This window comes from Coenobita brevimanus, chromosome 45 (genome assembly GCF_032717465.1).
Source record: "Coenobita brevimanus isolate Jiangsu-jjx chromosome 45, ASM3271746v2, whole genome shotgun sequence".
NCBI lineage: Eukaryota > Metazoa > Arthropoda > Malacostraca > Decapoda > Coenobitidae > Coenobita > Coenobita brevimanus.
The window spans coordinates 37,004,316-37,148,494 of NC_136998.1; the positions used below are offsets into that span (position 1 = coordinate 37,004,316).

Here is a 144,179-nt window from a genome sequence, read left to right on the forward strand (position 1 = left end):
GCCAAGCCCTGGGTTCCTATGCTTCTCTTGGGGCAATGTAGGATTGGATGATGGATGAACGTTACATAAGGTAATTGATCATAAATTTGCTGAAACCCCACCCTGAAGCAAATCATTAAGAGGACAGACATGTGTATAACTCTACTTTTACTGTTAGTGTGAACATTTTTAACCCCTTACCTTATCCCATTGGCTGGAAATGTCTGGACAGGGGAGGGGAGGGGAGAGACTACTGTATGGTTATGGGCTGAAGGGGTTTGATGTTTTCAGAAACATTTTTAAAGTGTGGATTATGTATGTGGGAGCTTTGTTTTGTGTACAAACGCTTTGTGGCCCTCTGGCCACTCAGCACTAGCTTTAGTGAGAGCTGTTTCTAGACCATGCTTCACTTTGCTTGAAATCAGTTATTTATATGTTGACTCCGGAGCAAGTGCTACGGCCCTGTTGGTCTGTTCAGCTGTAAAATCAGTGGGAACAATTAGGAATCGAAACACTTAGAAAATTTCAGTCAGTGTGAAAGTGAATCAGTCCTGTTTGTGTCCCAAGTGCAGCCGTCCTACCATGTTTAATAGAAGTCTTTTTTCCAGTTTCGACTGTACTGCACACTGACACAAGCCCAGGATTTTAGTAGTGTATAAAGTACTGATCAACTGATCAGGTCAGATGTGGGTGAGGAAGTGGGTCCATTATGATGTGGCAGGGGTAAACCAGCTCTGCTGTCGGGCCCTGCTGTGGATGTGGCTGATTGCACTGCGCAGTTGATCCTCGTGTGATGAGGATCAATCCCTTCTCCCCTTGAAGCTAAGATATGAGTAAATGTGTGTGCAGATGAGTAAATTGGGAGTGTATCGTCCTGTCTCGGCTACCCCCTTTTTCTGGGGGGGGGGGGGAGCAGCTTAGGTATATAGATTATGTAGATAGATATAGTACTGTATATGGTAAAATGAAGTGTAAGGCTGAGAGAGTACTTCAGGTGAGAGGAGTACAGTATCGGTACTTTGTAACTTTATTTTGATGGATAGGATGATTGGCTTGAAAGATGAGAAAATCCTGCTTAAACTTTTTATGTGGATGATTATTTAGTAGTAAGTGACTAAACTACAGTGTCTTGGGCAAGGTGTAGAAATCTTTTTCAGAACATGCAGGCATAAGTGGGATGGACAGTGTAAGTAATAAAGAAGTTTATGAATGCTTTGGAAAGAGGCATGAGGAGGGAGGTGTGGGGAACTGAGTGGATACTGAGGGATATATATATATATAGAGAGAGAGAGAGATGGATAGGTAGTACAGTACGGATGTACTCAAGGAATGCACATAACAGTGGTGCCAAAATCAAGGGAAACGGGGTTGACTTAATGCTTGAAATGGAAAACTTTGTGTGATATGAAAGAGAATGGAGCAGTATACTGGCAAAAGAATGGGGCAAGGAACTTGGAAGTGCTTCTTGTGTCCACCCACCCTCTTGGAGAGTTCCAGGGAGAAAGTAGTCAGAGATGATAATCACGGGAGCAGATATTATCAAATCATCACAGAGGTTATGAAATCATAAGTATTGTAATATTGTAATTAGTCTATCTATCTATCTATCTATAGCCTGACGCCCTAATCCCGCAAAGGGTGGCCGCGGACAAAACGCCTCCAAGTCACTCTGTCACCCACCATTTGACTCCCCTCCCCCCAACTCACCCCCCCCTCCCTCATATACCTCTATCTATCGCCAGATGCCTTAATCCCGTAAGGGGTGGCCACAAACAAATCTCCTCCATGTTGCCCTGTCCTCTGCCATTTCATTGCCCTGCTCCCAGCTCACATCCCCCTTTCCCATATACCTCTCCACTTCATCCGTCCATCTCATCCTTGGCCTCCCCCTCCGCCTCACTCACTCTCCTCGTCAGTCTCTCGCTCCATCCTCTCCACATGTCCAAACCACCTCAGTGTGTTTCTCCTACAGTAGGATCTCGCTAATAATGTCTAATTGGTGCCAGAAAAATGCCATTATTAACGAAAAACTTATTTGCGTGACATTAAAATACATGTGTAAAGGGTTTATTGGTGCTGCCACTCCAGGACTTTTATCCACTTTTCCCACCTGGAGCCCTCCTATCACTACTTTTTTTTAGCTGAAATAATAAGAGTAGTTATTAAATCATCATAAGTAATATAAAACTCACCTTAAGGGAGTTATGAGGTGTTTGGTATGATGATTGTTTTGAGGCTTGCGCATGGATGCTACTGCAACGTACCCCCTGACCCCTCGCTGGCCTCATCCCCATTCCTGCCTCACATGCCAGGATCACCCACTTTCATCAACACTTTATCAAATCCCATAAAGTCAGAATCTTCAGGAAAGTCCCCAGTGTCATCATCTACTCAACCCTTCTCTGTTGTTCTTCCTTGGCAGGCTAGCTTTGTGAAAGGAAGTGAGTGATGAGTGACTGATGGCGGGCATTCACCCGATCGTTATGCCGTTTCTGGTATTTTCTTGAAATCTGATTTACAAGTCCAGTCATCAGTCATTACTGTAATTCTGATGGCTACTCTCTCTCTCTGTCTCAGCAGACTTGAGTTGTGGCTGGAGTGCCGCCAGGCATGTTTAATAGTTGCCAATGTTGTATTATTCCAGACACTGACAAAGAAATTTATGGCCAGTTGAATGTTATATTTCCAGAATGCTGCAACAGTCATTATACTGGGGGTTGCAGGTATACCAGGTAGAGCAGGTGAGTCACGTGGGGCTGTGGAGGTGGAGGGGGAGGCAGATTGTGAGTCAGGTAGGGCAGTGGAGATGGAGGGGACGGTGGCGGGCGAGTCAGGGGAGGTGGTGAGGGGAGGATCCTCCATCTCCTTGCTACTGCTCACATTTTCGGCGATTTCCTTCATCTCTTCTTGTTTGTTTGTTTCATCCCTTATCTTGTTATGGACATATTTGCAGTATAACAACTTGGCATTTGTGAAATAACCATTATTCATGTGAATCCAAACATTACTATAGAACAGGGTATGTATTCTACCTTACCGTCATTGCCGAAAATGTTATTGTTGAAGTCATCGTTGGTGAGATCCTACTGTAATGCTTCCTATCACATCCACACCACAATGCTCCAATTCACTTCCTCATTTGTTAGTGTGTCTCTCCATGTGACTCCACATACTCCTCTCAAATAACTAATTTCCACTGCTCTCATTCTTGACTTTGTCCCTCCAACCAGCTCAAAGCTTCACTTCCATATGTTAGAATTGGTATCACAAGACTGTCATGTAGTAGCTTTTTCACTTCCATGCTCACTTCCTTGTTTCTTATCACTGCTTTCAAGGAACTAGCAGCCTTTCTTCCCTGTTGCACCCTTTCAAGCATTTTACCCTCTAAACTTCCATCCTTACTCATCACACTACCCAAGTACTTAAACGTACTCACATTTTCCATTTCCTCATCATCCAGCCTCACTGTACATTCACAGACTTCTCTTCTCTCAAAGACCACAGCTACTTTTCCCTACATTCACCTTTATTTTTCGTTTCTTACACACACACCCAAACTCATCCACAACGCCTTGCAGCTCCCCTTCGTCATCACTTAACAACATAGTATCATCTGCAAACAACAGTACAGGTAGTTTCCAAACACTGCCCTCTCTCACTAGGGCCGCTCCAACATCCACTGCCCTACGTTGTATCTCTTTTATAACCCCATTCATATACAGATTGAACAACCATGGAGACATTACACATCCTTGTTTCAATCCAACCGTCAAATGGAAAAAGTAACTCAGTTCACTGTCCACACTCCTGCAGCCTTAGCACCCTCATACATACTCTTCACGGCCTTCAACAACTTCCAATCTACTCCATATATTCTTAATACTTTCCACAATCCTTGTCTATCCACCCTGTCATATGTTTTCTCCAAATCCTTGAAGGCTCCATGCAACTTCTTTCCTTTCTCTAGAAACTTTTCCACTAAAGATCTAAGAATGAATATGATCTACACAATCTCTTCCCTTCCTAAAACCTCCCTGTTCTTCTCCAACTAATTCCTGTGTTATTTCCCTAACTCTGTCGATAAGTATCGTACCATATACTTTTCCTGGTACACTAAGAAGACAAATGCCCCTATGATTACCACACACTTCTTTTTCCCCTTTTCCTTTGTATAGGGTAATAATTATGCCTGACTTCCAATCCTCTGGGACTGTACTTTCCTCCCAGGCTAATCTGCACATCTTGCACATCCATTCTACTACTATCTCTCCCCCATGCTTCAGCATTTCATCACACACACCATCAGTTCCTGGGGCTTTCCCCATTTTAATTTTATTCATTGCTTCCGCAGCTTCCATCCTACTGATTTCTTCTCTTCTCACATCCCTCCTTCTCCCAGCCATTCCCCAACCACTTATACTTGCATTACTTTCATTCTCTATGGTCAACAAATCCTTGAAGTGTTCTCTCCATCTGCTCATTTTTTCTCCCTTCTCCACTTGTAATCTACCACTTTTTATCTTTCACTCCCCAGCTAACTTCTTTGGCAACCTGTCTAACTTTCTTTACCTCTTTCCAGAACATTTTCTTACATTACCTCCACTTTACACTCAAATTCCTTCCAAATTCCTCCTCCACCCTCTTCTTACTAATCTTTTCACCTCTCTCTTCCTCCCTACATAGAACTCTCTCTTCCATCTCTCAACTTCCTCCACGCCCGTTTCTCATCCACTCACTATATGCTTTCTTTTGTGCCACAGCCTCTCTCACCTCTTCATTCCACCATGCTGTTCCCTGCACCCCCTTTCGTCTTCTCTTCATCCTACACACCCCCTCCCTTGCTGCACAGATTTCTTCTGTGAATATCTTGCACACACCTTCTACGTCCTCCATTTGTTCCAGTCCATATTTATCCAATCGCTCCTCCACTTCCCACTTATATTCTGCCTTTTTTCCATCCTCTTGTAACATTTCCACCCTCCTTGTATGTACTACTTCCTCCTGTCCATAGATCCATCATAGATCCATTACTGCTTATTATTAATATTTTAACCGCATCAGCAGAGGCATAAACGTTTTAGCTTCGTCATCATTGTCATATTGGCTTCATTCTCACTACTATGAACAGGGAGGAGATCACCTGGAAACAGGAAAAAGGAAACTGCGAAACTACACCTGTCATCTGTGTCCTGTGAAAATGGACCACACTTATTCAGTGCTTGCAAGAGTGATAACTTGTCAAATTCATCTTACAGGTGATGCAAAGCCACCTCAGAGCCCAAATGAAACCTTCTGATAGCAGCAAAAATAGAATGTCAAAGAGTCCTGTCCTCAGCAAGCTAGTGAAGCAAGACATGAAGTAAAACTACTGTACATGAAAAGAAATACATAAGCTTGAAATGAGGCAAAACTACTAAAATTAAGCCCTTGAAAATATATTAATACAGGCAAGCTACGGAAAAATAAAATTGTAGCACTACTTGACAAGTCTGTCAGAATTACTGTACTGAACAAGTGAGGTTGAGATTGTCAGATAAATATGTCACAGGGTATTAAATATATAGCATATAGCCCAGTGTAGTATAGTAAACAGAAATTTGGTGAAATAATGGAGGGACTGGTTTCCATCTGATGGAACTACCACTTCCTAATCTCAAAATATGAAGTACTGGTTGCAGAGACTTGATGGTCCTTAGTTTTGAGGTAGGAATTAGTCTTCTTGGTTAAAAGTGAAATGATACCTCCAAAGTTATTCCACTTGGCCATAAACTAAACTGAATGGGGTTATTAAAAATGGCAGGTAAAGTGTTATACCTCAGGATTGCTTATTAGGGATCAGTTGAAATACCTTACCTCTGAAGTATTTAAGTGTTAACTTTTCTAATTTCATGAGGTTTTTGTGGACAGGCAAAAATCCTTTATTATTATTATTTTTTTTTAATTGTGATCCCTCTGGGGAAGGGGGAGGGGGGGGAGAATACTTCCCCAGTATCCTAGCTTATCATAAGAGGTGATTAAAAGGGGCCTTTTTTGTCTCCCTTACTGTCCTCTTGTGCCCATCTGTCCTACCTCTCGTGTTGATATTTCCGTGTTTCTTCCAGCCTTTATTTTCCCTCTGTTCCTACAGTGCCATTTAGCCATATAATGGTTTGGTGCTAATTCTTCATTATCCATCCTTAAGAAGTGCTGTGAAAAGGATGTAGACAGCAGCACTGTCTTTCAGTCATGGAGCTAAGGGAAATAGGCAGCAAGGACAAAAATCTGGGCCAAGTCAAGGTAAAGGGCACTGTGTTGCATCTTCATAAAAACTGTTGTTTTGAGTTTTCTGGCTGTAGATTACTGGCTAAAAGACATCTTGCTGTAATACATTTTATTTTTGCAATAAATACAAAAAGTGATCACAGGTATGTAGGTCATAAGCAGATCATGTGAGAAGCTACTGAAATCACATAGTTACTAAAATATCTCTTAAACCTAGCATGTTTTCCCACACAAAGCTGTTCTTTAAACTGTTAATCTACTCTAATTATGTACAATATTACAATGACTGTGTGCAGAGCCAAAGGCATGTCCAGGTAGTAGCAATGTCCAGATGATGAACAATATCTCACTTTATACCCAAACCCTACCTATACCTAACCTATTTGTACAGTACCTCTGCTTTGGCAGTGTTTTCCGTCATTCAGGCATACAGGTATTTAGACATCAAAACATACATAAGAATATCCAAAGTAATGCTAAACACCCAGAAAGCCATGCAAAAAAAAACAATGAAAACTAAATAACACCCTACCTGTACACTATACAGTGTATCCCTACCAATACTGGCACTGTTTTCATGTCAATCTGCCATATTTAGACATCAAAACACAGGAATATCCAAAGTAATGCTCAACACCAAGAAAACCATGGGAAAAAAAAAAAATGAAAGCCAAAAAACACCCTACCTACAGTATACACTACTGTATGTACAGTACCTCGCCTAATTTTGGCACTGTTTTCAAGTCAGTCTGCCATATTTTGACATCAAAATACACATAGTATTATCCATATCAATGCTAAACTCCAAGGAAACAATGCTTAAGCAACAAATCCACAAAAAACTAAGAATGGTTGGAAAATCAGTTATCTGACACTGGTGATAGCTAGTCCCGGGCCACAAAAAAATTCCACAGGCAAATATGCCACCAAAAATTGGTTATATTCATATAAATGGTATACCATCATCTTCGCTGGTGTTTATGCTATAAGCTAATAAAAACACAAAACTGATGAGTAAAAGTACAGAAATGCAGTGAGAATAGTGTTCAAGAGTAAAACTCTTCATATAGCGTCCCATCATCCAAGTGCAAAATTTACCCAGCATTTTGCAAGAGTTGCACACATCTTGATGCAGAATTTTATGAGCTTTCTTGAGGTCACTTCAGAATTTCGATACAACCAATAGCATTCGAGTAAATTGCAAAAAAATATAAAAATTCATGAGCCAGTGCTATCGGCATGAAGGAGGGGAGCCGGGAGGGTGTAGAGGAGGGATGGGAAGGGGGGGGAGGGAAGCAAGGCTGTGGACAGAATTTTCACCCTTGTGTCACAAGGAGGACGGGCACTTTTACTGTACATTTACTCACGGCTTGTGGTCTGTTAGATGCATGTTGGCCATTCAGAAACACAACTCCCGGTGAGAGGGTGACTTTGGACACTCAGTAAAGAGGCGGACAGCTGCTGCCACCAAACATGTACTTGTGGTGTGTGGTCTGTGTTCGATGCTTGGTGGCAGTTGGGAAAGCCGTGCAAATTTGGACATTCGGTGGGGATGTGTACGGATGTTTTGACACTGCTTGTGGGTCACAGCCGTATTACTAGGTGTTGGAGGTTTGTCGGGAGTGATCAGACCAGCACGCAACTTTTACCGTTCAGTACAGGGGCGGATGAACATTTTAGCTCTGGTTGTAGGTTACGGCCTATTTCCCGCTCATGGCTTGAGCCCAGCAGCCACGATACTGAATCTCTGAACATGTCGGCTGGCCGGCCAAAGTTCTCAGGGACTTTTACATCCAGATAATAACAATTCAGATAGACCTAATGGTTTAATACCATAGATACAAGGCCCAGTATTCGGATAATGAACAGGTCCAGATACTGTATGTCCGGATGAATGAGGGATTACTTTTACTTTATATACAAGTTGAAGTGGTGAATGTGTTCAAGAGTGCGAGATATGCTGGATGAAGCAGCGGGAGAAATACCCAGGAGCTATAAAGAGATCGTAATGGGCAATATGAATGGAAGGGTAGGCACTGGTCCTGAGGGTGACATAAAGGGTTGTAATGGAGTACCATCAGAAAATGTTAATGGGACACGATTGAAGGATATGTCAGGAAAGGAGGCTTTGCATTTGTAACTCGTACATGAAACACAAGGATGCACACAAATATACTGTACACAGTATAGAGGGAACGGGGATCATGCTGAAAGGAGCTTGATGGATTACGTGCTTTTACAGCGGTCAATGCTGGGAATGGCTGCTGATATGAGGGCCATGAGAGGATGATGTGGAGGTCTGTCAGATCATATGACTGTGGTATGCAAGATCAAGCTGAGAGGAGTAAGGTGGACCAGGAGAGAGAGGAGCAGTCAAGGAGAAAGACTAAAGTCAAGACGCCGAGATCAAAGAAATTGCAGATGAATACAGGACCAAAGTAGGGGAGGATTGAGAATCAATGAATTGGAATGAAATGGATCTGGAAAGCCTGTGCAATGCATGTAGGGTCTGCTTAGTTAGGAATGCTTAAGTGGCGTGTCATGTGGCTAGAGTAACAACAGAGAAGAAAGGTATGGCATGGCGGGGTGAAGAGGTTACGAGAGCAGTGGAGGAAAAGAGGATGAAGTGGCTAGAGTGGTTACAGGACAGAGGTTCTATTGAAATAAGAACGGAATATATTGAGAGCAAGAAGCACGTACAGACTAGTCATGAGGAAAACTATGGAGGTTAATGATGATCAAGGAAGAAAAATGAATGCAAATTACTCTGAAAATGGGAAGTTTTTCTGGAAAGAGGTGCAGAAATGTAAAAGAGACAACGGAAAGAAATGTGAATGTGTGGAGGATGTAAGTGATAGTTTATTAACCCATGGGGATGAAGTAAAGACCAGAGGGAAACAATAGTTTGAAAGCCTGATGAATGGGAATAGAGACAGCAGAACCGCTGTAAACATGATTGGTTTTGGGGATGTGCAGAGAAGAAATGCAGTGCCAGGAAATGTGACATTCGCACAGGTGAAGAACACTATGAAGCGGCTTAAAAATGGGAAAGCAGCTGGGGTTGATGAGGTGTATGCAGAGATGATTAAGGGTAGTGGAAAGAGCGGAATGAAGTGCTTGTTGGAGATATGTAAGAAGGCATGGATGAAACTGTGCTAGCAGAGTGGAAAATGGCTGACTGTACCCTTGTAAAATAATAAAGGTGAGCGAAATGAGTGCAATAATTATCGTGGCCTAAGTTTTTTGAGTGTTGTAGGGAAGATATGTGGAAGAATTATTATAAAGTAAGTGAGATATCAGAAGTCCTTGTGAGTGATGAGCAGGGTGGTTTTAGGAGTGGCAAAGGATGTGTGGATCAAATATTTGCAGTGATACAGTGAAGAAGATGTGTGAGAAGGACTATAAGGTGTTTATGGCATTTATGGATCTGGAAAAAGCATACAAAAGTAGACAGAGAAGGATTGTGGAAGGTTTTGTGCATGTACAGGGTAGATGGTAAGCTGCTAGGTGCTGTCATGAATTTTTATGATGGCAGTAAGGCATGTGTATGGGGTAAATGGGCATCTACGTGCATGGTTCACGATCAGTGTGGGCATGTGACAAGGTTGTTTGATGTCCCCATGGTTGTTCAATATATATATAGATTGGGTGATGAGAGAAGTAAAAAAAACAAGAGTAATGGAGAGAGGGATGGCATTAGAAATGCATGGTAATGGATGGAATATCTCATATTTATTGTATGCTGATGATGCAGTGTTACCTGCAAATACAGGACAATACAAGTCAAGAGTGAGAGCAGTGGAGGTGGGACTGCTGAGGAATGTATGTTGAGTACAGAGAGAGGATGGGATACGAAGTACAGTAATGTGATTTGTGAAAGATGCGGAATAAGGAAGTCTGTGGACACCAGAATCGAAGACTGTATTTAGATGGTATGGTCATGTGGAGAGAATGGATAACAACAGAGTGGTAAAAAGGGAACATCTGAGCAAATCTGAAGAAAAGAGGAGGCGACATAGGCCTTGGAGAAGGTGGAGGGATATGGTGGATGAATGTGAAAAAGAGAGGTATGGAAGTTGGTGAGGCTAGGGGTCTGGCGAGATCGAGCTGGCTGGATGAATGTTGTGAGAAGTAGTGCATGATCAGTGATTTTGGCACCCCTTTTTAACATGGCTGCTTTTGGACTGACTATTGGATTCATTTATGTGAAGCTACAGAATGTGGTGATTGTTTTTTGGCATATCAGATAAAGCCAGGATTCCAGGGGCTTGAAAGATGAGTGAATGGAAGCATGGCCCACTGAACTGGGCAACCTTGGGCTGTCTGGATGTTGCTACTCCTCACCCTGCCCAAGGGTGGGAAAGGAGGTCCAGATGATGATGACGACTTTATATACAACACCGTAACGCATGTTTGCATAAAATAACTGACTTTACTGCAATGTAAGAAAGATGTTATATAGAACATGGTAATACATATTCCCATATAAATGCTGATTACATTGAGATGTAGGAAGGTGTTATATAACACTAGTACCTTTTCTCATATGATAACCGATTACAATGAGATATAAGAAAGATGTATATAAAGTGATATATCTCAGCACACCATTACCTACAATCCTTTTAAAACTGCTGCTTGCTTACATCTGTGCACATGTGACATCCTTTGCCAGCTGCTTTGCATATTGTTCCTGAAGCTGTGTGCGGACATTCTCTAGCCCTTGCACCAGACTTTTCACTTCCCTCAGTTGATCTGTTAGAGCCTCCATGGAGAGACTGCCACTGTGGTCATCCTCACTGCTATCTGTATGGCAAACAAACATGACAGAGTACAAAATACAAAACAAAGCAAAAATGTGTACTTTTTTAAAAAATTCATTTCATTCATCACCCCATCCAGTGTTGCCCCAAGAGGAGCACAGGAGCTTGGGGTTAGAGAAACTGTTCCTGACATTTAAGATAAGAATGATCAGCATCGCTCATCCCTAAATGGCATTATGTGAGCAGTCAACCTCAACCATCCCCTGGATATAAACCTGCACCGACTCAATCCGACTGGAGTGCCTTAATTAACCACTAAACCACCAGGCACCATAATCTGGTTATATGGTTACCACCCAGTGTAATAAATGGTGTCCTGGTGAACAGGAAACCACTTGGCTTGTCATTCAGTGTAGTCACCCATAGACAGAAGGAAGGGGAAAGAGAGAGAGAAGAAGAAGGAAAGAAATAAGTAAGGAAAATGAGAAGGGGCAGGCACCCGCGCAGCACTACATCAAATGAGTGGATCGTGAGTGCCCCCACCTACCACTTTTTTAACCATGGCTAAATAAAAACTTTTTAAACCTTGAAAATATGTAATCCACTTTCATCTTAAATGTCGGGACCAACTGCCTAGCCCCGGGCTCCTACGCTCCTCATGGGGCAGTGTAGGATTGGATGATGGATGGATGAAAATATGTAATACTGTTTTCACTGTGACTGTCACAGAGCATTACTGTACCAAACTATGTTATATTCAAAACACTTGTGTACTAAGTGTACAAGTGATAAAGTGATAAGTAGAAAGTATGGATGACACTGAAAATTTTGCCATAGATATCTGCAGTGGTTGGCTGATGATCCTGCAACTGAAGCATACTGTCTATAATACTGTACTGCATTATTTTTATAAACTGTATCATGTGTTAATACAGTGAAATTCATAACTCATGCATTTCTAACAGCGAATTTATAACATGTGACATCATGCAACAGTTTGCAATTTAATTTGTGAAAATTAAATGTATTTTGCAACTGCAACCTCAAAAGTGAAAGTTTTCTGATGCATTTTTGAACATGCTATGTTTGCACAAATGGTGGTTTCTTTAAGTAAAGATGTATAAAAATGAGTTTCCTCTCTGTATCAGGTATGGGAATTCTGAATCAAATAATGATCTGGGATGAGTTATCAGATGTTCGTTTTCGTTTTTTTAAAGGCTCCAACATGCTTGCATGTGTCGGCCTTGGTCACCTAATGGCGGCTCTCCATGCTGCACGATCCATTGCAGCCTCCCTGTTCAGTCCCTTAACCCTAAGGTCACACTTAATGACCTCGTCCCATGTCTTTCTCGGTCTACCCCTCATAACCCCACCCCCAATATTAACACTTCTCACCTTCCTCACCCAACTATCATCCCCCATCCTCTCCACATGTCCAAACCACCTCAATCTACCTCTCCTCATCACAACACCAATACACTCCAGTCCCATCCTACCTCTCAACTCTTCCATTGTAAACCCAGCCCCTCCAGGCCTTGGACGCAGGGACGCACTGCACATCCACCTAATCATTGTCATTTCTGTACGTCTGAGCCGGCGAATGTCTTCCTCCTTCACTGCCCAGGTCTCACTGCCATACAGCATTACACTCCTAACACACGCTGCATACAAAGACCCCTTAGCACGTAGGGAGATTGATTAACATCAGCAGTGTTTACTTATTTTGTCCGCAGTTTTTAACTTTGAGTATTGGTTGAATATAAACTGTTGTTGTTCCTGATATGCATAACATTGGTAAAGTGGTTTCCATTGGGATATTATCTAAGCTTACCTCCCTATGTGGATGTGGGTCAAATAAAACTTGCCTAGCAAAGCCGACGACACTCATTCGAGACCAGCTTGCTTTCTTCACCTTAATATCCCATATTTCCTTCTTGATGAATCACAAGGGAGTTGGAAAAGTCACATAGAAGGTTTATCAGTGTTACTGCACCCAAATGCAGCACAATCAAGCCATTAACCCTGTCGTTACCACGCGACACTGGCTGCATCCTACTGCGAGTGAGTACAGTACTTGGGACACAGTCCTGGGCATCCAAAATCACACACTTAGAGATCCTCCCCCGTCACCGCGCCAATCCTGTGAACTCGATAGTTCATAAACAATTTCTCCTTACATCCTTATGCTTCGATAATCATACTTTTTTTTTCACCGTAATCCTGAATGAAAGTACTTGCTTATGGTGTAAAAAAAAAAGATCAGCCGAATGTAAATCATGCCTTAATTTATATATATATTTTTTACTTCAGTTTTTTCTTATAAAAATATAAGTTTTATGGCAAATGTTACTGACAAAAAGTTATAGGGAACTTATTAGGCTAGATTTTGGTGTATAAAAATTGCTGTTGATCAATTAAGGCCGATTTTACGGAACCCAAAAGGAAATTATCTTACGCTCGAGCATGGCTCAAAGTACACTGACTGGGGCTGTGGGGCAACACTGGGTGTGGAGTGGGTTGAGTGCGGCAGAGGGATACACGGGATGCAAGTAGTGCTTTGTTCTTGCTCAGAAATTGTTCCATAACCAAAAAAACAGGAGCCATTTCATTCGACACAACTGTCATCATCTGGTAACAAGAGTTGAAGAGTGTGCAAACACAGCCTGCATCATCTGGTGACGAGTGGTTGAAATCTGCACCGAACCCATAAACGTGAAAGCGTTAACAAAGGCAAAACGCACTAGTAAAAAAACACAATACCCCCCTCTCCCATTTTGCAGCTACCAACAGTTCAGTTTGTCAGGATTATCATTCAGCAATTATCTCGATATTTACATATGTAGATATGAGGATTAAAACGAAAATCTTCAGTAGCTCAAATTAACAAAATTAAACCATTATTTTATTCATCAATCAATCACGTATCACAGCAGGTTATGAGATGTATTTTTTGATGAATCTGCAGTCAGGTGACTCAGCCAGCACCATGGCTGTGAGGCATTTGCACCAAAATGCCACCACGTCGGCTGACCAGTCAACATGCAGCTGATAATATTGGCTGTCCAGTCTCTCTATAGGGTCTCTGTTAAGTACTAAACCATTCATATTCAAGCATAGCACTTAATCCAAGCCAATTACAGCACTTCCCTCCCACACCAAGCATGAAGGACGCATGCGCAAGAGCCATGCCACCTGGCTCCTGCTTGTGCATTGTCTCCTCTCTGTTGGCGTTTGGTTCCAGTGTGGTGTACAAGGATCCCCCCTTCCCCCCATCCTCCGCCTGCCCAGTTTTACAATGGCCGATCATAGCCCTCCTAAGCCTACAACTTCTTCGAGGAAGGGGAAGAAGAAGTCAACATTAACTTACACCCAGAACTTACATGTAATATGAGAGGATTCAAGCAATGTTGTCAGTCAGAGTCAGGTATGAATCTTACAATATTGTTTACTTCCATTAAATGCTTTACTAATTTCTTTTCCAGGCTGTTAGAGTTTACTGGAGACCAGTTTGATGTCGGTATGGGGGTAAGGGGGGCAACTTTTCCAAAATGGCAGACTCGTAAGCAATTTTTCCCATACGATTAGTTATTTATAAATCGTGAAATTCTCAAATGGTGGCATGTGCCCAGTCTCATAAGACTGCGATTTAGGCGATTCCACTGTACTAAAAATATACGGTAAACGTGAAGGTACTATTCAGAACAACCATTACATGGTGGAGTGGCCCAGCCACAACACCTTTTATGTATGAGCCACTGCACTTATATCCTTTATAAACTGTTTGCTTCACACCCAAAACTTTCCATTTTGTAATCTTTTAAAACATCGAGTTACACTTTTGTCTGTTTTAGGAGGTTCCTCAGTTACTGGAAATGTAGAAAATTTCAGTTTAGCAAGCTTCTAGATGTGAGATAATGATGAATTAACAAAAATCAGTGGAAAAGAAAATTATTAACTCTATAAACTCCCTTGTGGTAGGTGGGGGCGCTCACCGTCCACTTACTCGATGTAGTGCTGCTCTCGGGTGTCTGCCCTTTCCTTTCCTCTATCCTTCTTTCCTTTCATCCTCTTCTGTTTTTCTTTCCTTCATTCTTTCCTCATCCTTCTGCCTCTAGGTGACTTTAAGCTCCCTCTTCCATCTTTCTTTCCTTCATTCTTTCCTCTTCCTTCTGTCTGTGGGTGACTCTAAACTGAGTGACTAGCCAAATGGTTTCCTGCAGGAAACCATTTACTACACTGGGTGGTAACCGTATAACGAAATTTTGGCGCCTAGTGGTGTAGTGGCTAATTACGGTGCTCCAATCGGACTGAGCCGATGAGGGTTTATATCCAAAGGGTGGTTGGGGTTTATTGCTCATGTAATGCTACTCAGGGATGAGTGAGGCTGGTCCTTCTCATCTTAGATGCCAAGACCAACTTGCCTCGCCCCGGGCTCCTTCGCTCCTCACGGGGCAACGTAGGATTGGATGATGGATGGATGAATGGAACTCCCTTCCCCTTCTCAATCTGTTAACTGAGCTGTGTAAATAAGGGCCATAAAACTCATTTCAATGCCTTCCCAATTACCAAAATATCAGACAATGTACAGTACAATTATGGGGTTAAATCCATATTTACTGACCATTTTCCTTTCTTCCCAAATTCTTCATTTAAGTATGGATGTAAGCTCCTTCAAAACTGGGACAGGCATTTTCCATTTTCATTCTTCCTGTTTAGTTCTTACCCCTCCCTCTTTTTGTGAATTCTTAACAGGTGCATGTGTACATGCAAGTTGAAACTGTTGAATTACAAAGTTGCAAAGGAACTATGACAACAATTATTTTCACTTGAAAGTTGCTTATTATTCTCCAGGCTAGTTTGAGTATAATGCTTTACCTACATATGTCCTAAATGTTACATTAAGAGTACATCAGATATAATTCATCCGTCCATCCTTCAACAAATCCTATGTTGCCCCACGAGGCGCGCAGGAGCCCAGGGCTAGGCAAGGTGGTCCCAACATTTGAGATTGACCAGCCTCACTCATCCCTGAGTGGCATTACATGAGCAATAACCCCAACCACTCCTTGGATATAAACCTTCACCAGATCAATCGGACTGGAGTGCCGTAATGACCCACTAAACCACCAGGCGCCATAATTTTGTTATATGGTTACCACCCAGCATAGTAACCATATAACCAAATTATGGCGCCAGGTGGTTTAGTGGATAATTACAGCACTCCAATTGGATTGAGCCAGTGAAGGTTTATATTCAAGGGATGGTTGGGATTTTTGCTCACACAATGCCACTCATGGATGTGTGAGGCTGGTCACTCTAATCTTAAATGTCGGGACCAGCTTGCCTAGCCCTGGGCTCCTGCGCTCCTCATGGGGCAACGTAAGATTGGATGATGGATGGATGGGTGAATTATATCTGATGTACTTTTTAATGAAGTTAAATATGAGAGGACAAGAGGTATTAACGTATTGTAATCATCTTTAGTCAATATCCCACCTGTAATGTTAAGGAGCAGTGCAACATCTGGTGTCTGCCCTTGACTGATTTGCTGTGATATGCTGACGAGATCTCGGAGCTGCAAAACAAGCACCTAGGTTAATTTTAGCCTGAGTAAAATGTGACAGTAGTTGTTTTATTAGCAAATTGTTATAAAACTTATTAGCTAGTACGTCTTTATGAATATACATGTCATATGCATGATAAAACCATTTTTTACTTATTATTATTTTTTTTTTACTATACATTCAGCACTTAAGTTCAGCAAGTTTGTTTGCTGATTTGCCAAATACATTATTCCGATATTCTTACTTGAGATACACAACAAACTTTACTCTCACATGCTTATTCTTTTCAGTGTACATGATCTTGCAACTTTTGCTCTTCCAAACATCCCTGCCCTTCTTTTCAAACAATCCTCACATCCCACCCTTCTGTATTTTTCACAGTCTGCTCACTCTTTCAGTTTCTACCATTTTTTTTTATTTATTTTTTTTTTTTCAGGGCAGACAGTTAGGCAAATGATACTGTAAGAATCCATTCTCTTTATGAATGTACCCTCTTGTTAATTCCATTATATATTGGTTATTCATACAGAGCAAACTTCTTCTCACACATATTCCATTTGACATATGGTATTTCAGTTTCAGTGTGCCACTTTCAATACTACAGTTAGCAATGTAAGAAACATCCAGACCTCTGATGGTATTGTGACAACATTCACACATTCATACCACTGTTTCTCCAGTAATGATTAGTCTTCCTGTTCTTCATCAAACTGGTAAGCCTCCTCTTTAGAGGTTCTATGGTATGCCTGTACTGTACCTTTTACTTCATGTGATCCCATAAACACCACAGTGCTGAATCCAATACTAGTGCTTTTATGAGACCATTTAATATCACTTTTGGTTCTTCATCTTTACCCTTATAATGTTACACAAAAGTAGAACATTATGGCTTGCCTGACTGAGAGCAGTGTGCAGGTTGGATAAAAGAGCAGTTATAACAGATGATATTTTTTGCTGTGACATCATCTCTCCTAGTGCCAATGCCAACTTCTCTTCAGTCAGCTTCTTCTTCTCCTCAGCTGTGGCCAATTTAGCCTTAACCTATTGAAATGAAAACTCATTCAGTATCACTATCCTACAACAGAGACATTTATCATAACACAAAATGTCAATATCCCTCACCTATCACAGCTCACAAATTTAGAAAAACTAAAGAGAAAGAATACATTAAGTGTATATATATATATATATATATATATATATATATATATATATATATATATATATACAGTAGGTTCGCACAGTGCACGATTCGCATTGTGTGCGAGTGACCAAAAATCATAACCAAAAACCCTTGAATGCGCAAGTTTACCGCACAGAACGCGAGGCAGAGGCAAGGAGTGGCTCAAAAATGCCATTTTCTATTAGTGCCCGACCACCCCTCACACAGTGCGTCACGTGTCATCTGCTCCTGTTCCTGTTGAGGATGAAGAGGATGCAATGTCAGAAGTGTCAGCATTGGACTTTGAAGGGTTTATGGCCGAAATGAGTGACTTTGATGCTCCTGGGGATTGTGCTCAAGAGGAGTCTGTGGAGGGAAGTGTTGGTGCGGTGGGGAGTGCGGCACTGTAAGTGTTGCTGCGCCTCGGAACCCATATTACGTAAGGTCATCAGGCCTGTTGTCTACTGTTGTTAAGGTGACTACCCATATTTTTGTTATTGTAGCTATAGCTTTAGCACAGTGTCTGAAAAATATGACCTTTATTATGTCTCTAAGGGCCAAAAAATGTCCAGGGATGAGGGGGTACCGCCCATATGTAATTATTCCCATAAGATTATGTATGCCCAGTACGCGAATTCCCAGTGCGCGAGGTCGTGGACCGCCCAATCTCTTGCGCACTGTGCGAGCCTACTGTATATATATATATATATATATATATATATATATATATATATATATATATATATATATATATATATGACTGATTATATATTTATATAAGGATGGATGGATATATATTTATCCATCCATCCATCATCTAATCCTGCATTGCCCCATGAGGAGCTTAGGAGCCCGGGGCTAGGCAAGTTAGTCCTGACACTGAAGATGAGAGTGACCAGCCTCACTCATCCCTGAGTGGCATTCATCCATCCATCCATCATCCATTCCTACATTGCCCCATGAGGTGTGTAGGAGCCCGGGGCTAGGCAGTATGTCCTGACATTTAAGATGAGTGACCAGCCTCACTCATCCATGAGTGGCATTACGTGAGCAATAAGCCCCAACCACTCTTTTGATAGAAACCTGCACTGGCTCAATCCAACTGGAGCATCTTAAATACCCAATAAACTACCCAGTGCCATAATTTGGTTATATGGTTACCACCCAGCATAGTAAATGATTTTCTGATGCACAGGAAACCATTTGGCTTGTCACCCAGTACAGAGTCATCCATATGCAGAAGGATGAGGAAAGAATGAAGGAAAGAAAGGCAGAAGAGGGAGTGTAGAGTCACCAGTATGCAGAAGGACAGGGATAGAATGAAGGAAAGGAAGAGAGAAGAGGATGAAAGAAACGAAGAATGGAGGAGAGGAAAAGGCAGACACCTGAAAGCAGCACTACATCGAGTGAGTGGATGGCGAGTGCCCCCATCTACCACAATGATATTATATATATATATATATATATATATATATATATATATATATATATCTATCTATCTATCTATAGCCTGACGCCCTAATCCCGCAAAGGGTGGCCGCAGACAAAACGCCTCCAAGTCACTCTGTCACCCACCATTTGACTCCCCTCCCCCCAACTCACCCCCCCCTCCCTCATATACCTCTCAACTCCATCCCTCCACCTCATCCTCGATCTACCCCTCCCTCTCCCTCCCTCCACCTCACCTACATACACCCTCTTAGTCAGTCTTTCATTCTCCATTCTCTCCACATGTCCAAACCACCTCAGTGTATATATGTATATATATATGTATATATATATATATATATATATATATATATATCCATCATCTAATCCTACGTTGCCCCATTAAGAGCGTAGGAGCCCGGGGGTAGGGAAGTTGGTCCTGGCATTTAAGATGAGAGTGACCAGCCTCACTCATCCCTGAGTGGCATTACGTGGGCAATCAACCCCAACCACCCCTTGGATATAAACCTTCACTGGCTCAATCCGATTGGAGAACCATTATTACCCGCTAAACCATCAGGCGCCAAAATTTGGTTATATGGTTACCACCCAGTGTAGTAAATGGTTTCCTGGTGTACAGGAAACCATTTGGCTTGTCACTCAGTGTAGAGTCACCCACAGGCAGAAGAAAGAGGAAAGAATGAAAGTAAGAAGGACAGAAGAGGATGGATGGAAAGAAGGATGGAGGAGAGGAAAGGGCAGACACCCGAGAGCAGCACTACATCAAGTGAGTGGATGGTGAGTGCCCCCACCTACCACAAATAAATATATATATATATATATATATATATATATATACTGTGTGTAATTAAGATGCTTGCATCATTTTCAGTTAAAACTGAAGGTAGAACCACTTGAAGATGCCTCCCTACTCTTTGGACAGAAATATGAAACCTGAAAACCAATGTAATGACCTGTTCTAGCTCTTGTTGGTCATGTTGTGATGATTGCTGAAGCTGCCGCATTTTCTCCTCCAACTTCTCTCGCTCCTCAGCTTCTACCTGTAGCAACTCACAGTGTTTCTTGTCTTGAGTCACTAACTCCTTATGTAAAGATTCTATTTTTTCTTTCCTGTATCCGAGAAGCTGGAAATAGATGATACATGAGACTAACTTGTTTTATGGAACAATACAGTATGCAGTGTCACCATCATCTTATCTGATATCCCTGAGGAAAGAGGAAAGAATAATACCCATGTGTTCCCTGTGCATTTGTAAAAAGAGGATTAAAGGATCAGACACTGATTCATATCCTCCATCACCCCCCTCTGTGTATTATACAAAGGAGTACTATGCCAAGGAGAGTAAAAATTGACAGACCTAATGGTCCTTTCTGGTCTGTTTGTTACAAAGAAGCATGACTATGATATCTTATTCTATAAGCTCAAGAAAAGGATAGGAAAGCAATAAGTAATGGCATGGAGATGTGAAAAAAAAGCATTCTATAAAAGGTCTGTGGGAGGGAAAGGGGGTCACAGTGCCATGGTCTTGCTGTCTCATTCATTCATCTAATCCTGTGTTGCCCCATAAGGAGCATAGGAGCCCAGGGCTGGGCAAGTTGGTCTTGATATTTAAGATGAGAGTGACCAGCCTCACTTATTCCCGAGTGATATTACGTGAGCAATAAACCCCAACCACTCCCTCGATAAAAACCTGTACCAGCTCAATCCATTACTCACTAAATCACCAGGCACCATATTTTTGTTATATGGTTACCACCCAGCATAGTAAATGACCAGGAAACCATTTGGTTCGTTACTCAGTGTTAAGTCACCTGTAGACAGAAGGAAGAGGAAAGAAATTGTTTTTCTTTCGTTTTCGTAGACCAACAAGCTTGCATGCATTGGCCTTGGTCACCTAATGGCGGCTCTCCATGCTGGTCGGTCTCTGGCAGCTTTCTATTTAGTTCCTTAACCCTAAGGTCACACTCAATGACCTTGTCCCACGTCTTTTTTGGTCTGCTTCTCACTACCCTTCCCCCAGAATTAACACTTCTCACATTCTGCACCCAATTATAATCCCCCATCCTCTCCACATGCCCAAACCATCTCAATCTAGCTCTCCTCATCACAACACTAAAACACTCCAGTCCCATCTTACCTTTCAACTATTCCATCGTAAACCTAACCCCTCCAGGCCTCATATTTAAGGATGCACTGCACACCCATGAATATGAGGTCTGGAGGAAGGAAGAGAGGAAAGGGCAGGAACCCGAGAGCAGCACTACATTGAGTAAGTGGATGAATAGCGCCATCACCTACCACAATACACACTGCAAAATGAGACTAAAGAAAATGGGAGCAAGTTGGAAACAGTCTCCTAATCCTGGGGACAGCAACCTCATAGTTCTTGTCACAGAATGGGCAAGAGAAGCTTAGGTGAAAAATGTAAATGCCTTTTCTTCAATTTATACCCCCTCAAATAACGCAAAAAGCTAGACTAGATCTTCCATCCACACTGCATTATGCAGAAAAGTGTGGTGGTTGTATTTACAGCAATATACAGCTGTAAGTAACTGGTTATGAGTACAAGTATAGAATCATCACTAGCATCAAGACTGTTTTTAATAAACCTTCTTGGCACTGTCCAATTCCTTCTTTGTTTGCTCCAGGGTCCATAACACATCCTCAATGTCTTGTTGTCCTTTGTCATGTGCCGTTTGCCTCTGACAGTTGAACTCCTGCAAACACATACAGTATGTTAGCAAATAATTCTTTTATCAATCCTTGAAGTCTCTTGTTAGTTTACAAGTATGGTACAATAAGTCCTATTCATTTGGTTTATGACAGGGACTGAGGGCAAGAAAATTAAAGCACTTGCAATGTTGGCATCGTGGGTGTAAAAATAATCATGGGAAGGAAGATAAATTACTGTTCCTTGCATTATACAGTATACCATATATTATGTTACTTGAGCGATGTCTTATGCATTCATTCAGCCTCTACATTGTAACAGCTAAATTCATGACACTGGATGTACAAGAAATTTCAAGTTCAACAGCTGTAATAATGTTACACTGTTATAAATGGGATATACAATATGGCTGTACCCATACTACCATTCTAATCTTGGCTTCTATACAGGTAATATAGGAATGGGTATTTAGCATATGTATTAGTCATTTATAACTGTAAAGTTTAAGTTAACACAGCATAAATTCTCATACTTGTAGAATATCATTTGTGAGGGAAAGTTTGAGGGCCAGGTCATCTCTCTCCTGTGTCAGCATCTTTACTGCTGCTGTCTGCTCACCCTCTCGCTCTTCTGCTCTCTGTAATTGCTCTACCATGGCATGCAATTAAAAAAAAAAAAATAATAATAATAATAATGTAGTGGTAGTAGTATTAACTAGAATGCACTCAGAGAGCGCATACCTCCACAAATGCCATTAAAAATGACCCGGATCTAGAGCTGTGGAGATACTGTGTGGAATACATAGGATCCAGGTCTGCCCCCAAATTCTATCAACTGTTCCTTGACCCACGGCCCACTCTTCCACAAAATTTTATTGAAATTAATTAAGAACTTTTGGAGATATTGTAAAGGATACATAGGATCCGGATCCCGATCTGGTTCTGCCCCCAAATAAATTCTTTCTTGGCCCATGGCCCACCCTTCCACAAAATTTCACTGAAATTCATTAAGAACTTTTGGAGATATTATGCAGTTGGATCCAGATCTGGATCTGGATCCACCCCGAAGTTTAATAAATTCTTCCTTGGCCCTTAGCTCACCCTTCCATAAAATTTCACTGAAATTCATTGAGAACTTTTGTGGAGATATGTGGACAGACAAACACAGGTGAATACATAACCTCCTCCAACTTCGTTTGAAGAGGTAATACACATACTGCAAGTCTTCAACTAATGTAAAACTGCAACTATCACACAATTTCAAGTCCCTTGTAGTTTGTGCCACTAGAAAATGATAATGAAAACATACCAGCTTTGGTTCTGATCTTCCTTAAGTAAAAGAAGTTTAAAGTAACTATGAACAGAAAAGGGAATTGGTTGATCATAAATGTTTGAGGAAACCAAACTTCGTGAAATAATAGAGTACTGTTTCTCCCATCTTTCCTGTCACTTTTTATTACTCATCTTTCCTTTTCAGGTGGCTTTACATTCAGTGACAAGGATAATGGTTTCCTGTAAGCCAGGAAACCAATTACAACACTGGGTGGTAACCAAATAACCAACCCACAGGGTGGTAACCATACAACAACACACATGTTCCTTACGTGTCAGTGAATGGGTTGGCGGATGGTTAGTGCCCCTCCCTGTAAAACAACTGTAACTCAGACAAACGCCCACCCCTTATGGGATTATGGCATATGGCTGTTGATTGACTGACTGATTATAACTAGCATGATTCCAAAGCCAGACATGTTCTTGAAAACTAAATCCAGTATAATTAACTGTGAAAGGGCTGAACCTATTTTCAACAGTAAGATATATTAATTAATATAATCCAGGAAGCATATACCAAAAATGAAAAACACAGATCATGACAAGAAGAAAATACACACATAAAGCTGTACAGTATTTGAGATCTTACATTCTCACCAAAATATTATACTGTATACCAAACTACAATTTATCATACCAGTATCAAGTTCTTTACATTCACTATGAGCAGTTGTGCTTTAAAGTGAAGAGAAAAAACAACTAATAAAAAACTTACAGTAAGAACTTACTTGAAAGATAGTCAGTTTTGTTGTTGAGGCATGCAATGTCCTCAGTGCACCTAACCAGCTGAACCTGCAGCTGCTGATGCTCAGCAGCCGTTGGTAATTCACGCAGGTAATCACGCAACTGTTCGATTTGCTTTTGTGCTGCATCTCGCTCCTCACTCACTCGTTCATTATATTTTTGTGCTTTGTTTAGCTGTCAGAAAAGAGAATTTGCATTATGCCATAATATCTACTAGCACCATTTAGAAGCTGTTAAACTATCCACAATAAAATTATTTTCATGAATCTCTGTGGGGTAAAGCCACTAAACCACTGACTTGTCCCAGAAGCTTCCCCTGTCACTTAAATTATTTCAATACCCTTTCAAACCACCATACATCCACCAATCCTTTATTGCCCCTTCAGGATTCAAGTATAGTATTATGACTGACACCAGTTCACTCTAATTAGCTTCAGACCTGTCATTAAGTTATTGTATCTTTACACGTTACACTTCCTCTTTCAGCCACTAATCTCATTCTGTTAAATATCACAATAGTTTCACATACCTTTAACAAATATTCTTGTTCAGTGGCAGATGAGCTTTTCTTTAAATCATTATATGCTGTTCTGAGCTGCTGAAGTGAGTATTCTGTAGACCTGTGAAAAGAAGTGCAGTGTATGGTAAAGTGTGGTCCAGCAGCTAAAGTCTAGGCTATAACTTGATGAGTTCAGGTTCAATTTCTAGCTGGATTTAAAAGTGGGAGTGAATGTGAAGATTAAATGACAGATAGCAGAAAGTATATGAAAATCACAGCAAGATCTATCTATCTATCTATCTATTGCCTGACGCCATAATCCCGTAAGGGGTAGGAAACCATTTGGCTTGTCACTCAATGTAAAGCCATCTGTAAAGGAAAGAAAAGCAATAAGAAGTGACAGAAAAGACGGGAGAAATAGGAAGAGAGGAGGGCAGGCACAGAAAAAGAATGATAAAGGCTAAGGAAGAAGTAGGCAGCACTACATCAAGTGAGTGGATGATAGTCACCACCACCTACTGTACAGCAAGATAAATTATGAATATTAAGAACCTGCAAAGTAATTACTGTACTGCAAACTATTTACAATGTGCTAGTAAGAGCACTGTGGCTATACAATAGGTCTGTTTATCAGCAAATTTACATGATAATATTGAGAACAACAGTACTTACCCTAAAGTATCTTCTAAATACAATTTCTCAGACAACAGTTGTTGGTACTCCTGGCTGCCTTTGATGTCACCATTTAGCCGGTTTTGTATTTCTCGTACCTTTGGATAGGAAAGAAAGTTGCTATATTAAACATTTTTCAATACAACTCTGTTATTAGAATCAACTTTCCTCCCAAGTTTTTTTACACCTTACCCGGAAGTCTGCATGCTCAAACTTTTCAGAAAAAGATGATAATGCTGTACAGGTATCTGTTTCTTAATGATGAATAATAGTGATAACTACTTGGCTTAATTACACTCACTAGATGTAGTGCTGCTTTGGGTGTCTGCCCTTTCCTCTCTTCCATCTTTCCTCTTCTGTCTTTATTTCCTTCACTCTTTCCTCTTTCTTCTGCCTATGGGTGACTTTACACTCCCTCTCTGTCTTTTTTTCCTTCATTCTTTCCTCTTCCTTCTGCCTATGGGTAACTCTACACTGAGTGACAAGCCAAATGGTTTCCTGTACACCAGGAAACCATTTAATATGCTGGGTGATAACCAAATAACCATTTACAGTGCCTGGTGGTTTAGTGGTTAATTAAGGTGCTCCAAGCAGACTGAGCCTGTGTAGGTTTCTATCCAAGGGGTGGTTGGGGTTTATTGCTCACATAATGCCACTCAGGGATGAGTGAGGCTGGTCAGTCTCATCTTAAATGTCAGGACCGACTTGCCTAGCCCTGGGTTTCTGCGCTCCTCACGGGGTGACAGGATTGGATGGTGGATGGATATACTGTACATTTTCTGACAAACTATAAATTAATTTAGTAATTACAGTATCATACTGTGCTGGAATGATAAGGAAGAGATTATAAGAATTCCATACTAAATATGCTCCACTAAAAATGCATTAGCAGGTGCACAGCATTACACTGTAACGGTAGAGTCCTTCATTTTTCATTTAAAGTGTGACTGCATTTAGAAAAAGATTGCTCCCATGGTACACTTCCTTAATTCATCAATACTTATAAAATTATGGTTCACTAATACCTGATACAGTATCACAGTATGTCTACACTTAGTGATCTGCATTTCAACAAAAACACCCAAGTCATTTAATGGGAGATAACTGTACCAACTAAAGGGCACGAACATATAACTGAGGGTTAGATAGCCATACTGTAGGTATTCAATGTAGATAATGTCACTTTATGGGAAATGACTGTCAAGTGTAAGTCCTACTGCATCACTCCATCATTCTAAGGAAAACTAATTTTACCAAGAGAACTGATTTCCATAATTTAGATAGCTGTATCTAAAATAAACAAATAAATACATATGTATTTCCTGTGTCAAAATGTAAGAATCATTGCAATTACTGTACATTTGTATCAGTATAGTAATTGTCAACTTACACAGATGACTAAAGTTTCACACAGGTAGTACATTGAAAGAAATGCATGATTATTGCTAATGAAGCATAATACTGAGATGACACAGTTCACAAACTGTATAACATCAGTGAATCACCTGGTGCCGTAAACTGTCCAGCTCCAGGTTGCGTGTGTCTGTGGAGCAATGGAGAGTGTGGCCCAGGTTGAGGGTGATGGAAGGAGAGCTCCTTACCAGACCTGTGGTAGGGGTTGCAGGTGCTGAAGGCTGGAATTAAAATGCAGAGCTGAATTATTCTTTTTGTAATGACCCCAATACAATGCTTTTCCATATAATTTTACAGAACTTAGGAAAGGCCTCTTGTACTGAAGGAGTTAATGAAGGTTTATTTAACCTCTCCAGTTTGAGAAAAGTTATAGCAAGGTACCTGGTTACTCTCTCATGGTGGTGGGAATGGTGATCATAACCCAGGGCATGCTTTGGTTTAGGTTTTGAGGCAGAGACAGCCAGACAACACGGCAGGGGATCTATACCATTCCAGTTTGAAAGACTCTAAAATGTCCAGAGACAGAAAGAATAATATACAAGAGACCACGGTACTGGAGTTAGTACTGCAAAGCCACATCTCCTATGGTACAAGAGAGAGGCTATGAAGATGGGCTGTTAATTGTACCTGAGTCATCTTTTCTCCTCTTCCTATGGAGACATCAGAACTTACCCTAGGTCTTCTCATCCAATGCAGACAAGGAAAACTGAATGCAGATAATGATACAAGTCTGGATAAATATACTGGTACAATAATGACAAATATCATTATCATCCTCATCCTCATCATCCTTACAGTTTTATTTCACCCAACAATGGAAATATTATTAGTTATTTCTGTACTACAACAATTGTAATAATTATTGTACATCCGGTAACAAAATAAACTGAGCACAGAATAAACAGTCACTAATGTCCAAGAGTCATTGAACCAGCACCTTTCACATGACAATACAATTACTTGTATTTTTTTTACTACTTAATTTCATGATTGTTTAGTACCTTACCTGATGATCTAGCAAGTATGGAGATGGGAGATTGGTGATAGAGTACTGTGGTCTATGAGGCAGGTTTGGCACAATATTTCCACCCTCCCTTTGGCTTGTATCATCTTCCCTGTAATGATTATGTAATTTTTGAGAATAAAAGAGAGATCAGCTATTACAATCATTTGCTGCAGTATTTAAAGTCTTATCCACTAATACGCAGGCCTCCTTATTAATACTGGTGATTCTACACTGTGCGATATGACCAATGGTTTCCTGTAATCCAGTAAACCATTTTCTGTAAAATGCCAGGTGGTAACCATATAAGCAAATAATGGGATGCTGTGGAGACTACAGTATTATGATGTCCATTAACTGGGTGGTAACGCAACTGCAGGGTCCATCAAGAAACCAATCCTCCTCACTCTTACCCACACCTTGCTTTGGCAAGGCACTGTGCCATATGGGAGCACATTTCACTCCACAAGATGAGCCTGCATGAGTCACTGCTTGCCTGTGGTTGATAGGTCTACTTGGTTAGACAAACTGGGGATACTCAACAACACAACTTACTGATAATAATTTGTTTGCACCAAACTTTGGTGGCATTTACTAATTATAATTACTTATCCATGTCACTAGAGTTAAGGTACTGGTAATGTATCCTGTACTTGCTCTCTATCATACAGTACTGTAATAATAAGGAGTTTTAGAACTAGAAATATTACATTTTCTCCTTGCACTTAAAATGACTATGCACATATATATACAGTACTGTATCTATCTGTCTATTGCCAGATGCCATAATTCCGTAAGGGGTGGCCGTCTGAGTTAGTTGTTTTGCAGGGAGGGGCACTAACCCTCCGACAAACCATTGGTTGACGCACAGGGAACATGTACGGGTTGGTTACTGGTATGTGTTACCACCCAGCATTGTATATGGTTTCTTGGCTTACAGGGAACCATTAGCCTTGTCACTCAATGTACAGCTACCCGTAAAAAAAAGAATAATAATGATGGGAAAGATGGGAGAAATAGGAAGAGAAGAGGGCAGACACAGAAAAGGAATGATACAGGTGAAGGAAGAAGTAGGCAGCACTACATCAAGTGATGATGGTTGCCACCACGTACCACCAATATACTGTATCGATATGCACTACACAAAAAGTTACCTTTTATCTTACCTGGTTTATTGGAATTTCTATCTGAAATTCCTAACTCATCACAGCATTTCACCTTGAATATATTTTAGGATAATATTTAGAATGCTTTAATATCAGATTTCTATGAAATAATACTGGTATTAGGAAGAAATTCATTTCACAATTCTGAGTTAACTTTCTTTAGTGATGTTTTTTCCGCAAATAAAAAATAAGCGAGATGTTGTGGGGTCTTTAATATGTGTCTGTGGTGGAGATCTGTTTACGTTTCATCCATTAAAGGTGGTGTGTTTTTGTTTTTCAGTGGTGCATTTTTTGGTCAAGGGTGGTAAGCATTGTTGTCACTAGTATATTATGGTCCCAATTTCTGCCAGTCATTGGGTCAAAAGTGGGCCTGTCTCAGTTTTAAAAATTTTAAATCAAAGTCAAGAAGTTCACTGAGCTGTTGCCTCTCTTGACACTGAGTGGGCTGTCCCTCCATGCTAAGGGATCATGCAGCATGTGTTAGGAGTGTACTTCTGAATGGTAGTGAAACCTGGGCAGTAAAAGAAGAGGATATCTGTAGGCTCAAATGTACAAAAATGACAATGATTAGGTGGACATGCAGTGTGTCTTTGAATGCAAGGCCTGGGGGGGACTAGCTTTACGATGGAAAGGTTGAAAGGAAGGATTGGTCAGAAGTGTACCGGTGTTGTGATGAGGAAGCATAGAAAGAGATGGTTTGGGCATGTGGAGAGGATTAGGGATGACAACTGGGTGCAGAAAGTGTAAATGCTGGGAGTGGGATTTTGAAAGGCAGACTGAAAAATACCTGGGACAAGGTCATAGAGTGTGTGAACTCAGGGATAAGGGACTGAATAGGGGGGCTGCCAGAGATTCAGGAGCATGGAGTGCTGCCATTAGGTGACCAAGGCTGATGCATGCAAGCATGCTGGAGCATTTACAAATGAAATGAAACAAAGCTAAGTCAGGATGAACTCCATGTGGCACATGCATTACACCTATGGCCAAAGACAAGAAATTGGTTTTAGTTAGGCTAATGCCTAAAATTGCTTGTTCTTCACCCATTTCTGTTTATTTTAACCATTAAATAAAAAAAGAAAACATTAAGTTGGAAAACACTGGTTTCTGAGGTGGGGTCTGCTTGTCTAAAACTCAAAACTAGTGATTGTGATAGGTAACAGGGCCAAATTCTTTCAAAACACATCTGGTGTTATGGCTTTGTAAAAATTTACCATATTTTATTACAGGCCTACTAGGCTGAGATAAAATATATTTCCATCCATCCACTGATCCATTATCCTCCTATGTCGCCCCATGAGGAGCATAGGAACCCACGGCTAGGGAAGTTGGTCCTGACATTTAAGATGAGTGTGACCAGCCTCACTCATCCCTGAGTGACATTACATGGGCAATAAACTCCAACCATCCCTTGGATATAAACCTACACAGGCTCAATCCGACCGGAGCGCCTTAATTACCCACTAAACCACCAGGCGCAATAATTTGGTTATATGGTTACCAACCAGCATAGTAAAAGGTTGCCTGGTATACAGGAAACTATGTGGCTTGTCACTCAGTGTAGAGTCCCCCATAGGCAGAAGGAAGAGGAAAGAATGAAGGAAAGAAAGACAGAAAAGGAATGTAAAGTCACACGTAGGCAGAAAGAAGAGGAAAGAATGAAAGAAAGACAGAAAAGGATGGATGGAAGAAAGGAAAGGGGAGACACCCAAAGCAGCACTACACTGAGTGAGTGGATGGTAAGTGCCTCCACCTACCATAAAAATATATTTCCACCATCCAAAAAATTATAAAAGTACAGTAGCTAGTTTCTGCAAGTGGGCACTTATACTCTTGAATACAACTACCCTGTACTGTATCTTCACAGCTGTAACTATTGAAGATTTTCCTATTTATCTACCCTACAGTAATCTCTTGATTATCCGGACAACCACTACCCAGACAATCCATTACCCGGTTGCTGTGATCTGGCTGTTCGGAACCATTACTTATGGATATTTTCCCACTATCCAGACAAAATTCTTGCGTCTGTTTGGAAATTATGGCTGTGCGAAAAATTTTCACCTGGACAGGCAGGAATTGCCCAGAAGTGCCACCGTGTTTGGCTGGTTAGTTTACATCCACCAGAGACCTCTCCTTTGCTCAGTCTCAGTTCCCGGGCAGCAGACGTGGTGGTTTTTGTGGCTGTTCCTTATCTGCTTCTGGCCTTGCTATTTCTTGCATGCCTCTTCCTAGGGTGAGTGATGGTGACCCCTTCACCAGGGAAAAGGAAGAGGGTAGTGCTGACTCTTTAGAAACAGGAGATCCTGGGTAAGACTGATGCAGAATGGTCAACTTGTGAGTGCTGACACTGAATTTATTCTAGCTTACTGTATTGTACCATAATTTTATTCAATTTTACCATGATTTTATTCAATTTTACCATGATTTTAATCCATTTTACCATTATTTTTGTGTGCCCACTGCATTTTTAGGTCTGCTTGACCAGAGAGAGTAGTGTTAAACAACAGGTATATATAAGTGTTTTATGATGTTTACTGTAGTGGCCTTTTACACTGGCTTTCAAAGTTAGGTTATGTACGAATGGGGGCCAGGGAAGAAGTCCACTATCTGGAAAGAGCCACTACCCAGACATGCCTTTGGCTCCACTATCCGGATAGAGCCACTACCCAGACATGTCTTTGGCTCCACTATCCGGATAGAGCCACTACCCAGACATGCCTTTGGCTCCACTATCCGGATAGAGCCACTACCCAGACATGTCTTTGGCTCTATTATGTCAGGTAATTGATGGATTACTGTACTGTATTAGCATGATGAAATTGTAATCTATTATAGCTTCTGACAAATAAATTTAATCATGGGGCATGACTGTGTAACCTGTTGAGTTACAGGGGTCTGAGTGTATTAATAATAAATCTACTTGAGGAATGCCCACACTTGTATTTCATTTATTTAGTTTAGGAGAGATACTGAAACACAAACCATATTTGTTTATGGTACCCTTTCAAAGATTGTCTTATTTTTCCACAATATAGTTACTGCCAAACACTTAAGAAGTGATTGACTTGAACAGAAAAGTATTACAGAATTACAGAACATGCTGTACACTTGACTAGGAAAGTGGCTGTGTTTTACTTTCACTTGTAGTAATGGCCCCAGGTTCATCTAAAATGTGAACCCTGTAAACTACAGGCTGTAGTTGCCTCCTCATTCAATGACCACCCTCCTTTTGAAGGATAGGGCACTGAGCGACTTTTGTAGAGCCAGATGGTTATATCAGTGCCATTTCATGAAGGCATCCTCCTCTTGCATCTTCACTTACCCTGAAGGAAAAGGATGTACCAAGGCAGAAGGCACCCTCCCTTGCCCATCACTCACTTCCATCCCTGTTTGTGGTTTGTGTGTCAAGGCCTTGTGGACGCTCCGCCGGAGAGATTTCCAACCTTTCATGATGAGAAACCATTAGAAAAGTCAATAATCTATAGACTGAATCCATGGCAAGAAAACACTGACACCAGTTCCTGCAAGTGGATTTTTTCAAATTATTAAATATCATCCCAGTTTCATTTCTAAAACCAAATACTTGCTGTTACTTAAATAATTTATCCCGAGGCCTGTCAAAATATGTTGCCTGATGTTAGTTATTGCACATTGTCAAGTATCCTAACCTTGCCAAATAAGTTACAAAATAAGCTAGTATGAAAACAGCCATGCATATCCACTTACAGCTGCAAAAACCTAATGTCAGAGAAAATAAACACATTTTTTGGCCAAAATCTATTCCGAAATCTGTCTTCCCAGATATACCCCAAATGTTGTCAACTTATATCAAGTTTTATCTGTATTAACCTAACATATTTTAGTCACTGCGGTAATTTATTTACTTGCACAGCTAATTACCTGTGTCATCTGGATCCATTTCCAAAAGCTAGAGAATTCACTTATTAAAATACAGCCCTTTCCAGCTGAGGAAATGAATTAACAATTTAAATGAAGTGCGGCAAGTGCCACTGATGTCAACAAATCATTGACGTCACAAAAGGAAACCTCTCAGCCAATCACAGGCAGTGGTTCTGCTAGGGACTACGATCCTTTCCCAGAGATGTAATCACAGATCATGAATCAGTATGAATAGTAGCAGTGTAAGAGGTACTGTGGATGGATAACGTCGCAAATGATATATTATAATGATGGTAGGAAGGAAATTGATAGGCTACAATGAATCAAAATGATTGAAACTTCAGGAGTGCGCTATACATACAAAGTATAGATAACAGGAGGCCAGTTGACTTTATTGATAACATGATATTTTAAAAGAGCTTCTTGATTACATGGATAAGAGATAAATATTTGTACCTCTACTGGGAAGAAAGAATGGCTGCGCATGCGTACTCGCAGCCAGGTGTAGCGGGCACAGGGACGTCGCGTATATACTGCCAGAATGAGCTTGCTTCGCCAGTCTGTCAAAATGTTGATGGTGTGGTGGTGTGTCTTGGGGGTCGCTCTGGCCGTTCCTCAGCAGTCTCCAGTACAGGTTGCAGGTGAGAGGAGAATTAGCTCCACTGCTGTCTGATAAATTACAGCACGGAAATTAAGTATAAATAACAGATCTTGGATGAGTTTGCATTCAAGAATTTGCTGCGTCGAGGTCTCCCATGCGATTTTAGTGTACACACGGAAAAAAAAAAAAAAAATCGCGCAGGAGGGGTACGATGGTATCAGGAAGATCAATATAGCTTTCATAGTACTTGGAAAATTAATTGATTATTATCCGAATATGCATCCAGTAACAATATCAACCGTAAATTGTCATTTGAAACCTATCTGTGACATACTTATGTAAGCGTGTTTGACAAGGGGGGAAAAAAATCAAACATTTCTAGAGTCCGTCGTCCATGGCGTCAAATTGTTTCGGGCCAAATATGCACCGATACTTTTTTTTTATCGTGTGTACGTCGAACATGGCACTCCTAAACTTCTTAAGGAAAACGCGAAAACTTAGGCACTAGGCAGAAAAAAAAAAAAAAATGTAATTTTATGTGAAATCAACCGTAGTTTGCCAGTCAAAATCATGTAAATAGATTTTTTTTTTTTTTTTTTTTTTATCGCATAGTATGTGTAGGGCACATTTCGTGACTGACGAAGAGAGTGTATGTGAGTGAGGTGGAGGGGGGAAGAGGGAGGGGGAGGCCGAGGATGAGATGGAGGGATGGGGTGGAGAGGTATATGAGAGAGGGGGGTGTGAGTTGGGAGCAGGGCAGTGAAATGGCGGGGGCAGGGCGACTTGGAGGCGATTTGTTTGTGGCCACCCCAAACGGGATTGAGGCGTCTGGCAATAGATAGATAGATAGACCGCTTTCTAGGGCCCGTATTTTCCCTAACACCTCTCTTACCAGTTTACTTCATCATTTAGCATGTTAGTATTCTTGTCTCTTATCTCTGCAGTCCATGTAATTAACATAAAACAACTTTGAAGGATGAAAAAAGATTGCTAAGGAAGACGTGGCACCCACGGTTAGCGCTACTGCGTTTAGGATCACAGACTATAAAATGAACATGCTCTCCAAAGGATGTGAAACTTTTCCTTTGCATTTTGAAAATGGAAGAAGGTTTTAAAAACAATGTCAAAAAATGTTTCATAAATGCGTCTGCCCGCCTATTTCTTTAGTACAGCATTAGGAAGAAACTTTTTTTTTTTTTTTTTTATAGCCTATGAAATACATCATCTATTTGGAAAAATTTACTTTAGAAAAAAAATAATCAATTACCATTTTCAGATACTTGTAGAGCGAGTGCATAGGCTATCCCTGACAATTTAAACATAGGTTAAAACAATATTCAGTGTGTAGAACCTACTTGATCAATGGAAACCCAAATATGCAAACTACTTCATAGTTTAATGCATTCAATATTATACAGACACAACTTGAAAATGAGCTGGTACAGAAGGTATGCAAGCAGTACTAGGCATAAAACTCATCTTAACACTCACTTGCTACAAGGAGTAACAGCAGGGCATGATTTTAGTCAAGGAAAGGTGCTGTGGGAACGTAGGCCGTAGTAGTGTCATATTCTGCCATTGAGCTGCATGAAATAGTATATAAAAGGACGAAAATATCCATTTAAGGGAAATAAACTATACAATACTTCATAGTTCCCAGCATTCAAACTACAAAATGATTTTTGTCGAGAAATGTGCCTAAGAGCCCTATAAACACGAACGTAACAGAAATACAAACGTACACACGGATGAGCTATACATTTAACGAAGTGTCGTTATTATAGCTTTTCAAGGTTCCGTTAAAAAAAAAGTTTGCTACAGTGGATCTGGTAATATCAGTTGAATTTATTAACCGAATAATCGTCGTCGTCGTTTTCGTCGTCGTCATCCCGACCCCCTTTTCCTCTCAAGGAGAGAGAGAGAGAGGGCAAAATGTGTGTGTGGGGGGGGGGAGGATGGGGTCGATTTCTCTGTGGGTCAGTCGAAAGTTAACAGGGTATGCAAGGCGCCAGTTTTGAAAGGAAAAGCGTGTCACATTATGTTGACAGTACACGTCCTTCTGTTGTTGAAAGTTCAGTTGAGAGCTGTAATAATGGTTAAAAATTCGGGATACAGGAAGTAGCCTCATCAGCAGAAGTTACCAGTTGAAAAGTGAAGTCCTAAATAGTTGTAGGAGTTTTGAAGACTTCAGATTGTAGTGGGGTTTGAGCCTGTATTTTTCAGGCTTGTATGTACTCACTGTTGTCAGTAATTTACCCTTCATTCCATCATTTGTTGTCGTGCTGAGGCACTGGATCCATCTCTGATAGCTGAGCAGTTTCTCTTTTGTCAGGAATCTCTTAATCGCCTCCACAGAATCGGCTTTGTAGTATGACTACATGGTTTTAGTGGCCTAATAAGTCACAAACCCAACCATGATAAGGATTCTTAATGTAGGATCTTCGACGGAAAGCGACACTGAAACTCTGTGCATTAGATTACGATATTGGCAGGAAAGGAGTGATTAAAAAAGCTTAAGATTTCGATATGGTAGCCTAAGCCGCATTGATTGCGTACATGTGGTGGGTGTGAGTAAATGGAGCTGGAATGGGGAATAGCTTAATGCGTGGTAAGTGACCCGTACAGCATCAACTGCATTTGACTTTTCACAACTCCATTAAAGTGGCAAAGATTTCTTTAAGGGAGGCTGTAATGATGGTGGTGGTGGGTGTGAATGTAGGCAGGTACGGTGAGAGTTAGTGTGTGTGTGTGAAGTGTATATCTCGTAAACCCTTCACCGCTCCTCCCATAAACCAGAAACTCGTTGGACTCTTGGAAAGTGTGTTAAACCTGGCCGAGTTTTCAGCTGGGTGCCTCACTTTCACTGGGCACCGGTACCTCTCACTCCATAGTTTTCTACCCAAACCCGCCTTACCCCACCCCACCCTACCCTACGGCCTCCCTCTTTGTCCAACCTTTCCCTGTCCTACCCTGTATCACCCATGCCTCGTTTTGTCCAGTCCCACCCTAGTTTTCCCCACTCTTTATCACCCTGCCCCTTTCTGCTCAGTCTCACAATACCCTGCCTTGTATCACCCTACCCCATCCTCCTCAGCTCTGCCCCACCATTCCCCAACCAACCGAGTTCTTCCCTGTCCTACCTAGTCCTTTCCTCAATCCCTCGGACCTACTTAGCTCTCACTCCTTTGTTTTGTATTCTTATTTCTCACTATCCCGTGGTCAGCCATCTTTTCCTTTCGTTGCCCTGCCCAGTCCCCCTCCCACTGTCCATGCTCGACCCATCCCACCCTCCTTCTCCCTCTTTTCCTGCCCTACCTAGCCCCCTCTCCCCTCTTTGCCTTGCCGCATCCGGTGACGCCCAAAGCCCTTCAGATGGTCACATTTTAATACCGGTATTTAATCTTTACGATGTGTCTCGATCTGAACAGGTTGATAAGGCAGTAACGAGAAGGAAGATGATAAAGACGTTAAATAAAGAGGTGTTCTGACCCATTATATACTGCATGATAAAGGCGTTAAATAAAGTGGTGTTTTAACCCACCCACCTCATGGAACATCATAAAGCCGAATGAAATCATTTAGCAGTAGCAATTGTAAAAATTACTCTACCGAAGGGGATAAGAGATTCTCTCTCTCTCTCTCTCTCTCTCTCTCTCTCTCTCTCTCCTGAAGGAGGACTAAGAATAGACTACTGAAGAGACTGAATAAAGTGCATAGAAGTCGTTGTACCGAGTTATAATAGGGCCATTTAAACACAGGATGAGCGAGGAACGAAAAAAAAAAAAAAGCCACAAACATCTCTTGGTTCAGTCACGCTGGGTAGGGAAAGTTGGCAGAGACGGCTTTTTGAATGGAGAGGTTGGCACGTTTGCTCTTAAAAACCTGATACATTATTTTGGTAGCAGGAATAAACGAGACTATTATTGTTTTGAAGTATTAGGGATGTTCTAATGCAGGATGCAGTGGGATCAGGTCTTAAGCTTTTGGCTCCATCATCCTGGGCAGAGAAAGCTGGCTGAGATGCAGTATTTTTTTTCTTTTTTTCTTTTCTTTTCTTTTTTTTTTTTTTTTTTTTTTTTTATGTTGACACTTCACCACAGAGTACTTAAGAGTCTGGTAGTAATAAAAAAAAATTCCAAAGCGGAATGTGTTTTGGGAAACGTAGCCGACATTCATTTTTACACCCACACTCGCGGAGAGGGAGCGGATGTCCGGTTTTGGTCGGCGCGCGCGTTAACGATACTGTATAACTTTCGATCTGATTTAAACCAAACCAGGTGAAAGGGTTGAGGGATAAACAATGAGTAAGCCCCCTCCCCCCGTTTTTAATACCAGTAGGCCAAAGGTCAAAAGTGGATCTAACAAAACCGATTTAAACAATTTTTATCCTATTAAGGCCAGACTTGGGCGAAGGGTTCACAGTAGAACAAGGAGGGGGGGGGGAATCATTATTTACAGCAATAAATCAGAGTTCAAAGACCAGTAGTCAAAGGTCAAAGTCACATGGAAAGGTAAGCTTAATTAATTTTTTTCCGATTTACACTAAACTTTGTGGAAGAATTCGGGATACATCAAGGATAAACAGATTCAGTGTTGAGTCCGTCAAAGGTCTGCATCAGTCAGTTCAGACAGTTTTAATTTGACTGGAACCAAATCTGATGGAAGAGTTAGGGGTAAGGCAAGAACGAAGTCATCTGATTTTGAGAGCAATCGGTCGAAGTTCAGGGGCAGAGGATAAGGTCATAAATTCGGCCCTTAAATCAATTAGTGGGCGTAGATGTTGTGGTTCTCTCTCTCTCTCTCTCTCAACTCCGATTTCTATAGATGGTCTGAGACTGGAAACACGAGATGTACACCATAAATAATATTCCTCTCTTGAGACATGACAAGTTTTTGTCGGAAGAATAAGAAACGGGGAAAATTATAGTCTCCTTCTTCATACTTATTGCAGTGTGTGTGTGTGTGTGTGTGTGTGTGTGTGTGTGTGTGTGTAATATATATTGATTCTGGGCCCGGGGTGGAAATTCATAGCCGCCTAGTCTTAGCTATAATTTAAGTCTAACCTCTAGAATCAGCTGACGTTTTGTTTTTCCATTCTACTGTACTTCAAGACCACTTTATTAATTAAAGGAATGACTGATCGTATTGAAGAGTTACCGGTACGTAAAACAGTTTAACTTACATCCACTTAGTTTAGTTCGAAAAGTCCGTCCCAAGATGAACGAAAAATACTAAATAACTAAATAAATAAACAAAGAAAAATAAGCTAAAAATTATGTGATCGGATTTTAAGAGTAAACAGGAAGGAGAATGAAAGCATGTGAGCCGTGGCTTAGTAGATCGGACGTTGACTCCAGACAAACACGATCAGGTTCTCTGTTGTGACATATTTTTACCATAATGGACAAGACAGTCACGATCAGGTTCTTTGTGGTGGGTTTTATTTTTACCAGGATGGACAACAGCGTCGACTGCCAAATAGAGATTATCTGTTTCTCTGTTGGTAGTGTTTGTTTTTACCAGGATGGGCAAGGACGTTGAACCCAAAGTATATAGACCCAACCCTCCAAGTCACGATCAGTTTTCCCTGTTGTGATTATTCGATTATTACCACGATGGGCAAGGATGTAAACTCACAAATAGACACGATCTGTTGTCCCGTTGTAAGTGTTTTTACCCAGGATGAGCAAAAACGAGACTTCCTTACTGGTACGGTACTATATTTCCCGTGTCGTAACTAATACATGTTTTTACCAGGAAGGGCAAGGACGTGCACTCCCAAACTCACAATGCATTTCCTGTCGTAATTAATATTTGTTTTCACCAGGCATGGCAAGGGGTTAGACTCCCAACAAATTTTTAGTTATATCCCTGTTTTTTTTTAGTTGTAGGACCGAAGTCATTCTCGTTGCCAAATTAAGCTACCCCAGTCATTCTCGCTGCAGGTTAAGCCACTGCAGTCATTCTTGCTGCAAGTTAAGCCACTTCAGTCATTCTCGTTACAATATGAGCCACTAGTCACTCTCGTTGCCAAATGCAGTCATTCTCGTGGGATTTTTTTTTTTTTTATGCGAGGAAGAAGGAACCAAAGGCCATGAGCCCGCAGTAACAGTTCCCTCCAAGAGAAAAACAAAATACAATAGAGAGCCAAATTCAAGATCCGATCATTTTGAGATGCCTGGACACACTACGTTTGAAAGACTGGAGATCATAGGCAGCAGGAAATACAGATAGAGGGAGACAGTTCCAGAGCTGACCTGTTGCATAAATGAAAGACTGGGAGTAACGGTTAACTCTTGCATTAGAGAGTTGGACAGAAAAGGGATGAGAGTTTGCTGCCAGACGGGTGCTACGCGCCCGTCGTAGAGGTGGAGGAATGCAAGCAGACAGTTCAGAGGAGCAGTGACCATTAAAGTAGCGATAGAAAAGAGATAAAGATGCAACAGTGCAGCGAAGAGACAGAGGTTGAAGGGAGTCAGTAAGAGGAGGAGAGTTAATGAGACGAAAAGCCTTTGACTCCACCCTATTGAGAAGAGCTGTATGTGGGGAGCCTCCCCACACATGAGAGTCGTACTCCACACAGGGGCGGATAAAACCCCTGTATGGAGTCAACAATTGTGCAGGGGTAAAGAAAGAGCGGAGTCGGCTCAGCACACCCAATCTCTTGGAAGCAGATTTTACAAGAGATGTAATATGATCTTTCCAAGATAAGTCCCGAGTAAATGAAACCCCAAGCATGTTCAAGGATGATGCAGGATTAAGCTGAATATTATTAAACATTAGTGGGTATACCTGTGGAAGATTTTGTCGGGTTGATAGGTGTAAGAACTGAGTCTTAGATGCATTAAAGACAGCCATATTATTTTTACCCCAGTCAGAGATATGAGCCAAGTCAGACATTAGGTGTGCCATAGCCTCATCCCTTGTTTCTTGAAGTAACTGTTGAGATGGGCGTTGCGGGAACCGAATGGAAAGGTGAAGGGTGGAGTCATCAGCGTATGAGTGGATAGGGTTAGATGTACAGCTTAGAAGATCATTGATGAATAAAAGGAAGAGAGTTGGTGATAGGACAGAGCCCTGAGGAACACCACTGTTGATAGATCTAGGAGAAGAACGATGGCCGTCTACAACAGCGGCTATAGAACGACCAGAAAGGAAGCTAGCGATGAAGGCACAGATAGAAGGATAGAAACCGTAGGAGGGCAGTTTGGAAATTAAAGATTTATGCCAGACTCGATCGAAAGCCTTTGAGATGTCAAGTGCAATGGCAAAGCTTTCGCCAAAGTCCCGAAAGGAGGATGACCAGGAGTCTGAAAGGTAGGTGAGAAGATCGCCAGTGGAGCGTCCCTGACGGAACCCATACTGACGATCGGAAAGAAGGTTGTGATAAGAAAGACGCCTTAAAATTTTTCTATTAAGAATTGACTCGAAAACTTTTGAAATACAGGACGTTAAAGCAACTGGACGATAGTTGGAGGGTTGGGAGTGGTCACCCTTCTTTGGGACTGGCTGAATGAGAGCAAACTTCCAGCAAGAAGGAAAGGTACAAGTTGACAGACAAAGGTGAAATAGTTTGCCTAGGCAGGGTGTAAGCACAGAAGCACAATTCTTGAGAACAACAGGAGGGACCCCATCAGGCCCATATGCCTTGTTAGTACTGAGGCCAGTGATGGCAGAAAATACATCAACTGAAGAAATTTTAATGTCAGCCATGAGGAAGTCAGAGGGGGGAAGTGATGGAGGAACAGCACCAGAATCGTCTAAGGTGGAATTGGAGGAGAAAGTCTGTGCGAAGAGATCTGCTTTATCAGTAGAAGAAATAGCTACAGAACCATCAGAGTAGAAAAGAGGAGGGAAGGATGATGAGGTAAAGTTGTTAGAAAGATTTTTGGCAAGGTGCCAGAAGGAGCGGGAAGAATTCGAGTTGGAGAGTTGAGAGCATTTAGTATGGATGAAATTATTTTTAGTAGAGCGAAGAACAGACTTAGCACGATTCCGGGCAGAATCATAAAGATGATGTGATTCAGGGGTGGGTTGGCTCCGGTACCTTTTGTAGGCCTTCTCCTTGTTGCGGACAGCATTAGAACAAGCGTGATTAAACCAAGGCTTTCTTGCGTTAGTCAAAGGATATGAGAAAGGAATGTATGCTTCCATGCCCGAGAGAATAACCTCCGTAATGCGCAAGGCACACTCAGATGGCTCACGGCCATGGAAGGAATAATCATTCAAGGGAAAATCAAAGAAGTACTGCCTGAGGGCCTCCCAGTCCGCAGCTCCAAAATGCCACAGACGACGTTTCCCTGGAGGGTCCACAGGCCGTACCGGAGTGATAGGACAGGTTAAGGTAATAAGGTTGTGATCGGAGGAGCCCAATGGAGAGAAAAGATTAACAGAGTAAGCAGAAGGATTAGTTGTGAGGAAGAGGTCAAGTATGTTGGAGCTGTCTCCAAGGCGGTCAGGGATACGGGTAGGGTGCTGTACAAGCTGCTCTAGGTCATTAAGGATAGAAAAGATGTAGGCTTGTTCACCAGGTGGATCCGTGAAAGGAGAGGAGAGCCAAAGGTGGTGGTGAACATTGAAATCTCCAAGAATGGAGATTTCAGAGAAAGGAGAAATGGACAGAATGTGTTCCATCGTAGAAGTAAGATAGTCGAAGAATTTTTGATAGTCAGTAGAATTAGGGGATAAGTAAACAGCACAGATATATTTAGTCAGAGAATGACAGGAAAGCCGAAGCCAGAGTGTGGAGAATTCAGAAGAATCAAGTTCAGGAACACGAGAGCAAGATAAGTCGTTGCGTATGTATACACAACAGCCACCTTTGGCTTTGAAATGAGTATAGAGAAAGTAGGATGATACAGAAAAGGGTTTGCTGTCAGTTGCCTCAGACAGCTGAGTCTCCGTTAGAAAAAGAAGGTGAGGTTTAGAGGAGGAGAGGTGGTGCTCAACAGAGCGAAAGTTAGATGAAAGGCCGCGAATGTTGCAGAAATGAAGAAGAAGAGAGTCAGACAGTGGTTCCAGGCACCTCGAGTCGTCACCGGGAGAGGGGCAGATGGCGGGGGCATTTATGGTCCCCCCCCCCTGGGGACTCCGAGGCTGGGTGAATTGACGCCATTTTTGGTGAATTTTGAATAGGAAGTGTAGTGTGTACTGTGCATGTAGTTTGGTGAAGATAGTTAGAGAAATTTGTACTGGAGAGCATGCTGGCCTACTCTCTGTGTAACTGAGACACTGAAAAAGTTCAGCAAAGGGGGATGGTCAGGAACTAGTCCTGAGGGCTGATGAAACGGGAGCTCCAGCACTCCCTGTCATCAGCTTTCCATCCACCTCGGGAGTACTGCCCTGCTCGACTGGTGCTACAGTCTACTCCACATTGGTGGCACTCTCCTCGTTTTTATTTATTTATTTATTTGTTTTGCTAGAATTTTTCCCCGCTCTGTCGCTGCTATGCTGTAATAAACTGATAAAACATACTAGGGTTTTTCCCAAGGTAACTGAAACAGAGCGCAAGGAGTCAGCCGGATGCCCACGCGACCCTTGCCGTGGCTGGCGATGGCATAGGAATGTCTTTTTTTGCAAGTTTAATTTGTTTATTCCGCCTTAATATATCATTAACTTAAAAGAGTATAAGAAAAGAAACGTATAATGTGCAAGATAAATTTCCAAGAAAGAAGTGCGAGGAACAATCTACTCCAATAAGTGATAGTACGGTGACCTTTTGGGAATAACGTGGAGGAAGGGATGGAGAGGTATATGAATGAGGGTGAGCTGGAGTGAGGGCAGCTTAATGACGGATGACAGGGTGACATGGAAGCAATTCCTTTGCGACCACCCCTTCCAGGATTAAGGCATGTGACAGTAAATCGATAGATAACAGATAAATCAGACTGCATAGGCCTAGGCTAGATACTCCGTAGTCTCGAGGCATAACAGTTCTCTGACACGCAACAGGTGACCCCACACCTCATGTCACCACTTGTGCATTACTACCCAACGTCCATACTGAGTACATACTTAGGCTGTCTTTCCGGACCAATGTGATGATATTAACTGGGGTGTATTTTTGTGTGTCTGTGGAGGAGCAATTAAAACATTCAGTGCAATTGAATTTTATGAACCTGTTAGCCCCCGCATGGAACTACTTTCGCGTTCTTCAGGTCAGTAGCCTGTTTTTATACCTCTGTAGATTTATGAGGCTTGCCAACACCTCTTCCATAAATACTTGTACATATGGATGCTGCCGGTGCCCCTCAGTATTCTCCTCGCATTATCGATATAGACTGTATAGCCTAAGTGACATGAGGTACTAACGTGTCAGTTAAAAAATAAGGAAAAGGTGCGAGGGAACCTGTAATCTCAACGTGAGTATGATGCTGTTACATAGTGCTTCAGAGATAAAGTAAGTCCTTTTACCACGCAAGGTCTCATTACACACACACACACACACACACACACACACACACACACACACACACACACACACACACACACACACACACACACACACACACACACACACACACACACACACACACACACACACACACACACACACACACACACACACACACACACACACACACACACACACACACACACACACACACACACACACACACACACACACACACACACACACACACACACACACACACACACACACACACACACACACACACACACACACACACACACACACACACACACACACACACACACACACACACACACACACACACACACACACACACACACACACACACACACACACACACACACACACACACACACACACACACACACACACACACACACACACACACACACACACACACACACACACACACACACACACACACACACACACACACACACACACACACACACACACACACACACACACACACACACACACACACCTGCACGTTACCTGCATCGGAACTATATTTGTAACTTACGGTAACTCGTCTGAAGGCAAGACCTGAATGGGCTATGACATGGTAATCCCTAACAGGATTTCATCAAAGTCAAGTATCCGCTTAATTGTTTCGTTATATAATCCATATAGTCTTCGGTAGACCAATGCACTTTATTTTTATTTCAATGGAACTTCTTAGAGAGTATGAGAGATTGTGCCGTAAATAAGACATGGAAAAATCATTAGCAGGGTGGGCATTTTTAGACAAACACCTCACTTTGGCGGAGAATATTCTGTTCCCTCCCTATTGTAAAGGAAAACCCAGCATTTAGTGACAGATAGATAAATAGAGAGATAGATTGACTGATTGATACAGAAATCACCAGTCACTCCCCTCCTATTACCACCACAGCCGCAGATGTAACCCAGCATACAGTAGTAGTAAAAGGGTGGTGTCAACAGAATTAAAGTCGAGTGTTTTGCTTTACTTTATTTTATTTTAAGAACAGAGGCGTTCGAACAAGTGTAGGAAATCAAGTTGAAGTCAAGACAGCATCAGAAGTATTTTGACTGAATTTCTACTTGACTATGACTATAAATATTCTTTTTTTTTTCTTTTTAAGTACTGAAAACCTTATTGTACTGTGTGTCTGATTTCTTTCAACGTGAACCCGGTGGACTGCAGGCTGAACCTACCCTATTCCTGCTACCCCACCATCCTCCTTAAAGGGGTGATAGGGAGAGAGTTGAGGGACGTTCGTATAACCGGGCAGAGGGGATATCGGTGCTACCAAGTGAAGGCGTCCCTGTCCAGCACCGACGTACAGAGGAAGAGACAAGTACCTTTCCAAAATTTGAACGCATACATAGCGGAAAAATCGAAACATCTGGAACACGCACTTCTAGAAATAGGGTTTGTCACTGTTTCGCCAGTTGAATATTTTCTTCAGACGGAACTAGGAAGACAGTGATTTCTTTGACTGTGCAAGCAGAAGAGCAATACACAGTGATTTACCTTGTTTGCTGAAATAGTCCCAAAGCTTGCGGAAGTCGTGTGAAAGTCATTTTTAACTAGACTTTCAAAAATCTTGTCTGGCCTAACACTGAAGACTCCTAAATTGTTGGCTGTGCTGTGATTCAAGGACTTCTGCCAGGCGTGTTCTCCTATACGTCAACATAGCCTACTCTTCTTCCACATCGTCAAACATCTCTTTTATCTTTGTGTTTGTATATCTGTGTTTAACCTTCATCTGTCTATATATAATCAGTCAAATTTTATCCATCCGTCCATCTATCTATCTATGTTTTTATTCTCTCTCTCTCTCTCTCTCTCTCTCTCTCTCTCTCTCTCTCTCTCTCTCATATAACGATAGGAGTGAGAGGAAACGTGGACCGGATACTAGCGGCACATAAATTTACAGCCGCCTCTGCCAGTTGCCACAAAACGTACTCACTGTCAGGTGTAACTTTTGTAGTACGCTGTAGCCCTAACACAGAACACAGTAAATTGTAATGTGTGTGTGTGTGTGTGTGTGTGTGTTGTTGCGTTTTTTTTTGTTTTTGCTCAGAAGAGTCGCGTGTAATTTTTTTAACACCCTGTTCTTCTCTGATGACACAGAAGTATACATTCCGTGTGTGTGTGTATGTGTGTGTGTGTGTGTGTGTGTGTGTGTGTGTGTGTGTGTGTGTGTGTGTGTGTGTGTGTGTGTGTGTGAAGCATTGTGTTTTTCATTCAGAGTGTAACATGGAGGACGTGATATTTGCCCGGTATATATTTTACGAAATTTTGTAGACAATAACATTCGTGTGCCACTTCATTTTGGTGGGGAGAGAGAGAGAGAGAGAGAGAAAGAGAGAGAGAGAGAGGTGGATGAGTGTTAGTAGGATGGGTTAGTGAGAAGGGTGTGTAGAGGTGAAGTTGAAGGTTAGGTGGAGAGTGTGGCTAGTTGGAGAATGGAGTGGGGAGGAAGGGATGGGTGAGAGAGAGAGAGAGAGAGAGAATGTGTATGTGGGAGAGGCGGTGTACGCAATAGCTGTGTACGTAATCAGACCGACTCTCTTCGTGTAGACCTTCACCTTGTACTTGCTATACAAGGAGTCGTAGTCTTCTCACACAGTTACCCCCTCCCCCTTTCTCTCTCTCTCTCTCTCTCTCTCTCTCTCTCTCTCTTTCGCTGATTATCAGTACATGCAGTGTAGTGACGAACCGGCCATGTTTATTTTATTAATCACGTATCTGTTTCATGTTCCGTATGTGATTTGTCTTGTTCATTTTTTTTTCTTATTATCATCTGAAAAGTGTAAAAAATATAAAAATGGACGCATTCTTATTGGAGTCAGCCTCTTCTCTCCGAGTATCCCCTCTTTTTTTTATTTTTGGCTTTTTCCAGATGATAGTAGTCAGCCAAAGAGGGATTTTTCTTTGAAGTGGATAGGTGAGATGTACAGTAGCCTTCAGCTTCACAAACAGAGTTCTTTCCCAAACTCAGTGTGATAGTCATGTAGGCGAATGAAATGGTCTTGTAGTCGCAGTAAAGAACACTCCGTCCTTGGGCTGAAGGTGTTTGTAGGATATGCAAGATTTTGTGTGGTTTAGCCTTGAGGGATGCAGGATAATAATACCGTATTTAGCAGAGTGTGGCGGCTAGCATGATAGCTTGCATCATGCACGCAGTGTCTATTAATTCTTGCATGGAAAAAATACTGTTGACCAGTGTGTGTGTGTCAATGTAGCTGATGTTATTGACCACCTGCACGATTTATCTCACCCCATCTTTAGTCGGAGGCAGGGATAGGGATGATGATGGTGATGATAATGAATATGAATATTGATGGTGATGACAGGACCGTATCGTAGTGAAGGAACCGAATCGGTGAAGACAGTGCCGCATCATTGTATTATTGACTTGCAGCCAGTTAACCTCACCCTATCAGGTGGAAATACGGTAGAGGAGGGGATGACAATGATGATACACGATTTATTCTCACGTATATTAATCTTTATTTCCCCACCCACAGAGGAAGCAAGGCGTGAATCCGAGGGCATAGAGGAAGATGCCCGAAGTTTCCTGAGAGAGCTGGATGAACGTGGATCCATGGAATGCAACAAGGCTACGGTTGCAAGCTGGAAATATGCATCAGACATCACAGAAAAACACAAGAAGGAAAAAGTAAGCGAGGCACTACAGTTCTTTCTCCTTAACCTGGCCCAGATTTTTCGTCCTTTCGCAGCTTATTTCACATAGCATATTGGTTGAAAAGGCGACAGTACCGCTATAGCTCATTCACCTTAACTTGGCCCAGATTTTTCGTCCTTTTTTGCGGCTAATTTCACGTAGCTCAGTGGTAGAAAGAAACGGGACGGCTCCATCTGCTTTACATTGCACATCTTAATGACTAGAATTATATTCTAGTGTTCATCTGTAGTGACAAGTCAGGATTCAAGACGGAGTGATGGCAGTCTTAAGTCAAATTAGAGTAAAAAGAGTATTAATGGTGGATGAGGTTGTAGCTCTGTCTCTGTCTGTCTCTCTCTCTCTCTCTCTTTCTCTCTCTCTCTCTCTCTCTCTCTCTCTCTCTCTCTCTCTCTCTCTCTCTCTCTCTCATCAACCGGAGCAGTACAAACTAGAAGAATGAATATTGCCATTTTTAATCCCTTCAATACGAAGGGGCTTTACGTAAAATAAAATCGCTTGAAAGTAGGAGTAAAAACTAAAAACACGTCATCGCAGTGAATGGGTTAAACCAGTAAGCCATCTAAACGTTGAGTAATTAATATAATTACTAATGACCCTGTGCACCTGCCAACACCTGCTAATTAGGTCATGTCTCGATTACATGGAAATGGGTACAGTAATTGGGATCATTCTATACCGGTTTTATTATTACGTCAGGCGTCTAATGTAAATAATTATCGTGTGTGTGTGTGTGTGGGGTGTTGCCACCAGACTATATTATTCAGCTAAGATTCTGTTTCTTATTTACATTAGTTAAGGAAGCTTTGTATCACCTATTCCTTAGCGATTCATTTTGGGATATGGCTGGTTAATATCCTTTTGTACGTTATTTATGCATAGTATGGCGATATTGTAATGATTTACGTAACACAGAAGACGGCAGTAAGGTGCAATAAACAAAATAAATCGCTCAGGGAAAGGTGTTAGGGAACTTAGTATTGGAGTAGTGAGGCGTAACTTTTGCCCCGTCGCTACGTAAGGTCTTCCCAGTTTTAATACCATTTTTCAAAAGAAGTGGGGATAAAATAGGAGGTGTTATTTTGTTAAAACTGATAGGGAGTTTCAGTAATTAATGGATGAATCTAACTAGTAATTTGGGAGAGATTAGTAGTAGTAGTAGTAGTTGTAGTAGTTAATAATAAAAATAATAATAATAATAATAATAATAATAATAATAGAAATAATAATACTGTAATTCTTTCTTGTGCATGTTCTTGTTGTTCATCTTCTTCTTCTTCTTCCTCTTCGTCTTCTAAGAGCATATCAAACGATAATATTTTGCACTGGGAATAACTGAGTAAATGGGAACAAGGTTAAAAATAAGCTTAAAATCTATCATAGCGAAATAAATTAATAAATGCATAAATAAAGGTGTCTCAAGGTGAATGTGATCCGGTAGAGGCAAGAATAACACGTCCTCGTTGTGATAGGGTTAACGTCACCATGAAAAGTTGTGTGTGTGAGTGTGTGAATAGGGTTTGCGTGGCCAGGTGGTGTGCTTGAATGAGAGAGAGAGAGAGAGAGAATGTGTGTGTGTGTGTGTGTGTGTGTGTGTGTGTGTGTGTGTGTGTGTCAATTTTTACGTGTCGATGTATGGAAGTGTTTGCTAAGTACTCTCAAATGCAAAAATCGAATCGCCTCTCTTGCCTGTTCTTTCACCTCTAGATACATAAATGCTTAAATATTACGTGGTGGAGAAAGATGCATATTATCCCCCACCAGCAAAACTGTACACCTTAATCCACAACGTCACAGGGAGCATTATGAATCCAGCGAGAAAATAGTGAGAGGGGAACGAGTTTTTGCATCCGCTTGTACATGTATGAGTGTCGTTCTTTTAATGTACTAGACACCCATTTATATCTCTAGCTGTTACATGTATACCTGGTGCTGGAGAGGGACACCTTCACGTTGTGGCATCGATGTGACCGGGTGACTGTGCTGCCTGTTCATAGAACGTCACTATGTTCCATCCCTATGCCCCCTGCAGAAGGAGGGTAATTTCAGGCTGCAGTCCACTGAGTTCACATTCAGAAAAGCCTGGGGTTCCAACCATCACCCCCCCCCACCACCACCACCACCACTACTACTACTACTACTACTACTACTACTACTACTACTTCTACTTCTACTCCTTGTCTCCCAGGCGGCGGCGCAGCTGAAGTACGCGGCGTGGCAGAAGGAATCTTGGGGGGAGGTTAAAAATAAGTGGGAGGGTCGGTGGGAGACGCTGTCCGACCCTTTCCTCAAGCGGCAGTTCAAGTTCCTCTCCATTCTCGGTACTGCTGCTCTGCCTAAGAAGGAGCTGGAGAAAGTGAGTGTCCTAAAGCTACTCCCCTCTTTTTTTTTTTTTCCCCCGTCATTCTTTCTATCTGTCCAGAGCGAAAGTGCACTGTAGTTAGATCTTTTTTCTGTCGTTCTTTCTATCTGTCTGTCTGTCTTTATTTACGTGTCTGTATGTTTCTGTCTATCTGTTAGTGTCTCTGCCTAGAAGATGAGTCTTATAACAGTGTCCTGTTTTTCTATCTGTCTGTTTCTATCTAGTTGTTTGTCTGTTTCCATCTATCTGTCTTTCTCTCGATAGGTGAGTCTTGTAACAGTATCCAGCTCATCTAACTATGTCTGTTTGTCTGTTACTGTCTATCTGTGAATTAACACTCCCAAGGTCGGAACAACTCAATTATCTTTTCTCAACTAATGTCAGAAGCTTTCATTTAACTTAGTGAGTCACTGGAGCCATAGAGCTAATATTTTTCCTGCAGGTTAATTGAGCCATAGGAATCAGAGTTAACCCTTCCTTTTCTTCTGGTCTAACTCTGCCTCGTTTTATTTCTCAGTACAACAGTTTGGTGACCGAAATGTCGACGATCTACAGCACGGCTAAGATCTGCGACTACAAGAAACCCACCAGCTGCAAACTTGAACTGGAGCCAGGTAGGTGGTGATGCTGAAATGATGATGAGATTGCGGTTCAGATTTTCTTTGCCTTTTTATTATCTTGCTATCCCATGTAGTGGTAGTAATAGAAGTGGTTGTAGTAGTAGTAATAGCAGTAGTAGTAGTAGTAGTAGTGCGAAATACGGTTGAAATGTTGTTGTTTATGATGATGGTATATAGTCAGCCAAAAAAGTCGTGTCTTCGTTCCGGACTCCGTAAATATTCGAACAGGTAAGTCGAAGCAGCAGGGATGGCTTCACAAGTCCGGCAACTGTGTCAAACCAGACGGTGGTTGAGGTCAGTAGTTAGGGAGTATTTGGAATTTAATGAAACGCCACGGTTATGATAATATGAAACAGCATTTATTAATGATAACATGAATCTCCTTCGTGTTGCCCATCATAGATAACTGAGAGTAAGTGAGTGAGTGTGTGTGTGTGTGTGTGTGTGTGTGTGTGTGTGTGTGTGTGTGTGTGTGTGTGTGTGTGTGTCACTAACCACATATAGCTTTTAGTGAAACATTTGGCCTACCGGATAAAAAAAAAAAAAATTAGGATCGAACCCGCGTCCATATGAAGGCCTTCACTCAGGCCGCTGCATTCTTAACACTACACACATCGTCAGTCATCCATGGGTGTGTGAGGCTTATAGCATGGTATTTTGTGGTTAATGGTGTATGGTTGAGAGATGCAAGTAGTGGTGTGACAAAGGTGGGAAGGACGTGTGGTGATGGTAGTGGTAGGGTGTGTGGTGATGGAAGTGGTAGGGGGTGTGATGAAGGTATTGGTAGGATGTGTGGTGATGGCAGTGGTAGGATGTTTGGTGATGGTATTGTTAGCGTGTGTGGTGATAGTAGTGGAGGAGGGTTGGTTGGTTTGTTGGTAGGAGATGTGGATGATGGTGTGGTTGGTTGTTGGTTGTTGTTAGGGAAAATGTGTTAGTTTGTGGTTAATGTATGGTTGGAAAATGCAGGGAGTGTAACAGTGGTAGGATCGACACATGGTACGGTGAAGTGAAGGATTGTAGCCAGAGAGCTGAAATTGTTGCATGTTGTGGTTGTCAAGTGTAAAATGTGGAGGGTTGTGGTTGATAATGAATGAACAGGTGATAGATAAGGAAGGAAATGTGTTCTTTGGGACTGTGGAGGTGAATTGGTTAGTTGATATGATATTGAGGTTAAAATGTGGTTGATTGTGTATTGTGGTTGAGGTGATGAGAATGTGGCTGTTTATGGTAGTGATGTATGGTTGAGATTTGCAGGAAATAACAAAATAGGAAGGAAGGCAGGTTGAATTGTTGGTTGGCTGGCGGGAAGATGCATGTGGTTGATGGTGTAGTATATTGTGTAACATTGTAGGCAGTGTATGGTCAGTAATGGATGGTTCGAATGTGAAGGAAGTGTGAATAAGATAGGAAGTGCGGTGATGACAGGGGTGGGAGGCTGGTTGATTGGTGGGATATTGTAGTTTATTCTTTACGTATTGTTTTTGCGTGGGTGGAAGTGTGGTAAATTACGGCTAAATGTCCGTAATAAGGAGATGCAGGAAATGTGACGAGGATAGGAAGCCAGTGTGGGGGTGGGAGTGGTGGAGGTTGGTGGAGAGGAAGTAGTGGTTGTGAATTTTGTTGTGATCAGGATATTGTGGTTACGTTGGAGTGTAGTATTGTCGCTGTTTTACGCTGTTTTTTTTCTTGATTGTAGCGTTTTGTTTATTTTTTCCATTGTTTTGGCTGTGTGTTTCATTTGGTTAGTTACCCCCCCCTCTCTGTCTGTCTGTCTGTCTGTCTCTCTGTCTCTCTGTCTCTGTCTCTGTCTGTCTCTCTCTCTCTCTGTCTCTGTCTCTCTCTCTCTCTCTCTCTCTCTCTCTCTCTCTCTCTCTCTCTCTCATTACAGGTACATGCAATGTGGTGATGAACTGGCCCCTTTTTTTTCTTTCTCTCTCTCTCTCTCTCACACACACACACACACACACACACACACACACACACACACACACACACACACACACACACACACACACACCGTACAACGGGACATGGGTGGGGCAGGAAGGGGAAACTATGTACTTCCCTTCACACCCCTTTCATGCAATCCCCACTCCCCAACTTTCACTCTTTCCTTTCCTGTCCCTTCCCCTCCCATTTCCCCTCTGTGTCCATCCCTTTCCCTCCCCTCTTTTCCTCCATACCTCTCTTTCGCTTCCTTCATCCTTTCCCTCCTCTCTCCATACCCCTCCCGTTTCCAGCCCTTCTCTCCATACCATCACCTTTTCCCCCTTCCTTCCCCTCCCTAGTGTCTCTTCATGCCTTCACCCATCCTTCCATACCCTTTCGTCTCATCGCTTTTTCCTCCTTCCAGTCCTTCCTGCTTTAATCCTTCCACCTATCTCCCCTTTTCCCATCCTTTCTCTCCTCTCATTTCATCCCTTCCCTTCTCTACTTCCCATCTCTTCTTTTTTCATTTCTTCTCTCCTCAGTTTCCTTCTAACCTCAGTCTCATTTCTCTACTTATTTCCTTCCTACTTCGCTTCACCTCTTCCCCTCCTTTCTCCTCCCCTCGTCTCCTTTCGTATCCTTCCTACTTTCCCCCCCTTCCCCTCCTCCTATCCTCTCGTTTACTTCTTGCTCTCCCCCGCCCTTTTCCCCTTACTACTCTACCCTCCCCTCCCAGGTGAATGCCAAGTACAGTGCTGGTTTTTGTAGGCATCCGTCTTGGAGTTAGAAAGTTGGCTTGTTTGGATCGTGGTCTTCTGTGGAGAGGAGGAGGAGGAGGAGGAGGAGGAGGAGGAGAAGGAAGAGGAGAGGCGAAGAACAGAAAGAGGAGGAAGATCATAGGAGGGGAGGAGGAGAGAAGAGAAGAGTAGAAAGGAGAAGTAATCGAGGAGAGAGGAAAAAACTGAGGAGAGGAAACTAAAAGAGATAACGTTGATTTCATGTGTGCGGTGTGTCGGGGAGAGAATGTGGAGATTGCCAGGCTTGAAAGGATTGAACTTACTGGTGAGTCTCTTGAGTGTGTGAAAGACTTTTGTTATTTGGGAGGAAAGTTATGTGCTAGAGGTGTGACTGGAGCTAGCTCTGTGGCTAGAGTGAGGAGTAGTTGGAAGAAGTTCAGGGAGCTGTTGCCTCTCCTGACACTGAGAGGGCTCTCCCTCCGTGCTAAGGGATCTTTGTGTGCGGCATGTGTTAGGAGTGTAATGGGCAGTAAAGGAAGAGGAAATTCACAGGCTCAAACGTACAGAAATGACAATGATTAGGTGAAAGTGCAGGGCGTCCCTGAGTGCGAGGCCTGGGGGGACTAGGTTTACGATGGAAGAGTTGAGAGGTAGGATGGGACTGGAGTGTATTGGTGTTGTGACGAGGAGAGGTAGATTGAGATGGTTTGGGCATGTGAAGAGGATGGGGGATGATAATTGGGTGCAGAAAGTGAGATGTGTTAATGTTAGGGGTAGGGTAGTGAGAGGTGGACCGAAAAAGACCTGAGACGAGGTCATTGAGTGTGACCTCAGAATAAGGGACTGAATAGGGAAACTGCCAGAGATCGAGCAGCATGGAGAGCCGCCATCAAGTGACCAAGGCCGACGCATGCAAGCATGTTGGAGCCTTCAAAAACGAAACGATGAGGGAGCAGAGGTAAGGAGGGGAATTAATAGGAGAGAGAGAGAGAGAGAGAGAGAGAGAGAGAGAGAGAGAGAGAGAGAGAGAGAGAGAAACTGAGCCTGGAGGAGGAAAAGAAAAGGAAGAAAGGTATAATTTTTCCCTCCTGGTCCATTGTTGAGGGAGTGATTAGGGAGGCGGTCTCCAAGGGGGCTTTTAAAGTAATTATGAATTCCGGTTTGTGGGGAAGAAGGAGAGAGAGAGAGAGAGAGAGAGAGAGAGAGAGAGTGTGTGTGTGTGTGTGTGTGTGTGTAATACTAATTTCAGACCATTAGTGTTGGGTAGAGCTGTAGGATCTAGTATGGTTAATAGATAAAGCTCAAATGTAGGTGGTTGCGGGCTGTGGTTGTACGTATAATTTGGGGTGTAGGTGTGGCGGTAGTTGTGGAATGGGTGTGGGTGTGGGTTGGTATGTATCGTGGGTGTACAAGTAGCGGCAAGGTGTGGATGTACTTGTAGGCTGGTGTGGGTAGTGAGTTTAAATATATGTTTGTGTATAATTATGGACGGGTTAGACGTGTGGTTGTAGGCTGTTGTGGATGGTTGTGTGTAGTTGGTATATTCTCGGGTGTTGGTGTAGCGGCGGTTGTTAGTGGGTAGGCATTAGGCAACACAATTACACCACTTTTTTACTTTTTTTTATTTTTTTAAAGAAAAAGAAGGTCGAAGTGTAGATGAGTTAGACCAGACTAGGAAAACTTCTCTGAGGCTCGGTTTTTCGTGTTGCTCACTTTCTCTCACCTTTCTTTAGTTTTCACCTTTATCCTTCTTTCTTACTTTCTCTTGTGACTGGTTTATTCTTATTTTGCCTGCTTTCATTCTCTGTCTGTCTGTCTGTCTCTCTGTCTCTCTGTCTCTCTCTCTCTCTCTCTCTCTCTCTCTCTCTCTCTCTCTCTCATTCTCCTTTTCAGTTTCTTCTCTGGGTTTTCCTCTTTTCAGTTTCGTCTCCCTTCTTCAGCCATCTCTCGAACTCTTCCCTTCTCCACCTCCCTCCCCCTCCCTCCTCCCCTCTCTCCCCTCGTGACCTTTCCCACAATAGGTCACTGGCGTCGCACTGTTGCCCGAGGTCAGGTCATACACGCAATCCCTCACCACCTTCACCTTTTACTCCTCTTGTTGGGTTCTTTTATTTTTCCATTTTAATATTTTTTCCTCCTTTGTGTTGGGTTATTTTTCTCATATTTACCTGTTTATTATTATTATTATTATTATTATTATTATTAAGAGCAGCAGCATCGTCATCATCAAGCAGTCATTCATTATCGTCAGTCAATCATCATCATTATATTATTATTATTATTATTATTATTCGATCCAGCGTTGATGTTAGGTCGTTTTGGTCTTTTCGTTTAAGCTTATTTCTTAGTTTGTCTTAATTTGCCCGCACCCAAGAAAAGGTTTTTGGTGGGTCACTTTTTTTAGATATATATATTTGGCCATGTATATTTTTCCACATCTCTTTTGGTCATTTTTTTTTTTTTTTTTAATCGGTGGTTTTAATATATTTTACCCTCGTCCTTGGTCACTTCCCTTCTTTCTTTCTTTCTTTCCATCTTTTTCTTTCTTCCTTCCTTCTATCCTTCTTCCTTATTTTCCCCTCTTTCTTTCCATTTCTTTCTTCCTTCCATTCTTCTTTCCTTTCTTTCTGGTAGTTTCAGCAATTTTCCCCTTAAACTGTCTGAGAGTTCGTGTTACGTCATTTCGGTAATTTCGTTTGATTTTGTAAAGTTTGTTTTAATTAGACCCTCTTTTTAAAAAATCTTGTTAGGCTACTTTCGCCTTGTTAGGAAATTTTTATATTTTTCTTCCTTGGAGCTAGGTCGATTTTTTTTTTTTTTTTTTTTGCACACTTGGGTGCCACAGTGATAGGTATGAATATTCTCTCTCTCTCTCTCTCTCTCTCTCTCTCTCTCTCTCGTGTGTGTCGAAACTGTTAATATCATGTAATTCTGAACAGGTTGTATATTCTTTTTGTAATCATCGACCCTGTAATTATTCCTGTGTCGAATTTAATGGAAAGGAAAAAAATAATAATTCACCACCTGAAAGTGTTAGGCAACGATGAAGTGTAAAATATAAAATGTCGATATTGATAATTTTCATGGTTTTGGTATAAATCGTCTTTAAAACAGATAAATATCGTGTAAAAATAGCACTGAAATAATACGAAATACTCGATGAACAGTGTTATGCTTCGTCTTAGCAGTAAAGTACCATAACCAAGATCGTCCATGATTACACACTGAGAAATTGCTTATTTTCTTTATGTGTGGCTAAATCGAAACATTGCATTGTTCAGCAGGTACTTGTTATCATGTTAAATCTGTTTTCGTGTGTTTTTTACCTATTCGCACCTTTTATCTGTTTTATATGCGATTTATGCTGATGTTACAAAAAGTATCATTGTTGACATATTCAGCCTCCTTGTAGCCCATAACTCGCCAGTTTGAGAGTTACTACTTTTTCACCCAGAGAGAGAGAGAGAGAGAGAGAGAGAGAGAGAGAGAGAGAGAGAGTTTTTATACTGTGCCCAGACTATGATGCGGTGCTGTGTCATTTGTTACAGATACCTACACGATTTTCCAACAATAGGTGATTTAGTCAGGGTTGTATTCTGCGCTTATGTGTGTGTGTGTGTGTGTGTGTGTGTGTGTGTGTGTGTGTGTGTGTGTGTGTGTGAGAGAGAGAGAGAGAGAGAGAGAGAGAGAGAGAGAGAGAGAGACCCACGATCAAAATTCAGAACAGAACCAATACCTGGTCAGAATTACGAGTATATGATTAGACAGCTTCAATACTAGTAAACACACACACACACACACACACACACACACACACACACACACACACACACACACACACACACACACACACACACACACACACACACACACCAAGACTGCAATAGACATAAATAATACATGTTCTTTTCTACTTTACCTGCTGACCCCCTGTTAGCTTGGAGTAGCGAGGAAGTTCTCTCTCTCTCTCTCTCTCTCTCTCTCTCTCTCTCTCTCTCTCTCTCTCTTTCTCTTCTTCTCCTCCTCCTCCTCCTCTCGACCATCTTTACATTTCCACGTCCCATCCTCTCCTCCCATCATTCCTTCTCGCTAGGTCCCTTTTCCTCCCCCTTTCCGTCCCTTTCCTTCTCTTCCTCCTTTTTTTTCCCTTTTCCCTTCCCTTCTTCCCGTTCTCATCCCATTTCACTCTCCACCTTTCTTTACCTCCTCTCTCTTCTCTTCCCCCTCTCCCCTTCCTCCTCCTTACCCATCTTCCCCCTCTCCCCCACTTCCATGCTGCTTCCCCCTCCTCTCCTTCCTTCTCCCTCTTCAGGTACTGGTAGAGATCCAGTGTCCCCATTTTATCCCCCACCCCATCTCCCCCTCCTCTTCCCCTTCCCTTCCCCCTCCCCATCCATCACATCACTTTCTCCCTGCATATACTGTACATTGCTCAAGTCTCTTCTCTCTCTCATCCGCCCTAGGCTTTCTTATTTTCCTACCGATTTTCCATCTCCATTCCCCTTCCCCCCTCATCTTTCTTCTTTCCCCTCATCTTTCCTCTTCCCCCTCATCATTCCTCAACCCCCTCATCTTTCTTCTGCCCCCTTATCTTTCCTCTGCCCCCTCATCTCTCCACTTCCCCCACATCTTTCTTCTTCCCCCACATCCTCCCTCTTCCTCCACATCTTTCCTATTCACCCTCATCTTTCCTCCTCCTTTCCTCTTCCCCTTCCCTCTTCCCTTCCCACGTTCCCCTTCCCTCTCCTTTCACCATTTTTCTCCTTTTTCTGTTAACTTTTCCTTTCCCTTTCCATTTTTCTGTTCCTTCTCCCCCATTCTCCTTCCCTCTTATTTTTTCCCTCTCTCTTCCCTCTCCCTCTATCCTCTCAGCTTCACTCACTGTGTTCCATCCTTTCCTTGCATCACACATTGTTCTGTAAATTTTAACTCTCCCTATCCTCCTCTTTCCCCTCCCCCTCCCTCTTCCTTTCACCCTCCCCTCCCCCTCACCATCCCTTTCCCCTCACCTTCTTCCCCTCTTTCCCCTTTCCTCTTCCCCTTCCCTCCTCCTCTGCCTTTTTTCTCCCAATCTCGCCCATTCATTGCTTCATCCTTTCCTTCTACCACTTAATACTGTACCACACTTCATCTTCCCTCTACCTCTCCTCCCCTCCCATCTACTTCCCTTCCCATCCACCTCCCATCCCCTTGCCCTCCCCTCCCCTCTGCCTTTCCTTCCCGCTTTTCTACATCCCCTTCCCTCCCCTCCTCTCCCCCCCTCCCTCCACCTTTTCTGTCCCCTCCCCTCCACCTTTCCTCTCCTCCTCTCTCCTCCCCTCCACCATCTTCTCCCCTCCCCTCCCCTCCCTTCAACCTCCCCTCCCCTCCCCTCCCCTCCCCTCCCCTCCCCTCCCCTCATCTCCTCTCCTCAACCACCTCTTCCCTCCCCCACCTCCCCCCTCCTCACATCCCTTCACCTTACCTCACTTCGTTTCACATCATTACCCTCTTTAACATCCCTCGTCTCGTATTCTCCACCCTCTTCTCCCCTCGCCTCGTCTCATTTCGACTCTCTCCTCGTCTCATCTCGACTCTCTCCTCGTCCCATCTCGACTCTCTCCTCGTCTCGTCATCTCCACCCTCGTCTCTCCTCTCCTCTTCTTGTGTCGTCATCACTCTCGTCTCTCGTCTCCTCGTCTCTCGCTCTCACATTACATACAAGTGTCCTGTACAGGTGTTTGAACATATGTAGGTTACACCCACTTCGTACTACACACACACACACACACACACACACACACACACACACAGCTGATTAGCCCGTCGTACACACACACGAACGCACACAGCTGATTAACCCGTCGTACACACACACACACACACACACACACACACACACACACACACACACACACACACACACACACACAGCTGATTAACCCGTCGTACACACACACGAACGCACACAGCTGATTAACCCGTCGTACACACACACACACACACACACACACACACACACACACACACACACACACACACACACACACACACACACACACACACACACACACACACACACACAGCTGATTAACCCGTCGAACACACACACACACACACACACACACACACACACACACACACACACACACACACACACACACACACACACACACACACACACACACACACACACGTACGTCTGCCACGCTCTTAATCATTCAAATTAACTCAGATACATGTGGAATCAGATGACATATATATCATTGTTTAAATAGTAAGAATATATATTACCTTAAACACTGTCATCACCAGCATCATGGCCCATAATATTATAGGGTATGGAAACTCTTTAGCACCTATTCCTCAGCGATTTATTTTTGGATGTGACTAGTTAACATCCTCTTGTACGCTGTTTATGCAAAGTATAGCGATATTGGAAGGATTTATGTAACTCAGAAGTATACAGTACAGTCTAATTAGCAGAATAAACTACTTAAGAAAAGGTGTTCGGGAGCTTCCTTGCCCTACGTGAATACCCACCTTGTCTTCATTATTACTGACAATAGTTCGTTCACCTTAACGTGGCCCAGATTTTCGTCCTTTTGCACCTCATGGCCTGTAGCCCAGTGGTAGATTAAGACAAGACTATGGTCCTAAATCCATTGCCACGGCACATCTTCATGACTAGCATCATATTCAGATGTTAATGTATTGTTACGACTCAATATTCAAGATGGAGAGGGGTCAATTTTAGGCCAAGATAGAGTAAAAGGGGTATATATAATCTTATGTCTGTTATTATGGGTTACACTTCCTTCACCTTAACTTGAAAATTTTTATTCCTTTGCAACCTATACCCTGTAGCTCAGTGATAGAAAAAGACTTATTTGTGTGTGTGTGTGTGTGTGTGTGTGTGTGTGTGTGTGTGTGTGTGTGTGTGTGTGATGATTAGTGCTGGTGGAGGTGGGAGGTCATTTAACCCTTTGCCTGAGAATACATTAAACTTTACAATGGCTTGTGTCGGAGGAATTTACTGTGCCAAATAAACACAGGGGCAGCAGAAGTGTAAATAACTAAGACAAATATCGGTTTAGTGAGAGAGAGAGAGAGAGAGAGAGAGAGAGCTTTGGGCATTCTTCTTGCTTACGAGAGGCTTTTATTTAGGTCATGGAAACTTATTGCAGCTAAAAGATTAGGACTGCTTAAGGAGGAAGTAGTTGGGGAGAGAGAGAGAGAGAGAGAGAGAGAGAGAGAGAGAGAGAGAGAGAGAGAGAGAGAGAGAGAGTAAAGCGTGATAAGGAAGAATTTCAAAAAGGTGAAAAAACAGTAGGAAAGATAAAGAACGTAAAAGATTTAGTACAGCAGATTTGGAGGAGGTAGGAAGGATGGACAAATATAGGTGCATAATTTTACAAAGAAGAAATTGGGAGAAGGAAAAACTAACAGGGAGAGGGAGTGAATGACGAGAGAAGGGACTAGGGAGGAAGAGAGAAGAAAACTAAGAGATGAGAGGGAGAAGGAACGAAAGAAGGATGAACAGGGAGAGGGAGGATAGGAAGAAGGGAGGAATTGTCGATGGGAGAGAGAGAGAGAGAGAGAGAAGGATCAAAAGAAGTGAGAGAAAGAAGAAGGGTGAAGGAAAGAAGGGAGAAGGTAGGTTGAGGGAGGAAGAGGAGTGACAAAAGAAGAGGGACTGAATAGGAAGGCGAGGGAAGTGGAGTGAAGGAAAGAGGGAAGGAAGAAAGGAACGGGAGAAGATTGGTTGATGGGGGGAGATAATGACGAAGGGGGAGGGGAAGAGAGGGGGAATGGGGAAGAGGAGGAGAGGGGGGGATGTTTGAAAATGTGTGCAGTTGAAGAAAGAGCTTGGTATTGGGGATGGTAAGTAGGGGAGGAGGGTGGGGGAAAGCAGAAATGAATAGGGGGGATATGAAAAGGTTGCAGAGAGAGAAGGGAGGGGGGAAGGTGGAGGGGGGGAAGCAAAAGAGGATGAGGCAGCGGAGTTTAGAGAAAGCAAGGAGTAGGTCAGGGAGAGAGAGAGAGAGAGAGAGAGAGAGAGAGTTGTAGTTGTAATAGTAATAATAATAATAATAGTAACAGTAGTAGTATAGTAGTAGTAGTAATATAATAGGATGGAAGTGGTGATGAAGAAAAGGAAAACAGAGCAGGATTGATGATAGTAAATGGGATGGCGATTAAAATGGTCGTAATGGTTGCAACGTGAAGAGACGGAAGGAAGGAGGGCAAAAAGAGCGAGAAAACGATGATGATAATGAAGATAATTACCCAGATGGAGATGCTGTTGATGGTGAAGATGGTAGAAAGGACGATAGGAGTAAAATGGAAACTAATCAACTGAGAAGAAAGGAAAGAATTGTGGGAATGGAAGAATGAGAAAGGAATAGGTAGGGAAATGTTAAGACAATACTGTATAGTAGTAAGGAAAAAATAAGAAAGTTAAGAAAGATAGATGATAAAAAAGGATATAAAATAAAGTGAAGATGAAGGACGGCACAGCGTCAGATGAGGTGAGTGAGGAGAAAGGGGGAAGAGAGGTGGCATAAATGCAGAAAAGCAGAGAGAATTTGGTAGGGTCTTGAGAGATACTAGCAGAGACGAGAGGAGAGGATATGATGAAAGTTGGAGAGACAAGAGAAAATTCAGGGAAGAAGAAAAGAGGCATTTGAAAGGCGAAGTTATACGAGAAGACAAATGAGACGGAGGAAACTGGATGGACTTTAGAGAAGAGAGGAAAGACGAGGTGGAGGAGGAGGAAAAAGAAGAGATAAGAGAGAGGGAAGGCGAGGAGGAGGAGGAGGAGGAACAAGAAGAGATAAGAGAGAGGAAAGGCGAGGAGACCGGGTGAACTTTTGAGAAGGGAGGAAAGAGGATAAGGAGGATAACTAAGAGGTAAGAGAGAGGAGAGTTGAAGGAAGGTGAAAGAGGTGTGCTGGGTAGGTAGTGGTCTTTAAGTAGGGCATCAAGGGTCAATCCAGGCATAATGGATGAGAGAGAGAGAGAGAGAGAGAGAGAGAGAGAGAGAATGATGAAACGTGTAGGAAAGGTGAGTGAGGTAAAGGAGATGAATCCAAGAAGAAAAAAGAAAGATAAAATAAGAATGAAGTAAGGGCGAGAGGGGAAAGATGACCTAGGAAATATGAGAAGAGTGAGAAGAAGGCGAAGAGAGAAGTGAGTAAGGTAAGAGAAAATAGAGGAGATAGACAGAAGAAAAGAAAACAGGAGAAGACAGAGAAGGGGCGAGCTGAGATATAGGCAGAGAAAGGAATAGTAGAGGAATGGAATGAATGAATAGAAAAGGGAGGAAAGGAGAGGAGGATGAGGAAAAGAGAAGAGAAGAGGCGAGGTCGAGAGGTATAAAGAGAAGAGAAAAGATGAGAGAAGAGAAGAGAGAGGAAGTGAGAGGAGAGGAGAGAGAATTGAGGGTGAGATGTACGCAGGGTAGGTAGTGGTGGAGGAGTAGGTGAGGTAACGCACAAAGGGGTTAATCCATGCATAGAATTTAGCCATAACTATTCGATCGTTTCATAATGTTTAAGATTCGAGGTTCACTTTGTGTGTGTGTGTGTGTGTGTGTGTGTGTGTGTGTGTGTGTGTGTGTGTGTGTGTGTGTCTCTCTCTCTCTCTCTCTCTCTCTCTTTTCAATCTTTCTGCTGCTATTCGTTTGCAAAAGAAGGGGGAAGGAAGGGGAGAGGGAAGGAGAGGAGAGGAGGGGTACAAAGCAAAAGGGGAAGGGGAGGAAGGGGTGGTGGAATGAGAGAACACCTAGTTATCTTTCTTTTATGTTGAGAGAGAGAGAGAGAGAGAGAGAGAGAGAGAGAGAGAGAGAGAGAGAGAGAGAGAGAGAGAGAGAGAGAGTGTTGGATAAATGTTTGGAGGAAGATTGTATGGGTGGTAGGGTGCAGGAGTGTTGTGGAGGGAGAGAGAGGTGAGGGAATGTTGTGGAGGGAGTGGTGGAGGAATGTCGAGGGGGGGGAGGGGGAGGTGTGATGGGAGGTGGAGGAGTGTTGTGGGGTGATAGGGGGGAGGCGGGGTGATGGAGTGTAGGAATGTTGTTGCGGGGAGGGGAGGTGGAGGAAGGTTGGTGGTGGATAGTGAGAGGAGCAAGGTAGTGGAGAGGAGGGAGTCATGGTGAAGGAGTCAGGTGGTGGAGAGATTGTGGGAAGCGTGTTGGAGAAGGAGATGGAGAATTTTATATAACTACTTGTATGTGTATTCCATCCCATCCCATCCCATATTTTCACCAGTCTCTATCCTCGTTCTCTCACTTCATCTCCATGTGGTCTGTCCCCTTTATATATACATTGGAAGTACAGATAACAGGAGGCATATTGGCACATGAGTAGGTTATCAAAAAAGATCCAACAACAGCAGATTACAAGAAAATAGATGTATTTAACTCCTATTGAAGCTTTATTGCTACCTGTAAACCTGATTTACCAGTTCCACCAAAGTTTCATTTCCAGATACAGTATTGAATTTACAGTATTTTAGAATGTGTCCCCTGGTTTATAGTGAGGATTACCTGTAGCCTGATGAAAAAATATATAAATGCTGTTCAGTGTGGAGTTATAATTTTTTGCTTCCCCTTACCCCCTTTTGTTTTTTTACTCTGGGTATTGCTTAATGACATGTTTTTGTTTATAGGTGTCGGAAATTATCGTTCGGGGGATCGAAAATCTGTGGAAGTATGGGTGGGTTTCTCTATCTGTCTGTCTGTCTGTCTGTCTGTCTGTCTGTCTCTCTCTCTCTCTCTCTCTCTCTCTCTCTCTCTCTCTCTCTCTCAGTTAATATTATGATCAGACCACTTTTAGAAAGCCTTTAGAGATCTGTATGGTCTGTGTAACTCGTCCAGCCAGTGTCTCTTAAGCTGCATAAAATTGTCCCTGTTTACCTTTACCTTCTCTGGTGTGCTGTCAAGTGACACCAGCGACCATGGAGTGCCAGTCTAAAGAAAAAATAAATAAATAGAAAAAATAAAAAATAAAGAAAAAAGTGTCAGGGTCTACAGGTGTCTAAGGTACACAGTAGGAAAGGAAATTGAGGTGACTGAGATGTGAAAGTAGAAGTTATACCAGTCCACCACAAGGATCCAGAAGTTACCCAGTCTTTCCCCTAACCCCACTCTCCCCTCACTCCTTCTGCCCTCTTCCCTCACCCTTCCATCCCTTTCATCCACCCCTACTCCCCTTTCCATATCTCTGTCTTTATTCTTTCCCCTCACCTTACCTCATCCTTCTCCCTTTGTCTTTTATCCTTCTTCTGTCTTCTTTCTCTCCCTCTCCCCTGACCTAACCTCTCATGTTGAGTGTAATCTGGATCCAGGTGCACAACTTTCCCCTCACGCCTTTTTCACCTCACCCCTTCTCCCCTTCCTTGTCACCTCTTCATCCCCCTGCCCTCTCACATCACTCTTCATTCCTCACTTAATCCCTCCCTTCTCTTGTCATCACTCTCTACCCATTTTTCCTCTCCCTTCCCACCTTCCCTTACCGTATTGCTCTCGCTTTTTTTTCTTTTCTTTTTTTCTTTAAGGTGGTGGTAGAAGAGTGTGTGAGGATGGAGATATTAGGTGATGAAGATATGTGAATGTGAAATGATGGGGATATGAATGAGTTGGTAGAAAAGAGTGAAGTGTGAAGCAAGGAGGGGAAGCATGAGGTGCAATGGAGAAATGTGGAAGTTGATGTCTGTAGCTATATTGTAAATGAATTAGGGTGTTGGTTCATATGACATTACCCTAAAGAAGTGTCCATGCCCCACAGACTTAACAAGGATCCTGCGTACCAGCCGGGACTATGGTGAGCTGCAGCATGTGTGGAAAATGTGGCGCTATGCATCAGGTCGCCGTGTCAGGGACCACTACAAGCTCTTTGTCAGGCTGGCCAACAAGGCTGCCCAGCTCAATGGTATGTGCCTAGTATGTCCTCTGCTGTGCTTCTGTCATATTTGCCTGTCTAGCTTGGATGAAAAATTGTTTGCGTGAAAATAAAGTGCTTATGCCTAGATACTGCTAGGTACAATTGCAGACATAAACACTGGTTTACTACTTTATTTTTAATAATGAGACAATATCTAATGGTTTTCAGGACAGGATAATACAATTCACAGATCATCAAACTTTTCAGAGTACAGTAGAGTGTAAGAGTTTCCTAACTGATTAACTAAAGAGTTGAATGATAATATTGTCCTCAGCTGGACTTACTGCCATATTCCTTGACATCAAAATAGGTACAGTATACAGTATGATGCTCAGAAAGTGCAAGTAATTTCATATCCTGATAATGACATAAAGCAAGTGGTAGAACTATGATGGTGAGCTTTGTAGCACAGACCATAAATTTACTGTACTAATATAGTCTGTTATTTTTTTCAGGGTTTGAGAACATGGGTGACATGTGGCTGTATCCCTATGAGTCTGAAACTTTCCGTGAAGATTTGGCTCATCTCTGGGATCAGCTGCGACCCCTTTACCAACAGCTGCACGCTTACGTCAGAAGGAAGCTGCGCGAGGTAAATCAACAGTATTTCTAGCATCAAGAAGATTAACACTGTCTGGCCTCTGTGACTCACCCTCAGCTAAATAAAACTGAATGTATTACAGTAGTTGGAATAGAATGCTAGAATTGTCATGATAGTGAGGGGGTTAATGATGACATTATTAACACCCTGACTCCAGTGATTTGCCCTCAGCTTACAATTTAACAGGGGTTTAGCCATTACAGTTTTTCATGAGAAAAAGAGAGGTTTTCCCATATTTGACTGTAGAAATATTATAATGGAATCAATTGAGTCCATATTATTTAGCTTTAAATTCAGTTATTATTATCTTTGTGCTTGGATGTAAAGTTTATCAATACCTTTCTCACCTGTGATATACATGATCTCAATAAATGTATAGTTCATGCCATGAATCACCCCTCCAGTATGATTATGCATTTTTAATTTTATGGTTGCTGTTTGTGAACAATTTTATTTGGGCTGAGAGAGATTTTAAGGATGCAGAAGAAGGATATCATCACAAGGTTGCAATGATATAACTGAAAGGTGGAGCTGCTGAGTCATACAGTCATCCAACAGTTCCCTCCCTGTCCCTGAAAAAACGAGGATGGTGGACTGCTGGAGCAGGGCAGCTTCAGCCTGCAGTCCACAGGGTTCACATTTCAGATGAACCAGGGGCTATAACTACTACTAATACTACTGACGCCTGGTGGTAGAAGTCTTGAGATGGAACGTGCTGTGGCCTACACATCCTGGTTCAAGTTTCATAGGTGGCTAGAGATTTTTCTGTAATTTAAATGCTGCCAGGGGTATAGGTAGGTCTCCTACCCTTAAATGTTCAGGAATACAGTACTGTATAGTTGCCTGGCCTCAAGCCCCCTATGCTCCAACGGGGGCAAAGGGATTGTCAGGTCCAGGTTCCATTTCAAAGATTGTTTTCTTTCAACTGGATTGATTATAATTGTATGGCCTACATTTTCCCCTTCCATACAAAAGATATCCCCAAAGCTGAATCAAATCATCTGAAGGGAACAAGAATAAATTCGTAATATGAGTACATGTCACCAGATCAACCCCCTTCCCTCTGATGACATCATCCATCCATCCATCATCCAATCCAACGTTGCCCCATGAGGAGCGTAGGAGCCCTGGGCTAGGCAAATTGGTCCTGACATTTATGATGAGAGTGACCAGCCTCACTCATCCCTGAGTGGCATTACGTGAGTAATAACCCTAACCATCCCTTGGATATAAACCTTCACCAGCTCAATCGGTTTGAAGCGCCGTAATTACCCACCAAACAACCAGGCACCATAATTTGTTTATATGGTTACCACCCAGGATAGTTAATGGTTCCCTGATGTACAGGAAACCATTCGGCTTGTCACTCATGTGTTGAGTCACCCACAGGCAGAATATAGAGAAAAGAATGAAGGACAGAAAGACAAAAGAGGGAGTGTAAAGTCACCTGTAGGCAGAAGGACGTGGAAAAAATGAAATAAAGAAAGAGACGTTGAAAGAATGGAGTAATGAAAGATAGAAGAGGAAGGATACAGTATTTTATTCCTGGTACTGCCATATGATTTTATCCAACTGAGGAAAGGATCTGTAGTTGTGATGGGTTTAATGAAGGCTATATCTAACCCCTCTTGCCAAAAAAAAAAAATCCTCTAACATTAACAAAAGTCATCTGGTAATAGCAAGAACAAAATGAAAAATATATAATCAAACTGGAGAAGTTAAGCAAAATCTAACTACAGTAGGCAGGTGGTACCTAAACCTGGTAATATACCGGTATGCACAGTTGAGAGCTGCAAGCATTAATTAACCTTCTATTGCTAATTTCTGATCTTGACTGTCATTATCCTCTTTGTAAATTTACAGTAATCATGTTTCTTATGTTTCCCAACAGTCATTATGTGTTTTTGGCTGTAAATAATGAATGTTTGTTAACATTTTATTGCTACTGATTTTTCCTTATTGTCATATTTTAGTGTCTTACAAAAGTTTACATTAATCAGTGCTTATACAGTAGAAGTCCGATTTTTCGGCATCTATGGGACCAGGCAAGTGCCGAAATATCAAAATTGCTGAATTATCGAAAACCCTACCCACTCAGTACCTTATATGTTTCGGTGAACATTATCATCATTACTTATATCATTACAAATGTGTTTGGAGAGAGTACTGTATACTGTTTGATACTGTACAATACTGTAATGAATACAGTACTATACTGTACATGAATATGAAAAATAAAGAAATTAGTGAACATACTGTATATAAATGTAATGGTACAGTAGGCCTACAAGTTCACATGCACTTACCTAAACTTATAGTAGGTTCCTTATTTACATATGTACAATAGAAGGGGTTGATTGGAGTCTGCTACTGCTGGAAGAAGTCCCCAGCACACTCGAATAGTAATTTCAGAGGTATTTCAGTACGAAGTTCACAAAGCACACAGAAGAATCAAGAGAAGTCGGCAGCAGCACGGCAACAACTCGGAAGAATGGCGGAAGAATGGCGAAACAGATTCTCTTTCCCATGCTAGACTCACTACATGTTTGTCCTCTCTTTATGCTATAGGAGAAAGAGCTAGCCTCTGAGCTTCATGGCAGTGGTAGACTCGTTCCATCACTTTCACTATCTCACTCACTAAGGCGGGTAAAGGCGGGTAGCTAGCTGGCGAGCCTCATGGAGAATTTCAAGACTGATGAAAAAAATCGGAGAATCTGCCGAACGATCGGAGATTTTCGTAAATGGGACTATTTCTCAAAACTGCCGAAATGTCAGATTTGCCGGGGAATTGGATGCCGAAATATTGGACTTTTACTGTATGTCTTTCTTGCCACCACTACAACCATTTTCTTGCTGGAAATATGAAATTATATATTGTTTTTAGAAATGCAAGTTTTGAAGTGTAATAAAAACAAAATGAGTGGGCTGATATTGCATTTACTGTGATATTTATTGAAATATCCTGTGTAAAATATTAAAGTCAATCAATCAATCAATCATTTCCTGTGGCACCCTCGGGGATGCATAGGGCCTCGATGAACTCACACCACCACATCCTATCTTGTGCTAACTCCTCAAGATCTCCCCAACACTCATCTCCAGCTTCCCGTCTCATTGTCCTCACCCACGTCTCTTTTGGCCTTCCTCTACCTCTCCTACCAAGTGCCACCCACCCTGGTGTACCTCGTACTATTCCCTATCTCCTATACACATGTCCTAGCCACTTCCATCGTGAGAATCTAACATATTCATCGATTGGCTGCACTCCCGTTATTTCTCTAATTCTACTATTTGGTATCCTTTCCCACCACTTAACTCCTAATATTCTTCTAAGTGCTTTATTTTCAAACACCAAGAATTTATTCTCCATAGTCACTGTGCTGTACCAAGACCCGTGTCCATAAATTAAGATACTCCTAACCATTACCTTATAAAGTTTGATTTTTGTATGCACAGAAAAATTGTTATTATTCCAAATATTTTTAAGCATTCCCATTGCCTGATTAGCCTTCTTTAACCTTTCCTCGAATTCAAAGTTCAAAGAACCATCCTTGGCTAAATAAGTACCTAAATATTTAAACCTATCAACTTGCTTTACAACCATACCTCCAATTACACATTCCTGCGCATTTTCCATATTCATATTGATTATTTCAGTTTTTCCACAATTAATAACCAAACCCACCTTGCGACCTTCACTCGCCAAACAGTCCAACACTCTCTGCATCTCTTCTGGCCCATCACAAATCAAAACTATATCATCTGCATAATCTAAATCCAAAAGTTTCCTGTTCTCTCCCCAAAGTATACCTGCACCGGTTTCTGTTCCAACGCGTTTCATAATGTAATCAATGACCAATATAAATAGTAAAGGCGATAGAACACCACCTTGAATTACTCCGGACTTGACTTCAAACGAATCACTCAGACAACCATCAACCATCACTTTACAAAATGTATCCTCATGCATGTTCATAATGACCCTCACAAACTCCTCTGGTATTCCATAATGTCTCATGATCTTCCCCATAGTCTCTCTCAAAACACTATCAAAAGCCTTTTCAAAATCAACAAAACAAAGACTTAACGGTACTCTCATTTCATTAACTTGCTGCATCAAATGCCTAACTATAAAGATATGATCATTGCAACCACGTCCCTTTCTAAAACCAGCCTGTTCATCCCTGAGAATACCCTCAACCACCGGCTCCAACCTGTTTAACAACACTCTACTGAAAACTTTCAAAGCTATCGGTGACAAAGAGATTCCCCTCCAATTACCACATTCACTCAGGTCTCCCTTCTTCGGAACTTTAACAATTACACCATTCTTCCAAACTGATGGTAGTAACCCCATATCTTATTGAATAGCTTGGTCAAGATCATTATTAATCTATCCCCCTCCACTTTAAACATTTCCGAAATAAACCATCCTCCCTGGTGCCTTATTATTCTTTAAATGTTTTAATGCTTTCACCACTTCTGCAAGCCTCAACTCTCCTGTATCTATATTTAAATCTTCCTGAGCAGACGGTATATCCTCTTCTGGTGGTATTGGTCTATTAAGAACTGTCTCAAAATGCTCTTTCCATCTATTTTTAATATCTCCATCTTTGGTCAATAAATTTCCTTCCCCTGTCTCTAACTGGTATTTCCTTGCGTTTACCTGCATTACCACTCAGTTCTCTAATCGATTCATATGCTATTCTTTGACTCTGTCCATCATTTTTGTTTATTAAGATTTCAGTCTCTGCAACCTTTTCATCCACACATCTTCTTTTATCTCTCCTAGCTAACCTTCTTACTTCTGAATTCAAACTCCAGTACGCAGCTCTTGCTAATTCAATCTCTTGTTCATCAACGCATTGCATCTCACTCCTCAATTTAGCCTCACCTCTCTTTTTTATCATATCCCACGTTTCCTCTGACATCCATTTCTTTCTCCTGAATCTATGTCTCCTTCCAATCGTACATTCAGCAGTCTCATGCAAAACTTTGTTCGCATCCTCCCACATCTCATCTACACTTCTCTCCCCCTCTTCCAACGTTTCCAACACCAAAAACCTATTTCTGCATTCTAATCTGAATTCCTCCTTTTCTTCTCCTTCCCTTCTAAGCTTAACAATATCGTATCTACCAATACCAGATTTTTCCTTCTTCTGATTTTTAAGTTTAAACCTTATTTTTGCAATGCTGAGTTGATGGTCACTACCAATATCCGCTCCCCGTTTAACATGAACATCTAGCAGAGAACTTCTATGCCTCCTACTGATAGCGATGTGATCAATCCCATGAAAGCTGTATTAAAGTGCTGAATAGTAAAACTCAGCATCACCACAGTATAGACTTATATTCTTATTATTTGTCACATTGGACTAATTTGAATGGTGTGTGAATGAGTGTTTGGAACACTGCAATCATGTTGCCCCTTTCTCTTTCTTTTTTCTTGGGAAGGCAGATCCAGCTTTTCCAGCCTCTCTCTGTATGACAGACCTGCCAGGCTAGGGACCATCTTGGTTGCTGTTCTTTGTTTTCTCTCAATCTTGTTTATATATTTCTTTTTGTGTGGGGACCACACTAGTGTCGCATATTCCAACCTGGGGCGGATCATGGCCACTATCAATTTTTTCATCATCTCCTCATCCATGTAATGAAATGCTGCTCTTATGTTAGTCAGGAGATAATACGTCTCTCTAACTATCTTGATAATGTGTTTTTCTGGTGTGTGTGTGTGTGTGTGTGTGTGTGTGTGTGTGTGTGTGTGTGTGTGTGTGTGTGTGTGTGTGTGTGTGTGTAAAATTGTAGACCATATGTTTTAGGTAGAGCTGTAGGGTCTAGTATGGTTAACAGATAAAGCTCAAATGTGGGTGGTTGTAGGCTGTGGTTGTAAGTATAATTTGGGATGTAGGTGTGGCTGTAGTTGTGAAAAAGGTGTGGGTGTGGTTGTGAGCTGGTATGTGTTGTGGTTGTAAGAGTAGCAGCAAGGTGTGGATGTAGTTGTAGGCTGGTGTGGGTAGTGAATTTAAGTATACTGTATGTTTGTGTGTAATTATGGATGGGTTGTGTTGTACCTACTGGAAGATCCCATGAAAGCTGTAAATAAGTATTTTAGCTTTTTTTTTCATTTTTTTCTTGTGTTCAGCTCCGGACATGAGGTTGATAGTCCATTCTCTGAGGCCCAGCAGTCCCGTGTCATCGCATGTCACCACTTTGGCACTAATACCCACCATCCATGTTGAATACATGCTAGGGCAGTCTCATTCAAAACTGATGACATGGGATTAGCAGGTAGTGATGTGGAAGATAAATAAAGCCTGTTTTAATGAAATTCAAGTATTGTACTGTAGGCTAATCCAGCTGTTCCCTGCCCCAGCTTTTGACTGAACTCGTACAATTATGAACAACAAACCACTTTTCTAACCACATGACCATTATGTCTTTGTGCAGCAATATGGTGAAGAGTATGTGACCCATCGTGGACCCATTCCGGCACACCTCTTGGGCAACATGTGGTCGCAGTCATGGAGTGAAATATACCAGCTGGCCATACCCTACCCTGACAAAACATCAGTTGATGTCACACCTCAGATGATTGAGCAGGTGAGCACATTTTCCACTATACAGTGCTTGTTTTACACTAACTTTGCCCAGATTTTTGTTTTTCTGTGAGTTAAAGTATTTCATTTAGTGTGAGGATAAAATAAGACAATACAAAGACTCAACAATCTTTTCATAGCACATTTTCTTGACTAGTGTCATATTCTTGAGCTAATATATTGTCATAACTGGGCATTGAAGATGGAGAGATGCCAGTTTTAGGCCAAGCTAGAGTAAAAGCACTATACTAGTGGCTAGACTCTGTGGATCGTGATGGTCTTGCACAGATATTACCCCCAAGCAGTGACTGGAGATTTTTGGATCATGCAATGCCATCAAGGGAAAGAGGTCCCTAGCTTTTGATTGGGAGAACGGTTAGGATGATAGTGATTTAATAAACTGAAATGAAACGTTACAAATGAATCACTAGTCTGGCCGAGATTCAATCTCAGGACCTTGTGCTCCAAATGAGTGCACATTACCACTGAGCCAGACAAAGAACTCGCCATTTGCTTACGGGCAATGCGGGCAAATATAGACCCCCATTACACCCCTCTTTTCCCCCTGTGGTGATTAATTTGGTGAGTATTGAACGCACTTGGTAGCGTAGCATTGGAGGACAAGGATGCTGTCAGCAATCCAAGGAGCAACATCAAATTGCCAACCAAGCCTCGCCTCACATCCCACACCGCTGCCAGTGAATATAATAACTGAGATGAAACTTAACAAATTAATCACTCTGTCTTGGCCGGGATTCAAACTCAGGCCACCACACTCCAAACACTCACACATTACCACAGAGCCAAACAGAGGATCCTCCCTTTGCCTGCAGGCAACACTGGCATTGTAAGACCCCATTACAGTGACGATAACGACAGAGTTATCGGATAGATACCTTGCCTATGACTCTGTGTATATGATACTTGAGATTCTCTTGGATGATGGTGATGATGATGATGATCATGTATAATGTACTTGGTGACAGTGGATTACCACGTCTTCTATATTTCAGGGGTACACTCCACGGAAAATGTTTGAAATGTCAGAGGAGTTCTTTGCGTCGCTAAACCTGACTCGTATGCCCCAAGAATTCTGGGAACATAGTATCATTGAGAAGCCTCAGGGCCGTGAGCTTGTTTGTCATGCATCTGCCTGGGACTTCTGTAATGGCCGCGACTTCAGGTGGGTAATTTACTGTTGATTTTTTTTATTTTTATTGTACAGTTTATTAGCTTCAAAGTATCTAAGAAATGTGCTCTCTCTCCGATCATATGTTACTGTATCTGAATCTCATCCAACATTGCATAATATTCAGTAGTGTGTACTTGACTGTATAGTATATTTATTACTAAGTAAATAAAGGTAGAATATTAATTAGAAGGATAATTATGCAACAGAATTATCATTATTTCTTAATATTTACTTCATCTCTCTCAGCATGCATAAATACAGTAACTGAACAGAAATCAGACCTGTTATACATGTAATAGTTACTTGCATTCATATTTTTTCACAGTTTGCCTTTTTTTTTTTTTTTTTTAATTTATAGAACCAGTGCACCAATCAAACTATTGTTTGGAGTTCAGGGGACTTCATTTTCTAATTGCACCTATTGAAGCACTTCTTGGAGTTCTTGAGACTTTACTTTCTGTCACCATTCATTCATTCTTAGCATTTCTCTGGATATGTGCATTGTGCCAGTATTGTACCCTGCATTGTTTCCCAGTGTTATCGATGTTAGTAAGTTCTTCCAAACTCTTGTATCATACTGTATTCTGTTTTTTTCCTGACAGTCATTCAGTTTCACATGTACCACTCCTCTTCTCTTTCTTGAATGCATGTGATTTTCTTGTACTTCTCTCTCTCTCTCTCTTTTTTTTTTTTTTCTAGCTAACTTTCATTCTCAGTCACATATACCATACCTAAGCTCTTTCTTGTTCATGTGATTTTCTTGTACTCATTGAACTCCTATAGTCTGATGTCCTACCAGAGCTGAATGCAGTATAATTGTCTAGCATTGACCAGTGTTAAATATAAAATGTTCTCAGGGGTTAAACATTATATCTTTCCGTATAGTTTTTCAAAGTTTATCCAGCTACTTCTTCAGTTTTAATTTCCGTATTTGCCTTAATTTACCTGTGCCTTCTTAAACCTCATTTTAACCATTTTAATCATTAGTGAACTTCCTTCATGCCAGAGTAAGCCTTTTCTTGGGTTCTTGTATGCCTTTTTTTTTTTTTCTTAAATAATTCTTTAGCTTCAAGCACTCATGCCTTTTTTAACCTTTATTCAGGCTCTTCAAACCTTCAGCATCAATTATGCCTTTCTTACTTATGTAAATAATTTCCTACCAGTTTAACCTTTTGAATCTGATGATGTATTTTATATTTTAGTCTTGTTATCTGTATGATTTTGTTCAACATAGACTTTCTGAACAAGAGGGGTTACTTAGTCAATGGCATTCATTGAATTCTTCATTGTTAGAGGTCTGTCTTTATGCTGAATGAAATTGTTGAATGGTAGCAAAAATTACAAAAAATAAAAATAAAATAAATAATAATAATAAGTAGATTGAATGCTGTGAAGAGTATGTATGATGGTGCAAAGGCTGCAGTGCGTGTGGATGGTGAACTACGTGAATTTTTCTCTTTGAAAGTTGGGTTGAAACAGGGATGTGTCATGTCTCCATGGTTGTTCAATCTGTACATGGATGGGGTAATAAAAGAGGTACAAGGTAGGGTAGTGGATGTTGGAGTGGCCTTGGTGAGAGAGGATAGTGTTTGGAAACTCCCTGTACTGTTGTTTGCAGATGATACTGTGTTGTTGAGTGAAGACGAAGGGGAGCTGCAAGGCTTGGTGGATGAGTTTGGGAGAGTGTGTAAGAAACGGAATCTAAATGTGAATGTAGGGAAGAGTAAAGTGATGGTCTTTGAGAGAGGTGAAGTTAGTGAATGTACAGCGAGGTTGGATGGTGAGGAATTGGAAAGTGTGAGTACGTTTAAGTACTTGGGTAGTGTGATGAGTAAGGATGGAGGTTTGGAGGGTGAAGTGCTTGAAAGGGTACAGGAGGGAAGTAAGGTTGCTGGTTCTTTGAAAGCAGTGATAAGAAACAGGGAAGTGAGCATGGAAGTGAAAAAGTCACTACATGACAGTATTGTGATACCAACTCTAACTTATGGAAGTGAAGCTTGGACATTGTTGGAAGGACACAAGTCAAGAGTGAGAGCAGTGGAAATGAGTTATTTAAGAGGAGCCTGTGGAGTCACATGGAGAGACAGGCTGATGAATGAGGATATAAAGGAGCGTTGTGGTGTGGATGTGGATGTGATAGGAAGTGTTATGAGGAACACACTGAGGTGGTTTGGCCATGTGGAGAGAATGGAGGATGAAAGACTGACAAAGAGAGTGTATGTGAGTGAGGTGGAGGGGGGAAGAGGGAGGGGGAGGCTGAGGATGAGATGGAGGGATGGGGTGGAGAGGTATATGAGAGAGGGGGGCGTGAGTTGGAAGCAGGGCAGTGAAATGGCGAGGGACAGGGCAACTTGGAGGCGATTTGTTTGTGGCCACCCCAACTGGGATTGAGGCGTCTGGCAATAGATAGATAGATAGATTGAAGGGCTTAGGTTAATAAGTAATGTCTTACCAAGTTAACGCATACTCAGGCTTTATTTAGTACCATTTCTGCCTTCCACTCAGAGAATCAGAGTAGTCTTGTTATTAATGCATTACCAGTTTGAGCCTTGTTCAAGTTTTTCCTAGTACCATCTCTTTCTTCCACTAAAAGAATTGGGGTCTTTAATTTTTACCAGTTCAAATTATTCAAGCTTCACTGGGTACCATATCTAGCTTCCACTCAAAGGATCAGGATCATAATTTCTTATAATTTTGAACCTTATTCAAGCTTTATCCAGTATCATTTCTACCTTCTACTCAAAGAATCAAGCAGTGTACAGATGTGACGATGAATGACTTGATCACAGTGCATCATGAGATGGGCCACATTGAGTACTTTCTGCAGTACAAGCACCTACCGTTAATATTCCGAGAGGGTGCTAACCCAGGTGAGGCCAAGAGGGCAGTTAATATTCTCCATGGCATGTGGTTGTGGTACAGCATTGTGGAGGGGATTGAGTTTTTCAGCAATAATTTACAACTGTATCTCTGTGTTACCTAAGTCTCTTTTCTTAAGCTAATAGAAAACTGGATTGCTATTAACCTGTACAGTATAATGTTATCTTTGCTGTCATGTGTAAAAAAAAGAATATCACTGATTAGTGCACACAACACCTACTGGTATGCAGCTGTAAAGATCTTAATTTCATAATGCAGTAGTCAGTGGTTATACGGATTAGTCTTGTTCATTTTGTGGCTTCTCAGTGTAGTTGCTTAAGAGGAAGGTTTCCTGGGTCAAAGCTTTTGAGTTAAGATCCCTCCACAGTTGGACAAATGCACCAGCTCGGTGAAATCAAGCAACACAGGGCCACTACTAGGTAGCATTAAATGACAGGTTGTGCAGCTGTTTAACAGGTACAGGTACCAAGGAGGTACAAATACAGGAAATGAAAATTAGACTTTTAATATGGTGATAGTCTGAGCTTTGGCATGGAGAACCACCATATACATGAGGATATGTTGAGCAAGAGATAGTGTGGAGCCTGAAATTGAGTACAGGATATGGAAGTTGGTAACATATGGAAAATACGTTATCACACTTGCATACTTTCCCCTTTAGAAGTTGGTTTTTTGATGCCTGTAAAGAGATCAAGGATGGACCTTCATGCTGTCTTTTGTAATGCATTGGCCTCATTACCCATATACAGTTTTTAGGTGCCTGATGGTTTAATGAGTTAAGGGGTTCCAACCTGATGTGGCTCATACTGGTGTCCTGATGTGGCTCATACTGGTGTACTTCTGAGAAGGTTGCTATTTTTTGCTCTCATAATGTGACTTGCAGGCGAGTGACTGGTAATGCTTGTCTTCAGTATCTGGAGTGAGTAGCCTAGGCCCAAACCACTGTGCTGCTGATGGGATGTTACTGAACTGAATTTGTCATTTTAATTTATTGCATTGCCTTAGAATTTTTTGGTATCATCCTTGAGTAAGCTATTTTCAAATTCTTGTCAACATCTTTGTGCTTTATGTCAGCCACTTTCAAAGTATTTTCCAGTATTAAAACTATCAGTGTTTTTCCTACCTTGTTGATAAAACATATTTCACCCCTCTTTAACTTCTGCCAGCTCATATTGCATTCTTCTATTCCTTTCAGTCAATCCTACCACATTCATTATCTGTTAACATCTGTTCAGCCATGTGCAAACTTGACAGTCTTTTATGAAAACCCTTTAACTTGTTTCATTATTGTCCAGACTCTTCTATTCAAATTTTCTGCATTTTTCAGTCCTGCCTACTAATAATCTAATGGTCTTCCAGCACTTTTAAATCACTTATTGGTCCTTTCAAGCAGTTTTAACATAATACTCCTCCAGATCTTCAACTTCCTCTCTGTATGAAATACTTTATGTATTTTCATATCTGAGTTTCCTTTCAGGCTCAGCAGATCTCAGTACCCCTTCAGATCTTCAGTTTCGTCTCTGTATGAAATATTTCATGTATTTTCATATCTGAGTTGCCTTTCTTTCAGGCTAACCAGATCCTCCAGCCTCAGCATTTTCCAAGCTCTTTCTTTCCACTCTCCTCCAAAGTCTCTGTCTTCCATACCCAGTGTATACCCTATTTACTTTAGCTTGACCTAGATTTTCACACTTTTGCTGCCTATTTCACTTAATTGAGTGCCAGAAAAAGACATGGCTGTACATCCTTACTACACTTTTCACATAATTGAGTGACAGAAAAAGACATGGCTCTACATCCTTACTACACATTTCACATAATTGAGTGGCAGAAAAAGACGTGGCTCTGTATCCTTACTATAGCACCTCTTTGTGACAAGCATTGTATTCTAGTGTTATCTGTTGCTACAGCTCAGTATTCAAGATGGATACATGGCAGTTCCTGGTCAAGTTAGAGAAAAACCAGTACAGTATAGTATTCATCACTTTTTTGCCAACCCTTATCCTACCTCACATGGCATTGAGTCAAGCAGTGTTCGGATGTGAGTATGAACCATCTGATAACTGTGCATCATGAGATGGGCCACACAGAGTATGCTCATAAGTATAAACACCTTCCACAGGTGTTCTGTGAAGGTGTTAACTCAGGTGAGGCAATGTTTGCTGTGACTGGTGTTGCTAATGCCTCAAAGTGTGTTGGTGCTGCATACAGAGCCTACTGAATACAGAGTCTCTTAAGCCATTGATATTACACATAACCCACCTGATATTAAGACCTGTAGGATTGAACAGTGTGCAGATATACCTGTACGTAAAATTGTTCCAAAATTTCCTCCACTCTCAGTGCTTTCCATACTCCTTTACATCTCTACGCCTGTTTGGTAAATCCTCCCAAATTTTCCATCAGCTTCAGTTTTTTGTACACTCTTAAATCATCACAGTCAATCTTTCTGTCTTTCATACCCTTCCAAGTCCATTAACTTTATCCAACCCCTATCCTATTTTCCATACCAAGAGTGGAATTGTGTATGGCTGCGACAATGAAGTATCTGATTTTAATATATCATTTGATGAGCCATGTATGGTATGCTCTTCTGTATAGTCACTAGCTGCATATATACCATAAAGGAGCAAACCCAGGTGAGGCAGTGTTTATTGGGAATGGTGTTCCTAATGCCTTAAGTTGTATATTGCTCTGTTTACAGAATGGTTACTTTTGACTGACATTAGAACTGGTGCTGGATGAACAGTTTTGTACAGCCAGGAACTAAAGTTTAACTGTTATTCTGCTATGTATGCATTACACTTGAGACATGTCCATTACCATCTCCCTGATGTGTTGTATCAAAGTCATCTCTCAGCAGAGAGCATATCAGGTTTTCTCAGCTGAGACCAATTAAGCAGCAGAGACCAATAAGATAAAAAAGTGGTGGGATATGTGGTGAACTGATGTCCCTTACTGCACAACCTGTACGGTACCAGGGAGTTTCTGTCTGTCTACGTTAAATGTCTTATTCTCATAAGGAGTTGCCGCACACAGATTGCCTCTACATTGTCTTGTCCTCTGCCATATGGTTGCCCTTCCTCCAACTCACCCCTTCTCTCTCATACCTCTTCACTCCATCCCTCCATCTTAAGCTTGGTCTCCCCCTCCCCCTCTCCCTTTCCACCTCACACACTTACACTCTCATAGTCTCTCATCCTTCATCCTCTCCACATGGCCAAACCACCTCAGAGTATTCTCTTAATGTTTCCATTCACATCTGGATGAATACCACAATGCTTCTTTACTTAGTTATTTTTCTGTCTATCTGTCTGTCCATGTAATTCCACATGCTCCTTTCAGGTAGGTCATTTCCAGTGGTGTCACTCTTGACTTGTGTCCTTCCAGCAGGGTTCAAGCTTTACTTCCATGCTGTACATTAGAGTGGGTATCACAATACTGTCATGCAGCAACGTTTTTGTTTCCATGTTCACTGCCCTATTCCTTATCACTGTGTTCAGTGAATCAGCAGCTTTCTTCTGTGCTACACCCTTGCAAGCACGTCATCATCTAAATTTCTGTCCCTGCTTATTACTCTACCCAAGTATTTGAATGCAGTCACATTCTCCATTTCCTCTCCATCCAGCCTCAGTGCACATTCTGTGACTTCTTTTCTCTCAAAAGCCATAATGTTTATCTGCACTCACTTTTACCAAAGCATTATTGATACCATACTGTGAATGAATGTATTCAAGTGTTTATACATTTATTTACATGATGCAAAGGGTTGAAAACAGAGAACTCACCTTCATTGTCATGTGATTTTTAGCATCAAGCTTAATGTCAGTTTCCAATGTATTGTGTTGCTTTCTTCATTTCATTTCAACACTAAAAATCATCCATGTTTTTCCATTTTCTAGCACTTCTGATTATATGTGTAATGGCGTGAATGAAACTTGACAATTTATCATGATGAATAATGACTTGATGTAGAAGGGAATCCCAGCCTAGCAGGATGACACACTCGGTGACATTCAGCAACAACTGGAACAAAAAGAGCACTCTGTGGGATTGTGTGGGCTTTAACACCCATAGATAAGTCTATCATTTAAGCTTCATTCATCCCTTTTAAGTTTGTCAGCTTCCCATTGTAAAACTTCTTTCATTCTGGGCACTCTTTCTATATGTTCTCAGTGTTTATTGACTTCTGTTGTCAGTTAGTGAGCATTTTCATTATTTTTTATTCACGTTCCACATCTCCCAGCTCCTCCACATTCTTTAAATCATGAGAACTTTTTCAATCTTTTTCAATTTCCTTGCAAAACTCTCTTTCTCATTGTATGTATTTTTGTGTCAGATGACTTTATGACAAAGGACGCAGTAATGTAGCAGATGCTTTGGAGGCCATCACAGGGACACAATTTCCTGGCCTTCTTTATGTTATTCTTGATTTCCTTTGATATTTTCCATTCTCTTTCTGCTTTTCACCAAAAGAATCAAGCAGTGTACGGACGTGACAATGAATCACCTGATCACAGTACACCATGAGATGGGGCATATTGAGTATTATTTACAGTACAAGCACCTTCCACTTGTTTTCCGTGAAGGGGCTAACCCAGGTGAGAGATAATACAGAAATTTGCTCTCTGATATGATCTGGTGGCAGAAGCTCGCTGCTGTGATGAGACCATATAAATTAACAGGTGGGACAATGTCAGCCATTTAATGTGTTGGTCATCAGTTGAGCAACTAAACAGCTAACTTTTGTGGTGTGTATTGTTGGTTTAACTTTTGACTGCTAAGATTTCTTTAACTGAATAAAAGTGTACTGTTATCCTACATAGAATTTCCAGGTGTACCAGTATATAAAAGAAACTGTTACAAAAAGTACATTGTGCAGCCTTTGACTGCTAGGATTTCTGTTAATAATGTGATCTGCTACAAGCCTGTATATAACTCCTAGGCATACAACTGTTAGAGAGAGGATTACTCATCATATTTTTTATAAGCCTTTGACTACTAGGATAGTATTGCAAAAGCTTATGATTCTTTCCTGAGTAAAGTAATCAGATGCACAGATCATAAAACAATGATGTCCTAACACAGCTTTGGACCAGTAAGCTACACAGATTGAAAGAATTTAATAATTATGTTGGCTTGATAGATGATATGCCAAAATTTGCAGACATTTGCCCACCTGATTTTCCTAACAGTCTCATCTAATGGCTAATGAGGATGGGCTTGATTAACATAGAGAAGTAAAAGCAAAAAGTCTTGTGCTGCTACAAGCAGTATATGCACAGTACTGTAATATGGTCATCAGTAATACCCACCCACCCCAATAATACCTCCACTGAGGTGTAGGGGCCTGAGACTGGATTACCATACCTCAGCACAGTTAAGGGCAGATGACCAGCCTGTTTCCCTTGATGGTATTACCGTGTATGACTGAAAAGTCTCTAGTTACTTTGGGATCAAACCAGTGGAAGGCCTTCAGTCTTACTGGAGTGTTCTAATCCTAGAGTGATGACTGCTATATGAGCCAAGTCTTGGGCCCCTTCACCTTGAAGGGAATTATATAGGGTTAGCAATAATTCTGTACTAAATGGCTATATAGAACCTCATGCCTTGACTGTGTACATAGACATGCTTAAAATTATTGACTATTATTGACTCATTTGTATTAAAGGTTTTATTTTCCTTCCTGCATGATAAGATAGTCAACCCTTCCTCAGTAAACATTTTTTTGTCTAAGGCAGTGAGACTGATATGTTGATTTCTCCACCATCCATAACAGCTTGGATCCAGTGACATCATTTTTAGTTTGGTCATTGATATCTCCAGACGATTTTATTCAGCTCCAGAGAGAATATTCAAACTTGACAAGTTTGATATAGCCTCCATTATTTTTTTCACCATATGGGCACTTTCCCAAGCAAAGTAGAATTGTCTGAACTGGCAAGTACAAACTATAAAATGCAGCATCTGACTGAAGACGGCAATCATCTGACTTAGTACTGTAATTCTTTGACCAGTGCTGTCCTTTCACAAATAAATTATGTGCAGAAGAAGAATCCACTAACTACATAATTCCTTGACCAGTGCTGTCCTTCCACGAGTACATAATGTACAGAAAAAACAGTTCATTGACTATACTGACCAGGAGGTGGTCATCAGACAGTAACTTAAAAGACATGTACAGTGACATAGAACATCATAATACTGTTCCTAGAAAAAACGTGGAGTACTGTAAGAACCTGTTGCATGCTAGCATTCAGTTGCCTTAAAGTATTTGTCTCCTTCAGTGATTTTTGGCTTACTCATGGCAGTAGTCTAATGCCAGATTAAGTGTACTGTATAAATGATTACACATTATGTAAGGATTTGTGTATTCATTCATATGCTTATTCTAGCACTGCAGCTTTGCTGTATGTTCATGAGGGGAAACACATACCCTGAGGCAACTACATGTCTAGCAGTTATTTTATCTCTGTGCCCCCTTGGCTCCCCAGAATCAAAATGTGTACTGAGGTGACGATGAAGGACCTGATCACAGTCCACCATGAGATGGGTCACATAGAGTACTATCTACAATACAAACCCCAGCCAATTGTGTTCCGCAGTGGTGCTAACCCAGGTGACCACAGTAGAGTAAGAGAGCAGTCATAGGTGATCACTGCTTAGAGGAATGGCTGAGGACAGTTTGAATGGAAGGATTATACAGTACCCATATTTGGAAATGTTGTCAGTTGGGAAGGTACAGAAGTTCTGGCCCAATAAAAGCTTTTTCAAATACACTAGAAGTACTGTATATTTTTTCCATTTAAATAGTTCACAGCAAGGTGATTTCAAGACAGAATATGATACAGTACTTCCACTTTAACTTGGCAGAGATTTCTCACTTTCTGAAGCTTTTTTCATAGATTTGTGGTAGAAAAAGACAAGACAATGGCCCTGTATATTTTCTCTAACACCTCAGGTGAATAGTATTATAGTTTAATAAATCCATTGTTATAGTTCAGCATTCAAAATGGAGAGATGGCAGTTTGGGCCGAGTTAGAGTGGACAGAGTGTAGTCATCACTTATTGATGTTGTCTTAATGGCAGCAAGATTTAGTAGAAATGTTAAATGTTGCACTTGACTGCCTCTTCCAGTGACCACACGGACAGTTGACTGGATGGGAATACTGTTGTTGAGTTTTTAGAAGACAGTTTTTCATAAATTAATGTACAAAGGGTGCATAGAGTTTTGTAATATACAGTACAGTGTATAATCTGTTCATTAATCCCTGGGGGCAGGGAAGAAGGAATATTGCTTTGTGTATGTAATATCTTGCATGTTATTAATTCCATTAATTTGGGTGGTGTGTTATTTTTTTAATTTAGTTTTGCTGGGAATGTGGATTATTGACAGGATGTGGTCAAAATACAATATCCTCGAAATTATGCATCATAGCCTGGCATGCAAGATGTCTGTTGCATTTGCAGTGAACTATCCATTTTACCTAGGCCTTGTAGAATTTTTTTGGTGTGGAGGGAAGTGGCATTTTTGGTGGAGAAGGATATGCATGCTTGGAGATGCAAAACATTCTGTTTTGATGGTGATGTATATACTGTAGTGTGGAATATGTATATACAGTACTGTATTACTAATTTTGTGCTGGTTTAAAAATGTTCACAGTGTACAGTTTATGTTTCAAGGTGAATTACGTACAGTATACTGTATACATTATTGCTAATTCTGTTTGTATTCTAATTTTTTCTGGTGTTACATTTCAGACAGTACCGTACTGCTGATGATTAGAAAAACTTCGGGAGGATTGACAGTACTAACTATGTATTGTAGTACTGTATTTTGATCATCACAATTCAGCAACAATAGTTTACATAAATTAACATTATCAAAAATCATCTGGCATACCCATGTATGGTATATTTTGGTGCTGAATACACTCTTTTAGGTAGATATCTTCAGTGAGTACAGATATTTGCTTACTATAAGTTATATGCAGATAGAATTCTGGAGGCTTGAATGGTGTGTGAATGATTGTGTGGCCCATTTTACTGGGAATGATACTGTTAATTGCCCCACTTTAATGTTTTCTTATTCCATGCTTCTGAATCCTTACTCACCCCATCTCTATGTGTAGATAAGGGTTAGGATGATGATGATGATGATAATGATGGTGATAGCCTTTGCAAGTAGTTGCTTATTTCTCTCAAAAGACTGACTCTTTAAGAAGCAAATGAAAGGTGTAACCTACTTTAGGGTAATATTCCTTATTATCTCTCTGACAGTATTCCGTTCCCAGCTTAATCAGCCACATTTAATGACTACAATCAAGGGGCTGAGCATGCTTAATCATTTCTGTTGTATTGTGTGGTCAGGATTCCATGAGGCAGTGGGCGATGTTTTGGCCCTGAGTGTAGCCACACCAAAACACCTTGCCAAAGTTGGACTGCTGAAAGAAGTTGTTGAAGACGAAGAGGCTGACATAAATTTTTTGATGAACATGGCTCTTGACAAGATAACTTTCCTGCCATTTGGTTACTTGATGGACCTCTGGCGCTGGGATGTCTTCAGTGGCAAAACTAAAGAGGAGAATTGGAATTGTGCTTGGTGGGACCTCAGGTAATGAATGTATAGATAACAGATGATTATCAACAAAAACTCCTTTCGGATCCAAAGATGCATCAGCAGGCTATATTCACAAACTTTGTTGAATGTAACATGTTGAAGATTGTTTTTCTTATGCTTCAGCCTTCACTCATGCACCCAAGTGACAGTAAATATTAAAATTAAAAATACTGTAAAATCAAGTGATTCTTGATAGTAACTGCAGTGGAGACTTTTTTATTATAGCATTTGACTGAGACCCATTATGAATATGACCACAGGCTCCTGGATGTGTTTAGTTGAATATTGTTATGTAGAGACACGGGGTTAGGAAAGGGAAGAAGAGTGATTAGCCTCTTCAGCCTGAGAATGTAATTTTATTTTTTTTCTCTGTTTCCAAATGAGAGTACAGTACTGCATTCAGTTTAGAGAACTTTCTGGTAAAGAAGGTATTGATTAAGGTTATAGCTAAGTTCTCCAGCTCATAAAGTCTATCCTGATCTGAAAAGAACTGTCTGGAGATATTAAGTAAAAATCATTTATATCAGGCTTCATTGGATTGAAGTTGAGAGTGAGGTATGTAAATACAGAGTAGGATTATAATGATGATGATCGATAATGATGGTGATAAATGTCATTCATCCAGGTATCGACTTCAGGGAATTAAGCCACCTGTGCAGCGCTCTGAGTTTGACTTCGACCCTGGTGCGAAGTATCACATTCCTGCCAATGTGCCGTACATCAGGTAAGGTAGCGGTGCAGGAGCAAGAGATGGGTTGTGGGTCAGGGGTCCAATCTCCCTCAGTTTACAGTAGTTGAGAAATAATAGTTCCAGGTTTGTTTTGCAACTTGAACCAGGTGGACTGTCAACTAAAGTTGCCCTTCTCAGTCTGTCTACCACCCTCCTTTCAGGGGAGGGGGAAGCAGTTGAGCATGTTTATATAACCAGGCAGCCTAGCCAACCAGTTATATCGGTGCTACTACATGAAAGCAGTACAATAAATGAAAAGTTGTTTTATTCTGGAACATTTCTGATACAATACTACTCAGGAACTGAGAGTCATGTTACTGTATTTTGAAGTTTTGAGTGTTGGTGAAGTTATTCACAGAATTTACACTTTTGAGAAGCAAAAGATCAACCATTTTTGTGATGATGATGATGATGGTGTTGTCATCAATAATGATGACTTAGGGCCATATTATTAAGACTGAGAGTACAGAGGTGAACAAGCCCATAGTTATTTACAAAAACTTCTGAAAACAAAAAATGATAATGATAGCACATGTCTGACCTTTATTGCTGCTGATTATGCCCTTTAATGTGATACACAGGCTGATCACATCTAACAGTTCCATATGTTCCATATGTGACCTTAAAAATATAGGGGTCTGTTTAATCTTTCATGTTCTCATTTTAACCAGTATAATCCAGGCGACAGTCTTCTCAGTTAGTTCTTCCTGCCATGAAACAGTTTTATTCAATTCTGGAAATGCCTCTCTTACTGAAGGGGTTTATTAAGGCTCAAATACATGTACCCTACATTTCAGTAAGTGGGTTGGTGGAGGGTTAGTGTCCCTCCCCGTAAAATTAATCATACATTCATTCATTGCCAGACGCTATGTATCCCAAACGGGGTGGCCAACGGCTTAGAGTTAATTGTTTTACAGGGAGGGGCACTAATCCTCCACCAACCCCACTTGACACGTAGGGATGCCAACAGCATCTTAAGTAACTAAAAATCAAATGGCCACCCCTTGTGGGATTGTGGCATCTGGCTATAGATAGATAGATAGATAGACCTAATCTCTCCAAAGTGTATCCAAAGCTGAATATGACTGTCAGGAAATGGCAAGAATAAACTTAAAAAAAAAAAGAAAAAAAAGAAAATAGGTCTGTGAATTCAAGGTGTTATTAATTTGGCTTTACTGTGTACTATAAATCACGTGCCCTTTTCCATATCAGATATTTTGTGGACTCATTACTGTATAAATCATGCGCCCCTTTTTGAGATCAGGTATTTTTATGAGGTAATTACTCTAGAGATTACCTGCCTTTGTGAACTTGTGACTGAAGAGATTGCCCACATTTCCACATGATGTACTTTGTGAGCTTGTTGCTACTGATTATGCACCTTTTTCCATGTCAGGTACTTTGTGAGCCTGTTACTATTGATAATGCACCTCCCTCTGTGTCAGGTACTTCGTGAGCTTCGTAGTTCAGTTCCAGTTCCACAAGGCTCTGTGTCTGAAGTCTGGCCAATATGATCCCCTTGACCCTGCAAAGCCTCTCCATAAATGTGATATCTACCAGTCCACTGAAGCTGGTAATGCTTTAGGGTGAGTGCTGTTTTTAGTTTATGTTAACCCTCGCATGATCAGGATAATTCTAGTACTGTGTTCTGTTTCAGTTGACACAGGTGATTTTATTTACATGAAAGTGAGTCTTATGAGCCTGAGGGAGTTAGTACTGTCACCTGTAGTTGTCTTTTCATCAGGATATTTGTAGTACTCTTCTGTAACTGACGTCAAGTGATTTTATTAACTTGAAAGTGATCTTGAGACAGCTACTGCTGTCACCATTAACCTTCCTTGACCACGACAACTCTAGTATTTTATTCTAGCTGACACCATATAATTTTTTTCAGCTGAAAGTGCATCTTAAAGCCTGAGTGAGTTCCTTTTTTTCCTATGTTTCCGTAATTAAATGTGCATCCTGGTGTTAAGTCTTTTGAGTGTGATTTTCCTTCAGTCACTTTGTAAAATAATCTGATCAGACTTACTGATTGTATGCTGAATATTCATTTGTTTGGTGCACTGTCTGTTCTCAGAGGTCCAGCAGTTTTCCTGTCACAATTTCAGTGTCAGTACCCATCGTCCATACTGAATACATGTTAGAGCATGAGCTGGCCTGAAGGGTTAATCTAATTCTTCCTGTACCTTTCATTCGCACAGGGATATGTTGCAGATGGGCTCTTCTAGGGAGTGGCCTGATGCAATGGCGGCCTTGACGGGTAGTAGGAGAATGGATGCCTCAGTCATCAGGGAATATTTCAAGCCTCTTGAGGCATGGCTGGCCCAGGACAACCAGAAGCATGGTGAATTCATTGGTTGGGAGACTGGTGAGTGATTTATAAGAAAATTATATTGTTTTTATTATCTTCAATCTAACCATAGTATATGCTAAATATCTTTAGTCTTCAATTTTAGAAAATTGAAGGTGCTCTACAGTGTTTAATCTATTGTGAAATCTTGTCTAGTTTTGTGTTGTTTTGCTGACTAAAGTATTTTCTCATATGTACAGTGTGTGCATTGTTTCTGCTGTAGTGAATATTCAACGATGTGTACCATCGTTTCTCCCCCCCCCTTTCTCTCTCATCCTTTCATTTTATTTTCCATTCCTTACCCTCTCAGTAACATCCTCATTCTACATCCAGTTCTTTTCTTTCCAATTTATTTTCCTATCTCTTTCCTTCACATAACAACCTCTCTCATTATCATCCTGCTCCCCCCACTGACCTGCCACATTGGTCCCACAGATGAAGTCCTGTGTACATCAGATGGTCCAAGGGAGGCAGCCAAGGCAGAGCCCTCTGGTGCTGGTGCTGTCATCTTGTCCAGCTCAGTGTCTTTCCTGATTCTTTCTCTCCTCTCAGTTTTGCATGCAGCTCGTGCGTAGTGTCACTGTTTGATAGTTAGTGAGATACCCTAATAAGTCCTTTTTATAAGTACCTCTTTATGCCATTAGTATAAATTCCATTGTATGTTAAAGAAAAGTTGCCTGTTAAAATTTTATTGTTACCTGTGATGCTGAATTGCTGGTTTCCCCATTTCATATCTGAGATTGTAAGTAAAAAATCTGTGATATTTTGTAAGACATCCTGTACTTATATTGAGGACTAGCTGAATCATGATGAAAACTTCTCTGACACACCAGCCAAAGCACTGATCTGTGGCCAAACAGTCATCAGTGTTCTTGAACTGTAATTGTGTGTCAAGTACTAGTGAATTCCTTATGAAGAACTTGCACTGATGAGAAAAATAGGACCAGATTATCATTATTATTATTATTGTTATTATTATTATTTTTATTATTTTGTCACTTGTTGCTGACTCCTCAGACCGATTTCTAGAGTTCATGGAAACAGGAGAGGTGAGAGAACATTTGATGGGGACTGTACTGGATTATTTTTTCTTCTTTCTTTTATTCAAATTCTTTATCACAAGAACATTGTACCAAGGACAAAAATGAATTTAGTAGAGGGATGATCTTGCTTTAGTCTCGATTTGTACCATAATTGGAAGGACATACATTTATATTTTTAAGGTAATTCTAGGACGTATGATTATATAATCTCAGTATAAAGGTTGTGAATTAGATACTGGTGTTCTTAGATTTATTGCTATATATAAAGGGTAGGTGGGGATGCTCACCATCCACTCACTCAGTGTAGTGCTGTTTTGGGTGTCTGCCCTTTCCTCTCTTCCTTCCTTCCTCATCTGTCTCTCTTTCCATCATTCTTTCCTCTTCCTTCTTCCTGTGGGTGACTACACTGAGTGACAAGCCAAATGGTTTCCTTTACACCAGGAAACCATTTACTATGCTGGGTAGTAACCATATAACCAAATTATGGCGCCTGGTGGTTTAGTGGGTAATTAAGCCACTCCAGTCGAATTGAGCCTGTGTAGGCTTATATCCAACGGGTGATTGGGGTTTATTGCTCTCGTAATGCCACTCAGGGATGAGTGAGGCAGGCCACTCTCATCTTACATGTCAGGACCAACTTGCCTAGCCCTGGGCTCCTACGCTCCTAATGGGGTGGCATAGGATTGAATCATGGATGGATGGATGATATAAAGTTTTAAGGATTTTGTTCTATATGGACAATTTTAAGAAAGGTTATTGTTATTTTTCGTTCAATACCATAATTTTAACTTGCAGGAGTGATGGAGATGTTTTTCAATTCATATTTTAATACTGATGTTTTATATAAAGAACTGGATGTATTTGTTAGACATTACTGTTACCTCTGTTGAAGCTATAGAAAGATGTTATATTTTTCTGTAGTAATATTACATATAGCTACTGTTCCTTAGGGTTGCTGTAGGAGGATTGTAGTTAGAAATGAGAAAACATTCAAATTATTTAAACAGATTTCTTTCTTTCTGTCTCTTTCTCTTTCTCTCTCTCCCAGTCTGTCTGTCTGTCCCGTCTCACTCTCTCATCATTGTCTCTCTGTCTGTCCTCTCCCTCTTTCTCTCCTTGTCTTTCCCCCACACCATAAGTTACTCACTTGTTAAAGTAATACATTATGGTAAGATTATTTCATCATTCATAGTTTAAGCATGTTATTCTCGTGACTGTGAGATGTTGGTTTAATGGTACAGTATATTTTTAATTTGAGCTGAGTATTACAGAGTGTGCTCTTGCTAATACAGAAAGCACAGCACATGCAGTATTGCATATACTGGTATGAGGTGTTACTATATTGGAGAATCCATTGTCTTTCCCCCATACATTATGAAGCATGAAATAAAATTGTCTCTCCCCCATACAGGCTGAAAAATAAATCAAATTGGATTTCTGGTTACATTCAAGACGCCTGCACTTGAATTTTGGAGCAGTGCCTTTTTATAGCTTTTTGGTAAATCTTACATTATTTTAAATGCAGATAAAATATTCTAATAAGCATTTTGGGAAACCAGAGAAGCAGTCAGAACTACAGGGTAACTCTGAAATCTGGAAACATAGGGGAAAAAAATAATCAGGTTTTCTCTCGTCAGTTTGACTCCCTCAAGATTATATTTTTAAATTTTCATTACAGTCTTGGTATCTGCACATGACTATATCACCTTCTGATAAATGTTTCAAACTGGAGGGATAATTATACTTGCATTAACCTTTTTTACTATTAGGGTATCATGTGATGTGCCCTTTCCCATGTTTTGGAACTTTTGACTCACCCTGTACATGTGCAGTGTCTGCTGTTTATTTTTCTTTCATTATTGTTATTATTATTATTATTATTATTATTATTATTATTTTTTTTTTTTACTGAAGCTTCTCGGTTGTAAGATCAGAGTTTAGTGTAGAGTACTGTACTTATGCCTTGATGAGAATATTTTTATACATGAGAAATATAATATATGTCTGGAATAAAGAAACTTTCTTCTGGTGCATTTTGCTTGATGACAACAGTGTTCTCCTGACATTCTGAAGGGGGGAGTGGGAGAGAGAGAGAGAGAGAGAGAGAGAGAGAGAGAGAGAGAGAGAGAGAGAGAGAGAGAGAGAGGAGAGAGAGAGAGAGAGAGAGAGAGGGGGTTGGGGGCAAAGAGGGGTAGGGGGGGAGAGAGGGGAGGGGAGAAAGAGAGAGAGAGAGAGAGAGAATATCTAACCAACAAGCATATGTTAGAACATTTTAGCAGAAGGCTGTTGCTCAGTAATACTACTAGTAATTGCAAATTCAGGCTCATCTGAATGTGAACCTAGTGGACTGTGGGTTGGTTCTCCTTCTACTGTAGCCTCCCATCCTCCTTTAGGGGATAGGGAGGCAAAAGAGGGACGTTTGTATCATGGCAGTGAAACAATCCAGTCACATAGGTGCCTTCATGTAGAGGTGTCCTCCTCTAGTACCCCAGTGCTCAGTAGAGTCAGCTGACGGTAACCAAAAATAAAATCCAAAAGTCCATTTTAAGAAGCACAGACTAGATTACAGCATGTACAGTAATAATTCACAGTATCTGTCTGCTTGTCTGTTGGTTTCTTTGGTATGTATGGTTACAATTTTCAAGCTAAAGTGCTGAATATTTAGATGGATAGATATGGCTGGAGGAAGGTCGGGAGCACCATTTGAGGTGTGCAGGTATTGAGAGGGGGGGGTGCCGCCCCCTTTCTTTATCAAATTATACACAAATTTGGTGAAAAAAATTTTTTGGACTCGATGTAGTGCTGCGTCCAGGTGGCTCTTCACTGAGTGTCAAGCCAAACGGTTTCCTGTAACCTAAGAAATAATTTACTAACCTGGGTGATAACCATACAACCAAATGATGCCTGGTGGTTTAGTAGGATAAGGAACTCCAACCAGGGCGAGTCTATGGGACTTCCATCTGAGGGAAGGCTGGGGTTTATTGCTCACATCATACCACTTAAGGGAAGTGAGGCTGATCACCTTTGACTTGAAATAATGCTTGGACTGAGTAGCCTAGCCTTGGGTTCCTATGCTCCCGATGGGGCAAGAAGGGAATGGATAATGGATGGATGATCGAAGTTCATAAACAAAGGCAGATGTAATTAACTGGTAGGTCTACCACAGAAACTGCCTTGAGATTTGAGGAAGGGGCTTGGAAGGGGGCAGCAGGGACATATCCAAGACTGTTTTGGGGAGTTTCTTTAAAAATCTTTGCTCTCAACCCAAGAGGTGAGGTTGACGGGCGATGTGGGTTAGGGGAATGTAAAAGCGCACACACACACACACACACAACTAAATGAATATATATATATATATATATATATATATATATTGCCAGACGCCTCAATCCCGTTTGGGGTGGCCACAAACAAATCGCCTTCAAGTCGCCCTGTCCCCCGCCATTTCACTGCCCTGCTCCCAACTCACACCCCCCTCTCTCATATACCTCTCCACCCCATCCCTCCATCTCATCCTCGGCCTCCCCATCCCTCTTCCCCCCTCCACCTCACTCACATACACTCTCTTCGCCAGTCTTTCACCCTCCATCCTCTCCACATGGCCAAACCAGCTCAGTGTGTTCCTCATAACGCTTCCTATCACATCCACATCCACACCACAACGCTCCTTTATATCCTCATTCGTCAGCCTGTCTCTCCACGTGACTCCACAGGCTTCTTTTAAGTAACTCATTTCCACTGCTCTCACTCTTGACTTGTGTCCTTCCAACAATGTCCAAGCTTCACTTCCGTACGTTAGAGTTGGTATCACAATACTTTCATGTAGTAACTTTTTCACTTCCATGCTCACTTCCCTGTTTCTTATCACTGCTTTTAAAGAACCAGCAACCTTTCTTCCCTGCTGTACCCTTTCAAGCACTTCACCCTCCAAACCTCCATCCTTACTCATCACACTACCCAAGTACTTAAACGTACTCACATTTTCCAATTCCTCACCATCCAACCTCGCTGTACATTCACTAACTTCACCCCTCTCAAAGACCATCACTTTACTCTTCCCTACATTCACCTTTAGATTCCGTTTCTTACACACTCTCTCAAAGTCATCCACCAAGCCTTGCAGCTCCCCTTCGTCTTCACTCAACAACACAGTATCATCTGCAAACAACAGTACAGGGAGTTTCCAAACACTATCCTCTCTCACCAGGGCCACTCCAACATCCACTACCCTACCTTGTACCTCTTTTATTACCCCATCCATGTACAGATTGAACAACCATGGAGACATGACACATCCCTGTTTCAAACCAACTTTCAAAGAGAAAAATTCACTTAGTTCACCATCGACACGCACTGCAGCCTTCGCACCATCGTACATACTCTTCACAGCATTCAACAACTTCCCATCTACTCCATATATTCTTAACACTTTCCACAATCTTTGTCTATCCACCCTGTCATATGCTTTCTCCAAATCAATGAAAGCCGCATTCAACTTCTTTCCCTTCTCTAGAAACTTTTCCACTAGAGATCTAAGTATGAATATCTGATCTACACAACCTCTTCCCTTCCTAAAGCCTCCCTGTTCTTCTCCAACTAATTTCTCTGTTCTTTCTCTAACTCTGTCTATAAGTATCCTACCATACACTTTTCCTATTATACTAAGAAGACAAATGCCCCTATGATTACCACACACTTCTTTTTCCCCTTTTCCTTTGTACAAGGGAATAATTATACCTGACTTCCAATCCTCCGGGACTCTACCTTCCTCCCAGGCCAATCTGCACATCTTCCACATCCATTCTACTACTATCTCTCCCCCATGCTTCAGCATTTCACCACACACTCCATCAATTCCTGGGGCTTTCCCCGATTTAACTTTCTTCATTGCTTCCACAACTTCTATCCTACTGATTTCTTCCTGTCTTCTCACCTCCCTCCTTCTCCCAGCCATTCCCTAGCCACTTATACTCGCATTACTTCCATCCTCTACGTTCAACAATTCCTTAAAGTGTTCTCTCCATCTGCTCACTTTTTCTCCCTTCTCCACTAGTAATCTACCATTTTTATCTTTCACTCCCCTGCTAACTTCACTTCCACCCTGTCTTACTCTTTTCACCTCTTTCCAGAACATTTTCTTACAGTCCCTCCACTTTACACTCAAATTCCTTCCAAATTCCTCATCCACTCTCTTCTTACTCTCTCTTACTAATCTTTTCACCTCTCTCTTTCTTTCCACATATAACTCTCTCTTCCGCCTCTCAACTTCTTCCACGCCCCTATTTCTCATCCATTCATTGTATGCTTTCTTCTTTTGTGCCACAGCCTGTTTCACCTCTTCAGTCCACCACGCTGTTCTTTGCACCCCCCTCCGTCTATATATATAGATACATACATAGATACATACATACATAAATAGACAGATGGATAGATAGATGAATATATATATATATATATATATATATATATATATATATATATATATATATATATAAACAGAGATGGATATATATATATATATATATATATATACTGAATATACAGAGAGAGAGAGAGAGAGAGAGAGAGAGAGAGAGATTGTTGTTGAGATCAGGTTGGGTGGAGAGTGAGATGGGTGGGGTGTGACAGTTGGCATGTCAGGTGATTCTGTTGCATTACCTTAATTATTTTTCCACCTCCCACCTCTCCCTTACCCCTTCCTCTCTCTCTCTCTCTCTCTCTCCTTCTCTCTCTCTCCTTTTCTTCCCAGTACCTCTCCCTTTCCCCGTTCTCTATCTCTTCCTCCCTCCAATCTCTTCCCACCATTTCTCCCTCCCTTTTTGTATTCCTTGTACTTCCTTCACACCTCTTCCTACGCCTTCTCCCTTTCCCTGTTCTTTTTTTTTTTTTCCCTCTCCTCTCCTCTCATCTCATATCATCTCTTCTCTTTTCTTCTCTTCTCTCCTCTCTCTAGGTCATGGATGTAGGCTGCCTTATCTGGCCTAGTTAATGGTCGGCTGAGCTAAGTCACGCACATCATACACACGCACCCACGCACCCACATAAACACAACCTCATCTTCATGTACGCTCAAATGAACATTACCCAAACACACACACACACACACACACACACACACACACACACACACACACAGTCATATATTTTCATGTACGCGCATATGAACACACACACACACACACACACACACACACACACACACACACACACACGAAATACAATGCAGTCGCTTTAGTCATTTTAAGGTAATATGGCTGTTCGTCTCTAAATAGACACTCTCACAAACATTTATTTATTTATTTTTTCGTATGTTTCTCTCACATTCGTCTAGTCATTGCCTAAAATATGAACTATGATATATTGTTTTCTATCATAGGCCGGACAAATTGTTTAATAAACTGTTTGAATGGGAAAATGAAAAATTAATCCACTCCAACCAATATCCCAAAGCCTTTTCTTCATTCTATATGTGTGATTTCAGTTTGAGAAGGCCTGTCTGTAGTCATGCATTACTACTCGATATTACTGAAATATGCAGTGTATTTCCCGGAGAATTTTTTACGTGAACCAAGTCCACCAGGAAGACTGAACAATAAATTGTTTGGTTCTGAGGATTCTTACAGGGGCTTTTGTACAGCCAGCTAAGATTTTAGAAACGTTTCGTATTCACGTGTTAATGCTAATGTTTGATATTTCATGGCTATCTGTCTTGCTTATGAAACTTCCACGTACTCTTTCGTCCAGCATTAGTCAGTTGTACATTTATCCACTTCCAACAAGACTCCCACACACCCACCTACGTCATTCTCTCACTCGCTTTTACTACCTTTCCACAAACTGAATCACCAAGGAATCTGCACGCAACCTGTTCGCTAAAAGATACGCAATGTTCACACCCACCTCCATACCCACGCATTCTCCAACACACACACACACACACAGTTATCTTTTTTTTTTTTTTTTTTTAACGAATCATAGCCTGAAACGAAAACTATTTAATATCAGGGAAATCCAAGTAGAAGCTGAGAAAGGGGGGATTACTCCCCGAGATAGACCTCCTCAGATCATATAGCCCTGCTAGGGTTACGTGAGAGCGCTACACCTCCGAGCACAGCAGCCACCGGGCGGGGCGCGACCTCGCAACCTCACGATTACGAGCCCGACACCCTACCACCGAGCTACCGCGCTCCCCTAGAAGCAGAGAGTCAATTCATGCGCAGTGTTGAGCTGAAGAACCATCAGATGAGAGCAAGTCAGACCACGAAAGAGGGGCTGGGTCTTACTTTCCCACATTACATGTTTCTTGTATATTAGAACGGAATGCTATGAGGAATCAGTGTAAGGAAAGAAAACTAATAAAAACTGAAATGCCAAAAAAGTGTGACTAATTAAAAAAAAAATGTTTCAAGGCTGGAAATTGCCATGGAAATTAGTTTTGACTACAGGACCGTTGACATAATGGAGCATTAAGCAGCGGCGAAAGTATTGCGCTACAAAGTTTGTGATTTGTAGGCACCTGACAACGAAACTAACCCTTGTCTGAAATCAGTGTGACCTACAGTACCAAGGACCTGTAAACGAACTACAGATTTTTAGAACTTTAACAAGACCATCTACCTATATTGTAAAACCGCCAAAAACATTCAGAGACCTTCGGTCAACAGAGAACACTGAAAGCACTAACAGAGAGTAAGGAAGTGCCATGAGTGGGACACGAGGTGAGGAAGAAGAGGGAGCGAAGAATCATCGCTCCCGCAATCCCGCCACGAGAGTCACCACCCTCGCTCTCAGGGACCACTACAAGGTAAACATACCATTACATTCGTATCACCAGTAATAATCGTCACGTAGTAATTAAACAAGCACGTACACATTTACATGTACTATTAAGCTGTATATTATTATATAATATGGACTGACATGTATAATATAATGTACAAGGATTAGTATAGTAATTTACACAGATGAATCAATTAATGAACGGATGATGTTTACTCACAGACTCGTGTGATCTCTTTAAATGTCCCTTTAAAGCACTGTACGTGTGATCCATTTAACTGGCAAGTAGGATGTGACTGCTGCATTAATGAAGGTGTTATGAAGTGATGGGCTGTTGCTACCGGGCATAACCTACAATGGAGCAGGTTGAATGGTGGTATGGCATCAGTTATTGTATAATATATGCATCCGAAAAGATTTTATTGAGGTTTGATTAGGAATTGCAGGTGTGTTTGGCTGTAGCAGGATTGCTACAGAATGACAGATGTAGTGGAGTTTGGTGTGGAATGACACGTGGCTTGTATGGTAATGTGACAGGTGTGGAACGTCAGTTGCAGTGGAGTGAGGATGATTTGTGCCGTGTGAAAAGTGTTGAATTTGCTATGAAAGGATTGATGTGAAATATGGCAGTTGTGGTGGAGTGTGATAGATATGAAGTGTGACGTCTGGTGAAGTATGGCAGGTGTGGTGAGTGTGATGGGTGTTATGGAGCGTGACATGTGGTTAAATTGACAGCTATGGTGGAGTAGCTTATGACGTGGAGAGTATGATGCATGTGTAATGTAACAGATGTGATGAAGTACAGACATGACAGATGGGATGGAGTGTGGGAGGTGTTTTGGTGTGATATATGGGGTGGCTGGTACATTAGCACATTAAAAGCGTGTGTGACGTGAGGATAGGGGTGAGGATAGGGTGGAAGGAGGAAAGAGGGGAATTATAAGTATCCAGGAAGTGTATTTATAGGTGGAAGGAAGATGGAAGGTGAGGGAATGTGTGGTAAGGTAAGCAGTGGAGAAGAAAGGGTAAGGTGTGAAGAAATGATGCAGTGATGTTGATAGAAGGGAAGAATAAAATGAAGGCAGACGTACAAGATGGAAAGGAAGGATGTTAAACTGAAAGTTTGAATAAGAGAAGAAAGTAAGGAATAAGTAAAATGAAAGGAGGTATGAAGGAAGGTAGGGATGAATGAGGAGGAAGGATGGAGTGTGAGAAAGAAATGAGGAAAAAGCGAAGGAAAGGAGGAATATGAGAAGGGAGTGAGGGGAGATAGAAGAAAAAGAATGAAAGAAAGGAAAAGATGAGAAATACTTGGAAGTAATGAGGTAGAAAAAGGCAGAAAGAAGAAAAGAATGTGAGAAAGAGATGAGGGATAGGAGAAAGGAAAAGAAGAGAGATAAGGGGTAGGAAAAGGAGAAACAGGGAAGGAAGCAAAGAGAAATGGAAGGAAAGAATGAGATAAGGATAGGAAAAGGAAGTATAGAGGCAGGGGTGGAGGACATCTGCTGTCAGTAACCATTAACCAACATCACTCTGGGGAATACCTTGTTGGTTTATGGCCCCTTCTTTTTCTTTGTCCTCATAAATCCACTTTCCTTCCACTCCACCCTGTAGACAAACATAGTGAGGTGTTGTTGAAGGTTGTGATTAATGAAGTTTCAGGATGATACTGTGATTAGCGAAGTTTGAGGATGATAAGTGTAAATGCTTAATTGGTAACAGGTACCTATGTTTTGATTATGGTAACCAAGTTTGATGAAGATAAATGTTGATGTTTAATAGGTAGCTTTGAGTTCAAGGATGAGAGAGTTTTTATTTTTTACGCACTGATTTTTATTTTAAAGGAATTAGTTTAGGATGTGACTTTTTTCTTCTTCCAGTATTAATACATTTTTCATGTTAATTCCTTCATTCTTAGGAATACTGTTTGATATTGTTCTTCCTGCATATAGATGAATTTATTCAACTTAGGAAAGAATTCTTGTGTAGAAGGGGTTAATGAAGGTTATACATAACCCTGTTTGTTCATAATTTCTCAACCTGAATTAGATTGACTGAAGATAGCAATTATATATTGTATGATATTAAAAATAACATCCTTTGGCTGAAGACATTAATCAGGTCTCCGCCAGACTATAGTACTGTATTTAGCTCAAGGGAAACATCTTCTAGTGAAGATGCATGTGTAACCTCTCCAGAGGGAAGTCTTTTCAACATTGATCACAAACATCTGGTGGTAGTAAGAACCAAATGATATAGATGTCCATGGGCAAAAGGTATAACACTGGCAGGTTCCTATTTGCCCCTGTATATAGTACAACTCACATGTGTGGGGAGGCTCCCTACATACAGTTCTTCTCAACAAGGTGGAGTCAAAGGCTTTTTGTGTCATTACCTCTCCTCGTGTTACTGGCTTCCTTCAAACTCGTCTCTTCACTGCACCGTTGCATCTTTATCTCTTTTCTATCACTACTTCAATAGTCACTGCTCCTTTGACCTGTCTGCCTGCATCCCTTCACCTCTACAACAGTTCTGTAGCACCCGTCTAGCAAGAAACTCTCATCCCATTTCTGTCCAACTCTGTAATGCAAGAGTTAACTGTTACTCCCAGTCCTTCATTTATGCAACAGGTCAACTCTGGAACTGTCTCCCTTTGTCTGTATTTTGGTATTTCCTACTTCCTATGATCAGTCTTTCAAACACAGTGTGTCCATGCATCTCAAAATGAATGGATCTTGAATTTGGCTCTTTCTTGTATTGTTTTTGTTATTTTCTTGGAAGGAACAGTTTGCTGGCTCCTGGCCTTTGGTTCCTTGTTCTGTGCAAAAAAAAAAAAATAAAAAAATAAAAAAAATCCCTCACTTGCACAAATCATTCGGTGTTAGTTAGAACAGTGCTGGTGCTAGAGTGTTTCTGATTGTGAGAGAGTTAATAGTAACAGTAGTAACACTTAGGCTCCTATGATTCACTCATAGCTTAGTAATGCCTTGTAGGTCCTCTGCAGCATCAGTCGAGTTCAAAGCAGATAAGGCAAGTAAAAAGATTTTTTTCCTCATATAATGCCATGAAGGGAAGTACTGTTGTCTGGTTATCTGCCCTTAAGTGTACACTCTCTTTTAATGCAGCTTAGATAGATAGATACTGTAGTTAGATAAATGACTGAGTATAACGTATGAGTAGATCAGTAGGTTGTTAGATGGATGACTGATTGTGACTTCTATCAGGATGACCCCTCCTCACCTTGTCCCAGTGACAGGCTGAGTGTGACATGGGCAGATGGAGAAAGATCAGTGTCAAGTGATGCAGCATCAGTCCTGCCTCATTGTCAAGTGTCCTCAGCTCCTGCAGCCTCAATTACCAGCCAGGTCCCAGGTAAGATCTGTCATGAGTAGAAATGCTCTATAGCTTCCCTGCCAGCTATGGCAGTGGAAGATATGAAAATGTTACATGATTATTTTTTTTTTGTGATAGTATGAGGCACACAGCAAGAAAGTATGTTGAGGGAACATTTAGGTAGTCTTTTCTGTCTGAGTAGGAATGAAAAATATGGAAGGCAGGATATGTTGCTGGCGTGGGGTTATTGGCATGGGGTTATATCTTGTGATGGTACTGTCAGCAGATCAGTATCTTCCCAGTTTTGTGTGAAAATTGTTTAAAACTAGTAAAGCATAACCAGAATCTTACATAGACTCATACGTAACTCAAACAGTTTAACCATTCCACAATGTGTGAACCAGACTCTGGGAAGGCATTCACTTTCTTGACTGTGTAGTGTACATGACTGAAAAAATGTTTGTATGCATTTTGCAAAAACAGCCTAAAACTACAAGCACTGGATACTGAGTAATACCCAATACCCCTACCCCACATCAATAACTCTACCTTTCAAGTTGGAGGACCTCCCTAAGTTAAATAGAATTGTCTGGTGGTAGCTTGATAAAAATGAGCATATATCATCATCCTTAAAGGTGTTCATTTCTTCACCATCCATTTGTTGGGAACATGCCTGAGGATAAAGACATTAACTTTCCTAGTTATCTAATTTCCTTACCTTCAAGAATTGAGAGACTAGCAGTTTTAAAAGATAAAAATATCTTATTAATTTTCTGTACCTTTAGCTGATGGGAACTTGCTGGATCAACCGGTGCATGAGGAGGAAGACTTGAGTGCCAGTGTGTCATGTACAGTATATTGCACCGGTCCAGCACACACAGCTCGCGACGAAGCTCACGCAAGAAGAAGAGAATGAGACGCACCTCCACCATGACCACCAGCTCTGGAGAGTGAGTTAGAATCCTCCTCCTCCTCCTCCTTCTCTTTATCATCATCATCATCATCATCATCATCATCGTCATCCTTTTCCTGTTTAAGGCTAGGGTGAGATAGGTTCCTTAACAAGGAAAGAGAAAACATAATACAGCAGTCTAGAAAACAGGGAAAGAGAAAGCACAATTGAGGAATCCAGGAAATAAAGATTTTATTGTTGCTGAATAACCCTGGTCTGTCTGGCTGAGCAGACCCATCAACTGCAGGTAAGCAGCTGCCCCTGCAGGATCTTCCTGTGCAGTGAACTTATGTTCCCTTGCAGTAGACAGCACCTTGCACAGGAAGGCATGGGGAAGCATCAGGGAGTTTGGTTCCTAGATGGATGCCACATTTGCATCACTGCACTTGATTAACAGGGCACCATGGTAGGTTCTTGCACATCACCCTTTTATTTGGTTAAATGGTTACCACCCAGCATTGTAAGTGGTTTCCCGGGTTACAGGTATTAGGCTTATTACTCAGTGTAGATGCACCAGAAGTGGAAAGTAGAGTAATAAGAAGCGACAGGAAGGATGAGAGTAATAGGAAGAGAGGAGGACAGACACAGCAAAAAGAATGATAAAGATGAAGGATGAAGTAGTCATCACAACATCAACTGAGTGAATGATAGTCACAAGCACCTGCCACCATAGAGAAAGCACAATTAAGGGAGAGCTAATCAAGTGCATGACCAGTGACGGGGATTACAATTATGATACAGAGTGAATAGCACTCATGTTTTCTTGTACAGCATTTGAACTGCAGTACTCTTGGTAACCCCAATTTAACTTCATAATGGATGGATTGACTATGGGGGAGGTGTGTATTTAATGCAGCTATAAAGAAAAATATCCTCCACTGCTCCCACAAATGATGTTTGAATAATTGTCTGACCCATTTCCCTGGGCATGTTATAGATAGTTCTCCCACTTTCATACTTTCTCTTTTCTTGCATCTATGTACAGTACTATCTAAGTGTATCTTTAGGTAGGAATTAAACATACGATGATGATGATGATGATGATGTATGTTCATATATCTGTAGTTTTTCCAGCGTGTCTATCTATATGAACCTGGGATTACAGAAAATTTACAACTCCTGGTGTAATTCCAGTGGTGGTTGTAATTTTGGTTTATGGCAACAACAGCTACTAGCAACATAAATTGTTTTTTCTTAAATTCGTGGAATCTCTGAGTTCAGATGTATAATAGATCAGTACAATGGGATACATATTGCAGGACTGTCGTGGAGGTAGAGGGACACTCAGAGGAGGAGGAGATGGCTGAGACACTCAGGATCCATAAGGAGGTGCTGGCAGGAGTTAAACTGCAGCCATGGCCCATTGCAAGGTAACACATTTTACTTTATGCCATTCCTCACATTTTCCCACGATTGAAATTTCTCATGTTTAATTTATATATGTAGTTTTAGTAGTAAATGGTCACAGTACAAAATTGAGACAACTGAGTACAGAATAGAGAAAAACAAATTATATCAATGATGGTTAATTTAATGAAAAGATCCTCAGTTTACCAGTCCTCATCATTGCAGAATCAGAGTTCATGTTCAGCAGATCAGCCACCAGATGATGATTTTAGAAAATATAATGTTAAGTAAAGGAATTACCAAAATTTCTGTGACCAATCACTGTGTTTGCACAGCATTTAGCTGTCCATTGAATAGAGGCTATATGACTGTCCACCTATTAAGTTTATCTACATTGCATTATATTGTTTAATCCAGGAAGCTGCATCTGGCCAGATCTGCACGTGTATACAGTACATCAATCGTCATGAAGATCAACTTGAAGAACGCCTGGCTCAGAGTTCTAGCACCAGAGATGTCCTGTTACGTCACTTTATCCGTGTCAGGAGGGTCAGTCGCTCATCCCCCTAAGTGTAGTGATAATTTTATATTTTATTCTTTCTACTGCCACATAATTTTATTCTGCCAGGAAGTGACCTTTTTAGTGCTGAAGGGGTTAATGAAGGCTGTATGTAACCCCTTAACAGCTCAGTCATTTATGTTTTAATCTTGTTGCTGCCAGATGATGTAACAGTAAGTCCTCGTTAAATGCTAGTGATGTGTTCCAAAATATCACACCATTTTCCATACAGCTGGTGCTGTAAATTGTGTGAAACTGTCAGTTCAGCTCTATAGGTAGTAGTGGATGTTAAGAGACAGTTTCTCTGTAAATTACTATGGACTTGCTAACAAAAATTAATAAGAAAGAAAAAGAAGTGACACAGAATGAGGATTTTCTGTCTTCAGCTTGGGAATGGCTTCTAGTGTTGCTGGTGTTATTGGGGATGAAATGGTTCATGATGATGATGATGATGATCCTGATACCTGTGATGGTAACTGTGTAAACTGTATGTTGTTTCTGCCTTACATCACTCTTGCCATTTGCATTGCAGGATGGAAGTTGTGGAGGCAATGAAGAAAGTCAAAATGGGGAGAGCCCCAGGAATTGATGGAGTGTGTGGTGAAATGCTGAAGCATGGGGGTGAGATAGTAGTAGAATGGATGTGGCATATGTGCAGATTGGCCTGGGAGGAAGGTAGAGTCCCAGAGGATTGTAAGTCAAGTATAATTATTCCCTTGTATAAAGGGAAAGGGGAAAAAGAAGTGTGTGATAATCCTAGGGGTATTTGTAATCTTAGTGTAATGGGAAAACTATATGTTAGGATACTTATTGACAGAGTTAGGGAAATAACATAGGTATTAGTTGAAGAAGAACAGGGAGGCTTTAGGAAGGGAAGAGGTTGTGTAGATCAGATATTCATTCTTAGATCTTTAGTGGAAAAGTTTCAAGAGAAGGGAAAGAAGTTGTATGCAGCCTTCATGGATTTGGAGAAAGCATATGACAGGGTGGATAGCCAAGGATTGTGGAAAGTATTAAGAATATTTGGAGTAGATGGGAAGTTGTTGAAGGCCGTGAAGTGTACATATGATGGTGCTAAGGCTGCAGTGTGTGTGGACAGTGAACTGAGTGAGTTTTTTTTGTTTGAAGGTTGGGTTGAAACAGGGATGTGTCATGTCTCCATGGTTGTTCAATCTGTGTATGGATGGGGTTATAAAAGAGATACAAAGTAGGGCAGTGGATGTTGGAGTGGCCCTAATGAGAGAGGGCAGTGTTTGGAAACTCCCTGTACTGTTGTTTGCAGATGATACTATGTTGATAAGTGAAGATGAAGGGGAGCTGCAAGGCTTGGTGGATGAGTTTGGGAGAGTGTGTAAGAAACGGAATCTAAAGGTGAACGTAAGGAAGAGTAAAGTTATGGTCTTCGAGAGAGGTGAAGTCAGTGAATGTACAGTGAGGTTGAATGATGAGGAAGTGCAAATGTGAGTATGTTTAAACAGTGTGATGAGTAAGGATGGAAGTTTGGAGGATGAAGTGCTTGAAAGGATACAACAAGGTAAAAACATTGCTGGTTCCTTGAAGGCAGTGATAAGAAACAGGGAAGTGAGAATGGAAGTCAAAAAGTTATTACATAACAATATTGTGATACCAACTCAAAGATCTAGAAATGAAGCTTGGATGTTGCTGTAGGGACACAAGTCAAGAGTGAGAGCAGTGGAATTGAGTTACATGAGAGGAACCTGTGGAGTCACATGGTGAGACAGACTTACAAATGAGGATGTGAAGGAGCGTTGTGGTGTGGATGTGGATGTGATAGGAAACATTAGGAGAAACACGTTGAGGTGGTTTGGCCATGTGGATAGGATGGAGAGTGAGAGACTGATGAGGAGAGTGTATGTGAGTGAGGTGGAGGGGGAGAGAGGGAGGGGAAAGCCAAGGATGAGATGGAGGGATGGAGTGGAGAGGTAAATGAGAGAGGGGGGTGTGAATTGGGAGCAGGGCAGTAAAATGGTGGGGAACAGGGTGACGTGGAGGTGATTTGTTTGTGGCAACCCTGTATGGGATTAAGGCGTCTGGCTATAGATAGGTAGACCCGCGAAATATTCAAGCAGTGCCACGAAACACTAGATCAATGATTGGTGTAACATACAATACATCAGTGTCATTTAAACAACACATCACAAACATTAAAAATAGAATAACACCAGGACACAATGCCTTGAGATCACTTTCCCATACATCATTTGGACATAATATAGAAACCACCACCATGGTATACGAACAATATATACTTTCAGCGATGAATTATGCAAGCTCTGCTTGGGCTTCTAACCTCACTAAAACACACTACAACACTCTACGGACCATACAGAACAATTCCCTAAAAATAATCACAGGCTGCACAGCTACTACGCCCATAGACCACCTACATCAAGAAACCAAAGTCCTCAAAGTGGATCACCTAGACATGAGAGGCACCCAAATTCTTGCAGCAGCTTCCACAAACTCCACACTACATGGCAGCACATCCACACACACCAAGGAACATCAAAACAACACCCAGTGCATGGTTTCATACACAAATACTGTCATCTCTCCCCCCTCGCCCGCCTCAGACCAGCTTGCAGAAGCATATCCCTACTCCAATCACTCGCTGCTCCATTCAGTCACTTAAAGACAACACACAGCTGCATGCACAGCCTCCTGATATCCACACTTCTGAATCCTATCTCCCTCATGAGGACAGGGTCCACCTGGCCAGGCTGAGATGTGGACATCATCCAGCCCTCTTAAGTTACCAGAAGAGGCTGGATGACTCCGTCACTGATGCCTGTCCAAAGTGTAACACAGCACCCCATACTATTAAGCACATTATGGAAGAGTGCATTGCACACAGTCTCCTATGCCAACAACACAACATACTCCCCTTGAGAGCTCTGTGGGAAAGCCCGGTCTTGGCCATGGCCTTCCTTAGGGACTCGGGGCTCTTTGGCCAGACTGCCTAGGGAACAACTACTACTGCTACTTCTACTACACTAGATCATGTATACATACTACCTGGACATCTCCAGGCAGTCATCTTTATGTGACACCTGGATGCCATGGGTTAATGGTGAGTGAATGAATGTGGTCCATTTAATTGGGCAGGTGTTTGATAGTTCTCAATCAAGTTTTTTCTTGCTCACCTCATCCTTTGGTAGGTAAAAGATAGGATGATGATGATGATGATGATGAAAGTATGTTTTATCAGGATTCAGGGCAAGAACTGCATCAGATAATCCATATTCTCCATCTAGGATAAAAGTATCAGATAGAACCAGGATTCCAGAGACTTGAATGATGAGTGAATGGAGGCGTGACCCATTGGATTGGGCAGACTTGGGCTGTCTGGATGTTGCTACCCTTCACCCTGCTGTAGGATGGGAAAGGAGGTCTGGGTGATGATGATGATGATGATGTTGAGGAAAAAAGTAATTATTTTGAATGTTCTGTTTACATGAAAAAAAAGTAAATGTGACAGGTGGAATGGTTCAGGGAAGTAGTTGATATCATAATTGCCTTGACACAAAACTTGAGTACTTATGGTGCAAGAGGACTGCATGAAGGTGTGAAGAGGTAGAACAGAGGAAAAGAATCTATTTAGAAATATAGGCATATGGGTTGAGTAGGTTGGATAACAAAGATTCAGGAAAGATATTGAGTACAAAAGCTTATTGAATGCTGAAGCAGTGTGCTTAGATATTATGGTTATATAGCAAGAATGTATTTAAAAAGGATACATTTGAATGAGTTTGAAGGTGGGAGGATGCATGGTAAGCCAAGGTGATGAATTGAATAGAGATGATGACAGAGTGTGTCAGCTAAGAAACTGAATTGAAAAGAGATGCTTATAGCGATGTGCTGCACTAAAAGACTACTGTTAGGTGAAATTGAATTGGAAAGAGATGCTGATAGAGATATGCTGTTAGGTGAACAAGGCTTAGACTTGCAAACACGTACACTTGATGTAAAAAAGCACATTTACAGTTGTTTATTTTAATGTTTTTGAAGCAGAAAGTGGAAAGGTATAAAAATATTTTCTAGTAACTTCATATGAATATGTTTGTCTGTTGATTTTATTAGTACAGGCTAAAGATGGAGCTTTATGTAACATATGAAATACACTGTCCTTTAAGAAACAGTTGTCTTCAAAAAAACTGTGAACAGCTGCAAGGCTCATTGTGAAACAGTGAATCATCTGATGCAGGATAGATTTTTGATCACATGCACAAGGTCATTCTAATGAAATTGTTCTTTTATTTATTATTCTGATATGTGTTTATATGATGGTAAGGTGGGGTAAGGTGGTGCCGCTGACACCCATGCCACGTCTCCGCCTCAATGCCACCAGTGATCCAGAGAAACCTCTCAAGAAGTCACCCACAGGTATGATGTCTTAAGGTATATTGAGTTATACAGTGCTGTGATTGTTTGTGCATTATCTGGCTTCCTTAAGGTGAGAGTTATATTGTTACAAATTTTATTCCACAAAACAAATTTGTTTTTCCAACAGGTCCCAGCAACTGTTGGGAAGTAATTCATTAGTTCTGGCATTTGATTTAACATTCAGTCCATCTAGTGCATTAACTGAACCATGGTTAACCCCAGTACTGGGATTCCTCAAGAGGAGACATGGCATCATTTTTAGACTGTATTAGGTTAGATGTTAAGCTGTTTTTTCCTTGTGCAGCTTTATCCCCAGAGAGTGAAGGAGTTCCGGTTCAAGCCAATGGAGAGGTAGGGCGGTGCCGGGACGAGGGGCCATGGCCAGATGACGTGACTGATCTAGGACATTCAGAAGTATTTGATGACTCACTCTCAGAAACAAGAAAGCATGGGAAAGACATAGAAGGGTCTGTGGTTAGACAGGTGAGAGACAAAGGAGCAGAATTAATGGATGCAAAAGGCCTGAAGTACTCAGAAATTGGCCCCAAAAGCCTACACGCCAAGAAAAAGTCAAAGAAAAATTCTTACCCATCTTCTGGCTGAGATGAAGATGACATGGGTGCACCAAGAGGATCACAAACAAGGCATAAAACAACGGGGAACCAGACCAGGTCTTCCAGACTACCTCAGGAAAGAAAGCGGTCTGATGAGAGCATCTGCAGAGATTCACCAACAGAAGTGAAATCTTGACACAGACAGTATGTTGATTCACCAAGAGAGAGGAGAAGAAGTTCTGGTAGCCAGTCTAGCAAGGTGAGGTACAAACCCCGTGACAGTCACAAGCAAGAGGTCAATGAAGTAGTGAACCAAAAGGAGGCAGCCAAGCAGAGCAAATCTCCAAGAGTTGTGGGTAAGATTGATCCTCAGACAGAACCAGACACATCAGCCAAAACGTCTGCACTTCATAGGCTGGAGCCACCCATATTAAAAATAGATGATCTATGGCACAACTCTTAGGGTCACAGGAGCCAGGAACTGACTCAACAGAAGGCCAGTGCGAAACCCAGTCACCACCGAAGAAGCTCAGATGACTCTCAGAGCCTTCATACCATTCCATTCATCAAGGTATTGTCACTGGTTCCATGACAAAAACTACTGTAATGAACTACCAGTACAATATACAGTACTTATTGTCACCTGACTGGTATACTGATGCTTACACCCTTCACTTTTTCATGCAGTATTTGCAGCTCTCCCTAAAACCCTTTCAGTTCAACAGTGTTTAATTTTACTCTGGCAACTACCAGGTATTATTTATGAGCACACTTTTGTACTGTAGGAATTAAGAGTATGTAAGGTCTGAGGGAATCTATCAGATGCAGAAAAGCCATTCAGCATGGTTAGTAATGCCTGTGTGAGTGAGAAGGAGACTGAGTGATAATTTTGGTGTAAGCGTAGGAGTGAAAAAGGGCTGTCTTATCACTGTGGTTGTTTAGAATGTACGAAGGTGGAACTGTAATATGAGGAATATAGGTGAGAACAGCAAATGATGGAGTGAGAATGAATCGTGCAAGAAATCTGTCTATCTATCTATGTATTGCCAGACGCCTCAATCCCGCTTGGGGTGGCCACAAACAAATTGCCTCCAAGTCGCCCTGTCCCCTGCCATTTCACTGCCCTGCTCCCAACTCACACCCCCTTCTCTCATATACCTCTCCACCCCATCCCTCCATCTCATCCTCGGCCTCCCCCTCCCTCTTCCCCCCTCCACCTCACTCACATACACTCTCTTCGTCAGTCTTTCACCCTCCATCCTCTCCACATGGCCAAACCACCTCAGTGTGTTCCTCATAACGCTTCCTATTACATCCACATCCACACTACAACGCTCCTTTATATCCTCATTCGTCAGCCTGTCTCTCCATGTGACTCCACAGGCTCCTCTTAAATAACTCATTTCCACTGCTCTCACTCTTGACTTGTGTCCTTCCAACAACGTCCAAGCTTCACTTCCATACGTTAGAGTTGGTATCACTGTCATGTAGTAACTTTTTCACTTCCATGCTCACTTCCCTGTATTTTATCACTGCTTTCAAAGAACCAGGAACCTTTCTTCCCTGCTGTACCCTTTCAAGCACTTTACCCTCCAAACCTCCACCCTTACTCATCACACTACCCAAGTACTTAAACGTACTCACATTTTCCAATTCCTCACCATCCAACCTCGCTGTACATTCACTGACTTCACCCCTCTCAAAGACCATCACTTTACTATTCCCTACATTCACCATTAGATTCCGTTTCTTACACACTCTCTCAGACTAATCCACCAAGCCTTGCAGCTCCCCTTCGTCTTCACTCAACAACACATTATCATAAGCAAACAACAGTACAGGGAGTTTCCAAACACTATCCTCTCTCACCAGGGCCACTCCAACATCCACTACCCTACGTTGTACCTCTTTTATTACCCCATCCATGTACAGACTGAACAACCATGGAGACATGACACATCCCTGTTTCAACCCAACTTTCAAAGAGAAAAATTCACTTAGTTTACCAACCACACGCACTGCAGCCTTCGCACCATCGTACATACTCTTCACAGCATTCAACAACTTCCCATCTACTCCATATATTCTTAACACTTTCCACAATCCTTGTCTATCCACCCTGTCATATGCTTTCTCCAAATCCATGAGAGCCGCATACAACTTCTTTCCCTTCTCTAGAAACTTTTCCACTAAAGATCTAAGAATGAATATCTGATCTACACAACCTCTTCCCTTCCTAAAGCCTCCCTGTTCTTCTCCAACTAATTTCTCTGTTCTTTCTCTAACTTTGTCAATAAGTATCCTACCATACACTTTTCCTATTATACTAAGAAGACAAATGTCCCTATGATTACCACACACTTCTTTTTCCCCTTTTCCTTTGTACAAGGGATTAATTATACCTGACTTCCAATCCTCCGGGACTCTACCTTCCTCCCAGGCCAATCTGCACATCGTCCACATCCATTCTACTACTATCTCTCCCCCATGCTTCAGCATTTCACCACACACTCCATCAATTCCTGGGGCATTCCCCGATTTAACTTTCTTCATTGCTTCCACAACTTCTATCCTACTGATTTCTTCCTGTCTTCTCACCTCCCTCCTTCTCCCAGCCATTCCCCAGCCACTTATACTCGCATTACTTCCATCCTCTATGTTCAACAATTCCTTAAAGTGTTCTCTCCATCTGCTCACTTTTTCTCCCTTCTGCACTAGTAATCTACCATTTTTATCTTTCACTCCCCTGCTTCACTTCCACCCTGTCTTACTCTTTTCACCTCTTTCCAGAACATTTTCTTACAGTCCCTCCACTTTACACTCAAATTCCTTCCAGATTCCTCATCCACTCTCTTCTTACTCTATCTTACTAATCTTTTCACCACTCTCTTTCTTTCTACATATAACTCTGAGGTGGTTTGGCCATGTGGAGAGGATGGAGGGTGAAAGACTGACGAAGAGAGTGTATGTGAGTGAGGTGGAGGTGGGAAGAGGGAGGGGGAGGCCGAGGATGAAATGGAGGGATGGGGTGGAGAGGTAAATGAGAGAGGGGTGTGTGAGTTGGGAGCAGGGCAGTGAAATGGCGGGGGACAGGGCGACTTGGAGGCGATTTGTTTGTGGCCACCCCAAACGGGATTGAGGCGTCTGGCAATAGATAGATAGATAGAACTCTCTCTTCTGCCTCTCAGCTTCTTCCACGCTCCTATTTCTCATCCATTCATTGTATGCTTTCTTTTGTGCCACAGCCTGTCTCACCTCTTCAGTCCACCACGCTGTTCCTTGCACCCCCCTCCGTCTTCTCTTCTTTCCACACACCACATCACATGCTGCACATATTTTTCTGTAAATATCCTACACACACCTTCCACGTCTCCCATCTGCTCCAATTCATATTTGCCCAATCGTTCCTCCACTTCTCTCTTATACTCTGCATTTTTCTCATCCTCTTGTAACCTTTCCACTCTCCTTGCAACTACTCCTTCCTCTCGTCTTTCCCTTCTTCTTTTCCTCCATCTTACTTAAATCCTAACTCTGGCCACCACCGAGTAGTGGTCAGAAAGTCCACTCCCCCAGCCTCTGTAAGCTCTTGCATCCATTACACATCTTCGCATCCTTTCGTCCACACACACATAATCAATCATTGCCTTCCTTTCATTCAGTTCACCACCCACCCTTCTCATCACTCGCCATGTATAGGCCCTACCTTTGGATCATTTTATGCCTGAAGAGGGTATTGGCTATCACCAACCCCCTCCCAGCACAAATGTCCACTAACGCACTTCCATTCTCATCTGTCTCAGCAGGCACACCCCACTCACCAACTATTCCATCCACCTTCACATTCCCAACTTTACCATTCATATCACCGATCAAAAACACTCTCTCATTCCTTCCAAACTTTTCCATCCACATTTCTACATAGGTCCAGAACTCTTCTCTCACTCTTCTAGCACGATCTTGCGTTGGCGCATACACACACACAATCGCCCACATTTGTATTCCAACTTTCAACTTTACCCACACAATCCTTGACCCAACTGATCCATACTGTCTTATGCTCTTCTTCCATCTTTTACTCACAACTATACATACTCCTTCCTTTGCCCTCTCATTCTCACCTACTCCTGCACATATACCCCATCCATACTCCCATTCTCTCACAGTTTCTCCTCTCCATTTTGTTTCAGTTATTCCACATACATCCACTTTCGCACTCTCAAGCACCTGGACAATCTCTCTCTCTTTCACCTCATCATTACCAAGTCCTTTGTCCGGTCCTGGGTCGTCATCGTTTGGTCAGTCCTTGTCCGAGGCTTCTTGTTTGTTTTTTTAGTTAGTTGTTTTTCGGGGAGGGGCAAAAATGTGTGGGGAATATTACATTGCCTGTGTGCAGCTGCTGCTGCATTATTGGCAGAATCTGAAGGAACTTCAGAAGGTCGTTTATGAATTTGATAATATGTAGAAAAATGGAAAACTGAAGGCATTTAGATTCTGGTAAATGCCATGTGAGAAGCAAGAGTATGATGTTACTGATTTTAAGTCAAAGTATATGGTACTCAGAAAGTGTTATTTTAAAACTGGAATGGATTTTGTGTTGAAGAAAGAAAGCTAGTTGAGTGACACTGCAAGAGAGAGAGAGAGAGAGAGAGAGAGAGAGTATTAATAATCATAGATAATTACTGCCACTACTGGTATACTGTGTCGTTGGTGATAATATTGTGGTCATTCACAACATTTAAGATGGAGAGATGGAAATTTTGCGCCAAGTTAAAGTGAATGGAGTAATACGTACGATTTTATTTTGCTTTGAATAGACTTTTTGTATAGATTTTTCGAATTAAAAAAAATGCTGGAGAGGGATGCCTTCACATGATGGCACCGATATGTCTTGATAGTGAAGCTGTCTAGATACACAAACATCCTACCATTTTCACTTGTTCTGTCTTCCTTCTCTGTTATCCTTCTGCTCATAAATTAGATACCAATATCACAGTCACAGCCGTCTCCATAACAGCCTTAAAAGGTCCATTAGGTCTGTTGCTGTTTGCTTTCCTTAGTGCTCGGCCTTTGTACTCAGTTCCCTCCCTGTCCCACAAAGAGGAAGATGGTGGACAGCAGAAGGGGTACTTAGGCCTGCTATTCCCTCTTCACATTTCAGATGAGCCTCCTCCTCCTCCTCCTGCGCTTCTCCTCCTCCTCCTCCTGCACCTTCTCATCCTCCTCCACCTCCTCCTACTCTTTCTCCTCCTTCTTCTGCACTTCCACCTCCTCCTCCTCCTGCACCTCCTCCTCCTACTCCTGCACCTCCTCCTCCTACTCCTGCACCTCCTCCTCCTCCACCTCCTCCTCCTCCTCCTGCACCTCCTCCTTCTCCTCTTCCTGCACCTCTTCCTCATGCATCTCTTCATCCTTCCCCTCCTCCTCCTCCTCCTCCTCCTGCACCTCCTCCTACTCCTCCTCCACCTCCTGCACCTCCTCCTCCTCCTCTTCCTGCACCTCCTCCTCCTCCTCCTGCATCTCTTCATCCTTCCCCTCGTCCTCCTGCACCTCTTCATCCTTCCCCTCGTCCTCCTGCACCTCCTCCTCCTCCTGCACCTCCTCCCCCTCCTCCTCCTCGTCCTCCTCCTTCCCCTTCCCCTTCTCCTCGTGCATCTCCTCCTCCTCCTGCACCTCCTCCTTCATCCCCTCCCCTTCTCCTCCTGCTGCACCTTCTCCTCCTCTTATTCCTGCACCTCCTCCTCCTACTCCCTATCCTCCTCCTCTTCCCGCACCTCCTTCCCCTCCTGCACCTTCTCCTGTTCCTCATACCCTCTCATCCTCCCCCTCCTGCACTTCCTCCTCCTCCTCCTCTCCCTTCCCTTCCTCCTCTTCTCCCTTCTTCTCGTCCTCCTCTCTCTCTCCCCGTCCTCCTCTTCCCCCCGCTGCATTTCCTCCTCCTTCTCTTCCTTCTTTTCCCCCTTCCTGCACTTCCTCCTCATCCTCCACGTCCTTTTCCCTCCTTCCAGCATCTTCTCCTCGTCCTGTACCTTCTTTTCCTTCTCCCCAGGTCACTCCTGCTCCTGTTCCTCCTCTGCTTTATCCTCATCCTTTTCCTCCTGCACCTCCTCCTCGTTCTCCTTCCCCCTCCTGCGGCATCTCCTCTTCCCCCATCCCCCCCCCTCCTTCTCTCCTTCCCCCTCCTCTTCTCTTTCCCCTCCTGCACTTCTTTCTCTTCTTCCCCCTCCTGCACATCCTCCTCCTCCTCTTCTCTTCCCCCTCCTGCACTTCCTCCTACTCCATCCTCAATAACATACTGATGTATATTTTCTTTCTTTTTCAGAGGCTGGAAGTTACAACCGCAGAACAGCATTAATAAATATTTTGCTGTCTTGATGTTACTTTCCGTTTCCTGTTGATGGTGTAGAAAAAAAAAAAATCCTCCTTAACAGTAGGCAGAGGGGAAAGAAGCTAACAGTGAGGATTGGGGAAAAAAGGGTGAGAGCGGGGGTAGCTCAAGAGAGGGTGGGTGAGTGCAGGGGTAGCTCGAGAAAGGGAGGGTGAGTGAGGGGATAGCTCAGGAGAGGGTGGGTGAGAGCGGGGGTAGCTCGAGAGAGGGAGGGTGAATGCGGGGGCAGCTCAGGAGAGGGTGGGTGAGAGCGGGGGTAGCTTGGGAGAGGGTGGGTTAGTGCGGGGGTAGCTCGAGAGAGGGGGGGTGAGTGCGGGGGTAACTCGGGAGCGGGGGGGTGAGTGCGGGGGAAGTGGGGGGTGAGTGAGGGGGTAGAGACGGAGTGGAAGTGTGAGTTCAGGGGTACCTCGAAAAGTGGGGGGGTTAGTGAGGGAGTAGCTCGAGAGAAGGGGGGTAAGTGCGGGGGTAACTCGGGAGCGGGGGGGTGAGTGCGGGGGAAGTGGGGGGTGAGTGAGGGGGTGGGGGCGTAGAGGACTGGTGAGTTCTGGGGTGGCTCGAGAAATGGGGGGGTGAGTGCGGGGGTAATTTGGGAGAAGGGGGGTAAGTGCGGGGGTAGCGGCGGAGAGGGGGGGTGAGCGCGGGGGTAGCTCAAGAGAGGGAGGGTGAGTGCGGGGGTAGCCCAAGAGAGGGAGGGTGAGTGCGGGGGTAGCGGCGGAGATGGGGGGTCAGTGCGGGGGTAGCCCAAGTGAGGGAGAGTGAGTGCGGGGGTAGCGGCGGAGAGGGGGGGTCAGTGCGGGGGTAGTTCAAGAGAGGGAGGGTGAGTGCGGGGGTAGCGGCGGAGAGGGGGGGTCAGTGCGGGGGTAGTTCCAGAGAGGGAGGGTGAGTGCGGGGGTAGCCCACGAAAGGGAGGGTGAGTGCGGGAGTAGCTCAAGAGAAGGGGGGTCCGTGCTGGGGTAGGGGAGAGAGCGGATCATTGCGGGGGTAACTCTGGAAAGGTTTTGAAAGGTCTGAATAGTTTGAAACATTTATTTTACTCGAGCAACCCTAAATGCGGTTCTGGAGTAGGCTACATAGCCTTTTGCAAAGAACAATACAACACAGCACAGAGTAACTTATAAGAGTAACCAAATAGAAATTAAATCATTCACTTACTGGAGGAAGAATTATTAAGATATACATTATTCAGATTGCTTTTCATCAGTTGATGTATTCCATTCTCTCTCCTACAAATTTCGCCAACTTAATAAGACAATTTGTTTGCTGTTGAATATCTGTGACTTCTTTATCGTATCCAGGTTGTCATAAAAATATTCCTTCATACATAGTTTCCTTTGTGAAATGAAATATGGACACTTAATGAAATTCATCACCAATATCACCATCATTACAAACAGTACACACTCGATCATTTAAATTGTTGTCATGTCTCCCGTGGTCTAAGCAAAGGTGGAGATCACATGGCGGTTCAAAGGTGATAGAGCCAAGGTCATTTTAGGAGTGTATTAGTTTAATTTCAGATGGCTGGATCGCTGGGACTACTACTCCTAGCGGTATGTAACGGTGATTAACTTATGCCCTTTTTTTTTTTTTTTTTTTTACGGTACAGGTTTCTAAACGTTACTTTTGTGTGCATTTGATAGCATATATATTGACATAGGAGGGTTGATTTAACTATCATGCAAGTAGACTCATTCAAACCTCGTGACTTGTCAGAATCACTGTAAGCACGACTAAGTAGGAGTGGCTCTGTTACCTCGGGTGAAAAAGCAAGTAGTTAATGTAAGCTTTATTACTGATATCGCTACTTAAAGCCAGTCGTGATACTCCACATAGTCGCCGTAGCGGTAGTCCTCGTTGATAGCCCCTGTGACGGTGACAAACCCACCAGTAGTTGATAATCCACAGCCCTCCCTCATCTCCAAAGGCTCCCATAGCCCTTGCCTCGTGGTATGATAGCCCATAGCCCTCACCTTCTGGCTTGATAGCCCATAACCCTTGCCTCGTGGTATGATAGCCCATAGCCCTCCCTGCTCCCCGACCCCGTGGCGTGATAACCCATAACCCTCCCTACACCCCCACCCCGTGAAGTGACAGCCCAAAGCCCTCCACCCTGTCGCATGATAACCTATTAGCCCATAGCCCTCCCCACCATCCTCTGGCGTGATAGGCTACTATAGTCGCGGCGCGCGACTCTGAGGTTATTATCGTGCCCTGGCAACTACCATTCAAAAGTACGTCTGATTTCGTGTATTATATGACACGCATGTGATTCGTGTATAATATGTTCGTGTATTATAATATTCGTGCTTAATACTGAGATTCGTACGATACGAAATCGGTCGAACTTTTGAATGGGAAGTTGCCAGGGTACGATAATGACCTCAGAGTCGTGCGCCGTGACTATAGCCCTCTCCCGCCACCCAATGGCGTGATAGGCTATTAGCCCACAGCCCTCCCCCCAACCCTGTTGTGCGATGGCCAATAGCCCCTCTCCCATGGTTGCTAGTCCGTGGTGGTTATGCACTGTGCCTCTTTTACACTAACTTGGCCGAAATTTCGGTCTTTCTGCAGTTTAAATGTAGGCTGAAAGCAGTAAAAGACAATGCCAGGGTTCTCTGTTCTCATCATCGTCATCGAGACCTTTCCCACCCTAGGGCAGGATACGAGTAGCAATGTCCAGACAGCCCAAATTTGCCCAATCCAATGGGCCACGCTTCCATTCACTCATCATTCAAGCCCCCGGAATCCTGGCTCTATCGGATACACCCAAAACATTCACTACGTATTGTAGCTTCACATAAACGTATCCGAGAGTCAGTCCAGACGCTGCCACATTAAAAAGGGGTGCCAAATCCCTGATCATGAACTTCTCCTCACAACATTCATCCAGCCAACTTGATCTCTTGTCAGTTCCTTTGTCTCACCAACTTCCAAACCTCTCTTCCTCACACACTCATCCACCATATCTCCACCTTCTCCTTGGCCTACCTCGCCTCCTCCCTCCTTCAAATTCGCTCAGATATACCTTTTTCACCACTCTGTTGTTATCCATTCTCTCCACATGACCATACCACCTCAGTACGCTCTCTTCAATTCTGGTGTCCACAGACTTCCTCAATCCCTTCCATGAATCACAGTATTTCGTATCCTATCAACCCCCTATACTCCACATTCATTCCTCAGCAGTTCCATCTCCACTGCCCTTACTCTTGACTTTTAATTTTCATGCCACATCACAGTCTCACATCCATATGTTAAAGTTGGCACTAACACTCCTTCATGTAAGCCTCGTGCAGCTACAACATTCAAGCCTCTTTCTTATCAAGGCCTTCATTGCACCAGCTACTTTTCTTCCTTGTGTCTCTACTTTCAACTTCTTTTGCACATTTTCCTCTCTTTTCTATCACTGTACCCAGGTATTTGAACTCTCTAACCAGTTCCAGTCTCTCTCTATTTACTGTAACATTGCACTGGGAGTCACCTTCTCTCTCAACACTATCACTTTACTCTTTTCTACATTTACTCTCAAAGTATGACGCTCACAGACATCACCAAAACTCCACACTAGCCTACTGAGGTCTTGTCCGGTATTTGCAAGCAGTACTGCATCATTGGCACACAACAAATTTGAGATATTCCATCCATCACCATTCATTACCAACGCCATCCCCCTCTCCATTACTCGTATTTTTACTTCTCTCATCACCCCATCCATATATATATTGAACAACCATGGGGACATCACACAACCTTGTCGCACGCCCACACCAATTGTGAACCATTCCCTCAGGTGCCCATTAACCCTTACACATACTTCACTACCAATATAAAAATTCTTGACGACACCTAGCAGCAAACCATCTACACCATACATGTGCAAAACCTTCCACAATCCTTCTCTGTCCACTTTGCTGTATGCTTTTCCTAGATCCATGAATGCCATAAACACCGTGTGGTTCTTCTCACAAGCCTTCTCTTCTATCTGTCTCACTGCAAATATTTGATCCACACATCCTCTGCCACTCCTAAAGCCACCCTGTTCATCACTCACTAGGATTTCTGATCTCTCTTACTTTCTCTACAGTGATTCTTCCATACACCTTCCCTACCACACTCAATGAACTTATGCCACAATAATTCTTGCACTCACTTCACTCACATTCATTTTTATACAGGGGTACAATCATAGCCTTTTTCCACTCTGCTGGTACAGTTTCACTTATCCATGCCTTTTTACATACCTCCAACAAGCACTTCACTCCACTCTCCGCTACATTTAATCATATCTGCATACACCTCATTAACACCAGCTGCTTTCCCATTTTCCAGCTGCTTCACAGCACTCCTCACCTGTGTGAATGTCACGTCTCCTGGTACTGCATTCCTTCTCTGCACACCCCCAAAACCAAGCATGTTTACAGCCACTGTGCTCTCTCTATTCCCATTCATCAGGCTTTCAAAATATTCTTCCTAGACCATAATTTACCTCCTTTTTCCTCTTCACTAGTCTCTTTACTTACTTCTTGCTCTCAATATATTCAGTTCTTATTTCACCTGAACCCATGTCCTGTAACCACTTTAGACTCTTCTTCCCCTTTTCCTCCACTGCTCTCTTAACCTCATCATCCCACCATGCCATACCTTTCTTCTTTGTTGTTACTCTTGCCACATCACACACCGCATTAGCATTTCTAACTAAGCAATCCCTATATGCATTCCACAGGCTGTCCAGATCCATTTCATTCCAATTCACTGATTCTAACTCCTCTACTTTGGTCCTGTAATCATCTGCCATTTCTTTGTTATTCAGCTTCTCAACTTTCAGTCTTTCTCCCTGACTTCTCCTCTCTCCTGATCTCAGCCTGATCTTGCATACTACGATCGTATGATCTGACAGACCTCCACATCGTCCTCTCACGGCCCTCGTAACGGTAACCATTCCCAGCATCAACCTCTATATGAGCATGTAATCAATCTGGCTTCTTTCACTACGATCCACGTTCCCTCTATACTGTGTATATTTATGTGCATCTTTGTGTTTGAAATATGAGTTACAAATGCACAACCTCCTCTCCTGACACATATCCTTTAGTCGCTTTCCATTATCATTTTCTCCTGATACTCCATTACAATCCACTATGTCATCCTCAGGACCAGTGCCTGCTCTTCCATTCATATTGCCCATTACGATCACTATATAGCTCCTAGGCATTTCTTCCACTACTTCATCCAGCTCATCCCAAACCCTGTCTTTCTCTCTCTCAATCCTGTCCTCACACACCGTATGCTACAATTCTTTCCACAGCATTTCCTCAAAACTAGCTCCATGTTCTAGTGCTAATCTATTGTTACAACTGTGATTTCAAGATTGAGAATTGACTTCAGAGACAAAGTTCAAGTAAATAGTATAGTCACGAAAGAGCTGTGGAAACTGTAGTCTCGGCGTTCTTTTTATGTTAAGGACTTGAGTGAAGTATTAACAGTAAATTTCCATATCTATGTATCTATAATCAGATGTATGGGGTGGCTGTTCGTCTTTTAGTTGTTTTATAGGGAGGGGCACAACCCCTCCGCTCACATATACCGTATATACTTCTATAAAAAGATGATAGATCTGAATTAATACACTTTTGCTTCTTAGGTGTTGTGTGCCTCCTGCTGACCCTGCCATCCTGGTAAACTCTGGCCATTCCCCTGTTGAGTGATAATGGACTTTAGTCGTGTCCCTGCCGGAGGTCTCGGGTCATCGTGCCCATGCCCATGCTGTCATGCTCTTACGGAGTGATTAACTGGTCTTGCCCCTGCCAAGTGATGCCAGAGGATTGTAGTGGCTGTGCCCCTGCTCAGTGATGCCTGAGGAACCTGGTGGTCGTTGTACCCCTGTTGAGTGATGCCCAAGGACTCGGGTGGTTGTGCCTCTGCTGAGTGATGCCTGAGGACTTTGGTTCTGGTCGTTCCCCTGTCAAGTGATGTCCATGGACTCTAGTGGTTGTTGTACCCTTGCTGAGTGATGCCTGAGGACTCTGGTGGTTGTAGTACCCCTGCTGAGTGATGCCTGAGGACTCTGGTGGTTGTCGTACCCCTAGAGACTGAAATATTTAAAGATTGTACTGTATTACAGAAACAAGTTAGAAACCTACAAATCTTTTATCTAATTGGAATTTACAAACCAAAAATATTTCTAAAGTTCAAAAAATATGAAACACAAAATTACATAAAAAAAAATAAAATCATCATCCAGACCTCCTTTCCCACCCTATGGCAGGGTAAGGAGTAGCAATGTCCAGACAGCCCAAATCTGCCCAATCCGATGGGCCACACTTCCATTCACTCATCATTCAAGCCCCCGGAATCCTGGCTCTATCGGATATATCAAAAACATTCACCATGTTCTGTAGCTTCCCATAAACATATCCGAAAGAGCCAATCCGGACACTGCCACGTTAAAAAGGGGTGCCAAATCCCTGATCAAGAACTTCTCAACATTCATCCAGCCAGCTTGATCTCGTCAGTTCCCTAGTCTCACCAACTTCCAAACCTCTCTTCCTCACACACTCACCCACTATATCTCTCCACCTTCTCCTTGGCCTACCTTGCCTCCTCCCTCCTTCAAATTCACTCAGATGTATATATACAGTATATACCTTTTTCACCATTCTATTGTTATCCATTCTCTCCACATGACTACACCATCTCAGTACACTCTCTTTGATTCTGGTGTCCACAGACTTCCTCAATCCACATCTTTTATGAATCACATTATTTCATATCCTATCCACCCTCTGTACTCCACATACAATCCTCAGCAGTCCCATTTCCACTGCTCTTACTCCTGACTTTTAATTTTCATGCCACACCATAGTCTCACATCCATATATTAAAGCTGGCACTAACATTCCTTCATGTATGCCTTGTGCAGCTGCAACACCCAGGTCTCTGTTTCTTAATAAGGCCTTCACTGCACCAGCTACTTTTCTTCCTTGTGTCACTCTACTTTCCACTTCTTTTGCACATTTTCCTCTCTTTTCTATCCCTGTACCCAGGTATTTGAACTCTCTCACCAATTCCAGTCTCTCTCCATTCACTGTAACATCACACTAGGAGTCAGCATCTCTCTCAATAACCATCACTTTACTCTTTTCTACATTTACTCTCAAGGCACAATGCTCACAGATCTCAACAAAACTCTGCACTAGCCTACCAAGTTCTTGTCTGGTACTTGCAAAGCAGTACTGCATCATCAGCATACAACGAATTTGAGATATTCCATCCATCACCATGCATTACTCATGTTTATACTTCTCTCATCACCCCATCCATATATATATTGAACAGCCATGGGTACATTACACAACCTTGTTGCACGCCCACAATGATCATGAACCATTCACTTAGATGCCCATTAACCCTTCCACATGCTTCACTACCATCATAAAAAGAATTCATGGCACCTAGCAGCGTACCATCTACACCATACATGCGCAAAACTTTCCACAATCCTTCTCTGTCCACTTTGTTGTATGCTTTTTCCAGATCCATGAATGCCATAAACACCTTATGGCTCTTCTCACAAGCCTTCTTTACTATCTGTCTCACAGCAAATATTTGATCCACACATTCTCTGCCACTCTTAAAGCCACCCTGTTCATCACTCACTTGGACTTCTGATCTCTCTTACTTTCTCTATAATAATTCTTCCATATAGCTTCCCTACCACACTCAATAAACTTATGCCACGATAATTCTTGCATTCACTTCGCTCACCTTTATTTTTGTACAGGGGTACAATTACAGCTTTTTTCCACTCTGCAGGCACAGAATCCCCCAAACTGAGGGGGGGGGGAAAAAAAAAAAAAAAAAAAAAAAAAAAAAAAAAGGCGAATGGAACCAGGTTTCGCATCAAGCCTTTTGTAATCTGAAGAGTGTCCGGAGACAACCTGAAACGACCGAAAGGTGTTAATAAAATAATAAGTACCCTCCAAAAATTCCCCACCCCTTTCCCCTTCCTCCCTCACCATAACTACAAGTAGCATGGCAAAAGAGGAAGGGCAAAGGAGTGGGGGTTTTGGAGAGGACACACAAAAGAAACACGGCATGAGGGAGTGTGTGTACAATTGCAGATATAAACAATGATCGACTTCATAAACGATAATTAGCCAGGAAGTGAACAACAACTTCTGGAAATCAGGTGAGGTTACCTTCAAGCATAACAAACCTTTCAAAATATTACATACAAGTTTCATAATTCACGGGCTAAAAATATGGAGCTGTATTTTTGTCTGGAACTGTACCAAGCAGGCTCACAACATCAACACACATGGATGGCCATCTTGGAACTGAAAGTTCTATCTATCTATCTATTGCCATACATCTCAATCCCATTTGGGGTGGCCACAAACAAATCGCCTCCAAGTCGCCCTGTCCCCCGCCATTTCACTGCCCTGCTCCCATCTCACACCTCCCTCTCTCATATACCTCTCCACCCCATCCCTCCATCTCATCCTCGGCCTCCCCCTCCCTCTTCCCCCCTCCACCTCACTCACATACACTCTCTTCGTCAGTCTTTCACCCTCCATCCTCTCCACATGGCCAAACCACCTCAGTGTGTTCCTCATAACGCTTCCTATCACATCCACATCCACACCACAACGCTCCTTTATATCCTCATTCATCAGCCTGTCTCTCCATGTGACTCCACAGGCTCCTCTTAAATAACTCATTTCCACTGCTCTCACTCTTGACTTGTGTCCTTCCAACAACGTTCAAGCTTCACTTCCGTACGTTAAGAGTTGGTATCACAATACTGTCATGTACAGTAAAAGTCCAATTCTTCGGCATCCAATTCCCCGGCAAATCTGACATTTCGGCAGTTTTGAGAAATAGTCCCATTTACGAAAATCTCTGATCGTTCGGCAGATTTTCCGATTTTTTTCGTCAGTCTTGAAATTCTCCATGAGGACCCTCTACTGCTGGGGACTTCTTCCAGCAGTAGCAGACTCCAATCAACCCCTTCTATTGTACATATGTAAATAAGGAACCTACTATAAGTTTAGGTAAGTGCATGTGAACTTGTAGGCCTACTGTACCATTACATTTATATACAGTATGTTCACTAATTTCTTTATTTTTCATATTCATGTATAGTACTGTATTCATTACAGTATTGTACAGTATCAAACAGTATATAGTACTCTCTCCAAACACATTTTTAATGATATGAGTAGTGATTATAGCAATCACCGAAACATATAAGGTATTGAGTGGGTAGGGTTTTTGATAATTCGGCAATTTTGATTTTTCGGCACTAGCCTGGTCCCACAGATGCCGAAAAATCGGACTTCTACTGTAGTAACTTTTTCACTTCCATGCTCACTTCCCTGTTTCTTATCACTGCTTTCAAAGAACCAGCAACCTTTCTTCCTTGCTGTACCCTTTCAAGCACTTCACCCTCCAAACCTCCATCCTTCCTCATCACACTACCCAAGTACTTAAACGTACTCACATTTTCCAATTCCTCACCATCCAACCTCGCTGTACATTCACTGACTTCACCCCTCTCAAAGACCATCACTTTACTCTTCCCTACATTCACCTTTAGATTCTGTTTCTTACACACTCTCCCAAACTCATCCACCAAGCCTTGCAGCTCCCCTTCGTCTTCACTCAACAACACAGTATCATCTGCAAACAACAGTACAGGGAGTTTCCAAACACTATCCTCTCTCACCAGGGCCACTCCAACATCCACTACCCTACCTTGTACCTCTTTTATTACCCCATCCATGTACAGATTGAACAACCATGGAGACATGACACATCCCTGTTTCAAACCAACTTTCAGAGAGAAAAATTCACTTAGTTCACCATCGACACGCACTGCAGCCTTCGCACCATCGTACATACTCTTCACAGCATTCAACAACTTCCCATCTACTCCATATATTCTTAACACTTTCCACAATCCTTGTCTAACCACCCTGTCATATGCTTTCTCCAAATTCATGAAAGCCGCATACAACTTCTTTTCCTTCTCTAGAAACTTTTCCACTAAAGATCTAAGAATGAATATCTGATCTACACAACCTCTTCCCTTCCTAAAGCCTCCCTGTTCTTCTCCAACTAATTTCTCTGTTCTTTCTCTAACTCTGTCAATAAGTATCCTACCATACACTTTTCCTATTGTTCTAAGAAGACAAATGCCCCTATGATTACCACACACTTCTTTTTCCCCTTTTCCTTTGTACAAGAGAATAATTATACCTGACTTCCAATCCTCCGGGACTCTACCTTCCTCCCAGGCCAATCTGCACATCTTCCACATCCATTCTACTACTATCTCTCCCCCATGCTTCAGCATTTCACCACACACTCCATCAATTCCTGGGGCTTTCCCCGATTTAACTTTCTTCGTTGCTTCCACAACTTCTATCCTACTGATTTCTTCCTGTCTTCTCACCTCCCTCCTTCTCCCAGCCATTCCCCAGCCACTTACACTCGCATTACTTCCATCCTCTACGTTCAACAATTCCTTAAAGTGTTCTCTCCATCTGCTCACTTTTTCTCCCTTCTCCACTAGTAATCTACCATTTTTATCTTTCACTCCCCTGCTAACTTCAACTGAAAGTTGCCAGCAAGTATTTTTATGGTCATTTTTTTAAAGTGAAATTTTGAGATGAAATTTTGAAATGCCAACTAGTATTATCATAAGTGAATTTTTTGACAATATTATTCAACTTACAAAATTTCTGAGGTTCTTAGATACCAATAATAAAGAACCGTGGCCATCTTGGATTTGAAAGCTGCCAATCAATATTACCAAAAGAAAATTCTTGGACTTACTAAAATATTGTGATGCTTAGATACTGGTACCAATGATACAAGAGTGAAGCATTAATTAATTACTTTATGAATAATTCTGTAGACATTCGTAACAGCCATGATGGCTCTGATTTACAAATTTCTTCTTTTTATCTTTAAAAAAGATATATATCAAAACACTTAAGCTACAGGATAATGTTGGCCATAAAATGACTATTTTCAGATTAATCAAATCAATATTGGCTTGTAATTAATACAGGGTGGTCCATATATTACACTCGTCTAATTTTTCGGGGACAGCAGTCTGGTCACGAGAGGAGTAAAGATGATTTGGCTGCTTCACTAAATTAATAATCACCCATGCAATCAATGGACATTAAAAAGCAAATACTTTACCACTAAACATAAATGGGGTTATACAATTAATGGACATAGAAAACAGATATTACAACACTATAAGCATGAAAAGGATTATGCAATCAATGGACTTGAAAATGCAGATATTATAACACTAATCATGACAAGGGTTATAGGAGCAGAGAATGATGCAGGGGAGACCATGGTATAGATCACTTAGCCATCCCCTCAACGAAGATAATACATGGACCGCCCTGTATGACATGAGAGGCTGTAAATGTGTACTGATTCTCAAACAAACTTATGATCAAGCCATCCCCGCAACGAAGATGAGTAATACATGGACCACCCTGTATGACGTGAGAGGCCGTACATGTGTGTTGATTCTCAAACAAACTAATGATCAATTTACAATCAAAACTATTATTGAGTTTTTGGTGGAAGGACAAGGGATATAGAGCACAGACTCTCTCTTGTCTCTTGTTCTTCTAGCAAGAACATAACTTATTCCCTTCACCTTAACTTGGCCAAGATTTTTATCATTTTGCAACTTATTTCACGTAGCTTAGTGTAGAAAAGGACAATACAGCACTATGGCTGTACATTCTTTAAACATACTAACTTTCTGCATTAACAGAGTGAGTGATGAGAACACTATACAGTACCCAGGCTAAAATGTGCAAAATTCTTGTAATTTTCCTGTTTGAGAACCACCAAAATTTCCTTTTCTTCTTAGGTATGGAACCAATCATGAGAGGTTCTACCATTTTCAAAATGTCATAACGACTGTCTTCTATTGGTACCAAAATTTTATCACAAAAGTCAAATACAGCCAAAAAATGCTCAAAACATTTTTACTAGGCAAGAAGAGAGCAATGACTTTTTTTTTTTTTTTCTTAGCTATTAGGCCAATCATGGGACATAATACTGTACTTTGAAAATGTCATAAGTATTATTGCCTTCCAGTGGTATCATTAATTTTCAAAAAGATCAAATGTAGCCTAAAAAGTCCTAATATACAGCCCTGCTCACTCAGGAATGTCCCACATCTGCACTGTGGATGCCTATTTCTTGATGACAAAAAAAAAAAAAAAAAAAAAAAAAAAAAAAAACTAAGGCTGGACATCCTTTCAACATCACTAGAACCATATTCTAGTGTTAATCTTATGTTAAAACTAAGCACTCATGAAAGATGGAGGGCAATTTTAGGCCAGTTTAATGTGAAACGAGTATAACTACGAGAGAAAAATTATCACAAGTTATTTTGTGAGTGCCTCCTAGTACAAGAAGATACATGGTCACATGGAACTGACAGCATATGAAAGATCATAAACTGGTGGCAACAGATGACTTCTTAGCATATTTTCTTTAGCAATATGACTGACAGCGAATGAGCACAGCATGGCAGCGAGAACACTATTAGACATGTAGTTGGGTGGTAGAGCACAGCATCTAAACTGTTCAGGGAAACTATAAAAGCATAAGTGGATCTATGTAAATCAATGGAAAGCTTAAGAGGTAAAAGGTGTTACATGTCACTTCTCTAAAAATTTGCCACCATGCAGCTGAAAAAAGAAATAAAACCACCAAAACTGTGTTATCTCTGAAACTACTGAGCTACAATGGATATATACACACTGCTGAAGAGCATATGAAAAAGTAATACATGCTAGTAAACTCAGTTTTCTCAAAAATCATTAAGCCAATGCACATCTACAGTACACAATGTCTAAGAACTTCCTGAAAAGTTATGGGTATCACTAAGTGATTTTCTTCAAAATTTTAAAGTGTGCATTAACATCAGGTAAGTGAGATGGCAGTCTTCAAAATGTCAAAGTGTGCATTAATATTTGGCAAGTGGAATGGCAGTTTCATAAAAATTTCAAAGCTGCATTACTATTAGGCAAGTATAATGGTGTTATCCAAAATTTCAGTGTGTGCAATAACATAAGGCCTGTGAGTGACTCTACACTGAGTGACAAGCCAAATGGTTTCCTATACACTACGAAACCATTTACTACGCTGCGTGGTAACCATATAACCAAATTTTGGCGCCAGGTGGTTCAGTGGGTAATTATTGCGCTCCAATCGGATTGAGCCGGTGAAGGTTTATATCCAAGGGATGGTTGGGGTTGATTGCTCATGTAATGCCACTCAGGGATGAGTGAGGCTAGTCACTCTCATCTTAAATGTCGGGATCAACTGCCTAGCCCCGGGCTCCTATGCTCCTCATGGGGCAATGTAGGATTGGATGATGTATGTATGATGCATGCAATAACATGAGGCAAGTGAGATGGGACAATTCTTTTAGCTATAATAATGACATTAGCAAGCTTGCTCACACATGCAAGCTCCACATTTTCAGGTATGAATGTGTATAACTTGACTACTCATTAACAGCATACTGATGACATGTACATATGCAGTTTATTCCATGTGATCTCATAATTTATCTATCTCTCTATTGCCAGACGCCTCAATCCCGTTTGGGGTGGCCACAAACAAATCGCCTCCAAGTCACCCTGTCCCCTGCCATTTCACTGCCCTGCTCCCAACTCACACCCCCCTCTCTCATATACCTCTCCACCCCATCCCTCTAATACATACAAATAATAATAAGAAATGCACAAGTACATATAATAAATACACAAGGAAAATATAAAACAATGAATTCTGTCTAAACTCTAAAAATTGTAGTCAAATCTATCCAATCTCTAAAAATTCTTGTCAAATGAAATCTACCCAACCTCTAAAAATTCTGGTCAAATAAAGTCCATCTGACCTCTAAACATTCTGATCAAACTTCTGTTTCAATTAATCTCCTGAAAAACTCATAAAACATAGTGATCAAGAATGTTATCACTTACATGAGCTCTGGGTAGGATAGAATAAGGCAAAGAAAGGCAAGGTAAGGTAAGGTAGGGTATGACAATGTTGGTTGGGTAAGATATGGAAGGGAAGGTTAGACAGGGTAGGGTATGTTAGGGCGAGCAGGGTATGATGTGGTAAAGTAAGGAAAGGTAAGACAGGGTAAGGTTGCATTGGGTAGGGAAGGGTAGGGTAGAGTAGGGTACAATAGGGCCTTGCAACTAATGTTTTTTTGACTAGCGATTTCAAGTCTAGTGATAGGATAGAAACTGTCTTCAGCTTCACAACTAGTGACAAAATCCTTGAAACTAGCAACTCCATGGCAATCTAGCGAGTGAGTCATATGGCGTGTTTTGATTCACTGTTGTTCTATCCACCATTACGCTAGTGCGAACTTGCCCTTTTTTTATACCTGGCTACCCCCACTGTTCACTGTTTTTGCTAGCCTCATGGATTCTGTGGCTGGTTTTCACTATTTTTGTAGAGAAAATGAAGAACGTGAAGTTGTGAGACAAGCTATCAACGTAATCGACGAAGATGATGGACCAGATGATGTTGCTCCATTCAGCCCCATTGAACCTAACGACTTTGAAGGGTTTGAAAGTGATGATGAGATACTACAGGAGATATAGAGAAAGGCTGGTGTTCGAGAGGGTGGCAATGGTGGAGAGGAGGGTGGTGATGGTGGTGGTGGCACTTACTCTCAGTAAGCATGTGCATTTCCAGCTCCCAACTTTTTCTTTCAATAAACTGCATTCTGAGCATTTAATGGTTACTTTTTGTTCTCCATTTATCTATTGCCAGACGCCTCAATCCTGTTTGGGGTGGCCACAAACAAATCGCCTCCAAGTCGCCCTGTCCCCCGCCATTTCACTGCCCTGCTCCAAACTCACACCCCCCTCTCTCATATACCTCTCCACCCCATCCCTCCATCTCATCCTCGGCCTCCCTCTCCCTCTTCCCCCCTCCACCTCACTCACATACACTCTCTTCGTCAGTATTTCACCCTCCATCCTCTCCACATGGCCAAACCACCTCAGTGTGTTCCTCATAACGCTTCCTATCACATCCACATCCACACCACAACGCTCCTTTATATCCTCATTCATCAGCCTGTCTCTCCATGTGACTCCACAGGCTCCTCTTAAATAACTCATTTCCACTGCTCTCACTCTTGACTTGTATCCTTCCAACAACGTCCAAGCTTCACTTCCATACATTAGAGTTGGTATCACAATACTGTCATGTAGTAACTTTTTCACTTCCATGCTCACTTCCCTGTTTCTTATCACTGCTTTCAAAGAACCAGCAACCTTTCTTCCCTGCTCTACCCTTTCAAGCACTTCACCCTCCAAACCTCCATCCTTACTCATTACACTACCCAAGTACTTAAACGTACTCACATTTTCCAATTCCTCACCATCCAACTTCACTGTACATTCACTGACTTCACCTCTCTCAAAGACCATCACTTTACTCTTCCCTACATTCACCTTTAGTTTCTGTTTCTTACACACACTCCCAAACTCTTCCACCAAGCCTTGCAGCTCCCCTTCGTCTTCACTCAACAACACAGTATCATCTGCAAACAACATTACAGGGAGTTTATACGTATATAAAAATGTGACTATTTAGTGGCTAAAAGTAGACAAAAATAGAAAATAATTGAACTTTCTAAAAGTTCCAGTCTATTTTTATTTTTCGGTATAAAAAGTTTGCCTCCAAACTATGGTTTCATGACTAGCGAGGTTTCATCAGTCTCTTAAGATCGCTAGCAGCGAGGCCCTACTGCAGGGTAGGGTACGGTAGGGTAAGGGTAGGGTAAGGCAAGGTTGGATGGAGTAAGATATGTAGTGAAGGTTAGAGTAGGGTATGTTAAGCAGGGTAGGATATAATAGTTAGGTAAGGTAAGGTGAAGTAGGGTAAGATCTGGTCAGGTAAAGTAGGGAAGGGAAGGGTGGGGTAGGGTAAGGTTGGGTCAGGTAAGGTAAGGACGGGTAGGGTACAATAGGGTAGGGCAGGGCAGGGCAAGGTAGGGTAAGGTAAGGTTGGGTCAGGTAAGGTAAGGACGGGTAGGGTACAATAGGGTAGGGTAGGGCAGGGCAAGGTAGGGTAAGGTAAGGTAAGGTTGGGCTGGGTAGGTCAGTCAGACAGGGTAAGGTATGGTAAGTCTGAGCCATGTAAAGCTGGGTAGGGTAAGAAGGCCAAGGTAAGACAGAAAGGTAAGGTATGGTAAACTATGGTAAGGCAAGTTACTTTGCATTAAATACACTAGGGGGGGGAGGTCCATATAATCATTAACTTCTTTTGATCACCCTGTAAAGTTTTTCATTTTTCTTTTTTTTTACTTTTTTCCCTGGCTCAATGAAGATAAAAAAGCTAATAAACTGGGAGTCTGGAAATTTACTGTCAAAATCTGGACTGACTGCTCTAAAACTGAGTGTATAACGGTGTAAGTCCCTAATTTCTCAGGGTCATTAATTTATGGAACACCTGTAATTACTTCTGCCAACAAAGTTGGAGAAGGGTATGTATTCATCCAAGTCTGTCTGTGTCTGTTTGTCTGTGGACATTATACTGTTATCTCAAAAAGCTGTTATTGGATATCAACAAAATCTGGTGGATATGTGGGCACTGCATCAAAAAGTTGCTTAGATTTTGAGGCAGATCCAGAAGCAGGAGTAAATCATGAATTTTACAGCTGTCAGTGGATGCATGATTTCTTTTTGATTGTTTAACCCCTCCATGGACTAACATGTGGAGATTTCCGTGACCCACAGGCCCATCCAGCAGTAATTTTTCGAAGTTTTGAAAATTGTTTATCCCCCCCCCCCCTATTGAAATGCAAGTTCCAATGCACCTTCTGGTGCAAATTTTAGCTTCCTAGACCCATCTTGTGGCATGAAATCAAATGTGGAAGTTGCATACATTTAGGCAGCTCATACCTGTCACAAGTAGGTACTGCAGTGATGCAATATCTCATATATTTCTTTTTTTAAACCAAAAACATTGTCAATGTGCTGAAAAGGTTTGAAATAACTAAATATGTGTATTATGAAGTTTTTCAGTACATAATATGCAAGGTTTGAATTTTAAAAAATATATATAGTATGAATTTATTTTGCATTTTTCAGTGTTTATTGTGTTTATGGTAGTACTGACTTACTTTTGTAGTGTGGGTGGTGGAGTTTGTTGGAAAACGGAGGCAAGTGTTTCTGTTTTGAGACCTAAATGAGATAAATGTCTTCCCTTCAGTGTACAGGCTGGACAGTGAGAGTTGAAATGCGAAATGACCTGCCATTCACACCTCGCACGAGATGATTAGCAGAGAAGGCAGGGAGGCCTTTCCACCCATGAAAGCATCATGTGAACATGGAAAACTTTCCTGTTATGCTAGTAAAAGGCAAAGAATATGTAAAATTATTCAGAACAGGACAACAATCCTTAGCAAACAGGTAAAGATAAAAAAATATATATACTGTAAATATTTCCTTTTTTGTTTATGCCTGTGTTTATTTATAATCATAAACAGGTAGGTTGTGTGTGTTTCGCGAGAGGAGAAAGATGATATTTTCTGTCTGGGTCTAGATAATGGGTGTAACTATGTGTGTTTAGGCATGGCCATGAACGAAAAAATTGTACATTCACTCGTCATGGCTGCAGGTGGTGAACTGACAAATGAGGTGTGAGACCTGAGCAAACAGGTAAAGATCTATCTATCTATCTATTATACCTAGGCTGCTTCCTCCCAGAAAAGGGAGGTATCCAAGACAGGACGACACACTCCCAATTCAATCATCCACTCAAATACATTCATTCGCATCTTAGCCCCAAAGGGGAGAAGGGACAGATCCTCACTGCACGAGAGTCAACTGCCCAGTGCAATCAGTGACATCCACAGCAGGGCCTGACAGTAGAGCTGGTTTACCTCTGCCACATCACAATAGACCCATCCCCTTACCTGCACCTGACCTGATCAGCTGATCAGACAAATGCAGGAGGATATCCCCTCAAGGCTGCGTCATCACTTAGTCATTCACAATTTCTCTCCATTCATTTCTATCACGCACAGGTACTCTTCCTTGCTCAACAGACATCCCCCTCGCATCCAACGCTCTCTTCACACCGTCCATCCATCCTATGCGTGGTCGACTTCTCAGCCTTACACCTCTTACATCAGATCTAGTTATCTTTTGCACCAGTCACTCATTATCCATTCTCTCCACATGCCCAAACCATCGCAACACCCTCTGCTCAACTCGATCGGCCATCTCCCAAACAATTCCAGTTCTCCTTCGCACTTCATCATTTCTCACTCGATCCATACATGTCACTCCACACATACTCCTCAGACACCTCATCTCCATTACATTCAAACTTTTCTTCTCTGCTACACCCATATTCCATGTTTCAGCCCCATATAATGCAGTCGGTACCACAACACCCTCATACAGCTTTCTCTTTGCATCCACTCTAAGCAAACAACATCTAAACACCTTTTTCATTCCTCCCAGCACCTTTCCTACTTCATTCATACTAAACTTCACTTCTGCAACTATTCTTCCATCCATAGCAACATGTGACCCTAAATACTTAAAACATTCTACCTCCTCAAGCAACTCACCATTCAAAACTACATTCATCCTCCTACCATCTACCAACCTCGTACACTTCATCACTTTACTCTTATTCTCATTTATTTTCAATTTCCTCCTTTCACACACCCTTCCAAACTCCTCTACCAACTGTCTCAATCTCTCCTCTGAATCAGCCACCAGTGCAGTATCATCTGTAAACAGCAGCTGCTTCAGATTCCACTCTCTACCAACAACATTCACCAGACTCAGACCTCCACCTAGCACTCCTGCATTCACCTCCCTTACAACACCATTCATATACATATTAAACAACCATGGCGACATCACACATTCCTGCCGCAGCCCCACTCTCATGGGAAACCAATCACTTGCAGTATTTCTCACTCTTACACAGGCTCTACTATTTACATAAAAACTTTTCACTCCTTTTAGTAACCTACCATCAAGTCCATACAATCTTAAAACAGTCCACAAAGCCCCCCTATCAATGCTATCATACGCTTTCTCTAAATCCATGAATGCCCAAAACACATCCTTACCTTTCGCTAAATACTTTTCACACACCTGTCTCCCAGCAAACACCTGATCCACGCATCCCCTCCCTCTCCTAAAGCCACACTGCTCATCACAAATCACTCCCTCTGTACCCTCTCTAACTCTCTTAATTAACACTTAACCATACATCTTACCTACAACACTCAGCAGATTTATACCCCCAAAAGCTAGTACATTCATACTTATCACCCTTACCTTTATACAACAGTACCACACAAGCACTTGCCCAGTCAACTGGCACCATACCTTTCACAAAGCACACATTCAGCAATCTTACTAACTAGTCAACAATAGTCACTCCACCACCTTTCAGGCATTCCACAGCACACCCATCCATACCTGCAGCTTTCCCTTTTTTCATCTCCTTTACTGCCTCCTGCACTGCCTCCTTCATGATCAAAGAATCATTCAACTCTCCCAACACATATATTCCATGCACCCTTTCATCCACCACAATCTCAGCTTCCCTTTCCTCCACTACATTTAACAATCTTTCATAATACTCTGCCCATCTCTTCCTTACTGCATCCATCTCAATTAACATCCTTCCATCTTCTGCTTTTACTCACTCTTCCTTCCCAGACTCTCCCTTTCACACCCTTTTCACCTCCTTCCAAAACATTTTCTTATTCTGCTGAAAATTCTCAGTCAACCGCCTATCCCACCTCTCATCTGCTGCAACTTTAGCATCACGCACAGCCCTTCTCACCCTATTTCTCCTTTCCTTATACCTCTCATATGACATCTCATCCTTCCTCTGCAGCCAAACTTCATATGAATGTCTCTTCTCAGCCACAGCCATACTTACTCGCACCACCATTCACTTCCTTTTCTTACACCACCACCCACTCGTCTCACACCTTCTTATCTCCCTCTCCCTTCACTCCATTTTCTCCCCCTCCCTCCCTCAGTCCTTCTCTCCCACTTTTCTCTTTTCTCCTCATCTTCCCTCCTCCCTCTCTGTCTCCCTCTTCTCTCCTTTTTATCTCTTCCTTTCCTCCTTTCTTCCTCCTCCTTCCCTCTGCTTCTCTTTCCTTGGTCTCTTGCCTCTCACACCACCCTCCTCCTCCTGCTCCTTGGGTTCATACTTTCTCCTCTCTCTCACCCTCTTTCTCTGTCACACACACACACACACACACACACACACACACACACACACACACACAGCCATACTTACTTCCTCGCACCACCATTCATTTCCTTTTCTTACACCACCACCCACTCGTCTAACACCACACACCTCTTCTGCATGCCCCACCACAGCACTCTTAAACAACTGCCATTCCTCTCCATACTGCCATTTTCCTGATCTTTCACTGTGTTCCACCCATCTTTCAATTTCTCATGATACTCTATCATTTTCTCTCGTTTATCCAACTCACTCACTTTCTAAACCTCCCTGCCACACCTAACTCTCCTAGCTCTCACCCATCTCTTATCTACTCTTAACTTTCCCTCCACCAGGTAGTGGTCAGACATACCTCCACCCTCCCCTCTCAAAACTCTCACATCCAACAATCTTCCTATTACATTCCTGGACACAACCACACAGTCCATCAATGCTTCCACCCTACTGTCTCGCCCATGTATACTTATAAATATCTTTCTGCTCAAACAAGGTATTTCCAATCACCATCTCTTGCTCAACGCACATCCCTACCATTCGTTCCCCATTTTCATTTCTTCCAGGCACACCATGCATACCAACTACACCTTCAACTGCTACATTTCCCACTCTAGCATTCAGATCTCCCATCATTACCACATTCACATTTGCTCCAAAACTCTGCAGACACTCATCATCATTCCAGAAAGACTCCTTCTCTTCTTCATCCCTTTCACTACCAGGCCCATATGCACTCACAAACACCCGCAACTCACGTTCAAATTTTGCTTTCACCCACATCAGTCTTGATGACATCTCCTTCCATTCAATCACACACTGCTGTACTTCCGGACTCACTAACAAGGCCATACCTTCTCTCGCCCTTCCTCTATCAACACCTGACAATCTTCCATTCACACTTCCAAACTTAGACTCACCTTTCCCTTTCATCTTCGTTTCATTCAAAGCTAACACATCCAGCGTTCTTCTCACAAACATTCTCCCAATCTCCTCCCTTTTAGCCTCAATCGTACTACATCCACGAACATTCATAGACCCAATCTTCAGGGTACGGGGATAACTCAATCCCCCATCCCTTTCTCTGGCCTGTCCCTTTTTAGGAACTAAAAAACAGAGGAGGGGGTCTCTAGTCCCCTCACCCTGCCTCTCGTAGTTGCCTTTTACGACACGCGGGGAATACGGTGGCAGTATTCTTCCTAATACAACCTGGCTGCAAAGTAGTAGTACCACCCCATAGTGCAGCCAGATTGTGTCCCCCCCCCCCCACCTTGATATAATGGACTTCAGTAGACCAGAATTTGCTTTTATCAGAATCGAGGAGCTACTGGACTAAGTTCCAATATACCGGAAAAAGTTTGATTAAACCAGAAGCAGTCCAGACTGCCTGACCACTTCAGCCATGTTCACCACAATAAGGTAAATTAAAGACATATCTATCAGTGAACAGTATGGGATTATGATATATATTATACCATTTGATTATTGTAGTGAAGGTATAATACAGTACAGTACTGCAATGGTAACGAAAACAGTTTAAAAACCATTGGTATGATGTGAACTAAGGTCTGATATACCGAAAAAAGTCCGGGTTAGCAGGGAGAAGACCAGATGTCGCTATTATCGGAATGGCTTGGGCCCCAACTAGTCCGTTATAGTGAGGTCTTACTGAACTTTTCTCTTATTATCGTGTCTTTTTTGTTTATGCCTATATACAATAGAAAATCCACTCATCATGGCAGCAGGCTCTGAACTGCTTGATGGGGTGTATGGGAGGGTGGTGTAGGCCAGTCTCAAGACGTTCAAAATGATCATTCACTTCCCCAAAATTTTTGCTGTTTTTTATAAGCTGTGCTCGAATGAAGCCAGCGGCCAAGCAACGGTAAAACATCATTTGACACCAGCAGCCACAGAGGGGTTAACAGGGCAGACTATGACTGTTGAATTAATTAGCTCCCCCAATGAGGCTCCATGGAGGTTGGTCTATACAAAACCATGAAATACACTGACACTGGAGAAAGATATGCATTTTCTGAATGCTTTCTAGTTGTTAGATGTGATCATCCTGCATTCCACCTTACAGAATTCAGTCAGCAATGATACAGAAAGGTCAGACATGTTGTATCATCACATTTCAGGGACACCCATAACTGACTGATGTGATCAGCCTGGACCCAAAATTAGAGTGTAGTCAGCAACAATACAGAATAGTCAGACATTTGTTCATCGTCTCATGCTTCAGATGTAACTGTCAAACACTAAGAGCTTGTCCACACTTTCACACACACAGTTTTAATGATCCTAACACCTATGCTACTCAGGGTCACATTCTAGTGTCTTTGGAGATTGTGCAAGATCTCTTCCTTAGTTATTTATCCTACATAAGATCTTTCATCCAAGTGACTGTACATAAGTCAAAATCCACGCAGAGACTCTAAAATTGTTACAAATCGTACGGTATTACATACCTCAAATTTGTGTTTTTTCCCCAACAGCTTCCAGCAATTGTTGGGAAGCAATTAGTTGGTTTTGGCTCTTGGTTTAGCTTCCAGTACACTGAAAATATCAGCTGTACCATGGCCAATCCCAATAAAGGAATTCTTTGGGTGGAAACATGGTGTTATTTTTACATTAGATTAGATTACATCTCAATATCCTCTTTTATGCAATGAAAAAATCAGGTGGCTACCTTGCCTGGTTAAACAAACATTCCTCAATTTCCTCCATATTCCCAAATACTGTAGAGGATGGTAGACTGTAGAGAAAGGGTTCATATTCAAATGAACCTGGGGTTGCAAATACTAATACAGTATGTTAATTGATATTACTGACGTCAAGGGCTTGAACTGTGACTGTGGCCCACTCAACTGGGAAGACTTAGTTATTTTCTCCTTCATTTTTTTTTTACTCTACACCCTACTTCACCCCCCATCCAAGGGCAAGAAAAGAGACAAGGGTGATAATGATGATGATACTAATGCAGATTATGCTGATACAATATTAAGACAGTATAAAAATCATGCATGAAAAATTTTAGCACATAGTATGCAAACAGTAAATCACTAAAAAAGAGATGCCACAAAAACTCCTGTACCACCAAGAAAAATTATATACCTTAATTCTAACACATACAGAAACACTAGACATGTGGGATCGTATGAGCCTTTGCTAAATTAGTGAAGAACCTTACACCTGAAAATTCTTAGGATGGTAGTAGTAGTTGTTCCCTAGGCAGTCTGGCCGAACAGCCCCGAGTCCCTTGGGAAGGCCATGGCCGAGACTGGGCTTTCCCACAGAGCTCTCAAAGAGTGTATGTTGTGTTGTTGGCATAGGTGATTGTGTGCAATGCGTCTTCCATAACGTGCTTAATAGTATGGGGTGCTGTGTTGCATCCCGGACAGGCATCAGCGACGGAGTCATCCAGCTCCTTCTGGTAGCTTAAGAGGGCTGGATGGTGTCCACATCTCAGCCTGGCCAGGTGGACCCTGTCCTCAAGAGGAAGATAGGATTCAGAAGGGTGGATGTCTGGAGGCTGTGCACGAAGCTGTGTGTTGTCTTTAAGTGACTGAATGGAGCGGCGAGTGATCTGAGTGTGGATATGCTTCTGGAAGCTGGTCTGAAGCGAGGGGGGAGAGATGACAGTATTTGTGTATGGTATCGTGTGCTGGGTGTTGTTTTGATGTTCCTTGGTGTGGGTGGATGTGCTGCCATGTACTGTAGTGGATGTTGTGGGTTTGTGGAGGCTGCAGCAAGAAACTGGGTGCCTCTTGATGTAGGTGGTCTGTGGGTGTAGTAGCTGTGCAGCCTGTGATTATTTTTAGGGCCTTGTTCTGTATGGTCTGTAGAGTGTTGTAGTGTGTTTTGGTCAGGTTAGAAGCCCAGGCAGGGCTTGCATAATTCATCACTGAACGTATGTATTGTTTGTACACTGTAGTGGTGGTTTCTTTGTTGTGTCCGAATGTTGTATGGGCAAGTGACCTCAAAGCACTGAGTCTTGGTGTTATTTTATTTTTAATGTTTGTGATGTGTTGTTTAAATGACACTGATGTATTGTATGTTACACCAAGGATTTTGGGTGTGTGTGTGTGTGTGTGTGGTAGGGGAGTGTTGTTTATGGTGAGGTGTGGGATGTGACTGTGTTCTGCTGTCCAGTTTGTGAGAAGAGTCACTGTAGATTTGGTTGGGGCTATTTTGAGCCTGTTTGTGGTGAACCATTCGTGTAGTGTGTTGAGGTAAGGTTGAATGATGTGTGCAGCTATGTTTGCATTTTGGTGCGTACATGTAAGTATTATATCATCTGCATAGGAAGCTATGTGTATCTGTGGTGTGGGGTGTGGGTACATTGTGCATGTATAGATTAAAGAGTGTAGGGGACAAAACAGATCCTTGGGGGACACCGTTTGTGAAGTTTCTGATGTTAGAAGACTGACTGGCAAATGTTACGTGTGCACATCTGCCTGCTAAGTAGTTTGCCAGCCATCTTTTTGTGTTATTGTGCATGTTTGTGTTGAGTATTTTGTTTGTGAGGTTGTGGCAGGGGATGGCATCAAAAGCTTTGCTAATGTCTAGTGTGACTAAGAGTGTTCTGTGTGGTGGCCTTGCTGAATTCATGCCATCGAAAACTCTCTGTGTAAGGTCTGTAAGAAGGGTGTTTGTGGAGTGTAGTGGCCTAAAGCCATGTTGTGACTGGGCTAGGGGAATGTGAGGTGTGACTAGTTGTTGTATCAGTCATTCAGTGACTTTAGAGGGGGTGCAGAGGAGCATGATGGGGTGATGTGAGGAGGGTAATGTGGGGTCTTTGTTGGGTTTAGGGATAGTGATGATATTGCCATGCTTCCAGATGTTGGGTATTATGTTGTGTGAGTAGCTGTAGTTTGATATGTTGGTGAGTGCTTGTATGCCTTGTGGTCCTAGGTGTTTAAGGTGAATGTTGCTTATGTTGTCTGGTTCACAGGCAGATGAGTGCTTGAGGTTGTTAATGATGTGCTTCATCTGGTTGTAAGTGAAAGGTGCGTAGTCTGGGTCTGTGGAGAACTGTCTCTTACGTCTGATGATACGTCGGTCTTCCGGATGGGGGGTTAGATGGCTGACTTGTGAAAAGTGATTGATGAGAGCGTTTGCTTGTTGTTTGTTTGAGGGTATGGTGTCTGTTGTTGTGCTGGGAGTGTATGATTGTGTGGTGTTGCTGTTGGAAAGTGTGATGCTGTTTAGTGTTTTGTAGAGTTTGCTGATGTTTGTTTTGTGGTCAAGTGTTTGGAGGTAATTTTTCCAGTTTAGTGTTTGCTGTTCTGATATTTTACTGTTTATTTAAGTGTTGGGTTCTTGTATTTGTTGTATGGTGTCTTGTGTATGGGGTGTTGGGGAGTGTTGCAGTGTGTCCTGTTGTCTGATGAGGCCTTGAATTTCTGGTGTGAAGTTGGGGTTGTCTCTCTTTCTGTTGACTCTAGGGATGTGTCTTTTGTCTGCATTTTGTATGATTGTATTGAAAGTGTGCACAGTGGTGTTGATGTTTGTGATGGGTGTACTGTTTAGTGTTTCGAAATGTTGTTCTGTTTCAGTTACAAAGGCCTCCCAGTTGGCTCTCTTATAATTAGTGTATGTGTGTTTGTGGCCAGCTGGGGTGATTCTGGTTTTGGTAGTGATGATGATTGAGAGGTGATCAGAACCTAGGGTTTTGACCACTCTCCATGATGTAGTTGGAGCGAGGTTTGGGGAGCAGAAGATGATGTCTGGAGATGATGGGAGGAAGAGGGCTTGGTGTGGGATATGGGTATGTTGGTCTAGACTGTTTAGTATGAAAAGATGATCTGTCTGGGATTGTAGTAGCAGCCCTCTGTCTGTGTCAGGGTTGTTGACATGCCAGGCTGACGACTTAGCGTTGAAATCACCACCCAGGATGATGCTGGGTATGTTGGTGATGTGGTGTATCTGTGGAGAGTAATTGTGTGGTACTGTAGGGGACGACTGGGGGGGAATGTATGTGTTAGCGATTGTTACGGGTGATTTGTTACCAGTGCGTATTTTAAATGATTGTATTTCTGTTGTGATGTCATGTGGAGGGAGAAGTGACTTTGTGAGTGCACTGGTATCTTAGGGTGGTAAACTGATGTACCGTATAAACCCTTACTAGTGACATACCGTGTGTATCAAAATTCTTCGAGTATGGGCTGATTGACCAGGCCTGCATCTACAATGAACATGCAAAAGAAATCTAGTTTACCTTTAACATCACAGCGAGATACCTGGATGCAGATGGCTTTAGTACTGATACGTCTCTTGCGATTCTGCCCATCACCAGTGGCAGCAGCCCAAGTTAGTGCACTGCTGAATAAAGGTTTCTTCTGTCCTCTTCCACTCTGATATACACTCAACCCTCCATTTCCTGGACTAAAGGGGGGGGGGGGGCGCAGACCAGTCGAGGAGCCGTAAAAGTCCGAGAACCGCAAAAGTCCGGCCCCACATACCATTCCCTGGACTTTTACCATATTTTGTCCGAATTCTCCAATATTGTCAGACAATTATTCCGATATTCTAAAGCATTCCAGAATGCAGGCTACCTATACCAACATAACTAACATAAACATCACATAATATAACAACAATGACACAATAACAATACCGGTAATAATAACAGACACAATAGCGGTATTTTGCTAGCTACAACCCCAAGAATGGTTGGTTAGACAGTTGTTGACAAGAATGTGGAGGATATGATAAAAGAAGATCAAAAAGCTGAGGAAAAAGAGGAAAATGAAAAAGAAATGGAACACCACAAGGTGAGCCAACCACTCATCAGCTGACCGAGATACAAATACGCAATCACCAAATGTGGTCTCAATCTTGGACCGAATCGGCAATTTTAATTGAAAAATATTTAAATTTTTATCACCATATAGGTCTGCACACCTAATTAACTGAAATCCAGTCAAAAAGTAGTGCTTAATTTAATTATTAATAAAAATCAGTCTTGAGTCCCATGTTGTTTATCATGGTACTTGAAGCCCTTTCACGTGACTTTAGAAACGGACTCCCGTGGGAGTTGTATGCTGATGATTTGGTGTTGATTGCAGAGAACAAAAGGGAGGCGGAGGAAAGGTTTAGGATGTGGAGAGATGGTATGGGGCACAAGGGTTTAAGGGTAAATGCAGATAAAACAAAAATGATGATATCTAGGGTTTGTGGCGGTACTGCCAAAGACGAGGGAGAGTGGCCATGTGCAGTTTGCCACAAGGGCGTGGGAAGTAATTCCATCTTGTGCGGTGTTTGTGATAAATGGGTGCATAAGAGATGTAGTGGTATCAGAGGTTGACTGTGAGATAATGCTGATTTTATGTGTACGGCGTGTCGGGGTGAGCAGGTGGAAATTGTCAGACGTGAAAGGATTGAACTTGCTGGTGAATCTCTTGAGCGTGTGGAAGAGTTTTGTTATTTGGGAGACATGTTGTGTGCTGGAGGTGGGGCTGGAGCTAGCTCTGTGGCTAGGGTGAGAAGTGGTTGGAAGAAGTTCAGGGAGCTCTTGCCTCTCCTGACATTGAGAGGACTCTCCCTACGTGCTAAGGGGTCTTTGTATGCAGCATGTGTTAGGAGTGTAATGCTGTATGGTAGTGAGACCTGGGCAGTGAAGGAGGAAGATATTCGCCGGCTCAAACATACAGAAATGACAATGATTAGGTGGATGTGCAGTGCGTCCCTGCGTCCAAGGCCTGGAGGGGCTGGGTTTACGATAGAAGAGTTGAGAGGTAGGATGGGACTGGAGTGTATTGGTGTTGTGATGAGGAGAGGTAGATTGAGATGGTTTGGACATATGGAGAGGATGGGGGATGATAATTGGGTGAGGAAGGTGAGAAGTGTTAATACTGGGGGTGGGGTTATGAGGGGTAGACCGAGAAAGACACGGGATGAGGTCATTAAGTGTGATCTCAGGGTTAAGGGACTGAACAGGGAGGCTGCAATGGATAGTGCAGTGTGGATAGCTGCCATTAGGTGACCAAGGCCGACACATGCAAGCACGTTGGAGCCTTTAAAAACGAAACGAACGAAATGATTCAAAGTGAAAATTTCTTAAAGTTAGCAGAAGTGTTTTGCCTCTAGCCTAACAACTCCCCTAGACTGAATTTTGTTTTGTATAAATATCAATTTATAATGCAGGTAAATTTTTTTGTACGGTACCCTCATGTCCAAGATGGTAATATTGTTGCCTGAGGGTCCCGTCTAGGAAGAGAAACATCTTGGACCAACACATGACCTCATGGGAAAAATTTATATTGTCACAAAATCATCAAAGTGCCCTGTAGCTGAATTATCTCCAGCTTAGTATCCTGAGGTAGATGGCAGCACACTTCAAGGGGTCAGCAGATGGTTTCCTAGGCATGGTTATGTAAGGAGAGGCAATAACCTAGGAGCAAATGCTGAGTGCAACACGTGGTAAATGTGTCCATGATGCTCTGGTAAGAGACAAAAGCAAGCCCCACTTGCTCATCACATGACCAGATGCCAATATTTTATTGGATAACATCTCAACCACGTCACTCTCCCAGGCGCAGGAACCGTGTTGGACCGGGTGAGACTGTCATAGCTGTATTCTCCTCGGATTTGGGCCGTTATGAACTGTTGGTTCCGTACTGGACGTACGCAACTGGTTAGTACTTGGATGGGTGACCACCTGGGAACACCAGATGCTGTTGGCATCCCTACGTGTCAAGTGGGGTTGGTGGAGGATTAGTGCCCCTCCCTGTAAAACAATTAACTCTAAGCTCTTGACCACCCCGTTTGGGATACATGGCGTCTGTACTGACTGATTTATGGTCTCCGTCTTGGACACGAAACGCCTTGGACGCGAGGGTACTGTACTCAAAAATTTTTATATAAAATAGAAGTCTGTTCAGGCATGCTGATGACTGGACATTTTAGCTCTGAAACCTAATTTTTAAGTTATATTAAGTACAATATTTTTTAGTGGATTTCAGATAATTAGGTGTGTATCAGCGAAGTTAAGCAACGTTGGGTCTGGTTAGTACTTGGATGGGTGACCGCCGGGGAACACCAGATGCTGTTGGCATCCCTACGTGTCAAGTGGGGTTGGTGGAGGATTAGTGCCCCTCCCTGTAAAACAATTAACTCTAAGCCCTTGGCCACCCCGTTTGGGATACATGGCGTCTGGCAATGAATGAAAATGAAAAGATGTGTATGAGCCTCTGTGGCAAAAATAATTAAAATATTTTCCAATGAAAAGTGCCAATTCGGTATTTAGTCGCACTGAGTCGGGTGAGCCAAGTGAGTCGGAATGGATATCAATGACGGTCCTTAAGAAAAAATATAGATATATTTTTATTACTTATGAGTTTTATTGTGTCCAAGCCGTGCTTAAATTTTAATGTGTTATGCAATAAATTATTTATAGTGGCATTTGAGAAAGGATTCATTATTTAGTTGCACTGAGTCAGGTGAGCTAAGTGAGTTGGAATGGATACCAATGACTTTGACCGTAAGAAAAAAAATATATTTTTTTATTACTTATTTATTCCTCATCCTGCCCTAGGGTGGGAAAGGAGGTCCAGATGATGATGATGATGATTTTTATTGTGTCCAAGCCTTGCTTAAATTTTATTGTGTTATGCCATTAATTATTTATAGTGACACCTGAGAAAGGTAAAAGGCAAATGGGATATTGCC

At 42.0% G+C, this 144,179-nt stretch overlaps 2 protein-coding genes across 3 annotated transcripts; one reads left to right on the plus strand and one right to left on the minus strand.

The window, feature by feature from the left end:
• Positions 1-5,555: 5,555 nt before the first annotated feature.
• LOC145398504 (uncharacterized) lies at positions 5,556-32,597 on the minus strand. Its single transcript, XM_080271379.1, has 14 exons — positions 32,579-32,597; positions 32,001-32,121; positions 27,516-27,624; positions 26,602-26,730; positions 25,097-25,194; positions 24,455-24,545; positions 23,910-24,099; positions 22,383-22,498; positions 21,789-21,896; positions 20,132-20,302; positions 17,462-17,608; positions 16,500-16,578; positions 10,859-11,046; positions 5,556-5,647 (listed from the first exon to the last, which is right to left on the minus strand). The coding sequence occupies exons 1-13, from the start codon at positions 32,595-32,597 to the stop codon at positions 10,883-10,885; spliced, it is 1,542 nt and encodes a 513-aa protein (XP_080127505.1). The 3' UTR covers positions 5,556-5,647; positions 10,859-10,882.
• A 510-nt stretch (positions 32,598-33,107) lies between these two features.
• On the plus strand, positions 33,108-88,831 carry LOC145398414 (angiotensin-converting enzyme-like). 2 transcript variants are annotated; one of them, XM_080271293.1, is made up of 14 exons: positions 33,108-33,219; positions 47,116-47,267; positions 49,480-49,647; positions 50,171-50,267; positions 64,708-64,851; positions 65,319-65,455; positions 71,912-72,064; positions 73,074-73,243; positions 75,998-76,122; positions 84,503-84,746; positions 85,378-85,476; positions 86,928-87,068; positions 87,684-87,850; positions 88,268-88,831. In XM_080271293.1, the coding sequence occupies exons 1-14, from the start codon at positions 33,120-33,122 to the stop codon at positions 88,405-88,407; spliced, it is 2,037 nt and encodes a 678-aa protein (XP_080127419.1). In that variant the 5' UTR covers positions 33,108-33,119; the 3' UTR covers positions 88,408-88,831. The 2 variants fall into 2 exon arrangements, with proteins under 2 accessions (XP_080127419.1, XP_080127420.1); XM_080271294.1 differs by lacking the exon at positions 75,998-76,122 and adding an exon at positions 82,627-82,751.
• The last annotated feature ends 55,348 nt before the right edge of the window (positions 88,832-144,179 follow it).

Bases quoted from the DNA above. Each gene is read 5' to 3' on its own strand.
- LOC145398504 (XM_080271379.1), bottom strand. The intron at 27,625-32,000 runs GTAAGTGAAGAT...TAATCATTACAG, and splicing joins GTACATCCTTTTCCTTCAGG to GGAAGATGATACAAGCCAAA. The intron at 20,303-21,788 runs GTTTATTAAAAA...ATCTATTTCCAG, and splicing joins AATTGGACAGTGCCAAGAAG to CTTCTCGGATACAGGAAAGA.
- LOC145398414 (XM_080271293.1), top strand. From the start codon at position 33,120: ATGAGCTTGCTTCGCCAGTCTGTCAAAATGTTGATGGTGTGGTGGTGT. The intron at 84,747-85,377 runs GTAATGAATGTA...TCATTCATCCAG, and splicing joins TGTGCTTGGTGGGACCTCAG to GTATCGACTTCAGGGAATTA. The intron at 87,069-87,683 runs GTGAGTGCTGTT...TCATTCGCACAG, and splicing joins GAAGCTGGTAATGCTTTAGG to GGATATGTTGCAGATGGGCT.